Source organism: Lacerta agilis, chromosome 3 (assembly GCF_009819535.1).
Source record: "Lacerta agilis isolate rLacAgi1 chromosome 3, rLacAgi1.pri, whole genome shotgun sequence".
Lineage (NCBI taxonomy): Eukaryota > Metazoa > Chordata > Lepidosauria > Squamata > Lacertidae > Lacerta > Lacerta agilis.
Window position 1 is genome coordinate 94,003,462 of NC_046314.1, and position 103,237 is coordinate 94,106,698.

Genomic DNA, 103,237 nt, shown 5'->3' on the forward strand with positions numbered 1-103,237 from the left:
GGGAAACCTGCCATGACTGAGTCAAACAGCACTCTGCCCACCTGCAATTCCCCAGCAACTGAGTATTGCCTCTGGCAGTTGAGTTAAGAGCACAGCTATTGCGGCCAGTAGCCTTCCACTGCATGGATTTGTCTAATCCTGGGTAGTGATAAGAGTGAACAGAGCTTGCATCTCCCACAAGTCTTGTTAAACTTAGTTTTCCCTTGCAAAGCATGCTATTAAAAACGCCCCACAGAAATCCTTGCTGTGTTATTGTTCAGAGAAACTCTTTAGGCAGACAAGACTTGAACAAAACAGAACAGAACAGAATCACCCCCCACCAGCACCCAGTAAAAGCCCGGAAGGAATGGCATTTCTGGTTTGCACCATGAAAACAGGTGACATTTCTTTACCCTTCCCGTACGTACCTTGCTCGGATCCAGCTGGGTGGCAGAAATTTAAATGTCTGTCGTTCAAGGGAAGAGTTTATTTCATCCAACAAAGAGGTTGTCTCCATCAGAAAAGTCTCGTCCCTGTCTGAAGACACGGGCGAGCTGCATTTATAGCGGCATTCTTTTATTTTTATTTTTATTATTCAGCTTTTCCGTGGAAATGTCACCTTTTTCAAGCAAGCTGTTATTGTGTGTTTCCCAAGCCAAACACATGGCCTCTAAGGAGAGAGGGTTGGGGGGGGGATTTTTTTTATCTCTCTGTTTTGAGCTATTTGTGTTTCTCTTTCAAGGAGCTCCATGCCTTAAGGCACCTGCAAAAACAGTAACGTCGCAAGAAGGTGCAGATATTCGAGATGCATCGGGATGGGATGTTCAGTGGCGCGAGAACAGGGGAAGTATCCCACAACACCAGTCACCTTACCTTGTTAGCTGCATCTCTAATGCAGGCCATTCCCCTCCCCCACCCCAACGCCAGCGCCACTTTTCTTCCGTTCGCTCTTTGTTCGCACAGTTGGGACCACTTTCTCAAAGAGTCGGTGTGCCTGACAGCAAAATAAGCCACACGACAGGCTCAAGAGCAGCCAGCACAACTGTCTGCGATGCCTGCCAATGAGCCAGATGCTGCCACATATTGGCATCTGGGGTCTGGAACGGCTACCATGCTCTCTCCCGTTTGGCTGGGGATGCTGCTCCCGACTGAAGGAGACAAAAAGGAGAGGAGGCAGGGGGGGAATGGGGGGCCAGCGACATCTACAAAGGATCGTTTTGCTGGGGACCACTTTGAGTTCATAAGACCTGCCATTCGCCCCAAGTTCATCTATAAACGTGCGTGGGAAAGCCCCAGCGCAGAGTTCTGAGCAGGGTTTTTGTCAGAGATCAGAAGCGCTCATTCTCCGCATCAAAAGCTTCACGATCTTCATCTACCCTGAGACGAGGCCGCAATCATCTCCTGCTGGTCTCCACACGGCACACAGACAGGCGGAACTCCCGTCTAGTTTGTAGGGAACTCCCTTCCAGTTGAGGTCGGTCAAACATCACCCCCTCCCCATTGAACTTCTGGTGCTTACTGAAGACTTTGAAAATTCAGCAGGCATTCTAACTGAATTCTGGTTTTACAGCTTAACTGGTTCTTAGCATTGCTGTATTGTTACTTGCAGGACACATAGGGAGCGGCCTTATAGCGAGTTGGGTTGTTGGTCCATCTAGCTCAGTATTGTTGACACTGACTTTTCCAGCCTCATTCACTCATGGGGAACCTTCTGGAGCCAGTGGCTGGCCGAGCCAGAAGTGAAAGTGGGTGGGGCCAGCATCCAAAGTGGGTGGAGCAATGGATGTCACTCTTATTCTTGGTGACATTCCCAGCCACATAAAAGTTTGAGGTTACTATACTCACCACTCTCCAGGCAGGCAGGCAAGAGGCATTACAGTGGTACCTCGAGTTACAAACGCCTCAGGTTACAAACGCTTCAGGTTACAAACTCCACTAACCTGGAAGAGTTACCTCGAGTTGAGAACTTTGCCCCAGGATGAGAATGGAAATTGTGTGCTGGCGGCGCAGCAGCAGCAAGAAAGCATGCCTCTAGTTAAGAACAGTTTCAGGTTAAGAACGGACCTCCGGAATGAATTAAGTTCGTAATTACAGGTACGACTGTATTGCCATTCAAGAACGCATTCCAGCCAGGCAAAAGCACCTGAGGAGACAGGTGAGATGTGTGGCTTCCAGGGGTGTCGGTGAGATGTGTGGCTTCCAGGGGTGTGTGTGGCCGTGGCAGAGTCCCAAAGACTGGATTGAGAGATCTGGAGAACTGCATTTGGGTTCCCAGGTCTGAGGCCCTAACCTGACCATAGTCTCTTCTGCCTCTTGTTTTGCCAACTGAGGAGAATGTCTAACTCCATGCTTCCATGCCTCATCTCCTCTCTTGCACCGTAGTGTGATTTTGAGGGTCATCTGAGTAGCTTCTTTATCCAAATGGGCAGCACAGTACAAGGAAAGCATTAATACGGCTCACAGGGTTGCCCAGAGATCAAAGCCAGGACAGACTGAAAAGTTCTTTGCAAAATCACAATGACTCCAGAAGTGCTACAGAAATGATAAACAAAAGGGAGCAAAGGCGGCCACTCCCTGTCCTTGCCGTATGAAACCTTGCCGGACAAAATGATGAACTAAACAGTTTCCTGCATATTAGTGCCTATAATTCAATTAATTTGTCTTTCCATCATATTTGGGAAAGAGAATTGCTCAGAAGTTCACGCGGTGCCAAGGCAAGACTATCCAGAGATGCGCCGCTTATTAACCCCCAGTCAAATTAGAAAGAGGTTTTGCATTGCCGGTTTTTTGAAAGAGCCTCTGACCATCACGACATCTGTTGTTTTCTTGGCTGGTCCTCCCCTAATTCAGTTTTAGGCTTCCCTAGCCAGATCATTTGCCAGCTGGCCAGTGTGGTTTACTTCCCCCAGAAGGGCTTTTCCCAAACCAGCCAAACCTAGGATCTTGGGTTTACAGCTGCAGAAGAATTGGGGTGATTGCCCCTCCTTCCTGTGCCCAACACAAGGCCAGATCAACCCTCCAGCAGGAGAGTTTTAATCCTCATTGAGCACTCTGCTGGCCAAAAAGATGGAGGTAGAGCTGCCTTTGGTGAATCATTGCCTATGGTCCCCCAACAGCTGGACCACTGCCTTAAGCCGTCACCCATCCACAGAAGCATTATCTCTTTGATTCCCACTTTAGTCCTTGTTGGAACAACAGTAAGGACACAAGGAATGTAATTCATCCTGCACGGCAATGGACTCACGACTGCTGCTAACACCAACACCATCCTGGACCAGCTATGTGCTTCCTCCAGTGTCAGAGGGAGTGGGCCTCTGAATGCCAGTTACTGGGGAAGACAAGTGGGGAGAGTGTTGTTGCCCATGTGTCGTGCTTATAAGCTCCCCGTGGGCATCAGCTTGGTCACTGTGAGACCAGGATGCTAAACCCAATGGGCCTTTTGTCTGATGCAGCAGGACTATTGTTATATTATATTCTTATTCTCTTTTTGGGGGGTGTATGGGATGTTAGGTGAGGGGTAATGTTAGGAATAGGCCTCTGGTGGGGGACACACCATGCTCCTTCTGGAGTAGTTTGCCCACCTTTAGTCCCCACTCCCCACTCAAGTCTCACCTGTGGCTCCTAGAATCTGTCAGCATGCAACAGCAGCCACACACCAGGAATGGCTTTGGCTGGCCAGCTAAAGCAAGTGAGGGTAGCTGATGGGTCTCAAACCCTCAGCGAGTTATGGAATTCCCCTGTATGTGGATTCTGGTGGATTGAGCAGACAAGACCAACAGTGTGTCCAACGATCAAGATGACTTCTGTATGTTCTGTAGATGGAAGTGAGGGGCAGATGGGGCTTGTCAACCTGGGAAGATTGCCCACCTAAGAGAAGGAATACTCTGATCCTAAACCTCTGCTGCCTTGAGGGGTATCTTCAGGAGAAGAAAAGGCTAACTAGTAAACCTTCCACAAATCAGAATTCAGATAAGTAGAAATTTCAAAGGATGGCTATGTTTTTCTTATCATATTGTTTCAGTGTGGTGTAGTGGTTAAGAGCAGTAGACACGTTATTTGGGGAACCGGGTTCGCGTCTCCGCTCCTCCACATGCAGCTGCTGGGTGACCTTGGGCTAGTCATACTTCTCTGAAGTCTCTCAGCCCCACTCACCTCACAGAGTGTTTGGTGTGGGGGAGGAAGGGAAAGGAGAATGTTAGCCGCTTTGAGACTCCTTCGGGTAGTGAAAAGCGGGACATCAAATCCAAACTCTTCTTCTTCTTCTTCTTCTTCTTCTCAAAGCGCAACTTTGATAAGTTCAGCTTTCAATACATCAATCAACACCCCCCCATCCCTACTGCTAATCCAGAAGTTTTGGGTGCATCACTTTCTTTCAGTGTTGCTATAGAACAATGGTTTGGTGGGACTTTCCAGGGTAAATTTCCACAGGGCTCTTTTCACATATTGCTTACACATGTTTAACCAGACCTTCCAACATTCAGGTGATCCAAATCAGGACACTCGTTTTTTTCATTCCTGAACTCTCATGAGAGTCAACTGACTCATGCCAGAGCGCAAGACCAAAAAATGAGCCTCTTTTCGTCCAGTGCTCTGGTGCGAAAGAAACCAAAAAACAATGCCTTTTGGTCTGGAGTGGCCAGCTGACTTGCACCAGAACACCTGACCAAAATACAGGACATTCCAGGATCCAATCAGAAGCCGGAAGTGGCTTCTGTAATTCCAGGATGTTCCACTTGAGCAGCATGGTTTAACTATTTTTCTATGTGGCCTGAACAGAGGGTTGGCTGAGGCCTACCCCATCTCCATTGTAGATAGGAATAGCCATTGTTCCAGGGCATGCCCCACCATCCAAATGACTGCATCATATTGACGTGGGGTCTGGCCAAGTTCTTTTTAAAGAACTTCTTCCACCTTTTCTGTTTTGTGTCAAACACCAGGCAAGGAGAAGATCCTTCAAGGTGAGAGTGGGAAAAAGGTAGGCTGGGGTCTACATGTACAGTGCTAGATCATTTACAGTTGATCAGGAAGAGTTCCTGACAATTGTTTAGTAATAACAAAAAGGCAGTTTTATTTTCATACTTACGCACCCACCACCACCACCGAAGAAAACTAGTTCGTTAGATTCTTTGTTAGATTGTTGAATCTGTCTCCAGGGGATGCACCGTGATGTCCTGGATTAAAACAAAGTAGTTCCCACAAGCCTAAAGTCTGCCCACCCCACCTGAAGACATTTGAGATGGTTGGAGAAAAGAACAACTGTGGGGAGCAGAGGGCCCTTCCCCGTCTTTTCCGACGCAGTGCTTGTAAAACACTGCAATCTTAAGCCGTAAGGCAGATAAAACTGACAGAAGTGCATGATAAGTTCAATTTTACATTGCTGCTTGCCTGCTTCATTCATCGCATGTGCCTGGGAATTGTGAGAGAACGAGCATTCAGCGCTTCTCATTTAGATTACAGTCATCTCTTGATTAAATCTCCTTCTGAACAGCAGTATATTGTAACTTAAAAAAATAAAATAAAGTATTGATGGCTACGAAAGCAAATAAGCTCTCATTTTATTACTTAAATCACTCTCATAAATCTTGCCAAAGAGGAAGTTCCTGTTTCTTCAGCTTTCCATTTGGCGTCCTTGAGAAAACAATCGGAGCGACATTCACAAGAAATCTACAGTCACTTGAGTTCCTACTCCCTTGCATCTTGTTTAGTCTAAACATGTTAGTTGGTCTTTAAGGTGCTACTGGAAGGAATTTTTTAATTTTTTGTTTCATGTTATGGGAATAACCTGCAGGCCTCCCTTGATGCAAAATCTAACAACTGGAATCTCTTTGTAGGAACATTTTAAAGGACTTCATAATTTGCAAATCAACTGAAGAGTCATTTAAGGCTATGCAACGGAGGGACACCCCCCCCCTTCCAGACATCCTTTTTCTTGCACATTCATGATGATTGGGGCGCATGATGGCATCAGGACACTTATGCGCAATCCCACTCTTTGTTCCCAATGGGTGCATGCCCCATTGACGGCATAATCTGTGGCAGTGGGGGAAGTTTTCAATTAGCAATAATTGTGCCTTGGATTAACCTCGTGGTCTTGTTGAAATCCTGTAACTCTGCATACCACAAATATTCAGTCAGGTGCCTGTGGAATGATGTGTAAATGTGCCAGTATAAATCCAACATCACTGTTGTTCTGTTACTGACATGTGTATGTGTATACACCATACATTTAAAGCACCATGCTACCACTTTACACAGTCATGGCTTGCCCCAAATAATTCCGGGAGCTGTAGTTAAGGATGTTGAGAGGTCTTAGGAGAAATCTGTTCCCCTCACAAATCTATAATTTCCAGAATGGTTTAAGAAATCCCTCTTCACAGAAAATTCCAGGAATTGTAGTTTTGTGAGGGGGATAGAGGCCTCTTAACAACAACCACTGGATTTTCAATGGGTCTGCCCCAAGTACAGAAGGTCAGGTGGTACCCGGTGCGGAAAATTTCTTGTCCCCCCCCCATTGATCTCCCCCCCCCTTGCAAAAATGTTATTACTTTATTTCATATTTTCTTACAAAGGAATAATAACAAGTAATAATAATAATAATAAACTTTTATTTATATCCCGCCCTCCCCGGCCGAAGTCGGGCTCAGGGTGGCTAACATCAGATACATAACATTGGTATAAAATCAAACAATAATTAAATTACCTCCTAAAAACATCTCAAAATCAAATTAAAGTCTAATTAGATGACTTTCCACAGGGTTAGGGTTGGGAAGAGTAAGTGCTCCACTGAAATGAAATTTCAGCCTTCACAACATAGGAAAACAGCCAAGTAAACAGCTATTTTGGTAGAGGGTCAAGATATTAACCGATATGCATGAAATTTCATATATAGCTATATAATCCCTAGTAAGATAAGACCTTTGGAGCAGGCATTTTTTAAAAAAAGTTTTTTTTTATGAACCGCCCTAGTAGGGCAGTAATTGTTCCTTGATAATTTGTCATCCCCTCCATTATGGAACCTGGGGTGGACTGCCCCCTACTACCCCTTGCTACGCCCCTGCCAAACATCACCCTTTATATGTTATTATTGGATTGTGGTTTCATATTCTACACTACGATGGAAACTGATCTTGTAAGGCTGACATTAAAATCTCATACAGATTAAGAATTGCAAAATGAGAAGGATGCAAGTGCAGAACCATTTTGTTTTGATTTTTTGAAGCGAATACTTCTTGTACCACAACGCGGTAAAAGACCAACCATTCCAATCTGGTATCATTACTGGCCATCAAATGACTCAAGGGATCGTGGCCTTCAGAATGAGATCCTCTTCCAAACCAATGGGTGGGGGGGGGAACACACTGATGGAAGGAAACACTGTATTTCTCTCAACTTCAGAGATTTCCTCACCTCTCAGCACAGGAAGTTGTTGCTGCGGCTTACCTGAGAGACTTCCTGTTATGTAGCCATGGAATGGTTTTGCTCAAAGGAAGTTTTGGAGAATGATGTAATCTTGGAGAGCCCCCCATCGTAGTAATTCTACTGGTGACCTGGTTGCAGCCTACACTGTTATTACAGTCCTGTGGCTTGTGTTTATATCACAAGGGAGAGAAGGAGTGGGGAAGCAGGAGCAGAATAATTTCAAAAGAAAAGGAAAAAAAAGAGCTTCCAGATTTCCTTTGCTTAAATGAACTCTTTTCCTTTTCCATATTGTGACCACGCAGTCCTGGCGCCTAACAGATGCAGTCTGTTCAGATGAACTTGGGGGACAGCCCATAAAAATCTAAGGTTGACCCATGAACTAGGATGAGCAGCGAGAGTTGTTGAAAAGCCTGAAAACTCCTTTACCAAAAGGAATTTGCCCTTTGTTCTCCGGATAAAGCTGGGGGGAAAGAATGCACAGGCGAGAGATATTAACGCATCATGGTGTACAAGCGCCCCAGTGTACTCTACGAATGTTGGGAGGGGCTGGTGATGTTTTGCATTTACAAAATGAACATAGTGGGATGACCAACCTGCGTATCAGCTAATTATTTCTGTTCCAATTCTCACTTGCGAGTGAACTGACAACTTTGCCCATCTTGCTGGAGACATTTCCCTGGCAGAGAGAATTGAAAAGGAGGGATGGGGAGGAAACTGAATTGAGTTCACATTTAAAGGCGACTCGGTCAAATCCACGCTTCCCGAAACAATGTACAAACCAAAACATGGCCATCTTTAGACATCGGCACTTCGACTCTCAACTTTGCAGTACAGTTCTCCAGCCAAGTAACATGTACAAAAATGCTAGGGTGATGCGTGTACAAAACTGCATATTAACATGAAAAAATGTGTTATATATGGAGAAACTGCTTTGCAAAAATGTCTATGTCAGGCAAAATCGCATGCCAAATTGTGTATACTAGAAGGGGGAGGGGAAACCGCACTAAAAAGCTGCTATGTTTTCATGAGGACTTAAAAAAAAAATCAAGAGAGATTTGAAAATGTAGAGGACAGAATTTAAGACCGGTAAAATGAAAAACCGAGATTAATATTGATAGATCCGCCCATCCCTACTGAAAAATACTATTTTCTTTGCCGTGACCCTTCTCAAAGTTGTGGGCTTCATCTTTCACTTTGAAAAGTGGTTTTCTCTAACCCGTAACCAGTTGCTGGAGATAACTGCTTGAGGCTACGATGACAGCAAGTCTCACTTACACATGCAAATATATAGCAGGTGGTAATCCTAAGGCTTCAATCCTTGCCAAACGTCCTGGGGAGAAAGCAACACTGGGAATTACTTCAGAGAAAATGTACACAGGATCAGCTGATGTGCAGAGGCTGCGACAAAAATGGGAACTCCAAAAAGGAACAGGAAGCAAAAGCAAAAGAGGTAGCACTTCTGAATTCTGAACCACTGTTCTTTGAATTTCCCTGAAGAAGGACCAGTAGGGTATGAAGCACAGAACTTCATTTTTGTCTACCCCCACCCCCGATTGTGGGTTGTTATTTTTCTTGTTTGCTTCTACTTCCCATTTGGAAGCTGCAGCGAGCACCAAAGGTGCAGAAACAGTTTCTGTAGGTATGGTCAGGGATACATTTGACTCAGTTCACATTTTAAAGGCAAACTTACCTAACAAACACTTTCTGAGAGGCAAAGCGAAACACGGCCAGCCTTTGAAATCAGCCCTTTTGTAATGCAGTTTCTCCAGCCAAGTGACGGGCACTAGTGCAAAGTGTGTTTCTAAATTTGTGCAATGGTGAAAATAACACACGGGAGTGCATTATATAAGGAGAAACTGCTTTGCCAAAATGTGTCTGTTAGGCGAAAATTCACATTAACAACTAGTTCCCTTAAATAAATAAAAAAAGCAAACTGATGAAGAAAACGCAGAGAACTGAACTTGAAGAATGAGAAACTGAGAGATACTGAAATGGACATATTTGCCCATCCTTACCAAAAGAGAGCAAGACACCTGAAACTCACCATGCTAGTCTTTCCATGTGCTGCCCCCAAAGCTTTCAAAAGATTGGGCTTGCACAATAGAGAGCACTTCCCAGTTGCTTATAGTGAACTGATGGAAGGATGCCTGTACCAAATATCAACAGGGCACATGCCAACATGCGGGTGGTGACAGCTCCCAGCTCTGGAACGCCTTTCCTTCAAAGCCAAAGCAACTCTCAGAGGCAATGTTGAAAACCATCTTCTGCGGCACGCACTTAGCAATCTGGGAACACCGCAAGAATATCCTCATAGCAGTTTTTATCTCTGAAGACTTTGAAATGGTACCTTGAAAGTTTTGGGGGTTTTTTTGTTTTTTTTAAAACCTCTTTGTAGGTTATAAATTTAATAAAACAAAAGCACTTTTAAAAAGAAAATCTCTTTATTTAGATAGAAATATCAACTTTGAGTGCTTTATTTCCCCCACTCCCTTCCCCCAAAACATCTGCAGCCCACAGTATTGTCTCCTTTTTTTTTCTCCCTCCAGCAAAATTACCAACATGTTTTAAGTACCAATGGCAGAACTACCATGATTTTTAAGGACCAGGAGGAAAGCAGTTGGTGGGCATACAACCCACCTGAAATAGCTTCTTAGTGAATAATCTTCTTTTGGACAGCCCATACATGTAATTAGAAACCTGCCCACAGCAACTGCCATGGAATTCAAAATGGCAGAATGCTGTTGCATATGGAAGGCTTCCAATGTGCTTCTTGGTGAAGCAATTTAAGATGACCCCATTCCAAATCAAAGCACGCCAATTTGGAGGCTCTCTCCTCCTTACAAGGGGTGTACATAGGTAAGACACATACACACATTTATTGAGTGTTTCTGAATGAAGAAACAGGGCGGCAGTGGAATCTAGGAGGTGGCAAAACGACATTTTTCAGAATTAATATGCACATGCAAATAGATCATGTGGTATACGATTTCATTTTGCAGGTGGGATCCTGCATGGTTCAGCATTCCCACATGAAAAAAGAAGAAGCTAAAACAAAAGAATACAACTGTATTTTCCCATTTAAAAAAAGCCCTTCTTCTTTAGCTTGGCAGGGAGGGGAGGTGGGCCAGCACTAATACTTGATATGTTAGCTTTCCATGGTGATAGAATCATAGAACTGTAGAGTTGGAAGGGACCCCAAGGGTCATCGAATCCAACCGCCCCCACCCCGCAATGCAGGATTCTCAGCTAAAGCATCCATGATAGATAGTTGTCCAACCTCTGCTTAAAAACCTCCAAGGAAGGAGAGTCCAAGGAGGTTCTGAAATGGGAAAGCATCCCAAAGGTTCCCCACCTGCAATCTGAGATGAGACAGGTAATGAATTCCATAGCACTTGATTTTTACCAGCCTCTACAGATGAGACCTAAAATAGCCAAAACAGAAATGTGGCAGCTTTGTTAAAAAGGTGTGTGTGTGTGTGTGTGTGTGTGTGTGTGTGTGTGTGTGTGTCCAAACATTTATATCTGCACACTTAGTCAGCATCTTCTTGCATTGCTCCAAGTTCAACTACTAAAGCAATCATGATCGGGCTGAGAGATATCCTGTCTTGTAGTGACTTAAAACATATAATTCACTGGAGGTTAGAGTTAGTGCTTTAAAACAAGCATTGCCAACCAACGTGCACAAGATAAGAGTAGCTGGATAGCCCTCTTCCATCTTTTGACAGATGTTAGGCAATCATTCCGGAGCTACATTACATGATGCTATGAGACAGCTTCCGCCCCCCCCCCCAGCAAACATACAGAGATATACATGTTACATGTCAAGTTTTGCAGAAACACCATAGCATTTTATTTAGCATATGTTATTAATAAGTTATTCTTCTCCCCATTCCCCAACCTCAGCTGTGTCTAGCTTAGGGAAGGAGTACATTGACACTATAAAAAGAGGGGGAGGGGGGCTATTTCCAGCTGGCATATGCAAGAGGAGCTTGGCATGTGCAACAGGAGTGCCGCACTTCCGTCATGACTTACAAGAGAAACACAAAAAGTGCATTCCATTATACATAATTCCCAAGTGCCCAAACCAGATGGGATCACAAACACTGGTAGCCACCAAAAACTTCCAGTTCTGTGTTGAGCTCCCCGTTCCCATGCATTCTCCACCCCAATCCCAAACGGCTTCCAAAAACATGGAAAGTGGGGTGAGGAAATGTACAGCATTGTGTTTCCAAAACAGAACAAAGACAGAGAGTGGGGCGTGATCAGCATCACATCTCATCCTGGACAGAAAGGACTACTAAATACAGTGCCCATCAATGTACACCACACCTTAGTTTGGCCTAGCCCTCAATTCTGGCTGAAACTGTTCTCTCTTTGATGCCTTTCCAGTCTCCAACTTTATTCATCCTTGCCCAAGAGATCCGAGAACCTTTATGATGGCAGCCAGCCAAAAAAGGGTATCTGTAAACATGGGCAGTGGACTCGTCGCACCTTTTCACTTTGTTAATTCCGTCCAGTCGATGGGGGCAAAAAAGGGGTGGGATTTTATGTCTTCAACTCCGGCGATTCCAGCACCAAGACGCTCCACAGCATTGAACTGCAAAAGCTTACGCAAAATATACATAGTTAGTATGAACCATAGGAATAAAAGAACTCAGCAAGCATACCAGAACGGACTTCGTACAGTCCGTGAAATTGCGTTTATGATTGTATCATTCTTGTAAGCTTCCCAGAGAACTTAGCTATTGAGCAGCATACAAATGCATGCCTCACTAGGGAAGGCATTCAACAAATGGGGAACTAGCATTCAAAAGGTCCCATCAGGGATCACCTCCAACTGGGCAACACCAACAGGTCCTCTGCCCCTGCCCATCGTAGGGCCTGAGATGGTTGGTATTGGAGAAGATACTTTGGTCCCAAGCCATTCAGTGGCAACTTCTAATTCCTTCCCTGAATTGCTACTGTCTTTGTCCTAGCCAATTAGTTGTGCACTTCGTTCTTCCTTCCATTAAATCCGAGCCCTTCTTAAACTTCACTTTGTTGGTACCTGCCTGCCTCTCTGGTTCGTAGAGCAATTCCACACACTGTGTGCCAGCAGAACCAAGTGCAGGCTCAACAGGCAGCCACTGCCAGTCTTGGTCCCCCATCCTTGATTATGATGAACATACCAATTACGACCCCCATTTTAACGAACTTCATTCTTGTTGCAGCCACACTTTTAGGTGTATGTTTCAAAATGAGGGAGGGGGGAAAGTAATGTGCAAAACAAGTCTTGGTAATCTTTAGAAACTAGTGATGCTCTAAAACCAAGTCTAAAGAAAATGGAGCAGCTGATTGCCAGAATTATGAAAACTAAGCAGCTTGTTTATTTTGCATTGAAGAACTTACAATATATTCGGGGGGGGGGGAGGCTGAATATATGTAGAAAGTAAAGCCAGCTTTTCATATCTGCAAGTTCTGATGGAGAATGATTGCTTGAAAGGAAGTAACCAGCAAAGAGGCAGGAAAATATTTACCAAGGATAAAGGAGCTAAAGTTTACATTTTGCCATCTTATGAGACTGTCACATTCTAAATAAACAGTTCAAAAGAATAAATTCGTTTCTGGGTTTCCTCTAAAGGACTGACTCCTGTATAATGCAACTCCCTACATCCCATTGTCATTTAGTAGTGCTCTGTATTCTTCTGGGTGGTGCGTCTTCAAATGCATACAACCCCATAATCAAAGTGAGAAATTTTCCCATAAAATGTATTCATTTGCACATCTTAAGTTGGCTCTGCCACTTAAAATCTCTCAAACCTCTCACTTGGTAGAGATAACTCGGAGAGCAAAAACAAGCCTCTCCTTTGTGAATATACATGAGCCGACAGAAAAACAGTCGCAGGCATTGCCATTCTGCTGTCCTTCCTGGAAAACGGAACAAGTGACAGCAGGTGGGAAAGTTAAGTGCAAAGAAAATTATGCTCTGAAGCTTTCTCCCCTTTCTGCAAGGAGAGAACTATAATCTTGGAAAGCAAATGCAGAATAAATTGTGCTGGATCTACATGGCTGGAAAACACACAGGTTTATTATGCTTTGCCGAGACAACCTTTGTGAAAGATCTTGTAGACAAAATGCCAGTCAAGTCAGCCTTTCCAAACTTCATCTAAAAAGATTTAGACATCCAAATATAAATAATAACACCTCTGAATTACAGAAAACTTAGTTGGCTAAAGGGGGGGTTGATTATTTTTTTTAATGAGGTCACTGGTTTTGAAAGCTGTGTCATGAGACACATTTGGCATAGCATCTGCACACTGTTCCTCTCCTAGGCATTCTGTAACGGGCTGACCCAAGCAACCCTCCGAGGGGATGGAAGAGGAAAATTACAATGACAAATGACCAGCCATGCCAAGAGCCCCTTTTTCCTTTTCCTGACTAAGCTTCCTCAAATATGAATGGTAGTTTCCTTGGATAGACACACAACAGAAGGTTGATTTACTAGCCAATGGGGCATACCCTTCGACCCAAAAGTCAGCCACGTGCAGTCTAGGGCTGGAACGCTTCCTCTAGGACACGGGTGACTTTGAACTTGGAGAGGAGGGAAACAGCAAATGGCCTAGCTTAAGAGGTCCCACAGGAGCTGAGCGTTGCTATGTGTTGCTTTAATAAAGGTCTCCAAGATGCCAGTGGTAAAATTCCATTTATTTTCAATCTCTGTGTGTGCAGAGGGGAAGCACTCAGCCTTCTATGAGATTTTATGTACTGGATGAGCATAGTTATGAAGTATTACATTCACTCTGGTACAGTGGACAGGCTGCTATTGGTAGCAGCAGTAGTATTGTTACTTTACTACTGCTATTAATGTTATAATCATTATTTCAGTTTTTTATGCACCCTTCATCATAAGGTCTCAGGGAAGGCTACAAAAAATTCTTCTTCTTCTTCTTCTTCTTCTTCTTCTTCTTCTTCTTCTTCTTCTTCTTCTTCTTAGTATCCCGCCCATCTGACTGGGTGGCTCAGTCAATATTCAATATTAAATTCAATATTAAACAGTTCAGTTCAATATTAAAACAGTTTAACTCAAACTAAAGGTGCAGGACTAGGGAGAGTCCTGAAAATATATATGTCAGGTGTCAAAGGGATGAATCACCCACCTTGGAGCAACTATTAAAGACCTAATTTTTTTAAAAAAAATCACCTGATTTTCGCAGTAAATGCAGGCCACAGTTATACTTGCCATGACCATGGCTGTGAAGGTCCCTTATGCCAAACCCTCAACAACTCTTTAACCTCTTTCCAAGATGAACCGCCTTCACTTACAAAAATGTTCAGGAAATGCGTGTCCATTTGCAGCTCTACACATTTTTATGGCTATGTGACTTTTGCAGGCCATCCTTGTTAATCATTCATTTCTCCGCTTTTGGCTACGCTCCCCACCCCCCACTTTTAAAGGACAGGTGTAGTTCTAGTTGCTCCTGTCTGTTTGCTGGGATGCTCAAGAAAGAAAGAGTGTGTCTGTGGCGAAAAGATGCATTTCATTCCACCAGGACAGCCCACAGACCTCTGAGCACACTTCTCAGATTTTGAGTTCATGGGGGCTCCCAATTAGATGTTAAACACCCCTAAGGACTTTCCAGAGAAGATGGCACAAGCAGACATGATGCATTCACAACGTTAATAGCTGCATGTTTTCCTAAAAGTAAATGCCAGCAGCCAAAGGAGCAATCAATGATTATGACTGAAGCATAAGAGGAATGGAGCTTTAATTCTGGGGTGGGGAGCCTCAGGCCTAGAGGCCAAGTGGAGACTTCCAGGCCCCTCTGTTACTGCTATCTCGAGGCCGCACCCACTTCCCCCAGGCCACACCCCTTAGTGGCTCTGCTGTGCACCATCCTTGAGTGCATGCGCTAGGTAGATTATGTTCTTGAATCCTGACAGTTCCTTGTATTACCTAGATATTCTACACACAGTCCCCCACAGAGAGGTGTGGGGGACTGTGTGTAGAAACCAGCCTGCTGCACACAGGTGCAATTTTCATTTGTTCCTCCTCCCACTTTTACCTCTGCACCTCCTGCCATTGGTAGGTGGCCCCCTAAAGGCTGCCCAGAAGGGAGTGCGGCCCTCGGAATGTAAGAAGTTCCACACATCCTGCTTTAATGCCTTGCCTCTGCCGTGAGTCTGATCTGGATCAGGCTCTCCCATAGCTTACATTTGTAGCTTCTACTTGAGTGGGAACCTCCCACTGGTTGCAGTCCTGGCTCAGTTGAAAACATGGGTCGTGTGTGTGTGTGTGTGTGTGTGTGTGTGTGTCTGATCAAAGGTTTACACCAACCTGGGGCCCTTCAGATGTTTTGGACTACAATTTCCATCAGCCCTTGCCAGTACGGCTGTTATAAGCAAGGGGTTGTTGGGAGTTGTTATCCAAAACATCAGAAGGGAGAGCCAGGCCAGTGAAGGTTGATGCTGACCCTTTAACAAAGAATCACCAGTTGGCATGTATGTGTGTAGAAATGGCATATACAAATTCTCCAGGAATGTACCTGTTGAAGGAGTGATCTTGCCTCTTCTGAGATGTGATCTGGCACGTTCAGACAGGTGTGGGTATTTATTCCTGCTGGGTGGCACTCCAGCAGAGTCTATAGCAAACCAACAAGAAACAAGATAATATTGTTAATGTATATAGTGATATAATGATGTAAAAGAAGAGCAATGTGCACCATAGTGCTCTGCTACAAAACCTCTGCACATGTATCTCCCAAACAGTTGGCTTTGGGAGTTTGATCTGCTGAGAACTCAATGCACATGCTCAGAATCTCATTTTACATTCAGAGATGGAGATGGACATGGTTCAACTTAGGATGCCATTGTGAATCAGGCTCACGGTTTAGCTCTAACCAACAGAATGACTGAGGAGAAGCAGAACAGCCCTGATTTCCTCTTCTAGCACCTGCACATGTTAAACCATGGTTTGGCTTAGCGTGGTGTGCAAACCAAATTACTGTCTTGCCTTTATATGTCCTCTGCCTTATTGGACTTCTACGAAGTCCCCAAAATACAAGAGTCAACGTAAAAAATACATGAGTTAACATGATATATCAGCAGACTATGTACAATGGTCAGCCTAGAAGCCCACAAGCCAGTTAACCCCTAGTTTACATCCTGCAACAAACATTGATTGTAAATTTTGCTCCTGTATAATACCTTTTCAAGAAGAACGTAACTTTTTCATTGTCCCTGGAAAGACTTTTGGTGCCATGAATCTTACCAGCATGGTCAGTTGTGAATTTAATTAACAGCGTCTACATTAACACAAGCACTGCTTCATTCTGCCCCAAGAATAGAACATCCCTAGTGAGATGATCTAGCATCATCTGTATATCAGAATGCTTTTGGCTGTTGAAGAGTTCTGTGCAGTACAGAAGTATGCATCCTGCACTTCAGTTACTCTCAACAAAGAGATTGCTGATCTTCTCAAAGTTTCTGTTATTTGCTATGCCCCTTTTGCTAAATAATGGTCAGAAGGGCTCACCTTCCCCGTCAGAAGTTCAAAGAGCAAAGCACCCAGACTCCACCAATCGCAGGCCTCCGTTTCTTCAAAGACAACACCAACTTCTGAATAAAAGACATTTGCAATGAAAATCCAAGTGATGTGTGCACCTTGAAACTTGTATTTACAAGGAGACACAGGTGCTAGTGGGGCATATCTGAAGTTAAGCCCTTCAGACAACCTAGTGCATAGACACGCATCATTACAGACAAAACGATTTACTCTTCAGTTTGGAATGTCAACAGAGGCTGCTGCTCCCTCCTAAACACCCCCCACCCACCCACCCACCCACACACCTTTGAATGGCTTTAAAGGGGCATTAGACAAATTCACAGAGGATGAGGCTATCAATGGCACCTAGCCACAATGGCTATGTTCTCTCCTCACTGTCAGAGGCATTATGCTTCAGAATACCAGTTGCTGGGAATCACAGGTGGGCAGAGTGCTATTGAGCTCAGGTCCAGCTTGTAGGGCTTCCCCCAGGCATCTGGCTGGCCACTGTGAGAACAGGATCACTGGCCTGATCCAACAGACTCTTCTTATGGGTTTATGTCAGTTCTCCCCACCACAAATCTTTATGAAGAGGGATTAATTCCCCTGGCACATTGAAGGAAAGAACATGCCCACTATAGAATATTACAGTGTCTTGGGTGCATGAGTGTCTGTTTACATGAACGTGGAACTGGTAGTTTGTTGCCTTAATCTTGGTTAGCACTGCCCTCGCCCCACACAAAACACAGCAGAACCATGGTATATTATCAGTCTCTACACCAAGGGTGGGGAACCTATGGCCCTCCAGATGTTGCTGGAATCGAACTCCCAACAGCCTGGCCAATAGCCTGGGGTGATGTGAGTTGAAGTCCAACAACATCTGGAGGTGGTTAGCAACCCCCCCCCCCACTTTGCGAAGTTTAAGCTGTGCCCTCTGGATGTTGCTGGTTTCCCAACATCCCTGACCATTGACCATATTAGATGAGCCTGATTGGAGCTGTAGTCCAACAAGTTCTGGAGGGCCCACATTGGCTACCGCTGGTTTAGATGTTCTGGCGTACCGCCCAACCAGGTTTACATGATACAGTAGTTGCACAGGACCAATATGGGGACAACTCTTGAGAATACAGTGGGAATGTCTGCTAAAACGTGTTCCAACACTGAACCGAATGGGTTCAGTTCTTTCACACATGAGCAGGACTGGGACTAGTGTCTGTTGCAACTCTCTGCTGTTTTGTTCCAACAAACCATAGCTGCAGACCATAACTACATAAGCATTATCATTCAATCCTTTTAGAGTAGCTTCCTTCTACACATTTTTTTAAAAAACTTGATTGGTATTTTTAAAAAATGCATCTGTGCTGTGTGTATCTTTTGTAATTTACGAACAAGTAAAAGCTGTATTCAAACAACAATTTAATGCCCTTTCTAAAGAGCCAAGGCCAATGTTAGCCACCCACAAAGTAGTGAAATCAAAAAAGGCTGCAATCCTAAGCACAACTTTGTAGGAGTGAGTCCCATTAACCTCTGTGGTGCTGTCAGGACAGGAGCCCCAGGCCCAGGGCCCCACTTAGCAGAATAAGGCTGATTACCAGATTTTGTCAGTAAAGTAATACAGAATTCAATGTGCAGAGGGAGGTCTCCCATAAGACCTTATAATCCTGAGTCTTAACTACCACTACACACACAGTGAGGCTTCACCAGGCTGCAACATCAGAACACTGTGTGTGTTACTTCTGAGCAGATATGCATAAGATTGCACTGTAAGAATCCAAACCTTTGCATGTTTACTCAATGGAAAACCCTACTGAGTTCAGTTAACATTCAAGATAAGCATGCAAAGATTTGCATCCTTCAATATCTTCATTCTCCCTGCTTTTCCTCTCAGAGCTGGCTGTTTCCACATTCAGAATTAAAGTGAAATACTTTCCATAATCAAGGAGACAGAGGCAGATAAAAATTTGCATATTCTCTGCCTTCCTTTGAATGGGTCACGTAATTGCCACCACAACCTATTGATAGTAATAGGCTCAGTAAAGGTACAGGGTAAAGGGACCCCTGACTGTTAAGTCCAGTTGCGGACAACTCTGGGGTTGCGGTGCTCATCTCGGTTTACAGGCCAATGGAGCCAGTGTTTGTCCGCAGAAAGCTTCTGGGTCATGTGGCCAGCATGACTAAACCACTTCTGGCGAACCAGAGCAGCGCACAGAAATACCATTTACCTTCCCGCCGGAGCGGTACCTATTTATCTACTTGCACTTTGACATGCTTTTGAACTGCTAGGTTGGCAGGAGCAGGGACTGAGCAACAGAAGCTCACCCTGTCGTGGGGATTTGAACCGCTAACCTTCTGATCGGCAAGCCCTAGGCTCTGTGGTTTAGACCACAACGCCACCCGCATCCCTTACAGCGCCACCCACGCTCAGTATATCACATCAATAAGGTTACCTTTTCTCTCAGTAAGACATCCCAGGGGAGAATAAAAATCTAGAAACTATAGATTGTGGTGTGATTTCACGTGATACGTTGTCCAAGCTACATGACAAAAATGCTCTCCCCAGCTCCCCAAAAAAGCTTTAATGTTGTAGTAAATCTAAACCCAATACCCATTCTTAATAATGAAGCCATTTCGTTCACATCACCCAAGTCATGTACACAACAAATGGCAGTGACATACAAGCTTAAGTGAGCAGGTGTTTTGCTTTCCTATCACTGCTATTCGTTCCAACAGGTCTCTCCACTAAGTGGATGCAAGCCATTCAGGAGTCATTCAGAGAAAAATGTGGGGCTATCTGGATTGAGAAGCAGGGAAAGATGCCATACTCCAAATCAGGTCATTGCTCCTCCTACAGAACCCACACTGTCCTTGATCTTTGGACAGCCAACTTGGAGCTGTTCCTCAGCCTTGATTTTGATTTTCCCCATCCAGACGTCACAATATGCTGAATTTGTCCTCAGGTCATCATGCCAGGAATTCTCCTGACTGCAAGTCCACTTTGGACTTTGTCTCCAACTAGCTGTGCTTCTTCCAGCTTCTCCCTTAATTTTCATCAGACAAACACTTTTGCAACTTCTTTTTTAATCCACATTAACCATCAAATTGTTTCCTGCAAATTTTGTACTCAATTATCTTTCTCATATGCATGTGTGTCCAGGAACTTCTGACAACAAGGAAAGTCTGAAAAATATGAAGCATTTCATTTCAAAACGTACAAGTATCTACATTCTGCTTTGTGAAATAAAAATTAAAAATCCCTGTGTCCTTTAAGACAAAGACTAACGGCAATAGAAGGAATCCTTCTTTTTCTTCCTGTTAGCTGCCCTCAGGATGGATTTAAAACTTCCTCTAAAGCCATCTGGCAATATAAAAAGGACAAAGTTGTTTAGTGCCGTGTTATCAAAGATGATAAACACTCACTCCTAGCCTGCCCTTTAGCTCCTTTCAATTATACAGAAGAGCAACCACCCCACCCCAAACCATGGAACTACTACATTCAGGTCTTGTGACCTAGTAAGTGGCTCCCTTTGAGAACTACGGCTTCATTTTAAATGTGGATTGCACTTTGTTCCTGGTGCCTTGAGAAATACAAAACGAGTAATTTGCTGTATGCAATGTTTAAGAATACAGCACTTACAATCCATTTGCTCTTCTGACAATAACAGTGTGGAATTCGTAGATCGAAGATCAACCATGCCCAACCAATATTTGGACTCTCCAGTGCTCACACAAAGCCAATGGGCTCCCCCACTCATTTCAATGGAGGGTCAATTCTCTACACATAGAACTGGCTCTCTTTACTGATGCTCCATGTGTACCTAAGTCTCTGGATTATCCACCTCCCCTGTAAAAAATATTTCCATGCAAATAGAACTCAATTTTCCCGTACAACTCTTCTTTCTCTGAAATGCCGAAACGTGTGAGTCAATATGACTTAACTTAAGGGCACAAAGGTTTGTTGTTCAGCAGCAACAAGCCCTAAAATGTATCGCAACAGAGTTTTGAAAGGCATTACTTGGTAAGGGCCAAGGATATCTCACCTGACCTGATGTGTCAGTTTCTAAAGACGCGATGTGCCGATACTCAACCTTGCCCTGAAATACAAGCCCGCTGAACTGGAAGCCCTATTCCATAATCCTAGATGTATAGAGAATAGCTGAGGGTGTTCAGCAGGGAGGAGGGGGGTGATACATACATCCAGAGAGGAGCTTTTTCCCACCCAGCTGACAGGTGACAGAAAAAGGTCTCGGCTAAAACTGATGATGCTAATAATCTAGGAAACAAGGGGAAGAATCATAGCTGAATAGTACAGCACACATCACACATGCAGAAGGCCCTAGGTTCAACTCTTCTTCTCTTGAATTAGAGAAACAGGTGGAAACACTGGAAAAGGACTTTCCCAGGGATCTCAGATTATTCCATTCAGTACTATGGCAGATGGAGCACTGCTATGACTCCACATTGTATGTGGTACCCTGGCTTTTGACACCTGACAGGTATCTTTTTAGGACCTGCCTTGTTTTTGTTATTTTGTTCTAAACTGTTTTTAATATTTTGAAATATGGTGCTTTGATATTAATATTGTGGGGTTTTTTTGTTTCTTTTGTTTTTGCTTTTGCTTTTTTCCCTTTCTTTCTTTTTTAATAAATTTTATTCCATATTACATCACAATGCAAATACACCAAAGCCATTCCCACATCATCCCCATCCCCACATATATTTATCATTTAAGTCCTCAATCAAACATAATATTCTCTTGTCCCTCCCCCCGCTTCCCTCCGCCCCTACTCAATTTCCTCTACATTCTGAGATTACATTTATCCTTGCATTCTGCAGACTTCTCAATATTGTGTTTTAATTGTTGTAAGCCTCCCTGGGAACTTATGGTGAAAAGCCAGTAATAAATGATAATAAGAAGAATTTCTTTCACATGACAAGAGTCCCGATATTGACAGCAAGATCCTCTCTTGGAACAAATGAAGTGCTGATGTTCAGATTGAGGGTAGCCTTGGCCAGGCTGTAGCTCCTTGCAGATAAGAACAAAAGGATCAACTAGCCCCCCCCCCCCCAACCAAGTCCCCAAACTGCAGTTTTATAAACTTCGTATTGTTTGTGAGCTAGCAGCAGCTTATACCTTTTGCCTTATTTTGCTGCCAATGACTCAGCGTTCAAAACTCCCATTGTTCTAGGCGCGTTTTGCGACAGGGAATTTCATAAACGCGAGCAGTTTTATAGCTCTGGGTGCAGTACTGCGCCTAAGATTTCAGATTAAAGTTGCTGCTGTTACTTGGAAGTAATTCCCAGTCAAGTTCAATGGGGCTTCCTCCCAAGTAAAACAGGAATAGATTGGGGACCTGAAAACTTTCTTTTCTTTTAACCCCAACATGTTTTGTTTAGGTTTTGGTTGCCTTGTTCATTGTATATTTTAATGTATGATGTGCTTTTAACTTGAAATATACTAGCCAGTTAGTTATGATGGTTTAATTAGTGCATGTTAAAGCATTATCTACCTCAGACTCTCACAGTGATGCTTAAAATCCAAACAAATTTTGGAGTGGGATCATTGAAGGACCCTTAAGTCTTAGGTTTGCAAACTGGACACTCAAGGTGGGCGTCTCTGCCATCAGTTGTATAAGCCTTTAATATGTGTTAATTGTGGTGCAAAAAAGATATATTTCTATGATGGAAAGGGGGTATAGGGAGAATCCAGGGCTTGTCTGCAGAGTGAAAGGAAAGGAGGACTTGTTTCTGCCTCCCCATTTCCAGCCACTCTCTGATGACTGCAGAAGAGACCCTTTAAAGAATATTAGGGGGGCGGGCAGGGGAAGCATGTATTTGTTTTTTGAAGTCTTCAGATGAGGACTAGACCATGTGAAAAATGAACATAAGACTTTAGCTACAGTTCATTCATTTTCAGCTTTGTATTCTTGTTATAAAAAGTATGCCTAGACATTCCGTTGTTATGCCCATGACCTAGGTTTAAGGTGTCATTTAGCTCCTAGCTTCCATATCTCAGTTTCCAACACTGCAATGACTCTCTAAAATCCAAGATCATAATGTTGATGGGGGGGGAGGGGGAGCGGTTGCAGGAATATGTCAATAACAGAAGGCGATCATTTGCATTTCAAAATTTATCTTTCTTGCTCAATTAGACCAAAACATGTTGATTTAAAAGGTTTGTGTGTGAGAGTGTTTGTGTTTCTTTTTTCAAACTTATTTATAGAGCAGAATAATAGCCCCCCTGCTAGCTTGGCATTTGCTCAAAATTTTCGGTCCCTGCAAATCGAATGTTACTGGAATTTTTCCCTCAGCTCTCCTCCCCCTCCTCCTCCCCTCCCCACTCCACCCTCCTCCCCCTTTCAAAATACCAAGGCACATTAACCAAGAGATAAAAAGATCGGTTGCTGATATTACAAAGCACAGGGCAGGTGGTTAATGTTTTTTTAGCACAAATATGTGATAAGGATTCCCAGGGGACACTGGGAGCAAAGGGGTGTTTAAACAGAAGTGAAACATTTGCATCATGAGTTCAGGACAACTTTGCCCTTTTATCCAAACACCACCCACAAACATAGATATGCTTACATTATTTTCTTTTTTTAAAAAAAAAATTATATATAGTGGGTTTCTTTTTCTTTCTTTAAAAAAATGAATGAACATCAAGCATTTTGGGAGCTACCGATGTGCTGCAAACTCTCAAGCAATGGTTACTAACTTGCTACTAGGAAATTGGCTTAAACCTGCTCAGACTACAGGCCATCCACTCCGGTGTTGTCTTTCCTGATAAAACTCAAGACTGTTCGACCAGAACATGTGTGCTCTAAAATACTATGATATTATTTGTCAATAATATAGGGTTGTATTCAACCCAGTGCTAAGGAGAAAGTTCTGTCAGTGCAAGGATTTATTGGACAGTGGGAAATTATCCCCCTCCCCTTCTCCCAGGCACCCCTAAATCAGTTCTGGGGGTTCCCCCAACTCTCCAGAACAGATATGGGGATAGTGCTATGGGGGCAGGGGGAGGAAGGAGGGGGCTCCAGCGCTAATCCTTGCTCTACTGCAAATATTTTGTTGAATACCTCCCACAGCCCACAATAGCCTGCGCTTTGGCTAATCAGCAGAAGTAACTGAGGCTGCATTCACAAAGCAGTTTATTCTGTTTCCCTGACATTTGCCTAGCCGTTAATTTCCACTTTATATCTGAGCTTCCACACGACATAGAAGCCGCGTGTTATTTGCAAATGGAATTTTCCCTGGAAACGAACAAGAGGGAAATGAGCGCCAGACTTGTGCTATATTCTGCTGTATCTCTGGAGGTTGCTTTTACGTCTCGTGAAAGCTCAGATGCGATGTGGAAATTAACGGTAAAGAGAAATGTTAGGAAAAGATAATAAACGTAAATGCAGCCTGAGACTGCTGTTGCTTTCCCTTACCTCTTCCTTTCTCTCCCTCTCCGTTATGCTATTGATTGGTCACAACCGATCTGCATTTTAAGAAATATGGTGCTGTTTTTTTTTCTGTGCCTTCCACTCCGTATCGCTAGCTGATGGTGCAAAGGATGGGGAAACCCTCTAGATAATGTCATCAGGGCACTGAGTAAGTTGTGCTATACATTCTGCAGGCAAGGAGGACAACACATGAGTCCACGAGGCTGCATCCTGCGTCAATCATATGCTCAGCAGACTTGTGGGAATTATGGAATCATAAATTGAAAGATAGGACTAGCTTGCGTCTATCAATTTCAGTGGGTCTATTCTGAGCCGGATTAGCGGACTACAACCCTATTTTTGGCACCAGCATTTCTTACAATATATAGTTCTGCTCTTATGATTGTGAGCCTTTTGGTGCAGACGTGTGTTTTATAATTTTCATACTCATCCGCCTTGCTTTTTATGGAGATAAAACATATTATTAAGTGTTCTTCTTCTTTATTTTATTAATTACCGGGATGGATTTTGGAGTCAATCATTCCTATTATGCTACGGAATATAGTCAATTTTTTAAAAATCTGACTTTTGTTTGGGCAGCACGCCTTTTTCGCTTTGGCGAGTGCTTCACTTGGAGAGCTTCTGCAAATAGCATTATAGTTATTTATTTCAGCTTAAACTTCTTTACGTAACCTGTCCTTGGGACTCTGGGAACCAAAGGGATGGCCTGATATGTGATAGTACTAGAATACTCAGAAACTCGCACAGCCGACAGAGCAGATGAGCACAAGCAATTACAACAAAGCTCCTCTATATCTAGATCTGGAGCGCTGGGGGGAAATGCTAGCCCCCCCCCCAACCACAGAAATCAGTTAATGGTAGGTTGCCACCTACTGGCCAACTTCAAGAAAGAATTCCCCTGACAAAAGCTGTTTGAGGGCCAAAGCAGATGCTACCAGCAAATGAATATTCTGGGTTTGGTCGTGTATGTGCCCCCCCCCCCAAGCCAGAGGGCTGCTTTGTTTATGGAAAAGCAACCAGGGGAGGGGGGTTGACCCTTTCCCTGCCGACTGCTTTCCCACTCCCACTTGCTACCTTCTAAACACTCCTGTCTTGAAAAGCAGCTGGAAGCGGCACTTTTGGAGCACAGAAATGGCAGGCATGGAAAGGATTAAAATGGTGCACATTTGAAATTAAGTTCACCTCATTGTGATTTTGAGCTGCAGCCAGCTCAGGGTTTCGTTTGTTTGTTTGTTTGTTTGTTTGTTGGAATACTGTATTGGTCCTCTAAAAGTGGGGTTTTTTTAATGGGCATTTAAAAAGACAAGTTGGAGTAATAAATCACAGCCCGCTTCTCTCCACACTGTCTCTTTTCTGCAGGATCAGGAGACAAATTGTTTTTAAAAAGGCAAATGGAGCTGGGCTGAAACAGAAGTATCAACCCTGCAGTCCATGTGTGCTGGGGCTTTGCCCCCAAGTGGGTTGCAGCAAAACAACTGCAGAACCAGTGTGGCGTTGCACAGGGGTGGGTATGTTCTTGAAGGCCAAACAGGGGCCTTTTCCTCTGCCAGGGAACTGTTTTGCTGTATCAAACCAAAGCGCATCTCACCCAGCATACTGCTTCCAGTAGAGGTCAGCCAAACCTCAGCAGTGACTGCCTTTCCATTTGTTCCCAGAATCAGATGTTTGAGGGTATACTGCCTCTGGACATGGAGGTTCCATTTGTGCCACACAGCCATGAATGTCTGATCCTGTTTAAAGACACCAAAGCCAGTACAACGTCCCAGGACATGCTCTGGCATACATTGGTACCTTGGATTACAAACTTAATTTGTTCTGGAGGTCCGTTCTTAACCCGGAAACGTTCTTAACCTGAGGTGCGCTTTCGCTAACGGGGCCTCCCGCTGTGCACAATTTCCATTCCCATCATGGGGCAAAAGTTCTCAACCCGAGGTACTACTGTAACCTGAAGCGTTTGTAACCCGAGGTACCACTGTATAACCACAACATACATCAAATCAGACCATTGTTCCATGTAGTTCAGTATTGTCTACAACTGAGATGGCATTCTGTGCATCTGTGTTGCTATGGAACAAGGTCCTTCCTGGCAAGCCAACCACAGCCTTCAATCTCACATACTGTGCACATCCTTGATTGCAGCAACCCTGATTCCTGCATTGCAGGGGGTTGGACTAGATGGCCCTTGGGATCCCTTCCAACTCCACAATTCTATGTCTTGGAACATAACTGGGAATTTTTATTATTTGCATTGTTGCTAAGGTCTGAACTGCTTTGGTATTTCTTTTTTAGAAATCTATTTAACAAATTACATAAAGAGAAGAGGAAAGGACTGGCCCCTTCTCATGCCTCTGTAAAAAAACACATTGACTGGAAGTGCATTGGCTCCAATGGAGAAAATGCCTTACATCTGATAAAGGACATGGTCCAGTCCCTCAAATTAGGGAGGGGTGGGTGGGGTAGAAGAGTCAGGGAAAGCTTGACATGGGACCCCCAGCCTCACGCCTCTTCTGTTTTACCCCACACCAAGAGACATAAGAGGCAGCTCTTCTTGCTAATTCCACTGTCAGCTGGGGAGTCTCAAAGCATCTTTTCTCAACTTGGAAAGATGCCCTAGGATGAAACTAAAGAGCCCTTGGAGTAGCAGACAATCACTTCACTTTTTCCCCCTGTGTGACCATTCATGCTGTGTTGCCACCTGCATTCATCCCTTTCAACCATGGAGCCATCGTATATCCACACAGCATAAAGCCAGGTGGAAAATATGAGGGTAGTTTGAGGGCAGAAGTTAAGCATGGCAAAGAGCATGGGGACGCTCCTGGCAAAAATGGCAACCCAGCATTGACTCCTTCCTCTCCCCTGAAACGAGGAGTAAATGGTGCATCATCATCACTTCCCCCAGTCATTTCATTGGCTGTGGTTGGGAGGGGAGGAGAAAAATGTGAGGTGATGACCTTCATCTCACGCATTGTTATTACTTCACATTATATACCGAGAAGAGTGAACTTGGCATAGGACTGCCATTTTCAGTACCTGCCCCCTATTTTTTCCCCTCGTCTCATCAGGGCAGGCTCCAGATCCAGGACAGTGCTTAGCAAAGTGCACTCTGGTGGCCGTATTATGTGGGCAGATCTTGGCAGGTAGGAAGCAGTGCCAAGTGGCTCGGAGTCATAATTTCCCACAATGCCCCGAGAGCAATGCTTCATTTAAGATCGCTGTGAGAAATCAAAATGGCAGCTCCTAATTGCCCAGTGCTACTTAGACTGCTGTTCTTGTTGTTTTAAAGTGGAAGGTAGGGCAGGAATAAGTGGTGGACCCTGCTTAGGGCAGGGGTAGCCAAAGTGGTGCCCTCCAGCTGTTGTTGGGACTACAACTCCCATCAGTCCCAACCGGCATGACCAATGAGCAGGGACAGTGTAGTCCAATGTCTAGGGGGCATCACATTGGCTGCCCCTGCCTTACGTGATCAACGTCTTTTGTCTTGTTGCCTCAAAATCCACCAGATGTACAACTAAGGACAGCCAAAGCTGTGGCTGATGTAACCACCACCACAGAAGATCACGCTAAGTAAATCCTGATTCTAACATCATAGCTTACTTCCATCCATGAATGTGAGCTTTCTTGTATATCAGCTTTCTCCAACCTGGTGCACTTCAGGACTACAATTCCCATCATCCCTGACCTATGGTCATACCACCTGGGGATGATGGGAGTCCAAAATACCCAGAGGGCATCACCAAGTTGGGGAAGGCAGCTTCAGATTATCTCCTGCAGCATGAGATGAAGTGCTGCAAGATCCCAACTCTGAAAACAGAAATCAAGATTTAGAAATCCAGAAATACTTAAGCAGTTTCTTGCCTTACATCCCCTGCCTTGCTTTTCTTCACAGACCTGTTTATTTATATTGTAAGTCTGCAGATAGGGTTTTGTCACAGTTAATCTTATGTTAGTATATTGTACAGTGCCTTGCTTTAAAAAAATGCCTCAGAAATAATATTATTATAATATTGACTGTAGCGAGCTTTCTTGTTTTCTACTTTGCAACAAACAAATGCTCACAAAAGGTTAGCTCCATCTTTATGAAGCCAGTAACCATTGGAAAAAGCCAGCCAGTATTAAAATTCTAAATGATGCTGAAGTATTAGGAGCCAGCAGAAAATATGGACAGGGAAAACAGGATGTACGTGTGTGTCTTTGTGTGTGTGTGTGTGTGTGTGTGTACATGCCAGAGCAGGGCAGAGGTGAGAATTTAAGTCTAACGGCCAGAGATACATATTGGGAGTTTGGCACGTGCCACTCAAATTGATTCATTTATGTAAACATTACTCAAAGCAATGCTTCCATATATGACTTTAAGAATTGAAAGTTTGCAAACACAATCTGTGCTTTTAGAACTAAGATCAAAGTTCCAGAAAGAATGGATTCCTAACAGCAATGCCTCCTTAACTGCATTACATCTTGGTATGGGGAATTAAAAGTGAAGAATATGCAGTTCTGCCTATCAAGTTTGCAGAAGTCCCTGACAGGCACAGGCCAACCCTTTGCAATTTATCAAAAGAGATTATGAAGTTTAGTTCTAGTACCCCACTGACCTACCAAGGCAATAAGATCCCCACTGGCTTTTGCACCTGAGAGAGACCTATCTGATCTAATCTGTGTTAGATTAGCACAATGTGCTTTAAATGTGTTTTGGGAAAATATGACTAGTTCAGAATACAACAACTGGGATACTGAAAAATGTTCATCAGATAGACCATAATTCACTGGTGTTGAAACAAACTGCACTGGCCTCCAATTTATTTCTGGGCGAAAGTGCTGGTTGTGACCTAAGAGGCCCTTTGTCTATGTCAATCTGCCAGCCTGTTAAGGTTATCTTCTGAAGCTCTTCTCCGAGCATCTCCCTATTCAGTAGTTAGGTGGAGTCTTCTTCCACTGGGGAGCCCTGTTTACAGAAGAGCCTCCCCGTGGATGTTCCTGTTTACAGAAGAGCCTCCCCGTGGACACTTCCTTGATTAATGTCTCAGGCTGCCTTCATAAGAACAAAAGAAAAGGCCTGGTGGATCAGGCCAGAGGCCCATCTAGTCCAGCATCCTGTTCTCACAGTGGCCAACCAGATGCCTGTGGGAAGCCCACAAGCAGGACCTGAGCACAAGAGCATTCCCCACCCCCAACTGTTGTTTCCAGACACTGGTATTCAGAAGCATAGCCTTTACCATCATGAATTTTGTCTAATCCTCTTTTAAAGCCATCAAATTGGTCACCGCCACTGCTTCCTGTGGGAGCGATTTCCACAGTTTAAATACGTGCTGTGCAAAGAAGTACTTTCTTTTACAAACACAGGTAGGTAGCCATATCGGTCTGCCATAGTCAAAACAAAATTAAAAATTAAAAAATTCCTTCCAGTAGCACCTTAGAGACCAACTAAGTTTGTTCTTGGCATGAGCTCTCACTTCTTACAAAGAAGCACTTCCCAATCTGAAACGCCACAATTCTTTAAGCCTTCCTCCTCTGGAGTCCAGCTTACTTGACATGCAAATTTGTCTACACAAAGTATATTCTCGCTATATTATCCTTAGAACTTTTAAGGGTCACAAAGACATGTCACTGCCACTTCTTGTACACCCCTGGTTACTTGTGTTTGGATGTATGGGAATCCATGGCATATTCAGCACCACAGAGACACAGTCTACTGGGAACATCTGTTGTGCAAGATAGCACAAGAAGGCACATAATGCATTTTTGACATGTCCCCCAAAGCATGATATATTTTAACAACAACCCCCTCATTTCCACGAATGATGTCAGGGATGGGGAGCCTCAAGCCCTCTAGATGTTGCTAGACTACAATTCCCATCATGCCAAGCCACTGACCATGCTTACTGGGGCTGATGGGAATAGGAGTTCCAACACCACCGGAGGCACAGATTCCCCATTCCTGGAGTACAAATAGATGATGTTTGCACACTCTTAAAAGAACATGGCTTTTCAGAACCTTAATGCATATGTGTTAAATCTACAATTCTCAGTGACATTCTCCAGCTAAACAATGCTCAGTTATCAGCATTTCAGATTCCAAAATAACGTATTAAAAATAAAAATAAAAAGAGATAGAAGATGTTGAACAGCTTGTATTCCCAAGGAACAGAGGGTGGGATGGGATGAAAGCTCCATGAGAAAATGAAAGCTGCTAATCTGTTTTCCAAGTGAAACATTTGAGGTGATTGCTCTAACCTGGGGCACAGTACATTCTCTCTATGGCATCGTTGTCACAGGAATCTTCAACCTCACTCCACCTGCTAAAATACGTTAGCTGAATGTGTCCTAAAAACAAAACGACAGGAGAAATCAAAACATTTTTCCCTTCCATTTTCTGCAGAAGTGAACTGTAATTACTCCTTTTGTAGCTAAAAACAGTATCATTAAGAATAATGGCATCATTAAGTACTAGAAGCTATTACTGGGGGTGAATTTGCTGCATTGATAATGAAGCTCTAGACAGGAAATGAAGATACTAATTACAAGATAAAACGCCTACTCAGTTAATTGGAAGCAACAGCGAATAAAAAGAAATGCATTTGCAGAAGTTCCTGACCTCGATCATTCAATAAGATGTTGTTTGGGTTCAAATCACGGCACACAATTCCTTCTCGATGCAAGGCATCAAGGGCTACTACCATTTCAGCTGCCCATCTCTGAACGCAGCCCTCAGGGAGGTAAAATCTGGAGGTTAGCGCTAATCTCTCGTCGAGGTCCTGAAATATCTGGTGTATCTCATTCTCTCCTCTGCCCCTCGCACCTGACTCTTTGCATTCTGCTTTGTGCAACATAGCAGAGGCGGTTTCCTCTTTACTCAAGTCTTCCGCCTGATCAGAAAACAGCAGAACAGCTTCATTGTCCAAATCTAAGCTACGTTCTTCAGCATCTGCTTGTGCCTTAGAAGTCAGCAACCTTCCCTGCTCACTGAATGTGTCCAGTGATGATGCAGAGGCTGCTCCAAGCCCTCGAAAGAGAGTCCTATCCCCAGAGCCAACTGGGTCACTAGCAGCTCTGTGAAATGTCCTGATCGCTTCCTGAGTGTCTTCTCCCACCACCTGGTCCACCTTTGGCTCAAGGCCTCCTCTGCATTGCTCTGCGCTGTTATTCAATTGCAAGACGTCAGGGGTTTCCAAAAGTTTGCTTTCCAAATTGTCACCCTTCAGCTCCGCCAGCTTAGCCGGCCCGTCTGCCGTGGCCTCCTTCGTTTGCTCCATGAGGCCTGGCAGGTTGACCAGAAGGTCAGGTCTTCCTTCATCCATGCTACTCACATCGTCAAAGGCAACATCCTTGAAGGAGATCACTGGCACTGAGTCATTGGAGCCCCTGCTGATTGTGTCCTGGTAGGCAGGGCCCAGTTTTGTTTCTATGGCATTGAGGCTCTTATCCTGATCTGGCATGGACAAAAACTGTTTCAAAGACTCAGATTTTAAGCTGTAAAGTTTATCTCCAAAATCCAGCCCCAGGTGTTCACTGGCACTGTCTTTGCTGTCAATTCTGAAGAATTCCATGGGACTGTTCTTGGATTTACTTAATGATTCTGATATTCGGGTGGGACTAGCAATTTCTTCATCAACGTCGTCAGCAAAAAAGTTTACTTCCTGAGATGTGAATGGGGAAGCCAAATTCCCACTGGCAGGCTCATCACGTGCCTTGATGCCTCCCTGTTCTTTGGTAATGAGAACGCCATCGTCTGTTTTCAGAATAGGCTCCTCATTTAACGATCCTGGGTCGACCTTTTCTTGACCATATTCGTTGCATAAGGTTAGATAACTTGTAGTGCATTCTTCCTCTGAACTGGACCCCGAATCAATCCACTTGAGAGAACTTTCCTGGCCATCTTCCTGATTACTACTGCCATCTTGAGAACTTGGAGTGAGACTGGTCTTCAGCGGCAACACCTTCAGCATGTTACCACCATTGCTTCCTCTAGAGTCAATGCTACTGCCAATATCTTGAGGGCTAGGAGTTGCCTGGAGCAAATGTATTTTGGTAGAACTTGATCTTCTGGATTTGGGGTCTTCAAAGCTTTCTTCGGGGCTTCTGTTGAGGAACTTACTGATATAAGACCACAGCTTGCCTCCTACAACAAATAAAGTTATTGGGATTAATTGTGTTTCCTTTACAGACATGCATGTCAGGAAAACATCAAACTGCCCTTGGTTCTAAATGCTAGGTTAAGAAATAAACAACCCTAGGTTGTTGCACCCATGGTTAAGAATGGTTGAAAGCAAGAGGTTGAATGCCCATACGACAGATAGACCATACTACATTCCAGTCTGCCTCTAATTCTCTAACTCTGCTTAGACAAATTAGCAATATATCTGCACTGACCATCTCATCAAGCCCTTCCCATCTCCAAACTTGCAAACAAGCAACTGTCAATAGTTGCCTGCCTTACTACACCACACTGTTAACATTTACTTTTACAAACTCACCCACCTACCCATTATGTCCCTTCCTTTCCATGGTGGTTTTCCAGTTCTTAAATCCTTATGAACATATGATGCTACCTTATAACATCAGGCTTATAACATCAGAGCCAGTGTGGTGCAGTGGTTAAGAGCGGAAGACTCATAATCTGGGGAACCAGGTTCGCGTCTCCGCTCCTCCACATGCAGCTGCTGGGTGACCTTGAGCTAGTCACACTTCTTTGAAGTCTTCTCAGCCCCACTCGCCTCACAGAGTGTTTGTTGTGGGGGAGGAAGGGAAAGGAGAATGTTAGCCGCTTTGAGACTCCTTTGGGTAGCGATAAAGCGGGATATCAAATCCAAACTCCTCCTCTTCTTTTAATCCACCTAGCCCTGTATTGAGTATTCTGACTGGTGTCAGGCAGTAGCCATTCTTATCTCTTCCTACCTTATTCTTCTAAACAGAGTTGCTGGGACCTGAGACCTTCTGCATGTGCTCTATCCGCAAGAATTCTATCCCTTAAGAATTCATACCTAGTGGAAACAAAGCTTAAATACGTGTAACTGGATTTGCTTGCTTTCAGCTATTTACTCCCCACCCCCCTCATCTCCTTTCACTGTGTCCCGCCCATCTAAATTTAGATTTTAAACTCTTGGGGGAAAGGGACCTGCATTTTGCTCTACAAAGTGCCATGTTTACTGATGCCGCTTTATAAATAATTGGCATCATCATAAATACAATTCTAAGCTCTTAATTTCAGATGCTTTCTGAAACCTGTCATTACTCTGATCAATGCACTCCCAAAAGTTAGAAAAAAAACACACAGCAAAACTGTTTTTAGAAGCTGAGAGTGAAAATAAAGGAAACCCCCATTTTCGATGTTGATGCACACCTCAGTTCAACCAATGAAAATCATTTGAATATATCGTCATTTCCCAAATGAATGTTATGGGAAAGGCACCAAAGTAAAAATATGTAAACACTTTTTTTAAAAAAATAGTTGGGTTAGAGAGAAACAGAAACAATGATTTTATTTCATACAAAGACACCTCAAAATGCCCAATCTAGGTTACAGGGGGCAATATTTCCTTCTGGGTATGTAATTATGTCTTTATGAATGACACACTAATAATCTTTTCTACCTTGTACTGCGATGGATAAGATCAATTAAATGCATTAGGCAGAACTGGTGCACTACTGGCCATCTAATGCATGTAAAAATATCAGGGGGTTGGGGAAATCAATTGATGCAAAGGAGTTTCCTTCACTATTGCACCTTATTAGCAATTAGGAAAGGTACTGTAGGTAGAGGGCATGCATTGCATGCAAAAGGTCCCAGGTCCAGTCCCTTGCAACAGCTGTCTAATAGACACTTTCCATGTCAGCATCTAAATATCCATGTAGATTCCCTTCAGTCATTCAGACTTTTGGGCTGGGGGTTTGCTACCGGGGGGGGGGGGGACGCTGTTGCTACTACTGATATTCATTTTTGCATCTTTACTGTTAGATCTTATGATTTATATGGATATTGTTCGATTTGTTTGTGTACTTTTTGCTCTGTTTTCCTTTGGACCACAATTGGTGAGGCTAAGACTGGGGTCTTATCATCTGGGCAGCCCAGGATCTCCATACACACCACTCAGGTTTGCACCCTGGAAAGGTCACTCCAGTGCTGCTAACACAATGGTTTGACTTCACCCCTGAAGGGACACTCCATTGTCTCTTGAGGCAGATGGACACCAACATGCATCGACTTTTAGATTTGTTTTATTTATTATTCATGATTACTTTTGTTATGTTCGTAATTATGTAAATCTTCTCATGTTGTAAGCTGCCTTGAGACACACCACCAAGCTAGAGCCAGGTAAGGGCCATCCCTCAAAAGCGGTTTATATTGACTGAACAATTTTTGTGTCAAGCTAAAAAGAGTCTTCGGGGGGCGGGGACACGTGCTTTCTGCTTTCTGTCCATGGAACAAAATGTACGGTTGGCACTACTTCTGACTAGAGACGTCAGAGAAGTCTACTGAAAATGGGAAAGGGGGCAGAGATTGAGGGAGGTTCACTTATTTGTCCCCTGTCTGCAACAGAAATCAATCCAGTGAATATGACTGATATTCACTGTTGTTTCGCTCAGCGCACAAAATAATACACAATTGATTATCCCACCACCACTCAATTACAGTGTGCTTCCTTTGCACTAAAACGAACAGGTCAGAATAATTTAACGACAAGATAATGTGAAATGAATAATGTAGTTTGGGGCAGAAGATGAACTGCAGTGTTAAAGAAACAGTGCTGCACTGAGACGAAGACACGGCAGAATGGAAAACAGTGCCTTTCTACATCCACACACATGACCCTTAAGACTATAGACAGGAAAAATATAAGGCTACTATAGCACTGTCCTGCTACAATATTAGCGTCTGCTAACAGAAAACATCTTCATTTTGAAGTTTCTTGAGTGCTTTCCAGATGGATATGAACTCCAGCTTGTTTATGCTTAAAAAGAGTTGACACTTTCCAACAGCCACTTAAACTCCGATATCCGTCAAAGCCCTTCGCACCCCTTGCCCCCCAGACTGTTTTAAAAGAGTCTGGGGGGCCAGGGGTGGGGAGGGCTTTGACGGATATCAGCGTCTAAGTGGCTGTTGGGAAGTGTCAACTCTTTTTAAGCATAAACAAGCATCTGTTTCAACAATTTCTGGCACTGACACCGCTAAGTAGTAGTGAAGCCTCAGATTGGCTTTCCATCACATTACATCTAGCCAAGTGCTTTGTGACATAGCTAACAGACACTTTGTGGATGTCCTCGCCTTTAACAAGACATTTAATACAAGATGTTGCGGGAGAGACGGGGGGGGGGGGAGAGAAGAGATAAGGTTCTAGTAGATTGATCTATGATGTCTGGATACGACTATGAGAAAAACATTGTCACTGCTGCTTTCTGTTGCTTGGAGTCTGGTTTCCAGAATGCAGCTCAGGATTTCTAAAACATGACTAGATGGACATATTCCGGAATTAAGTAAAAGGGGAAAAAAGAGGTGGGGGAGGGGGCAAAAGGAAACAGACTTTGGCAATCCCACCCACCATTTCACCCAATGTGTTTTTACTACGCGAGATTTTGGCTTTAGGGGCAATCCCCGGAACGTAACCCCACGCAAACTGAGGGATTGCTGTATAGAGATATTAGCAGCAATGTAATTTTTTTAGGCTCCATTCCATTCTGAACAAAAGGGCTAATTAAATGTAAGAAATATTTAAATCCCTGTGTTATTCAGGTGGGTGGGGGGAGTTAATAAGTAATTATTCTTTGCCACCTGTTCCCTGAACATACCAGCAAATTTCCTAAAGACACGGAAGCCACCACTCTGCTGTGCTGCTTTCAACTCCTATGTGATGCCATTGGCTATTTTTCCTTTTAGAAAACCAGATCAGTTGCTGCGTTGACTGTGGAAACTCAACAAAAGCTTGCTTTAAAAAATAAAATAAAAATAAATAATAATTTAAAAGCAGCAGTGATTATTCTCGTATGGATGCTAGGTATATTAACCACACAACAGAAACCGGCTCATTTGCTGAAGATTGCAAGGGGTTTAACTTTTCCCATGTTAGGAACAGCCATGCATTTAAGCACTAGCCTGGTAGCCAAGGGCAATATGGACTTATATGCAGGCGAGTTCAGGGAACTGCATGCAAGACAAGTGCATGGGCTAGTGAAGGGAGGGCAGAGTGCTCTGTCTCTTGTCTGCATCTAGCAAGGAAACGAAGTGGGTTGCCCAAAGAAGGAAGCCCTCAACCCCAACAACCAGCACAGAAATGCAACAGGCTGCTGTAAGGCGAACAGAGTTCTTTGTCCTGCCTCTGCAAGCCTTCAACAGGTAAGCAGGGCTGTCCCTAGCCATTAGGCAGAGTGAGGCGACTGCCTCAAATGTCAGGTGCCGGCAGTGCGAGAGTGAGACAAGAGCTATGTGTGCCACACAGCCTGCCCTGTGCCCCCTGACCTAGACTGCTGCTCTCTGGTGAGGTGGACGCTGCCCCATTAGCATTGCTGAAGTAAGTTTCAACTCTGACTATGGTCAGTTTCTGTCCATGGAATGAGGGGGTTGGGGGGGGACCAGCTTGCCCTTCACTTCATCAGCAGCAACTGTGTACCAAGGAAGTTTGTTCTTTTTGCCAGCTGGGGAGTTTTGCGGGTTTATTTACCAGGCTGCTTTAAAACAGAGTTCAGGGGTTGCCTACCTGCTAAGAATCAGACATGGGGGGGAGAGGTCAGGTGTTGCCTTCAGAGCCTGCTTTTGGGATTTCTAGAGGTATTTGGATGGCTACAGTTGGAAATGGGGTGCTGGACCAGATGGAACTTTGGATGTGAGCCAGGAGTACTCTCCTTATAGTCTAATGGCAGGAGCAGGGAACATGTGGCTGCCCAGATGTAGCTGGGCTACAACCTATCTGAGAATATCATCACTGCTTTGCACAACACATTTCATTTTGAAGGCTGATTAAGCAGCCACCTTGCACACACCATCGCCTTGCACACTCACAGCTGGGCTGGGGGCTTTGAGCACTGCCACTTTTGAAATGCAGCAACAAGCAACATATTGGAAAGTCAAAAGGGTTCTGCTGTCATTAAGAAACTGTGTGTGTGTGTGTGTGTGTGTGTGTGTGTGTGTGTGTGTGTGTGTGTGTGTGTGTGTGTATGTATATATATATATATATATATATATATATATATATATATATATATATATATATATATCCCCTGGGTCAGGACAGGGACTTGCTGCCGCTCAAGATGGGTCGAAACATGGCAAGTGCACGACATTGCTCCAGAAACATTAAAAAAATACATTACAAATCCCAGGTGCATGACTTGCATAGGAGATTCATACGCACTAAAACAAGTCATGAGTTAGCATGGCAGTACAAATGCTTAAGTTGGCTGGGGTTCAGTGCCAGCAGTGGCGAAAAAGGCTTCCCCACATCCCTCCCCCAATTTTTTAACTGGTATTGGGGTCCTCATAAACTGAGAGCTGTTGCCTTCCTGTGTTTTGGTGCTTCATGAGGGTTGGGAAAAAAACTTCCAAGACAAGCGCAAAAATGCAAAAAGTGGGAACTGCACATAGCAAGCAATTCGGAAAGAGGCACGTGGCATTTATGTGCTTTGCAGCCGTGCCTCCAAAACCACTGGCTTGAAAGACAGCCCTCTAACTCCGGGATGCCGCTGACTGAAAAGCCAGCATCGTTCTCCTCCTCCTCCCCTTCCCGATCCCTCCTGCAAGAGATCTGAAGCGGCAGACCCACCTTCCGCATGGCGCAGAACAAGGAAGACCGACTCCTCCGAGATGATGTACTTGTGCAGGGCCACCATGTTGGGCACACAGCGGGGGATGATGGTCTTTCTCTTCCTGCTGTACTCGCTACTTTTCCTTAGACCCTGACAGAGAACAAAAAGGTCAGTTGTACCCTCAGTTGCCTTTGCAGCATGCTGTGCTCGGTGTTTATCAACCAAACTAATCTATCCGAGTTACTCCAGGCTTCAGAGAAGCCACTCATCTGCTGCTCTATGGCCCTCAGTCCCCCGAGGCCCTGCTGATGGCATCTGGCGCAGGTCCAGAGAACAGAAGATGGCACAAAGCTCCCATTAAAATCAATTACATGGGTCAATGTTTTCATTAGAATCTCTCACAAACCAAGTCATCAGGATGACACTCTGTTATTTCCCCGTGACCTTTTTTTAAAAATCTATTTTGGAGGGTGGGTGGGTGCCATGCTTTAAGTTGGAGAGTAAGGTGCAAATTTTTACATCCACCCATGTTTCATAGGCAAGCCTTCCCCCCTACACACACACTCCGACCCACTTTTAATGGGTTAGGAGCAAGCACACACTGCTCTGTCTTTCCCTCAGCTTGATGGCGTGACACGGTTTGTTTCCCAAAGAGGTTATTACTTCAAAAGGTGGCACGGGCAGAGGAAAGCATTATGAGGGGAGCTTTGCTGCTGGTAAACATACAGATAAAATGTGCTTCAGGTTTTGCCAGCCTGGTGCCCTCCAGATGTTTTGGAGTTGTGGTCCTAAAAATCTGGAGGGCACCAGATTGGCAAAGGCTACACAAAGGTCATAAGCATCCATTTGATGGCTTCACATTGCACATTTTGTTTTACAAACTTGCTAAGAGGAGACAGGAGGAGGAGATGTTGCATTGCCACCCTTATCTGACACAGACCTCACGGAACACCTTTTCCTATCATAATCTCGGGCACAACAATAAAAGGCATCACAGATGATTCAGGGGAGGCGGATATCCTGAAAGTGGAAAGTGGGGAACTTTTTTCAGCCTGACAGTGTCATGCAATTTCCCCTTGTGCGCTAAACTCCACAAACAGGATGGAAACCTGGAGGGTTCATATTCCCTTCTGGGGGCCACACACCAGTGGTTGGCAAGGCCAGAAGCAAAAGTTGTTTGAGGTAGGAATGTAACATTTGCCTTTGTTCCGTATTATTATTATTATTATTATTATTATTATTACTTATTAAACTTGTATACCGCCCTATACCCATACATCTCAGGGCAATTCACAACATAAAGCTACAATATAAAAAATACATAATAAAAATAAGAACAAAGACATTTTCCTCCCCTTCCACAACACATTTAAAGGGGTATTGGATCTTCAATCAGCCAAAGGCATGGTTGAAGAGGGACATTTTTGCCAGGCGCTTAGAGGAGTACAATGAAGGTGCCAGCCGAACCTCCCTGGAGAGAGCATTCCACAAACAGGGAGCCACTGCAGAAAAAGCCCTTTCTCGGGTTGCCACCTTCCAGAGCTCTCATGGAGGAAGCAGCCGAAGAAGGCCCTAAGAAGGTGATCTCAGGGTCTGGGCAGGTTCATATGGAGAGAGGTGGTCCTTAAGGCTTGTTTCTACACACATACCTCTCTATCCTCCATGCAGACAAACAAGAGGCTCTATTTTGTGTTGATGCCAACTGAGCCTCACCAACTCAGGGGACAACCAGCAATACTCTGACAGATGATCTCAGTGATCAAGCTGGGATATAAGGGTTCAGGTGGGCCCCTAAGGTACCCTGGACCTAAGTTGTTCAAGTATTTATCAATTAGTGCCTGTGGCACTTTGGGAACTTGATTTTGTTGACTGAATTTGTGGGCAGGCGAGGAGACAAACATCAGCGCACCAAGTGATGTAGGTAAAAATAATGACTTACCTTCAGTATAAATGTCTGCTGTGTCCTAGTATCCATTACCAGCAAAACCTAAATGAAACCAGCAATTACAAAAATGCAAGCAATTTGTATGAGCTTTCACGGAACAGCTCTTATGGCTTCCTCTCTGCATATCAGGGAGTACAAGACCCCCGCAAAGGAACTCTACAAAAACCCTCGAATATAGGCAACAACTCATTGCATTTTTAGAAAAACAGTAATGCTGCAATGGCTTAACAAGACAGTGGGTTATTCAAGAATGCAACGTGATAGTGGGGTGTATCAGCTTTTACACACCAGTACACAGCTCCCAAACTCCCACTTGATTTTAGAGTGTTTGCTATCTACTATTTTAATAATGTTTATGTTCCCACCTAGGGACCGCTGACTTTGCTGCTGTTGTTTTTAGAGGGGCATTACAGAGAACCAGTTCACCACAGCAGGAGAACAATATATGAGCTACAGAGGAAGAAGCAACTTTTAATAGGAGTCTTATCTGCTGTGCAAATCAAAACTTTGCAGAACATGATTGCATCAGCTTCAAGCCAAAATAGAGAGAAGTCCACTTTCTTCTCAAATATGATGAACACAACCACAGCTACACCACCCTCGCCCAATGTGTTAGCATTACCTTTGTCAATATTAATGTCCTGGTTTATTTCTAGCTTCATGGAGATCAGTAATAAAATGGTGTGGCATATTCATGTTCATGCCCAGCACTCTTCCACCCATTTTCCAGGGGCCCCGCCCCTGCCAACACAGTCATCACTCTTTGCCCAATGAACAGGCTCAGTCCTTGCCATGGTGTTTTTGAGGTGTCCTCCCTCCCCGCACTCTCCCCACTCCCTGGAAATATTATTTGTACTTTGAAAAACCCTAGGGTTCACTCCCAAGTGGGATGATACTTTCCCTTGCAGGCGCATAGTGCCATTTTGGCTACATGAGGAACAGCATCAGGCATATGAATTCACTTCTAGCATACACGTGCACACAAGTGCTGATTTTACGTCCCTAGGTTGGTGAGTTTCCCATCAAGATTTTATAAGATTGCAAATCAGGGCTATTTAAAAGCAGACTAGGAACTGATAGGATAAATCATAGCAGGAAAATTGAGCTGTGGTCTCAGTGTTTAGCTACAAGGCAAGGGTGGGAAAGACATGCCAAATTAAAACAGATAAAAATGCTTAGAAAGTGATACATCAATTTTCCCAGGGACTTTGTCTTTTCAACCAAGTTTGTTTTCAGCTAGCTAACATTCACATTGAGGCAGTAAATACAAGAACATATGTGATTTTTTTTTAAATGTGCCCTTTGACTGTCAATTTTTCCCAAACAGGTGTTGGTTAAATGATTATAAATTGGCCCCTGGATACACCTCTTCAACTGAGCCGTACAGGACTGGAGATAATATAATTAGAGTAAAAACATCAGGCTGGTGAATGCTTTCCATCTGCTTGGCAATAATGTTTAGTTAACAATAGTCTTTAAAAAGAAGCACCTTCAACTTCCCTTCTTAAAGTTATTTATAGGGCCATTCTTAACACCCCAGCACTCTTGCTAACAAGAGCTTTAGCCACTTGGAAATTATAAGCCATACGGCTAATTCCGAAAAAGAAACGTCTGCACACAACATCTGCAGCTCTCCAATTTTAAATGAAGCAACCTCATTTTAGAGTCATTTCTTAATGAATGGGCCTACGACTCTGTATTAATATTATCATTGCATACACAAAGATAATAAGGAGCCAAGCATTTTTTTGGGGGGGGGAATACCAACATGAGGCTAATCGGTAGTGAAGCCGTCAGCATAAAGGACAGAATAATAGCTTCTTTAACCCACAAGAGGGCTAGATCATTTGTAGGCTAGAACATACCAATTTAATAACACTGCTCATGGCTTTGCTCACCTTTATAAAGACAAAAATCTAATTTGGACTAATTTGATATGATCGTCTTCCCTATCAAAAGCGCCCAACACAGACTTTCATTTCAGGATAAAACAACTGCTGTAACCAAGCCGTCATGAAATAATTACCTTTGATAACATATCATTATTGGGACAAATACCATTAAAAGAATGCTCCTTTTAATTCCTCCTGTACCTCCCAACTAGTATGTGGGGTGGCTCTTAATTGTCTAAGCAGGAGTAGGTCACATGTTGACCACAAGCCACATGCAACCATCAGGTGCACAGTCCAACTCTTCCCCAGAAACTCCACAAATGACCTTGAGCACAGCTCACCCACATCCTATTCTTGTCAACTGCAGAAGCGCCATTTTTGCTGAGCTTTGCCAACTCAAAGCTGGAAACAATGCCCAACCACTTCGTCAAGCACTGCTCACCAATCTTCCATCTCCTCCTATTGTTCACGTCGGGCCTTGATGGAAGCAGGCACCAATTTACTTTCAACTGTGAAAATTCTATGCTCAAAATTTGCCAGTGATGCTAAAAAGAGGAAAGCCAACCCTAACAATAGAACTTCCATTTTGTTTTAACAGAGAACTGTTCCTTTTAGCAACCCTTTTTTTTAGTAAAGGTAAAAGTAAACAACCCTTGGATGGTTAAGTCCATTCAAAGGCGACTATGGGGTGCGGCGCTCATCTTGCTTCAGGCCGAGGGAGCCGGCGTTTGTCCACAGACAGCTTTCCGGGTCATGTGGCCAGCATGACTAAACCACTTCTGGCACATAAGAACATTGTGACGGAAGCCAGAGCGCACAGAAACACCATTTACTATCCTGCCGCAATGGTACCTATTTATCTACTTGCACTGATATGCTTTCAAACTGCTAGGTTGACAGGAGCTGGGACAGAGCAACGGGAGCTCACCCTGTCATGTGGATTCAAACTGCCAACCTTCTGATTGGCAAGCTCAAGAGGCTCAGTGGTTTAGACCACAGCACCACCTGCGTCCCTTTCCTTTTTTAATACATTGCGTTTAAACTGATGCTTCTTCTTCTTTGGTGATCACTCCTAGCCGAGTAAGATTGTCTTCCATAAACACGGTTTTAACAATGAGTCCGTAAGTGACTGTGGGGGCTAATTCTGGATCCATATGTCCTTTCACAGTGGGGACATTGGTTTCTGGGCAGGAGTTGATCATGGTTGAAGCATTGGTATAGCCACAGAACTCCTGACTATTTTTATGAAGGCTCTGATATATGTATCACTAATACATGTGGTAAGATCACAGCACACCACCTCCTGGCTCATGTCAGATTTCATAGGTTTCCATGGGTGGTGAACCACCATTTTGTCAGCATTCATGACTTGCCAAATGGCCACATGCCCAAGAAGCCACCATTATCTCAACTGTTTGCCCATCAGTGAAATTCTAGGCAGGTTTACCCAGAAGTCGGTCATTTGTGTTTAACAGGGCTTTCCCTTGTTTTTATTTCTTTAGGGTTGCCATCTAAATCTTCACCTGGCAAAATTAAGATGTTTTGACGAGGGAGGATTGAGGAATATGATTTCTGTGAATTCTGATGCGAACTGACATGCCCTGCTGGATGAACTGTGAAGATCAGAATATAATTAACCTTCTGATTTTTTTACTTCCCCAAATTTGGTGATATGGTTCTCAGCTAAAGAAGATTTTTTTAAAAATTAAATGCCCATGCAGTTTTTATTGAATTAAGAGACTCCATCAGTGTGATAAGTTGCCTGGCTGTACCTGTAAAGGTAAAGGAACCCTGGATGGTTAAGTCCAGTCAAACTTGACTGTGGAGTGCGGTGCTCATATTGCTTCAGTGAATGTGAATCTGAAAACAAACTCTGATTTTTTTTTTAAAAAAAAAAATAGCTTTAAACCAACACAATCACCTCATACTTTAAACCCCTGATTAGCTACTACTTGTCCTAAGACAGAGTGAAGGAGCATCTCAACCCCACTGTCAGCCCTCAAAGGAGTCTGCTAGCAAGTTCTGCCACCAAGGATGCCAGCTTAGTGGTAAAGAATCTGCTTTGCATAAAGAAGGTTCTAGGTTCAATCCCCAGCATCTCCAGGTAGGGCTTGGATAAACCCTTGCCTGAAACTCTGAAGAGGCTCTGCCAGTCAGTGTAGACAATACTGAGCTAGATGGACCCATGGTCTAACTCAGTACAGTCATACCTCGGAAGTCGAACGCCTTGAGAGTCAAATGTTTTGGCTCCCAAATGCTGCAAACCCAGAAGTGAGTGTTCCAGTTTGCAAACTTTCTTTGGAACCCGAATGTCCGATGTGGGTTCTGCAGCTTCCGATTGGCTGTAGGAGCTTCCTGCAGCCAATTGGAAGGCACACCTTGGTTTCGGAACGTTTTGGAAGTCGAACAGACTTCTGAAACGGATTCCATTCTGCTTCTGAGGTACAACTGTATAAGGCAGCTTCTTATAGTCCCTTTGCTCTAGTCTAGATGAGTGAAGCAGAAATAAAAGACTAAGCTATGATCCCCAAAGCAGCTGTATTTGGACAGGGGCCTCTGATTCTCTCTGGTTTGCTTTCAACTGCTCTGCAGCCAAAATGGCACCTCTCTATAATGGCACCCATCACAGTAGAACTTTGGGGCAGGACTCCAGGGTACTACACAGTTATGCGGGACAGAAGGGCCAGAAAACACAGCAGAACCAGCGTTCCGCATTTAGAAGCGAACAATTCGATCCACTTTACCATCTAAACAGGGTGTGTGGGTGTCCCCATTAAGACCATTAAGCACTGAGCCTAAAATGACCAAATTGCACAACTGCCTCTCCGACAACTTAGTGAGGTTTTTTTTATTAAAAAAAACCAGCTGACTACAAAACCTTTACTAAAGCTTTAAAGACAAATATGCAGATCACATTGAAACAGTAAGAGGAAAAACCAAGTCAATGCCTTCAAAGGCCTCTTTGTGCTTTGACAGTAGTTTCAGTCTCCAAGTCAGCAGTATAAAGCTCTAAAAATTGCATGTAAAATTAGGACAAATTATTGTAAGTGGAGCAGCAAGGGAACATTAACGATATCTAAGACAGTAACACGGTAATTTCGGAAGAGGGCAGGGCTGCAGAACAAGAAATAAAGAAATAATCCCATTTTATTTTTACATCCCCAAAGTTGAGGATTGACACAAATACTGCAATTGTAACTTTACTGTGCAAAGGTGTACCGTTTTTTTCTGTGTGTTAGATGAGGTTTTTTGACTAAAATTTTTGTCAAAAACTGGGGTCGCCCAATACATGGGCAGTGGCGTGGGGGAGGGGAGCTGCGTGCCGCCAGGAGCACAACTTCCCTCAATGCCACTGCACACGGGAAACACTCCCTAGATCGGGGGAGCGCAACTTCCCCCGATGCCGCTGCGCGTGGGAAACGATCTAGGGAGTGTTTCCTGCCCACAGCTGCATGGGGAGAGAAGCTCAACAGCTTTGGGCCATCTCCCCTCATTTTCTTAAAACTGAGTACCCCAAAATAGGGGGGGGGGGTCTTATACATGGGGCGTCTTATAGATGGAAAAGTACAGTACTTCACTGGAAATCAAGGAACCCGCAGCCCATATGGATGCTTTTACAAACATTTCCACTGAAATAAATGGGGTTCAGTCCCAGGATTGCACAACGTTGCAGCCTTGGCGCCACATGAAGACTTAGGCTGGCAAAGTCTAAATTACTCCCTGTCCCACCCCGTCACCATAAAATAAAATAATTGGGATCGAACTGTTTTGTTTACCAAAAAAAGGAGAAGGGAAGACAAGTTTTGTGAAAATAAATAAATGCATTTTAAAAAACAAGAACTGGAGGGTTGTTTGTTTGTTTTTAAACTGGAAAATAACCACTATTTAGCCTAAAGAAAAGAGTTGATTTTTTAAAAATAAAAAACCTTTAAACACACAGAAATTAGCAACTGTTTCGGTATGCTAATTTTTTTTAATTAAAAGATACTTCTGCAGCAAGAGCTCTTTCATATGCACTGCTGACTCTTCATCAAAAGCAAAGTTTCCAACTTAACACCAGCCTAGCTGGTGGCAGCCTGAAGGTTTACCATCTGCTGCCACCCCAAGTCACGGTGGCCACCTTCAGAACATATGCATCAAAGCGCCAAGATAAGAGACAGAAGGAATGCTGCAGAAGTCAGCAGAAAGGGAGGGGAGCCGAAAGCCCAGAGGCGGGCAACAGGCAAGCCACCAGAAAAAGGAAATCTGGTGAATCGCGAAGTCACCTTATTCAACTCCCAGCCAAGGTCACAAGGGACACAACTAGATGAACTACGAGCCAGGAATAAAATGCGCCTGTCTCCAGTCGGGTTTTCCTTCAACAGAAACTTGCATAGATGGATTTGGAGGGACAATTTGCGTATCTGGGGGTAGTAAAACACCCCACAGGGACTTAATTCTGCTTCCCTGGATCAGTTTTTGTTTGCAAAACTCCATAAGACATTCAGTGCTTTATGGGAAGAGCCGTAGCTCGGTGGCAGAGCATCTGCCTTGCATGCAGAAGGTCCCAGGTTCAATCCCTGGCATCTCCAGTAAGGGCTGAAAACCCAGAGAGCTGCTGTCAGTCAGTGTAGACCATACTGAGCTAGATGGACCAATGGTCTGACTTGGTGTAAGGCAACGTCCTATGTCTGCACCTCAATACTTTCCACTGGCTGGTGTAAAACAGAATCCCAAATGGGGACCCTGGGAGTATAAAAGAAAGAAATTTCACAAAGATATCTCCATCGGTAAAACATGAGACTCTTAAATCTCAGGCTCATGAGTTCAAGTCCAATGTTGGGCAAAAGATTCCTGCATTGCAGGGGGTTGGACTTAGATGACCCTTGTGGTCCCTTTCAACTCTACAGTTCTATGTTCTGTGAAACTGAGGGTCAGAGTACATGTTTTATGTGAGAAACCTGTGACTGGATTTCCCCTGCGTCGCCTTCTTTACTTCAAAGCAGATACATGAGCTACTAATTTGATCTTTCCAAGAACTCAGAGAATGATCAGCATCTTTGCCAAGTTATAATTCCCAGGATTTTGGGGGCAACACCATGAGACATGTAATGTTTGATACGTGGCCTCCACCCAAAGCAACCAACTTCTCTATCTCTGGAAACTTTTCCCCTGATGCAGGATGGAGAGAGGTGTATTTTCACCACACAAACTAGCCTCCTTGCAGACACGACTGCCAGTGTATTGAATTGCAAATCCAAAGAGAGATTTAATATTAAATGGGGATTGAAGCTCTTATCTTACAAATGTGGGAAACTCCCTTCCTTTCCTTGCAATTTGCTTTCGTATTCTCTTTTTTCCACCATGCATTGATTAAAGAAAAGTAAGACCACAAGGAGCTAAATAAAACTGGTTCAGTCTCTGGGCAGCCAGTTGGCTATTCCTGGCCCTAGACCACCTGCAAAAACCTCCTTCAGGCGGCAAAAAATCCTCATTTGCTGGCTGTCCTTTCTTCCTCTTGATTTCTGCTTGCCAGCAAGTGAAAGCAAAAGAGAGACTGAGCACATCTGGCAAGCTCTGTATTTGCTGATCTTGGGTTCTGTTTTTCCCGTATTTGCAAGGCTGGCCTAGAAGGCAGTGACTGTTGCCTTCCGCTAACAGACTGCCAGCTTCACATAGGTCTCTGCCGCTGAAGTGCTCAAGCTCCATCCTGCTCCTATGCAAACAGTTCTGGCTTATGCACCAGCAGTGGATGAATCCCACACATGGATACACCCCAAGACTTGCAGCTATCTGCTCCATCCCTCTTGGTGAAGGATTAGGAGGTTAAGTCGTTCCTGGACCATCCCACCGTCTTACAGATTTATACAGTATACACAGCTGAAAGCTATCATCGGCTTGGTCAAATTGCTCTTGCCGTCTAGGCTCTTTAATAAATACGCAAAGAAAGGAACACCAGACCAGATCAGACCCTTATAAGTAGATGTAAGCAGATGAGAATGAAAAAGACGTTGACTTACAAGCCTGACCTAGTGACACTGGAGGAAATGGAACTAAATTGACTCGAATCTAAGCACTCTGACCAAAGAGGTCTGCAATCCAGGCGGCAAGACATTACTGAGAGGTCTTCTAGCGTTGCAAGCTTAATGCATCATACATCGCAGCGGAAAGGGAGATGTTACTAGTTATTCCCAAGGCCACACGTTTTACCGCACTGACATCCATTAGGTATTTGTATTTATTTCTTGTGTCTTTATTTCTTGTATTTATTTCTGACCAACAAGCAGTGGGCTGCCCACTCCTTCCCAACAGTGATCATATTTCTGAACATGGACACAGTGCAATAAGAACATGATTATCAGTGCACAAGGTCCCTTACAGGGCAGCAAGAAGAAACATTGGTAGTCCCTGCCTGAATAGGCTAACAGCATGAAATATGACGCAGAGGAACACCAGAGGTAGGGGGGAATATGAGAGGCAACCATTATTGGAGAAGGATTCAGTACAATTTTGTGAAGAGTATTGTTTTTGCTTGTTACTGTGTTGTGTATTTTTGTGTTTTTATATTGCAAACCTCCCTGTCATCCTCAGATGAAGGGTGATATAGAAATTTAATTAATTAATACTACGAAGAAGAGGAGGAGGAGGAGAAGGAAGAAGAAGAAGAAGAAGAAGAAGAAGAAGAAGAAGAAATTTGAGCCACTTGCAAAGTTCTGATGGGCTGTACAGAAAGAAACCTGCTCCCTCCCTCCATCTCAGCTTAACATATCCAACTCCCTCCCCTCAACAGCCATCTCAATTTCTAGCAAACAGAGGACAGTCTCACCTGCCAGAAGAATTCTAGTGCATGAGCCTAGTTCAGGCATAGGCAAACTCGGCCCTCCAGATTTTTGGGACTACAATTCCCATCATCCCTGACCACTGGGTCCTGTTAGCTAGGGATGGTGGGAGTTGTAGTCCCAAAACATCTGGAGGGCCGAGTTTGCCTATGCCTAGCCTGGTTCATATGCTTTGGGAGTCTGGCATTTTCAATATTTTGGATATCGAAGGGTTGGGCATCTGTAACCGCCACTCAAAGTAAATTGTTATGCAAGTCAAGAGTCTTGACTTATATATAATATATGAAGACTCTTGTTTTGCAGTGAGAGAGTGTGTGTGTTATTTCTATAACAGGTCTCATGCTTCTTATTCGTTATCTCAATAATTCTTATAACCGCATAAGTCTGCTTATACTAAGAAAGAGATAGGATTGTTTACCTAAGTCAAAGATAGAGAACTTCCCCACTCACCATGAAGAGTCACATTCCCTTGGAAAATAGCTGCCAGCAACACAGCAAGAGTAGGAGGAGCCAATGCTTGCTGTGGGAAAGCAAACAGCCATACCCATTCCAATTCTCTCTCTCTCTGTCACACACACACACACACACACACACACACCCTGCAGGTCACACATTCTCTGTCCCTGGTAACACTATCCTGTGAGAGTATGTGACTGAACTGGCATATGAACCAAGCACTTCCACCTCGCAACTGAGGTGCTAAACTCAGAATTTAGAGTACAGATCAAATGCACACATTATGAAAGGGCAGATTTAAAATTTTCAAATAAATGAAAGAAATAAACCTCATCTGAGTGACTACATGGAACCATCAAAAGACTGGCAGATTAAATGCTGAATGAAGGAGTGCGCCTTTAAAAGTTAAACAGCCCATTTCATTAGTGTGTCACCCAAGTTTGACTTGGATCACTAATTGGCTATACTTAACCAGGGCAGTCACTTTAATCGCAGCATCTCTTTGGTCTCTCAATTAGGCTTACAAGAGCCACATCTTGTTCATAATTGTTTACTCAAGACGAAAGGAAATTACCCTGGATGGAATCTGGAGGAATTTTACCCCACATATACTAAAAATAAGGAGGCAGGGAACCATCATTTTCTTCCCCATAGTTTTTAACTTGGGGGGATTGAAAAGAATAAGAAGAAACATCTTTTTAAAATTCATTTTTATTCTCCTCTATTGCCCTGCTCCCACACAAACCTCCAACTAACACCCCAGACTCCCACACCAACTCCACTGAACGTATATATATTTCCCCATGTTTCCGTCTCACCTAATACCGAAAGACCAGAACTGCAGTCTTTCCTAGAACATAAGAAAAGCCGTGCCGGAGCAGGATATGTAGCTCATCTAGTCCAGCATCCCGTTCACACAGTGGCCTACCAGATGCTAACAGGAAGCCCACAAGAAGGAGCCAAGGGCTACAACACTCTCCCCCTCCTGCAGTTTTCAGCAACTGGTATGCAGAAGCATAAGGCAGGCATACGCAAACTCAGCCCTGCAGATGTTTTGGGACTACAACTCCCATCATTCCTGACCACTGGTCCAGTTAGCTAGGGATGATGGGAGTTGTAGTCCCAAAACATCTGGAGGGCCAAGTTTGCCTATGCCTGGCATAAGGCCTCTGACAGTGGAGGTAGAACATGGCCACTGTGGCTAGTAGCCACTGAGAGCCTTATCTTCCAGAAGCACTCATGAGGGATCATTTCCCCCCGCCCTTGTAAATTTGACAGCATTTCTATTCACTCCTTCACTAGGCAAACACAATACCCCACCTTTCTGCTCCTAGAGAAACACTCAAGGCATACCATTTGAAAGTAACATAAAATAATAAGAAGGAAAACAGCAAACAAACACAGCATACATTTAAAAACACAGTATTTCTCCACCACAGAATACTGGGAACTGTCATTTGTTAAAGGTGCTGGCAATTGTACCTCCGTGAAGGGTAAACTACAGCTCCCAGAATTCTTTGGGGGAAGTCATGTACTTTGTATGTATGCTGTGTACGCAGCCACAAAATGTTTGCCCAGCTCCTATTGTGGGGGGGGAGGCAAAACTGCAGCATAGCAAGTGGGGAGAGAGGACCCATCCTAAAGGAACTCCTGTTTTGAATTACAGGTAGGTAGCCGTGTTGGAGAAGGGGACGACAGAGGATGAGATGGTTGGACAGTGTTCTTGAAGCTACTAACATGAGTTTGGCCAAACTGCGAGAGGCAGTGAAGGATAGGCGTGCCTGGCGTACTCTGGTCCATGGGGTCACGAAGAGTCGGACACGACTGAACGACTGAACAACAACAACAACAAGCCGTGTTGGTCTGCCATAGTCAAAACAAAATAAAATAAAATATTCCTTCCAGTAGCACCTTAGAGACCAACTAAGTTTGTTCTTGGTATGAGCTTTCGTGTGCATGCACACTTCTTCTGATTCCTGTTTTGAAGTCAGTTCTGGGGCCTTCCTTCAAGTTGCACCCAAGGTTGAAAGAAAACGAAACATTCATGCCTTGAGAACCTGTTTGTCAGCATTTGCAGCATTTACACTTACCTTTCGAGTAAAATCGGGGATGTCGTCTTTTGGGGGGACAGGATGCACAATTTCCCATCTTACTTTCTTTCAAAGTGGCCATTCCTGGCAGCAACCTGGCACCTTATTTGGCATGTTTTTAGCTACAGCACAGTAGCCGGGGCATAGCATTTTTTTTTTAATATAAAAATTTCACTGGGCCCTTTTTGCAGACTGGCACCATATTCTTTAGCTCTAATATATTTTGCATGACCTTACATGAATTGCTTAGATAAAAGCCTTTCCCTCCCCCCTTCTACTTTTGTTATTTTAAAGTGCAGATGTATTTGAGTCATTTTCCCTCTTTGTTTCATATCCTTAAGATCCACGGCTTCAAAGACAGAATGTCAGCATGCAGTCGATTTATGACTGAACTCTTGAAGAGACACTGAAGAATTACCTTGTCAATCACCCCAAGGACTCTAAAGGCCTTCAGTTCCTCGGCAGGGCTCCTTAGGTTCCAAGAGGGCCTTGAACTTAGTGATCCTGGAGGCTAATGGAAGATATCAAAGATTACAACATCAATCAGGGTGGTACTTGAAGGAAGACTGCCTGCTGGAGCAAATGCCAGGCTGAAGGAAACTAAATTTATCATAAATCAGAGAGAGGGAAGATGAAAGAAGTTTGCTGTTTGTCCTTAATGCAAAAAAGGAAGCAGGGGGAGTTGATAGTAAATAAATCGCTGGGACACTGAAAATGGAAATGTGGCAAAAAGGAATATTAATATTTTAAGAAAAAAACTATTAAGAATTTAGACACTTCCCCAGTTCTTTGTGCATGCAAGGATTCTCGGGTACATTGCTAGAGAAACCCCATCCGTATCCATTACTCTGGGTTTGAAGGAAGAGGAACAAAAATAAGAGTGACAAAAGTATAGCAGGGAAACTACAGGCAATGTTTTATGCCATTATTCAGTCTCTACTTTCATCAGAAGGGGGGGGACACCCCCTAAAACCAGAAAAGTGATTTGCTAAATAGCCTGACTTTAAACTAACTATGGATTGTGAACCTAATTCTGGCTCCCCAACCATTAACATATAAGCAAGGGACATACTTTCCCTCCAAGGAGATGCACTTAGCGGTCACAGCTCCAAGTGGGGCAGAAGAGAGAGTTAATCTGCAACACCCCCAAATCAGTCACATTTTGACAGAAGGTAGAAATTCCCTAATTAGATCAGTTGTTCAAAAAAAGGGTAAAGGACCCCTGAAAGCTAAGTCCAGTCGCAGACGACTCTGGGGTTGCGGCGCTCAACTTGCTTTACAGGCCGAGCGAGCCGGTGTTTGTCTGCGGACAGTTTTTTCACGTCATGTGGCCAGTATGACTAAGCCGCTTCTGGCGCAATGGAACACCGAAACCAGAGCAGCGCAGGGAAACGCCGTTTACCTTCCCGCCAGAGCGGTACCTATTTATCTACTTGCACTTTTTTTTGGCGTGCTTTCAAACTGCTAGGCTGGCAGAAGCTGGGACCAAGCAACTGGAGCTCACCCCGCCGTGGGGATTCAAACTGCCAACTTCCTGATCGGCAAGCCCAAGAGGTTCAGTGGTTTAGACCACAGCACCACCCGCCATGTTAGGAAACACCAATTCCCCTCAAACAGCTGCAATTCCCAGTTATCCTTTGAGGAGGGATTGAGTGTTAAACCACTCTGAGAGCTACAGTGAGGGGAATGGGGGGGTCCTCCTAACAATTCTCAGCACCCTTAGAAACAACAGCTCCCAGAATTCTTTGGGGGAAGCCATGATTGTTGAAAGTGCTTTGAATGTGTGGTGTGAATGTGGCCTTAGTAAAAACCCACCCCAATACCTCTGTTCAGAACGTCTACTTCTGTGTCAATGCACAAGAGAGCACTGAGGTTAAACCAAACAGCCCTTCCCCCTATTTTATGCTCTGAGAAGTTGCTCCTCCTGGTGTCTGCATGAACAGCACAAATCTCTACAGGGAAGTGCAGCTGTACACCTGAAGGCTTCTATTTGCTCTGCTTAAAAGGGGGGAAATGGTTCTAGTTTGTGGGGAGATTTCAGGAGGCAAAAATAAACAAATGTCTTTTTCTTCTTTTCTCACCTCCATTCTCATAAGCCCTCAAAAACACTATGGGTGGGGTTCAATTAACGAATCCTGTCAGCAGAGGGCAGAGCAAGGACTTCCGCTGGCAAAATTGGCCTTCCCCACTCTACTCCCTCCATGCTCCACAAAATTGGGTTGGAGGGGGTTGGAAGAAGCCCCAGAACAGTGAGCAAAGGGAGGGGAGGGGGTCTCGTTCCAGCTTTCCAGCCAAAACGCCTGTCCTGACAGAATGGTTGACATAGTGTGACATGGAATTTTTCCCTACATGGGGACCATTCCAGGCTGACTGAAACCCCAAACAGGAGCATACCAGTTGGGGGCCAGAGATACAGTGTGACATTTTGTAAAATGTTAAACCTGCCTCCTCTCAGCCATGATCCTGGCTGCAATCCATTTAAGTTTGTCCCACATAATCTAGTGAAGTCAATAGTCCATAGGGTTTTATAAATAAGGTGTTGCCAGGCCCCTCCTATATAGGCCAGGCCGCAATGTTAGGCAACATGCTGATGCCTCTCTCAAACCACATCTACCTTTGACAAAATACTTGAAATACTGGTGATAATTATACAAATTTCCACACAGGAGTTCCTGCTATGCAATCAATTTAATCTTTGGTTAAGTGGGCCTACATTCTAAGCTTGGAAAGAACCTGAGGGGAATTTAAGGCCAACCCTGTACCATAACATCCCAATGCACAAACATACCACTAAAAATTAAGCAGCCCTCAGGTGTGTGTGTTGGGGGGGGGGGGTAACGTCTTCCAAAGATCATCTGGGGAGTTCTATTGGAGTAGAAGAGGCTTCTTTTCCCTGTTTTGTTTTTTCTCGCCCCCAAAACCCTCCCTCAAAAGAGAAAACAACAACAAAAGGCAATCACCATTCAGCGAGGCAGAGATTAATTTACCCCTTTGCCTATTCACAGCAACTAGCTGCCTTCAACTATTCTTAGGGTTGTTCAAAGTAAGATGAAAGACTCATTTGCCCTTTTTTGTCCTTCTGTGATACAAATGTAGACAGACAGGAAGTTTGGAACTTTTAACGTTTGCTACATGAGAGCAGTCATTGACAATCACACACAGTTTTGTGTGACTGCAGCAAAAGACATCTAAGCTAAGAACAGAAAGGTCCTCGGGGAATCTTTTATTTTATTTTTTGGCTGTTGCCGAAGAAGGGCAAAGTCAAGATTTGTTAAAGGATGTATCTCGTTCTCTCAGTTCCAAGTCCAAGAGCTACCACCCCAGTTCCTGCAAATGTTTTAACGATCACTCCTTGCTGGAAAAATCCCCATGTAAAGATCGCACTGAAGATGGCTTCAGAAGCACCTTAATGTTCAAAGACTATCATATCACCAAGGTGTCCCTTATCATTACTTTAAAAGAACATCTTCTCCTGTGCAATCCTGTCTGCTCGCCTCCCCTCCAAATCAGAAGGAGAGGCTCCTCCGTAACCTCCAACTTTAAAAAAAAAAAAAGCTGGGATGTGCTTTTTCTATTGTTGTATCTACAGATAACACCTGAAGAAATCCACCTACAAACTTCCTTGTTCTCACCCTGCCCAAACAAGACTTTAAAAAAACCCATTCCTCAGAAACTGGTGCTACTGCCGTTTTTGTGCCCCCGTTTCAGAATCATGCAGTCATAGAATTGTAAAGTTGGAAGGGACCCCAAAGGTCGTTTTGTCCAACCCCCTGCAATGCAGGAATCTCATCTAAAGCATCCATGGCATACAGCCGTCCAACCTCTGCTTTAAAACTTCCAAGGAAGGAGAGTCCACAACCTCCCAAGGGAGTCCGTTCCACTGTCAAACAGCTCTTACTGTAAGCAAGTTCTTCCTGATGTTTAGTCGAAATCTCCTTTCTTGAAACTTTAATCCTTTGGTATGGATCCTACCCTTCAGAGCAGGAAAAATAAGCTTGCTCAATCTTCCATGTGACCAGAGCCGTCTCATCCATAGAGGCCGGTGGCGCAGCGCGCCAGGGCGCCGGGCACCCCAGGGCCACCCCCGCGAGCCCGCCGGCATACCGGGTTCCCCCTCCCCAACCCGCCCCCGCCCCCACGGGCAGGCGGGCACTCGCGCGCCGGCGGGCGGGCTGTAAACCGCCCGCCCTCGCCTCCCGGAGCCCCAGCTGGAGCGCTGAAGCGGCGCAGGGCTTTGCGCGACCTTCCAGCACTCCAGCTGGGGCTCTGGGAGGCGAGGGCGGCCGGCTTGCAGCCCGCCCGCCCGCCAGTGCGCGAGCGCCCGTCCGCCCGCCCCTCATCCTCCGCCCGCCGGCGCGCAAGTGCCTGCTCCAACGCCACGCCCCTCATCCCCCGCTCGCCCACCCCCCCTCCCGAGGGGCGGCCAGCGCGGGAGGGAGGCGGGCGGAGAGGCGGCAGGCTGGGGGCGCTGAGGGATCGCTGCGCCAGGGCGGCCGATCCCTCTAAGACGGGCCTGCATGTGACAGCCATTTAGATATTTGAAGGTGGCGCTCAATACGTAGTACTGGCCTTAGCTTGGGTGGTTGGTTGGTTGGTTGTTTTTTAAAAAAATCTTTTTTATTTTTCATTTGTGAATTGTGATCTTTAATCCAGCATTCTTGTTTCTTAAACTGAAAATCCATGAATAAGCTAAATAATGAGCCAAACAGGACAGGGAAGCTATGGTCTGCCTGAAGCAAAAGTCAAGATGGTGCCCACCACCACCACCCCAAAATACCATGCACAAAAACTGGCAGTAGAATCTGACTCCAATGTTGATGGACAAACACCATCCTTCCCTGCACCTGAGGACGGCACGTAACACAGTGCAAGCCACATGGCAGATACAGCTATGTTTCCCTGGCATTCCCTGCCCCCAAATCTGCCACCTGAGATAGCTGCTTCCCTCTCTCTAATGGAAAGGATAGTGCCTTAATTATGGGCAGCCTTCCCTCTCCACTTCTGCAATGCTTTGGTCCAAAGATGTACATATTTGCTTATCTGGCAGAATCCTGTTTCTGTAATTCATAAGGAGAAGCAAACAACTATGCATGACACACAAACAAACACACCAAGAGAGATTACAGTCGTACCTTGGAAGCCAAACGCCTTTGCGAGTCAAACGTTTTGGCTCCCAAATGCTGCAAACCCAGAAGTGAATATTCCCGTTTGTGAACGTTCTTTGGAACCCGAACGTCCAACAGGGCTTCCGCGGCTTCCGATTGGCTGCAGGAGCTTCCTGCAACCAATCGGAAGCCACGCCTTGGTTTCCGAATGTTTTGGAAGTCGAACAGACTTCCGGAACAGATTCTGTTTGACTTCCAAGGTACAACTGTACATTATTTCGCATTTTGTAAAAAGAAGAGAACCTACTCCAGAAACCGAACCATCTTCTGAAGAGGGTTTACAATAGAGGCTTGAAATTTTTTCTGCTCTCATCAGATATTCCGAAGTCTTCCTCTTCACTGCTTCGCGGCGTGTTGGACTTGACTCCCCTGTGTGATATAAGACAAGAGTGTTAAAAATCTGCCTCCTCTGAGATTTTGTCTTCCTGTAGATTCAGCTCTAATCAGTGGGTTGCATCCAAGGCTGCTTTTCTGCTAGCGCAGTAGTAAACTTCCACACCGCCTCAAAATCTGCTTCAGAGGACTGGAGGACCTTCTGGAGAAGATTTTAAGGGTGCACAGGGAGAGAAGAGGAAGTCCAGTTGTGCGAGCGGAATACCACATGTTCAGCGCTGGAGACAACCCAGTGTTTTCCATTTGTGTTCCAAGTCATAGTTGTGAGTTGCTGGAAGCTTCCAACTACTAAGTAATTCTACCTATCATGTTTCTCCTAAAATAAGACACCGTTTTATATATATATATATATATATATATTCCCCCTCAACAAAACACAGTATGGCTTATTTTCAGGGGATGTCTTATTTTAACCGCGTCGCATCGGTACACTGCATAGCCACGCCTCTCCAGGCTGTTTTAATGGGAGGTGCCACATCACTATGGCTTATTTTCGGGGTATGGCTTATATTTCGCAAATGTATAGAAATCCTGCTATGGCTTATTTTATGGCTATGTCTTATTTTAGGAGAAACACGGTAGTAGTATTTACATAACCTCCAACTACTACTGCTCAATTTGGCTTCGGTATCAAAGATATTCATAAAATTCATCTAGGATTGTTTGCATTTGCATGATTCACCTCTATCATGAAGTTTTTTTAATGTTTGGTATTTTCCTATGTTTTTAGATGTGCTGTAAGCCACCCAGAGCGGCTGGGGCAACCCAGCCAGATGGGCGGTATAGAATTAATGAAATTGTTGTTGTCACCAAATTCTGGACATTAACATCTATTACATACACTCACATACACTCACACATATACAATTTAACATCTCATTCAATGCTAACATTTTCTGGCTTAGAATTTTTGAGATGTTAAGGATAAAGTTGAGGATTCTATTTTCCTTGTTCCTCTTTAAATGAAAGAGACTGCTGCTTACAAACAATATTATTTTGAGTTTGTAACAGCTAAAAATTAACATGCTGCACATGCCTCCGATTCTATTCACCGCATAAACAACAAACACAAGACAAAGAAATTGCTAATTATTATCAAATTGAAAAAAATCATATTTCTGGCACATATCTTGAGGTATTCAATAGGCATTTCTCCTAAGTTCACGTTAAGATGCTTTCTTTTTTTCAGTGCTTTGTGGGTTCATATGTATATAGGAATACAAGTGTTAACTGCGTTAAAGCTTTTAATTTTTCTTGATGGCAAGATCATGCAAGGTCACCCCACTTCAAACAAAGGATTCATTTTCTATTTAGTTGTTTTCCTAGATACCAGCAGATATTTGTGTTTCATTTGATAAAGATCAAAGCTTTTCACCTAAATCAGTCAGATTCGAAAAAAGAAAAGAAAATGAGCAATGTCATTTTAAATGTTTGAAAAAACTAGCCTCCTCTGAAGAAAGATGTAAAAAGTGTGTTAATGCTGATGACAGAGACCTTCAAATAAAAAAAAAACCCTTCGAGATTCCTCTTCTCTCTCTCTCTCTCTCTCCCTCCCTCCCTCCCCATTTGCTATACAGCAGCTGTGCCTCACGCAAATTCACATGAATGAAAATATTTGGGCGAGAAACCACCCCCTTAGCTTGTTTTCCATATGACTTTCCTGTAATTATTTTGTAAACTGTTCGCACAACAATATATAAAAACATCTGCAAAAACAGGTAATTAATGTGTCAAGCTAAACTAATGCATTTTTATGGTGGCCATGCTTCGTCAACTGTAATTATAACTCTTTTTAAGCAAATGATGATGTGTTTGTTGCAATGTGAAAGTGGTTATTTTAGATGCTCTGTTCACCGTTACTGCAAACAGAATATTAAAAAAAGGAGGGGGGCGACTCTACACAGCTTACTACGCAACATATACAGGCTTCTAGCCATTTGCTTCCCCTCGTCGCAAACCATCTTGTTACACTTAAAGGGTTGATCTTTCTTTTATTTGGATCGGCATCTGTGATGGTCAGGTCAAACTGAATTCTTCTTGGCCACAGAAGAGCATGCAGAAACAGAGGTCACTGCCTTGTATGGGCAGTCAGATACTTGGTCCATCAAGCTTAGTATTCTTGACAATGACTGGCAGCACCTCTCCAGGGTTTCAGTAAGGGGCAACCCAAAGACCTATCTACTTGGGGACCATTTTGTCTCCAAGGGCCAGATCTTTATCAGGATCTGCCTCAAGGGTTAAATCTGACAGGTGGGTGGGGTTTCAAAGCATGTTGGGACTTCAAAGCGCTTGGCAGGCAGCAAGGCGATGCTAAAAGGCTTTTTGCTATGTTTCAGCAGCTGTTTCAATGCCAGCCCCTGGTTGCCGCAACTGGTTGTCGGGCATCCTGGAAGCTGCGGAAGGGGGTTGGTCGACAGGGCCAAGGCTCACCCATGTATGAGTTCAGGTACAGGGTACATGGGTGTTGCTTGCCCAAACTAGCCTTGCAGGCCAAGTGGGGAAAGTTGAGTCTATGTGGTGCAGATACCCCAACCCTGCCCTACTTTGGAGATAGCGAGTATTGAACCTGGGAACCTCTGAGTGCAAAGGAGATGCTCTACCACCGAGCTACAGACCTCCTTCTCCAATCGAACCTGGGATCTTCTGTATGCAATGCAGATAAGCAGAAAAACCTGTCTCATTCTCCACCCCCTCCTTCTGCCCCAAATATCCAAGGGCTGCCTCACAACCTTATGCAGGAACAGTGTTTCCTGCAACGACACTAGTTTCAACAATGGTTTTTTGTATAGCCAATACCTCAAGTATGATGGGCAGAGTATTTAATCTGTCCAGTGTTCAAGCTTAATAATTCATTAAAACATTGGCTGTAACTGAATTACAGCATGACCTATGGTGGGTCAAAACTGCAGCACTAACCAACTATAGAAAGTTAATACTGCATCTCGAGCCTTACTTACAGAAATAAGATAATAATTAATCAAAACTACCCTATAAAAACACACTAACTGAAAACAAGATGAGAGTTGCATTCATTCATTCATTTATGGTACATGTCAACTACATTCCTTGGTAGGCTTCAAAAGCAAATGAGATAATCAATTTGTGTTGTTGTTTTTATCAATAAAGAACTCTGTTAATTTCACAGTAGAGGCTTCGGGGCTCGACAACTGCAAGCAGAGGGATGAGGCGCTCTCTGTGTGGAAGTCATTTGTTCAGGAGAGGCCATTTGAGGGAAGTAGCATTTGATCATCAATAAACGCCAGTCACATTAATAATAATAAAGATTAGAAGCCTCTAGAATTGCCTTCCCCCAACCTGATGTCCTCTAGATGTTGTTGGAGTAGAATTCCTATCACCCCTAACCCCTGGCAATGGCTGATGGGAACTGCAGTCCAAAACATCTTGAGGATTCCAGGATGAGGTCACCATCTTGAGGACTCCAGTGCCTGCAGGTTGCTAGACTAAAAGATTTACAGAAAAAGTTTTGGAGATGTGATATAAACTACAGCTCAGAGAAGTCTTCCCACTGGCGCCAGGCACCATTCTGCACGTTTCCTTGTTTCTCACAGAAAGAGTATTTCAACTGCAGCATAGTAAACACAACTGTAGTTTTACCATGGCAGGCACTCTCACAGAACACACAACCTCTCCTCACCTTAAAATGGCAGCAAGACAACGTGGTTGGATCCTATGAGGCAATGTCTAAGGTTGTGCAAGCAGGGTTCAGTTTGCCCAGTGCAGAGCCGTCTCATCCATAGAAGCCGGTGGCGCGGTGCGCCAGGGCGCTGGGCGCCCCAGGGGCGCCCCCGCGAGCCCGCCGGCATACCAGGCTCCTCCTCCCCAACCCGCCCCCACGGGCAGGCGGGCACTCGCGCGCCGGCAGGCGGGCTGTAAGCCGCCCGCCCTCGCCTCCCAGAGCCCCAGCTGGAGCGCTGGAGCGGCGCGGGGCTTTGCGCGACCTTCCAGCACTCCAGCTGGGGCTCTGGGAGGCGAGGGCGGCCGGCTCGCGCTCCCGCGCGCAGCCGCCCGCCCGCCCGATGCAGCGCGAGCTGCCCAGCAGCGCCGCGCCATCCAGCTGCGCGCGGAGCGCGAGCTGCGCGGGAGCGCGAGCCGGCCGCCCTCGCCTCCCATCCCGGAAGCGCTGGAAGGGCGCGCAGAGCCCCGCGCCGCTCCAGCGCCACGCCCCTCACCCCCCGCTCGCCCACCCCCCTCCCAAGGGGCGGCAAGCGCGGGAGGGAGGCGGCGGAGAGGCGGCATGGCGGGGGCGCCGGAGGGATAGCCGCGCCAGGGCGGCAGATCCCCTTAAGACGGCTCTGGCCCAGTGGCACTTCCCTTTCCTCTCCCTCCTCCACCACCCTGTACCACGTGTGCTCCCAAAACCTGCTTGGAAGGTGTCTGCAATTCCACCACCACCACCAAGCATTGCAGCAGAGCAGAACGCAGCTCCTTTTAGAAAACTAAGAAATGCTCCACTGTAATTTTGAAATCCCACTCCTAACGTTCATTTATATAGTTATTCAATTTATTTTACCCCACTCTTTAGTAGAGAGAGAGAGAGAGAGAGCTTCCTGAGCGATTTACATTAACAGCTGTAAGACAGTTCCTGCCCTCAGGTTTCCAATCTAAAAAGACACAAGGGAAAGGGGAGGGGTAGAGAAAGGGGGTAAGCAATCTGAGGCTGGGCATAGCCTCATCAGATGCTTCAAATGGCTCTGAACTACTGTCCAAAGACCCTTTAAGGAAGACCCATTGAGGTGGGTTTTCCCCCAATTAAACACCCACATAGCTACTGAATTCACACACCCACAAATCACAGCAGCATGAGAATCATGCCACAGGGTTCAGGATGTAAATAAGGTTTTGGCCTTCTATGGAGAAGGAAACTTTCCTTTGACTATCTCTCAAAATCAAAGATGGAGGAGCACTTCCCAGAATCACTACAGCCTCTTTCTTTAGGCTGGGTTTAAAGGATCCGGTTATAGGTGACGTAAGATCATTTTGTTTCCTCTTCTTAGCTGGTTCTGTGACAATGGGTGCTTTATTGTGCTGGTTGAAATTTCAAATCTGGGCTTTGGATCAAGACAAAACACGGAGGGAGAAACAACAGCTACTTACTGCCGACAAGAAAACAAAATGGTGCCAGAAGCGCTCCGTGTTCCAGCATAAAGACTACAGAAACAGGAGGAGGCTGTTTTCATAGCCACATTCTGAGGTTGTTCACACACAACCTCTGAACAGTGGGGAAGGAAGGCGCGATATTTTCCAGTTCCCTTTGCATTCTGTTCTGGAAGAGCTTTCAATCCAGCAAAGGCAGAGATGGCCAATAATCAGAGTAGCACAAAAGGAACTTGTTAGGCAACAAAGAGGAACCTAGCAGACGCCTGATCCTGGGGAACCAGCTACAGCAGCTTGAACAGCAAACGTAACTTTAGATACAGGGGCCGCAGGAAAAATATTTGTATTACACGCTTCCTGGAATAAACTGAAGTATCTTCTTTTTTTCATTTTTTGCAAATTGAATTGCAAAAAAGGGTAAAACAGGGAACCTGTGGCTCTCTAGACTTTTGGACTACAACTCCCATAATTCCTGGCCACTGACCATGCTGACTGGGGCTGATGGGCCTCAGATTAGCTACCCATAACACCGGGTGTACTTTGCTGCCTTTGTACTAGGACCTCTTCACACATTGCCAAGCTTCCATAGAAAAGTCTCTTCCATGTAGGAAATTGTGAGCCAGTGTGGTGTTTAGTGTCAGCCTAGGGACTGGGAGACCAGGGTTCAAATCCCCACTAAGTTATTAAGCTCAATGGGCGGCCTTGGACCAGACCACTGCCTCTCAGCCTAACCTACCTCAGACTGTTGTTGTGGGGATTAAATGAGGACTGGGGAATTATGTGTGCCACCTTCATCTCCTTGCAGGGAAAAGGCGGAAGATCAATGCAGTACATAAAGCAAAATAGGAATAAATAAAGAGCAACCTGGTGCAAGGAGAAGGGCAGTGGAGGTGCTACTAGGAAACACTACCCAATTAGGCCCATGTAGAGCTCTGTGAGAATTGGCAACAGGGGCCCAGAACATTCCCAGGATGCTCTGCGGCAAGCAGAGATTCCGCGGCCAATATTTATTTATTTAAAATAGTTTCCATTCCCTGCTTTCCTCTAAAATGGTCAAGGCACCTCACCAAATAATAAAACAGTACCGTGTCAACTTGGGAAGAATTCCCTGGAGGTAAAAAACAAATAGGAAAGCCACTGCTTTTGCTTATAAAGGAATCAGATTTCTCGCTTGTTGATTTTTAAATCAACATTGAAGACAGGGAGGGCAACGTAGTTATGTGGCACATGGGTCATTCGAGGACTACCGCAAAGGGTCAATTAAGAAGGAGGCTGCTCACTAAATCAGAGGGCAATCAATGGGCCTGGAGGGGTGTACCGACCTCAGACTGCTCTGCAAGCAGATCAAAGACAGGAGGGGCAGCATCAACTCTACAGGAGGCCCGATCGTGTCTTTCTCTACAACTGGAGCTGCAAAGTGCAAGCAGAGCCAGTGCAGTTCCACAGCCGGGATGGGGAACCTATGCCCCACCAGGTGTTGGTGGACTACAACTCCCACAATCCCTGCCCACTAGCCATGGTAGCTGTGGCTGATGGGTGTTGAGCCTGGCAACATCTGGAGGGCCACGGATTCCTTATCCCTGTTCTGGCTGTTGCAGTGTATGCCAGCGGTAGTCAAGAGGACGATGGTCTCCATCAGCCCCAGCCAGCCTGGTAAGTGGGGTCGTAGCAACATCTGGAGACAACCATGCTGGACATCCCTGAAGTAACCCATCTCGCAGGGTTGTGAACTCTGGGCCTCAGCCATGCAGTTACATTAGGGGTGAGGAGGCTTTGGCCCTCCAGATGTTGTTGGACTACAGCTCCCATCGGCCTTGACTATTGGCCATGCTAGCTAGGGGCGATAAGAGAAAGGGGCACATGAGTGGCAGCTTCACACACGAGGGTTCCTAATAGATACATGTGTGACAGATGTAGTTTAGCAACATCTGGGGGCCGTTACCCCTGCCAAGTATCTCCCTAGTCAAAACCTTAGGACCGCCACCATGACACAAAGAGGTTTCTTCTTATCAATCGTGCTTTTGTTTTGTCTTTGATTTGAAGGTCATTACCCAGCCTGTGCTTTAGGGTTAATTCGGATTTCAAATATATAAACACACAGCTGGATCATTTCCAAGCCAAAGCAAAAATAAAATCCTTTCGTCTGGTCCTGCTCTCTTGTTATTTCACCGGACACTGTTGTTGTTCTCTCTCTCTCTCTCTCACTCCTTGGACCATCCCCAAGGAACAGAATTTGGGCCAAGAGGTTTCACTCCTTGTACCTGAGCCTTGGGCAGCCATCAGGCGCTACTAGTTTTCCAGCTTCCAAACGGAGACTGGCAGGCGACCGCTTTTGCCCTGAAGCGACAGGCAGATCAGTTTTCTTGGAGAGACTTGTAAGTGGAAACCATGTGACAGAAGAGCAACGAAGGACGGCAAAAAACAACAGCAACAATGCCACACCACCAAAGGGTTCCAAATCCACTGATAAGCAAGGGTAATTTGCTTGACAGTTCTGTGCCTCAGAAGATCCAGCTCTCTTCAGCAACTTGGCACCATGGCCATAATTTATTGGTAGAACTAAGCCCAGGATGAAAGGGGGAAGCCACAGAGATATAGGCACATCTCCTTGAGTTTCTCTTGGTTGGAGAGCACATAAACGTTAACACCAATGGGAGGGTCGTAGCTAGGAGCATCTTTGTTGCACACAAAGGGGTCTCATGTTCAACCTGCTGCCAACTGATGTAGACATGGAGATGGACTGAAGCTTCGTATGTAACCAGAAAGGCCAATTCAGACGGTGGATCCAAGGAGAAAATAGCAACGCTTGCTTCCACTGTTGAGCGCTGAATGATGAAGAAGCTTTGCTCCGGTTATCAAGAAACGGGGAGGTTTACACTGATGGGTTTAAAGCAGTGTTTCCCGAAATGAGAGATGCCACCCTCTGTGGGGGGAGCTGGAATGTTCCGGTGGGGGGGGGGCGGTAGTAGCCTTGGGTGCAATTGCAGGGCATTGAATAAAAATAAGGGGGCAGCAGAAGCAAAAAGAAAGAAGGTTCGTCCTTCTCATTAGGATTATTTTCAATGCTATTCATAATTTTTATGGTAATATTATCCTTCATTTTCTGTGTGCAATGTGAATGTTACTATGGTTGAAGTGATAATTTTATCACTTCAAGGTGTCTTCTTTGCAACAACATCTTTCTTTATCATGTCGTAGGATGTAGGTAGAAATAGAGATACATAAAAGAACGCAAATTTGTCACTGCATCTTCCTGTTTGTTCGCTTAAAGAAGGTAGATTTCCAGGGGGAGTGCTGAGAATTTTCTTTTTTCTGAAAAGAGGGCAGTAGGCCAACTAAGTGAGAGCCTCTGGTTTAGAAAGACTCTTTTAAGAAGCCCCTCCTCTCCTAAGTGCATGGGGGCCTCTCTCCCACTGTCTGGCACTCTCCGTGAGCCACACTGTATGCTGAATTTCAGTCAGAATAAATGTTCTACCTGTGAGTGGCATTTGGCATAGGACTGGCCTGTATCAAGGCTGCAGGGCCTCACACCTGATGGTGTAATGCAGCCCTCCAGACCTCACTATCTGGTCCTCAGGACTCTCCCCAAGCCACACCTCCTTGGCCACACATTCCACTCTCCTTGAGCATTTTTGCCTTTCAGGAATGTGCCCTTGAATGCCCCTTGCTTGCCTGGATGGAGGGGTGTGTGATACTGTAGAAACTAGCCTGCCACTCACACAGAAGATTTATGGGTTTGCTGCTTTGCCTACCTTTTCCTCTGGCCCCGCCCAGGAGGTTACTCATAATGGAATGTGGCCCTCACTCTGAAAAAGGTCCTGTCCCCCATCCCCTTGACCATATATGGCCATTACCCATCCTTGACTACATAGCATTATGAATTCTATCATGCTTTGAATGCAAATGACCCCGGGTTCAAACCCGGTGAGCTCCAGTTAAAAGTATCAGGTAGCAGGCAATGAGAGAAACCTCTTTCCACAACCCTGGGAAGCTGCTTCCAGTCCAAGCAGACAATACAGTGGTACATCGGTTTTCGAACAGCTCAGTTCACGAACAACTTGGAACCCGAACGTTGCAAAATGGGAAGTAGGTGTTCCAGTTTTCGAACTTTTTTGGGAAGTCGAACGTACTCCATTTTGAGTCCCCCTGCGTTTCCTGTTGTGCTGCTAATTTGCATCGCCCCATTGTAATTCAAGCCTTCCGTTTCCAGTTGCAGTGTTCTGAAGTGATATTTGGAGCTTATATTTGGTGCTTTTGTTTTTGCTATTTATTTTGCATTTTTTGTTTTGAGGCTTTGTCAGTTAATTTTTGTGGCTGTGTGGGTCCCAGTTCAGCTACTGATTGATTGATTGATTGATTGATTTGATTGATTGACTGATTAATTGAGTGAGCTAGTGACTGCGGAAATGGATAAAAGCCCCCCATCCAAACAATGACTATCATCAGTGCAGGTAAGAAAAAATAATAATTTTAATTTTTATCATTTACAGTACTGTTTTATTTATTGTATAGTACAGTGCATTGATTATTGCTTTCATTTTATGGATCAATGGTCTCGTTAGATAGTAAAATTCATGTTAAATTGCTGTTTTAAGAGTTGTTTTTAAAAGTCTGAAACGGATTAATCCATTTTGCATTACTTTCTATGGGAAAGCGTGCCTTGGTTTTAGAACAGACTTCCGGAATGGATTAAGTTTGAGAACCAAGATACCACTGTACTGGCCAAGGCAGTCAAACAGATTTTATTTATTTATGTATTTAATTGAATTTGCAAAACTGCTTAATTGCAAATAAAACCTCTAAGCAGTTTTGAGGAGTTGGTATAAGGCAGCTTCCTATGTTTCCATACATCTGAATGCCTCTGAATGTCTTGGATGTTTTAGTTGAGATCCATGCGTAACAGGGGGTTGGACTAGATGACCCTAAGGGTCCCAGGATTCTATGATTCCAAATAGTTTTCAAATCCAGCAGCCAACGGAATCATCAGCACTAGCATAATTTTTTTTTTAAAAAAAAAGTCTAGAGCACTGAAAAGTCTGCTTCCCTTTTTCTTTTTGTATTCTATTCTATCATTTAGATAATAAACTAGGTGATTATATGTGCACATGTTAATTAATGGAAAGGAAGCAGATCCCCACTGCACTAAAGAAAGCAGGTGGGGAAGAGTCCTTTTAGCAACTTACAGATACAGTAAGAATAAATGCTGGTTGAGCTACTGAGAAAAGGCTGGGTTCATCTGATTTTCACACTAATGTTGCATGTTGGCAGGGTGGCAACAGTTCAGTACTACGAAACTACTAAGGCATCATATGCAAACCAATTTGAAGTTTTACTGCGGTCGTTTGGTATTTGATGCAAACTCCACTGAGGTAGAGAGAGGTCTTCTTAGGAGTTCCAAAAGGAAATGCTCATGAAAATATACCCCCTTCTAACGCACTGGCTGTGCTTAGGAGATCATACATCTCTATTATTATTATTATTATTATTATTATTATTATTATTATTATTATATTATGTTGTTGTTGTTGTTGTTGCTATAACAAGCTTTTTTGTCAGTTCATGCAGCCCCTTTGTGGCACAAACAAACAAACTAGGAAGTCTTCAACCAACCATAGTTTCCTGTTACATCCAAACTGGGGGAATACGGTTACCAGCTTCAGAGCAGTCAGGATATTAAACCAGGGTGTGAAGTTCATTATTTATAACTGCTTATTAATTTACATACTGCTTGCCTGCCCAAATGGTTTCCAAGTATAAAATCAATTATAAAGTCCATACGTAATCAAAAGCTGAAAATGATAAAGTTTCCCAGTTCGGGGGGGGGGGGGGGGCTGGAAGCTTGTGGCTAATTAGAGGCTTCCCAGTTTGGTAGTGGGTTGCCCAAATTCGCTCCCACACATACGGCAAAAGGCTTGTTCATATCTCAGTATATTACGTCAAGAAACGATCACCTGAACTGGCAATGCTGTACCCCTTAAACTCACTGCACGTACAGCATATGTAATGTCACTATGAGATTCTTGCAAGAGGACATGAGAAGTGGCCTTTTGGACTATATAAATTATACAACTTAATGCTGTGAACTAAACGAGACAGCAGTTAAGAGGCTATTGCACTATTACAGGGATATGGCACTGATAGGAGTCAATGGAAAGGAGAGATTTCTGCAAGGCACAGTGCTAAGTAAAGTGCTCTAGATGAACTGATAGATTCAACTGATAGCAGAAATCATTAAGAGCAAAGATAAAAATCAAGAAGTGGTGGTCTTGTTTTTTTGTTCTCTCTGCTGCAACTGAAGTTCGGAAGCTTCAAATCCCACTTACTTGGCTCCACCATGTGGCAATAATCTGTATTGCCACTTTTTCCATCAATGGAGAATGGAAACTCTTGTTCACAAGCAAAAACATATCAACACTTGTTTAAGTCCTTCTATTCCTGAGGTCCAAACAGTGAAGTAGCAGAATAGAGGCGGTGTGTGGGGAGTGGAGAAGCCTCTTATACATCTTTGAAGGGGGGGGGGGGAGAGGGAGAGAGACAGAGAGAAGGGAGCGAGCAAGAATACAGGGGTGCAGAAGATAAGTTTTCTCCTGACACAAGCCCACTAGGAAGGATAAACTCATATGATAAATCCATAGGTAGCTTCCTATTAATGCAGTTATGTAAATTCTGCAAGACTGCACTGTTTCTCATGCACCCATATTACATTCGACAGACATTAACACATAAGAAGAGCTCTGCCGGATCTGACCAACAGCCCCTCTAGTCCAACATCCTGTTCTTACAGTGGACAACCAGACGCCTGTGGAAAGTCCGCAAGCAGGACATGAGAACAGCAGCACTCTCCCTTCTCATGTTCTCCAGCAACTGGTGTTCGGCATAGAAGCAGAAAATAGTTATCACGGTTTGTAGCCGTTGATAGGACCAGACTAAGGAAAGGAGGAGAAGACTTTTTCAAAGCCATCCAAACTGCTGGCTCCATCACTACCTTTTGTACCTGGCTGTGCAGTTCTGGAATGCTTACACATAAAGGTTGAAAAGCCAGGGTGTGTAGTGCTGAAACCTCACCCATTCAATAATATAAGAAACCAAATGCGAGAGGGAAGCCCTGCTTGAGTGGAGCCTAGCCTGAGCTTACTGAGATCATTCGACCCTAGAAATATTTTGAAGAAAGGGAACAAATGAATGAGGTTGGGGAAGCCACAAATTGTAAAGTTTCCAGTTTCAGCTAATGTCCCAAGGGAAAGGATTCCTCTAACTCCAGAGAAAATCAGGAGCACTTGAGTTTTAAGTGGCCCCTGTGTGGACTTGACAGCATCAAGAAGGCCCTCTTCGCCGATAACCTGGGAAGGAAGTTCTCTTTTTGGAATATAGGCAAAAAGGATGCATATCCAACAGGGGCATAACTTTGGCCAGCTTGCCTACTGCAGAAGCACGTTCAGCTGAGCTGCACAGCCTTCTCCCCTAGATCAAGCTCGGAGGGAGCCCGCTCTGAAAATCAACGTGAGGCAGGATACAGATTCCTATGGGGCTGATTAACTGCCAGGAGCAGCTGTGATCTGTGGACAGCTGCCCCACGCTGAGCCTCTGAAATGCAGGTGACACTTTCTCAGTGAAATACCCTCAGGCCCTGGAGTGGCTCCACCCACCCAGGCTGGTCTCCGGATCCGCCTGGGCAGAAAGCTATGGAAGAAGCTTCTTGTTCCAGTTGAAAAACAAACACTTCCTGAGCTCTGGCGTATATCCCCATATCCTTTCATTGCCCTTCGGTCCTGATCCCTGGGTCCTACCTCCTGATTTGTCCTTTGGCCCCAAGGCTTCTCCATCCCACTGCTCCTGGCTCATTTCTGGCCATCATCGGGCATCCCAGCGCCAACAGTGACACAGTCCCTTTCCTCCTCCTACTCCTCCTACTCCTCCTCCTCTCCAAAGCAGTTAAAGCATATAATATGACTTTTTGCTTTAATCACAATGTTTAGCTTGCTTTTTTAGTTGTTGCTTTGTTATCAGTGTTTTATGAACTGTTACCAGTAATATTTTTTACACTGATGATTTGCTAATTATTCCATTTGATTTGTGATGTTCTGTTACGTTCCATCATATGCTCCCGCTCTTTATTGTTTGTAAGCCGCTTTTGGGATTCATTTGAAAGGAATGCAGCCTAGAAATACAATAAATCAAATCAAATTGATTTTGGAACAGCAGGAGTCTGAAGATGTTAAGGGCTACCGATGGACAGAAGAGGCAGGATTAGACGGTTTGATCTAGCAGGGCTACTCTGGTGTCCTCACAGGGTGGTTTTCAATTTACACCACAGATAATGAACCTGTAGTTCTCCAAACTTCCCAAATCCCACCAGCGCTAACCAGCATGGCCAGTGGTCAAGGATCATGGGAGTTAGAGCCTGGCAACATCTAGGAAGTTGCAAGTTCCCCCCCCCCATTCCTACCTTATGCCAAAGCTAGTTCAAGACAAACCTCAGGCTTAATAATTTAGGTGGACTCTTTAGAGCACTTAGCAAACTAGCTGTGCAGACACAATGCAGCTATTGACTGGGATGCTGAGTTTGCTCCCATTGGCAGGAGAATCCCCTGGACAGAGTTCCAACCGTTGGAAAGAAAGAGGCAACTCTCACCTGAGGTTGAGACATCTGGAGGGCAGCAGGCTGACGAAAGCTGAACCAAGTTGACAAGGAACGCAGGCAAAAAAAAAAACCACAATATGTAAAACCATACCTTGCACCCCTTCCAGGAGCAGATCCACTCCTTTCCTATAAAAGCCAAACGCAGCCTCATAGTCTTCCTCTTCCTCCTTCTTCAAGGCCAGCTTTATCAGCTCCCCTGCCTTGTCCAAGTAGTCTCGCCTGCCAAGCTTGGCCTTTAAGCTCCCAGTGAATAAGCCACGGCTCTCCCTCTCGCCATCGGGTTTGCTCCACTCGTGGTCCGAAACGGCAGAGGCCTGCGCCAGCGGTTCGGAGGGAAAGCTGAGGCTGAAGGATCTGCTGGGGGAATTCTGGTTAGATGCCATTCCATCATCTAACTCAGCAAGAGAGTCCACATCAACGGTCAAAGAGATCAGGTCGCTGTCGCTTGAGAAACCTGAAGGGCAGAAGGAGAATGGAGTTGGGAAAGAATCTGGTTGGGTCACCTAGTCCAGAGGTAGCCAACATGGCATCTTCCAGCCACGGGCAAATCTTGGCTGCCAGAGGGGTCCAATTTGGCCAGCAAGACCCATGTCCTAGTGTCAATCAGGTGATGTCACTGGGTGATGTCGGCTGATAGGCAAGGGGGCGGAATCTGATCCTGTTGGTGAAGCAGACCCCTGCATAGAGCAGGATTGAAGTCTCCACTCATCCGCCGGTGAGCAGAGAGTTCAGTCCTGCTGGGTGCTGCTTCACCAGCACATTCTCTGAGGGGAACGCACTGACAAAAAGACCATCCTCCTTCCCCACATGGCACTCGCAGAAGCAACATGTGGCACGACGCTGCTGCATTCGCAACTGAAACTCAAATCGACCACTCCTTACACACGCTTACCTCCATACTCTGACTGGCTGAGAGTCACGTCATCGAGGAGACCGGCATCCTTCCGAGCTTGAAACCAAAGGGAGGAAAGAGAGGGGAAATATATAGAAGGGAAAGTGGGTGAGTTTCTGTAGCCCGGGACAAGTCACAACTCTTGAGATGACGCCTGCATGTGTTATAATTGGGATACTGAACCCTTTTTCTCTAATCTGTGTAGAAATCAAATGACCTTGGCCACATTCATAGCTCAAAGCACAATAATACACCACTTTAAACAGTTGTGGGGGAAGCCATGAGTTTTTAAAGTTGTAGCACAGCACTTTAAATGGTGTGAGAAAAAAGGTCTGAGAAACCAACCCCTCACTAACTAAAACAATATAAATGAATCACACGCTCATTAAAGACGTTGCAGATATGCCGAACTACAGATTTACAGCATGGTCCTAAGCACTTTTGCTCAGAGTCCCCACAGTTTTTTAACAGGGCTTACACCCTAAACAAGCATGCTTAGGGTCGCAAAGAAGTGCCTTTTACAGAAAGACAGCTGCATTAAAGTATCTCAAGCTCAGGCATTAGCAGGTTTTATCCCATATCAGCGAAGAGTGGCAAGGTTTGGGACTCCGTGCATGCTAACACCAACTACGTTTACATGTTTGTGCGGACCGAAAAATTATAGCTGAAATGCTAATGCTGCCATCTAGAGGAGATGAGGAGGGGAAAGGTGCACTTTCGCATTCCTTGACTATGCTATAATAAATCATCCTACTTGGTAAACTTGGGCTGGAGACAAAATTACAAGAGGTAACACAGTGGGAGCCAACCTTCAGAACTGCAGACCGACAGGCTGTCTGTCAGGGAATCCGACAGAGGATCTGCAGGGCCAATCAATTCAGAACCAGCATGTACTTCTCCATCCTTGAAAGAGAAAGAGAAATTAGGACTTACCTAACTGTTACTTACTATGAATTAATGCAACTTCCACTTTCACCGAGAAAAAGACAAGAGCTATAGAAAAACGTGGCCAGGTCACTGAGGCTTCATACTCTCCCCATTCAAAACCTAATTTCTTAAATAAAAGGCTAACTGGTATTTTCACCCATCTGAAGAAAGGAAAAGTAAAACCTCCCCTCCTCACACTGGAAGCCCCCCCCCCACCTGAACGGTATTTTTTTAAGCTCATAGTTGCCAACTACATTATTTCATGAGTGTGCAGTTTAGCTCTATGTATCTAGCTACGCGGGTAGCGCTGTGGGTTAAACCACAGAGCCTAGGGCTTGCAGATCAGAAGGTGGGCGGTTCAAATCCCTGCGACGGGGTGATCTCCCATTGCTCGGTCCCTGCTCCTGCCAACCTAGCAGTCAAAGTGCAAGTAGATAAATAGGTACCGCTCAGTGAAGAAAAACATCATTTACTTTAAATCACCCTGGTTGCCTGCAGCCCTATTCCACAAAAGGGAGCAGTTCTGAAGCATGAGTGGCATTCTGGTTGCACACAAATGTCTCCTTTGTGGGCAAAGTTGGTATATTCCCATTTATTCATATACTGAGTGATATACAACACACCAGCACCTCTTGCAATTCATGGGGAAGACATAGGTAGCTACTTAAGACACGGTGGCTAGCTATGTATGACAACCTCCACTGTCAGAGGCAGTATGAGTCTGAACACCAGCTGCTAGGCATTGCAAGAGTGGAGAGTGCTGTTGGATGCAGACTTCCTCCTTGCAGGCTTCCCACGGGCATCTGGTCAGCCACTGTGAGAACAGGATGCTGGACTAGATGAGCCTTTTGGTCTGATCCAGGCAGAGCTCTTCTTAACATCCTACTGACCATGCTAACTGGGCAAGGGTTCCCAGAATCTGGTATATGGGTTTTTAAAGACAGGCACATGCCATTCATGCCTACGTGTATAGGAAATGAATGGCATCCCTAGCTAGCAAGACCAGTTGTCAGGGATGATGGGAATTGTAGTCCAGAAACAGCTGGAGACCCAGGTTTGGGAAACTCACGTTTGAGCTTTCACAAATGCAGGCAAACCAAGGTTCAGAGCTGTATTTCCTAATACCACTTTATTTATTTTTTTAAATATCTTTTTATTGATTTTCCAATACTGACCCAATATTACCACAGTTTTGCCAATTATACAGATTCCAATTAACGTCAAAATAATTCCAATCGATTCCAAATTTATACAATTTAATCAAAGTGGTTTCCCACGCTCCTTGATCAATTTTTTTAATGCAGTCTTTATATTGTTGGGGTTCATATTTTTTATTATCATCTAATTCCATTTCAGTTGGTATATTAATCATTATGATAACGGCTGCGTTTTTAACTATTAACTAATCGTGTTAACACCTTAACTAACTTTCCAAGGATTTCAAATGAGGTGCTCTAATTATTTTCCTCTTCTCTGCATGTGTCAGTCTGAATATGTTGAATTATAAAGCCCTTGGCCACTAACACCACTTTAAATAATCACGGTTTCCCCAAAATAATTATGGGAACTGCAGATTGTCTAGGATACCCCTGTTTGCCTCCCAGATTTATAATTCCCGGAGCTCTTGTGAAGAGCAATTGGCTGTTAAACAACTCTGAAAACTGAATCTCTGTGAGGGAAATAAGGGTCTCCTAAGAACTCTCAGAATCCCTGCGATGGGGTGAGCTCCCGTTGCTCAGCCCCAGATCCTGCCAACCTAGCAGTTGAAAAGCATGTCAAAGTGCAAGTAGATAAATAGGTGCCACTCCAGCGGGAAGGTAAACAGTGTTTTCATGCGCTCCTCTGGTTTCGCCAGAAGCGGCTTAGTCATGCTGGCCACATGACCCGGAACCTGTACACCGGCTCCCTCGGCCAACAAAGCGAGAAAGTAAGTCCCTCAAAGCTCAACAAAACTCTGTCCTTAGTTATCTGTGCATGGGATTGCAGTCTTAATTAGTGCACCTCTATATACTAAACTAGTAAAAGTATACAGCGTTTCCATGTGCTGCTCTGGTTCGCCAGAAGCGGTTTAGCCATGCTGGCCACATCACCCGGAAGCTGTCTGCGGACAAACGTCGGCTCCCTCGGCCTATAGAGCGAGATGAGCTGCCGGATGATAACTGCCAGGAGACCTTTACCTTTTTAAACAACTCTCAGAACCAGGGTTTTTTTTTCAGCCAGAACTCACCGGAACTCAGACCAGGCAGCTCTCAGGTGGGCACCACAGCCATAAGAGAACAAGTGAGGCATTTACCTCTTTTTCTAGAAAAAATAGCACTGCTCAGAACCCTTAACAAGCTAGAGTTCCCAGAATCCTTTGAAGGAAGCCGTGACTGCTTGAAGTGGTATGATACTGCTTTAAATGTATGGTGTGAATGTGGTATAAGTTCTACTCAAGAGTAGACCCACTGAAATTAATAGACCTAACTTACTAGGTTTCTTTCATTTCAATGGGTCTACCCTGAGCCCATCTTGGCCAAATGCCGCCCCACATATAAACCCGTTTAAAACGGGTTCCTCCTCCCTCCCTCCCTCCCTAGGGGAGACCCTGTTTACTTCGACTTGACGTGACTCTCAAAGAGTAGCTGCCTTAAAGAGCAAGGCTGTTGCTTATTCTGCCTAGTGGCATCACTGACGAGTCGTGGAGCGGCTCAGAAGTTATTTAACCTTAAAGAAATCTTCAAGCTGCTTGCTGTTAAAGAGCGCCGGGATGTTGGCAGAGAACTGAAGCAAGTCTTCTGCGCACTGTCTCCTCTCTTCAATCACGCTTTCTTCAAATCGCCCTGAAACATAAAAAGCATCAACATTCTGAGAAACAATTAAGCCTTTTCCTTGCTTTGTCAAAAAAAAAGCCCACCACCCTACGAGAAGAAAGCCCCGCATCTATGAAGACGCATGATTGCTTTGGGAGACAGCGACAAGCTTCACACTTCTCGAAATGCCCCCTACAATCCTGCCTTCTGCAATCAAATGATATAATCTGGCAGCGGCTCGCAGAACCCAAGATTCCACCCTCTTTAAAAGACGTGCGAAGCAACACTCCGGATTAGCCAAGAGACACAAGCATATGTCCATCAGTTTCCAGAAGCTAAATGTTCTAATCTTCCTTGTCACATTATGGATGGCCACGTTCTGCCTTAGCTACAGGCCTAACTCTGCGCACACTGGATCACCACCTAGCAAGGCTCTAACTGCACATGTAAGTCAACGGCACGATTGCTAAAATTAAATACCAGGCGCCAATGGGGTTCTTCTTCTTTTTTTAAATTTCCCTTCCCCTAATGGCAATTGCTGCACCAGGATTGGAGTGGAGTGGGGTGGGATTTTACAGAGCTTGCAGCTGGAGAGGGAAAGATTCTATTTCACCTTCCTGAACGCTGCAATCTTGGTACCAGGTGTGGGTCTCCCCCCAGACAGTTATTTAATTTTTAAAGACACACAGCACGATTACTAATCACATCATTAACATCACATGTAGTTGGGCCCTCAGCTAACATAAAGGCAGAGGCTTGGATGGATGTTGAGTGGAACTGTGCTCATGGGGTGCTCCCATCAGAAGGAAAGGCAATTTTCGCCCGTTTCCCTCTCCCACCTGCAGCCCCTGTGCATTCCACCCCCCCCCAACCTGGAAATCTGCTCCGGAGGGCTGGAGGACTGCCCAGAACAGTTGAAGGTGCAAGGGAAAATGGGAATACCGGTAGTCGAAAACTGGGACCTCCTCCTCCTCCCCCCATCAAAGAGAGCCCTCACTGGATTAAAAGTTCTTATGTGAATAGGAGTTCTCCACGGCAATGTTCTGGTCATCTTTTTGTTGTTGTTGTTCCCAAAAAATATGGTTCATTGCAATATATGTATTCCGTATCTGCTGACTGAATTTGACGATTTCGAGATAAGACAGAGTTATGAGATTTGCAGTGGCGGCCCAAAAGCGAAGGGAAAATGTAATGGAGGTTAATATGGCAAAGCACGATAATTTAATTGGATGATTTGATTTAAACATTTATCTGGATGCCTTTAAATGTATCGGCTCTCTTGACCATTTGTACTCTAATGCGTATTTTTGTTTTATTCTTTTGTCATCTTTTGTATGTTGAATATTTAGTAGTAGTATTTTGGTCTATTTTAATGTAAAGATAATATTAACAGTGCACATTTCATTTCATTTTTTTTCTGTGGTTAATATGACCATGATGGCCAAAACTACAACACAAAATGGTAGTAATATTTATATTTTGAAATGCTACATAAATACTTTATCTTTTGCATTGGGTGATGAATTCAGCTTTCTCAACCCCACCAGCCTTCATTGTGGAGGTGAGAGGGAAGCAAGCTTTTAGACCTTGGCTGGATCTACATAGATATAAAAAAAACACTATGGGGGGGAGCTAAAAAAAAAATACAGCTCCCAATTGAAATTTTCAGACTTTGGATTGCTGCTCTACACGTGTTTATGCACATTTTAATGATGCATTTATAACGTTATAAATTCACCTGTGTAGCTAAGATCATGATGATGATAGTAATAGTAATAATAATTTATTATTTATACCCCGCCCATCTGGCTGGTTTTCCCCAGCCACTCTGGGTGGCTTCCAACAAAATATTAAAAATACAATAAAACATCAGACATTAAAAACTTCCCTAAACAGGGCTGCCTTCAGATGTCTTCTAAAAGTCAGATAGTTGTTTACTTCCTTGACATCTGGTGGGAGGGCGTTCCACAGGGCAGGCGCCACTACTGAGAAGGCCCTCTGCCTGGTTCTCTTCTCACAGTGAGGGAACCGCCAAAAGGCCTTCAGAGCTGGACTTCAGTGTCCGGGCTGAACAATGGAGGTGGAAATGCTCCTTCAGGTATACAGTGGTACCTCAGGTTAAGAACTTAATTCGTTCCGGAGGTCCGTTCTTAACCTGAAACTGTTCTTAACCTGAGGTACCACTTTAGCTAATGGGGCCTCCCGTTGTTGCTGCCGCACCGCTGCCACGTAATTTCTGTTCTCATCCTGAAACAAAGTTCTTAACCTGAGGTACTATTTCTGGGTTAGCCGAGTCTGTAACCTGAAGCATCTGTAACCCGAAGTACCACTGTACTGGGACAAGGCTGTTTAGGGCTTTAAAGGTCAGCACCAACATTTTGAATTGTGCTCGGAAACGTACTGGGAGCCAATGCAGGTCTTCCAAGACCGGTGTTATGTCCCTTATATTTGCAGAAATAGGCTTGAAAGGCTCTGGGTAATGCCTGACAAAATCTTACAGGAGAGGCCGAGTTCCAGCCATCATGGAAGCAGTTTGAGGGCTTTGTATTGCTTCGCACACTTCCACATGACTAGCAGAAACAGACCTCCCAAACCCTGATGGAAAGACACTTTTATTTTGATTGTAGCTGTAATGTTCCTTGGTTATGCTATTTTCCGTGCAATGTATCTCTTTGGGGAAAACATATTAAAAATACAACCTTTAAAAAAAGAATGAGACATGTACATGGAAGGCAAGCCTGCTAACCACCATAGCTATGCTTTGCCTCCATAGCAGGAGACACTGTGCTTCTGAATACCAGTTGGTAGAACAGTGAGAGGGGAGGGTGCCAACACAATTGGAGTCCTGCTTGCAGGCTTCCCATTAGCATCTGACTGGCTGCTATGAGCAGAGGGTGTTGGATGAAACAGGCCACGGGCCTGATCTAGAAGCCAGCATCTTCTTGGATTCTTAACTTTATACACTGAAACAGCCCTTCAAGGACTTTTCACTGTAGCGTCATAATCAGTGTTCGAAATTGGCCAGGCATTGGCGCACTTTGCACCTGGTTATCAGCCACCTGCGGCCAAGTGAAGATGCCTGGGCGCCAGGATGGTGTCTGACATCTCCACCATCCGGAGGCGCCTACCTGGGGATCCTTGGATCTGGACTGTTTTCACACACTAATAACCGCACCCTGTAGAATTCTATCCGTTATATTTTATTGCAGGAACCAAAATACTTTTTCTGTGCAGCCTAAGCAGGAGCTCAGTGAAAGATGTTATAGTTAACTGTCGCCGTTTGTCTTCACTTGCTCACAGTTGTGAAGAATGTTCTTACGTTATGAATGGTCCATGCCGCCATTAAAAGAGATGGGTAGGAATAGGCCAAGATATTTGTGGATTGTCCCTGGGTCAAGTGGCTTTTCTTCTTCAAGTTCTCAAAGTTCTTAGCCTAGCTCAAGTTTGTCATCTAAATTAGCCAGATGTTTAACTGAGAATCAATCACAGTCAGTCCTTCATTTGAAAAGTAAGACTTTACAGCCAGCTCTTGCCCAAAAATGGCAACTAGCCATTCGGTTTTGGCGTATGAAACTTTGGTTTTAGGAGCCATTTGGCACCTGGTTTTTAATATCTGACTTTCTAACACGGGTCAATTATAAAAGACTACGCCAGTTACTATGGCCAATTCACTTCGGCCATTTAGAAAAGTTGCACAGCCTAGGGTTTTTAAGAGGACTTTTGCTTCTGAGTGAGAAAGATGCATTATTGCTCTGTGCCACGTTGACTAGGATCATTGCTTGTGTATTAGTTGTCTCTTCAATGAATGAATGAAGCAGGAGCTGACAATGTGGTATCCTGCAGATGTTGTGACACCACAACTCCCATTATCCCTCAGCAGTGGCCATACTGGCTGGGGCTGGTGTGAGCTGTAGAGACCAAGTTGTAGAGGGAAAGGATCTTTCGTGTAACATTTGTAATCATTCAAGAGCCACTTCGAGAGAGCCTCACAAGGAAGGGGAACAGGAATTTAAAATATTGATTAAGGCTACCCTCTGACATGCGCACTTACCTAAGAGTAACTGAGTGGCACTCACTTTTGAGTAGGTGCGTACAGGGTTGTTAAGTTAATTTTCTGGAGCTAGATCTGGGAGCAGGACCGAAGATCAAAGAAAGCTGAGCAGCTGGGTCTATTGTCATTAACTTTTGGTTTCCGTGCTCCGTGCCAGCATTGTCTATCCAGTGGAGAAGGTGGAAAAGTCCAAGCAAAATTCAGGAAATCAGCATGAACTCATTCCCCATCATCAAAGGGTTCTTATAACCCCGTGGTGCACAGGTCTCTATTGTAGCAGCACCATAAGAACAATACATCGGCTTTCCATCTTTGAAGCTTTGTGGGAACAGGGGAATTCTTAGCTCTCCACCCATTTTCCAAAGAGGGACAGGGTGTAGAGAGAAAGGAATGTAGCAGCTCTCCCAGACTACGGAAGTATTTAGAAAACATTTATTCAAGTTGCTGTGTGGCTACAGAGGTGAGAGGAGGAGAATGGGCACACTCTGGCTTCCCGCATCACCCAGAGAACTAAGCCTTGCTGGAAGTGGGCTGCCTTCCCCTCTTTTTGATATTATTTCCATAAAGGGAAGATCAGCTTGGCCCCTAGTAGTTTTTGAAGGCTTAACAACTTGCATTGCAACGTAAGGACTTGCACTCAGAGAATTCATTTCGGTTCATGAATGTGGCCTGCAGACATTTGGTGGGCTCTGGTCCAGTGGTAACTAGCACTGCCTTCCACGCTACATCCTTTTATTTCAACGCAGGGTACTTTGGTTAACTGTTCTGTGGATATTCTGTTCTGTATATACACCAAGACAGGGCTAGCCAACATGGTATCCTCCAAACGGATTCCAACCCCCCATCATCCTTGACTGGGAAGGTCTACAGAACAAAGGAGCATGTAACAATAGGTTTTCGTCCCTATTTTGTGTTACAAAATGTATTGAAGGCAGGGGAATTAGTTCTTGCTTTTTCAAAAAAAAAATGAGAGAAAACTAACGAGCAATAATTGTCAGGCGCATCGCCTTAATTTTACTATTCCAAATGCGCAAAACATTCCAGTCTTACTCTCCTCCTTCCAAATATTCGTCCGCCCTTCTATTGTGCTCTTGCTCTTGCCAACTCTTGTTCCCGGTGCAAGCAGTTGTTAAAAACACACACACACTCACATCCAAAACCCACAAAACCCAATCACGACGCTGAATATTTTACAACCTCTGCTTGAGCAGAGAAATTAAACAATGCCACTTTCAGAGCACATTTTACCCAGAATTCTAATCTTGCCCATGCAACTCACTAAAAGCATCCAGGGAGGTGAGGAGATGATGGTTTGAAAGTGGGGGGGGGGGGACTGTTCTATTCATCATTGTTTCCTTTAGGGAACTCCTCAGAATTGCTGCATTATTACAAGCATGCTGGAAATTACATTAGAGAAATGGGACCTGCAACAAAATGTTGCAGCATCAAGTGCTCCTGTTCAGAGCACCAGCCAACCAGCCATGACCTCATCCAAGACATCCCATACCACCCTCCCTGCTTCCTCCACCACCAACAGACATTCAACATCCCATGCTCCCGGAGCAGGATTAGTCCTCATTGAGCTGATCTGTGCTTCTGCCAACCTTGAAACTCCTCCAAGCCTGCCAGCATCTTCCTCTGGGGTACAGATGGTGCCATTTTGGCTATCTGAGGATCAGCAGTTGAAAAACAAGCTCACCTTTTTTTATTAAACAAAACAAGAGGACAGCCCTCACCCAATTCCCAAGTTTCTCTGGAGAGAGGGAGCCCTGACACTTCAGATTTGGAAGTCAAACGTAAAATTAACATGGGGGATAAATGAGGTACCTACAATGAGTTATTAGATTTTTCAGAAGGAGAAACAAAAATGAAAAAAAATTAGAAGAGATGAAAGAATATGTGCCAGACTGGCTAAATTATTACCCAATTAATTCAAAATTTAAGGCAAAAAAAACAACCTTGGGGTTTAGAGAACAACAGTCACTTTCAATGGCATCCCCATATCTTACTATTATTCTTTATTAAATTTGTTGGCTGCTTTGCCTTGCCCAAGGCAACCCAAAGCGACTTACAAACACCTTCTGCCCTTACCAGTCAACTGTACCCAGTAGGATGGAATAATACTTGCCAACTTAGATGTTTTAATACTGCTACCCTCCATGATCAGCACATGCCTCTCACAATGGCTGGCATAATCATATAAATGAATAAACAACAATAAAACAGTTTAACACAAAAAAATAGTTTATACAGTTTTCAAAAAGCAGTAAAAAATAAAATAAAAGTCACAATCTCACTAGCTAATGTGGCAATCAGAATGCTTTCTTAAGCAGGAAGATTTTGTCTACCGTCTGAAAGATCAATGATAAAAGGAAGCCAGCCAGATGTCCCTCTCTGGGGAGGGGATTCCCAACGGAGAGAGTCACTGGGGAGAAGGTTCAGGGTCTCCCATCCACACAACAATAAAGGGGGCACTGGTCAGGGAATCCTGGGCTGATCTTAATGAACTTTAGGTGAATAAAAGGCAGGAGATGCTCTGGAGTTTTTAGTGCGAAGTGTAGCTGGCCATCTGAAAATATCAGTATTTTCATAGAAAGCCAGGGCAAAAAGTATACAGGTGTATATATAATATCTGCACCATCTGAACTATGTGCTACATAACTTCCAACATGTGGCAGAGAACTTAGCCAAATACACTTGGGGAAGTACACACTCCAATATCATCAAACGTGTTTTTCTATACATATAATGAAAATCTACGAATGTTATCACACTGTCGTTCACTTGGCCACAGACAGGTGGGGCAGTGAACTGCATGAGGAATAACTGGGCTCTCAGTTATGTGGGGGGGGGGGAGCAAGAAGGGAGGGAACTGGAGATGGAGGCAGGCGGGCAGGCCAGTAGGCAGACTGGAAGCCCAGGCCTGTGGTCAGGCTTCTTTCTCACACTTCCCACAGCATTGGCAGGTGGAGAAATGAAGGGGAGAAAGAAGCTTTGTTCTCTCCTTCATCACCCACCCACCCACCCCACCTCCAGGCTAGCAGGCTTCTTTCTCAGGAACCCCTCAGAGATGGTGGGTGCTTAGGACAGGTGGGTTGGTGAGGCAAGCAAGTAAGCGGGTGGCCCAGGTAAACTGAGGAAATTTTGCGAGCTCTAGCAGGAGTGTGTGGCTTTGGCAAGAGGGGTTGGCAGGGGGCAGGTGGGGTTAGTGAGCAAAGAGAGCAAAAGCACAGTCCCTAATAATGAATATAGTTTGATGGGCGGCATCACTATTTGTACACATATGGCACATTTCTAAGTGGGTCCTGAACTTGCTACCTTTAAGCCTCCACTGAGTGTGGCACAGAGGTGATTCATATCACTGCTATCTGACATAAGAATGCAAAGATGGCACCAGGTTATCTTCTACTGAACTATAGTCCCCACCACGAACATGGTCCTTGCATTCAGCAGGAAGAGGTGCAATTGCAACAAGAAATCGGGGAAGCCCTGGTGCATGTATTTCAAACGTCACAGCTGCCTGCCACTTCAGTGACGCAATAATTTTGTCACTTGCTTTTGGACCACTTGCTCAGCAGCTCTGTATACTAACCAGGAAGACTTTTACATTATAGAAATAGGCTGCCTCCCCCCTCTCTCCTTGCCAAGTCTTTTGGGCACATCAGCATCATGTCCTTGAGCTCATTAAAAACTTAATGCTCTGTGGCAATGCGGTAGCCAAGTGTGGCCCAATCCTGCTCTAGCCACGGCACGAGCCTTGCAAAACAAAAAACAAAAAAACCATTCAGTCTGGGCCAATATGTTATTCTGCAATGGAGAAACCCAGAGAAACTGCAAAGCTCAAAGGAAAGAAAGCCTTTCTGCAGCCTAATACAAGGCTCATTCTTGGTGCTAGCAGAAGTTGTGAGACCAAGCTAGCTCTCTCTCTTATCATGGTTGTTTTGTCATAGCAATTCCTCTCTTGTTTAATTTAGTACAAGGGTAGCCAACAAAGTGGCCTTCAGATTATGTTGGGCTCCAACTCCCATCAGTCCCAGCCAGGGTGGCCAATAGGCAGGGAAGATATGTGTGTTGCAGTCCAACAACATTTGAAAAACACCATGTTTGCCACCTCGAATTCAACAGCAGCTCACCCAGTAGGGCAGAGCCATAATGATAGCTTTCTTCCCACTTACTGGGAGGAGGAGGTAGCAGAGAGGTCAGTGCAGTGTGTGAGGGCAGTGGTGAAGTCAATCCGGCACTCCACAAGTGCATTTGCACCGTGCCACCCTCCCAATCTTCTCCGCCTCCCTGGTAAGCAGCAGCAACCCTGCCGCCAGGAAACTAACACTGCGGCTCTGACCCGCCAGGCGAGCCCCCTCTGCCCTAACTTGGAAGAAATACTAAACTTCCTTGTTTTTAAGAAGATAATCACACTTGGAAGTATAGAAACCCTTTCCGTGCAATTGGGGTTATAATACCAGGAATGCCTTGCAGCCTCAAGCGCATGAGATTTCCCTTTCCTAATCATTTTTCAGAGCTAACACATGACTAACCACAGTTATCTCAACTCACAGATCAGCACAACAGCCAACTGTGGTTTGGAGCTAACCACATGGTTATTAAAAAAAAGAAAAGAAAAAAAGACCATGCAGAAATTGTGGTTAACAGCTTGGTGCATTTAAAAAATAAAAGGAAGGGGGAATCTCCACAAATGAAGGAAGTAACAAGAAAAGCTTAAGGAGCTCTTGGATATGAAAATATGAAAGAAAAGAAAAGAAAATATTCAGTAGCGTTGGGTCTACACTGAATCCACAGAAGTGTTTCCCTGCAAAGTTTGCAGATCTGCACTATCATTTATGTCTAAGTTTCTACAGTCACTACTAAAACTTAGCACATGTTATAGACCCATCCTAGTGGGTGAAGAGAGGTTTGTGGGTTTTTGTTTCTTTATGCAATACCAGTTACTAGTATTTAAAAGAGTGGCTGGGGAAACCCAGCCAGATGTGTGGGGTATTATTATTATTATTAAACTGATCACACACAATATACTTCAGTTACTATGTTGCTTTTGGCAGAATCAAAACAATGCTAGCACAATACAGAACTCTGAAAATCCACAGATTTATTCACCAATCATTCCCAAATGATTTTAGCAAATTTAAAAAAAAGTATATATGCTTACCAAATACTATTGCTTTAGCAAAAGGAGGAAACAATTCTGTATGCCTGAATAAGTGTTTATGAATCTGCCAGAGTTCTTTGTGCAATTTCTTAAAGTCACTGTATCTCTTCCAAACGACTATCTGAAGTGAAAACAGAAAACAAACACCCATGAGGCAATTTATTCCTGCTAATTGAGCATTTACCAAGAATGGCAGAAACCAACACAGTAGCGTATTATACGTTCCCTATGAGATGTTTTTAAAAGTCACTAAACTCTTTAACTGCAGCTATTAATCAAATCTTGCCCTTGCTGTACGCCCACCCGCATCCCTGCGAAGTATCGTTCAGCCAATATGTTAAGCAACAGTTAATCTCCAAGGCAGTCCATAAACTACTTAACTACGCAAGCTGCTGCTGTGCTTGAACTTAAGCAATTTCCACCCCCATCAACCGAAAGGGCATTTGTGGATTTTGGTTAATAGAAGAAAGCTACTTTATGCTGAGTTAGACCACTGGTCCATCTACCTTAGTATTGTCGACTACACTGAATAGCAGCAGCTCTGCAGGGTTTCAGGACAGTCCCCCAACCCCACCCCAAATTCAATTTGCTTTGTATTGTGCATTCATGATTATAGCACAGTCAGCAGAGCATGAAATTTTTAATCTCAGGGTCTTGGGTTCGAGCACCACGTTGGGTGAAAGATTCCTGCATTGCAGGGGGTTGGACTAGATGATCCTAAATGGTCCCTTCCAACTCTTCGATTCTATGATTCTGTGATTTGTGTTATCAGGGCAGTTATACACGACCTTACTTTCAATACTATTTGCACCTGCAAAGGTTTCAAGGAAGACATATTGCCTCATTCCCAGTACGTGCATATCCTGCAGCTTCCTGCTAAAATCCTGTGACTTTTTATATCATGAACATCCCCACGGGTGTGTCTCGCTTTTGTTGTGGGAACATTGCAAAGCAACTAATAAAGCAGAATGATGCATAGACTATGCAGTACAAATCCACCCCAACACTCTATTATTAAATCAATGACATGCTGCAGAATAAACCCGCAAAACAAAGACACACAACAACCAGCAATCTGGAGGGGCCCAGCATTTCTTTCCCTGTCCTACATGAAAATGTCAGGGATTTGAACGTGGGACATTTAGCATGCAAAGAAGGCTCTACCACTGAACTACAGCCCTTCTCTCAATTCCTCCTCTGCACCTCAAACATTATGCAATATGTATAAACATGGGTTGTAGAACACCAGGAAAAGACACCCCCAGGACACATAAAATCATTTCAGGTTGCCTAGTCTCTGCTATATAAATTTTACTTTGTACTATCACATGCTCCTCGCTTGCTCCTCACTTTGCTGGGCAGGAAGAAGTTCCAGGCATAGCGCTAACCTGGGGGTGTGACTTCCTTTCGAAGGAAATATCAATGGGGACTTGCAGCATTCTGTAATATCTGTTTTATTTACAAATATAAAGGCAGAACAAAGACTGGAGGCCTGGGCATCTGCAGGGTGTTTTTCCAGGCCAGGACAAAGTAAAACACTAAAAGGCAGGTGGGGCGCGCACTCATTTCTCACACACAAAAGTGGGAAGAACATTTGCCTTTTATCTCGACAAATGCTAGAAAACACTGTTTTTGAAAAACAAAATAAAACCGATAGCTTGGAATCTGGAGGTTACAGTTAACTGCTGAAGGGACAACAGCCCGCATTGCCAACCCCTACCCCTGCAGTCACCCATAGTTGGAGGCAAACAGTTTGGCACTCTTGGCAGCATAGCCAGCGCCAGCCCTTCCGTTAGACAGAGTGAGGCAGCTGCTTTAGGCACCAGGTGGTTGGGCAGTGGTGGCAAGGTACCAAGGGACAGAGATATGCCTTTGCCCCCTGAAATAGCCTGCCACACTCACATGTGGTGGAGGCCGCTGTCCTCCACTACTGCTGAAGTATTTGGTTCTCTGATATTATCTTTAAACTTAGGCAACTAGGCTTTTCAGTGGATTGCCTCTTGTCATTTGAGGAATCACATATTTCTGCACTTATTAAGCAGAGGTTGCTGGATAATGAACTCCAAAAACTCCACCCTTCTCAGCCCTCAGTATGCTCTCCTGCCTTTCTGGGGCTGCCGCCACATCATGGACTGATGCCTAACTACTTCTATGATTTGGTTACACCATTATATCATAGAGTATTTATGCTGACCCGTTTAAATGCCTTTCCGTCTTCCGTGCTATTCGGAAGGCTCAAAGGCATCCCCTACCAGAACAGACTCTGCCCTTGTGGTCAGAAAGTGTCGGACTCTATGGACCACATGATACTGGATTGCCCTCTCTCTGACATTTTTTTTTATTTTGGCCCATCAATATCCTTTATGTGGCTCAGGGCCCTCCCCAACAAACAACTCGCGGTCCAGCTTCTGCTGAGGGATGACTCCCCTGAACTCACTAGAATTATGGCTCATTATTTGAATAGGATCTATGGAATTAAAGCCAGTACTTCTGGCCTATCTAACAATGACTGCTGAGGATTCCTTATTGTCTTCTCCCCTCCTTTTTGTCTTGTATGTTGTACAGTTATTATATTTACAGGTGGTTTGTATGTTTTTGTTTTTGTTTTATATATGCCAATAAAGGTGTTGATTGAATGAAGTAAGATTCGGCTGCCAGTCCATCCAGCTGGATTCTGCGCACAGAATTTTGTTTGGAGGGGTGCATCTTGTCCTTTGCCTCAGGTTGGGCTGGCCCTGAGGACAGTGAAGTCACTACATCTAAATTAGAATCTCAGAGAGGGGCGAGCAGCACCCCAAAATGCTTCAGCTGCCAGCCAACTTTGTTTCAAAATCCATGTGTGTGTACATGCGTGTGCCTATATCTGCACACCTGTATGACTTGGTCTCATCCACTTTGGGTTTGGGCCCTGTCCATAGGCTACTGCAGGCCATTAACCCCTAACAAAAATGGTGGCTGCTACAGCTTGACTACTGAAGCATTAAGGAACAACAACGAGCTACTATATGGCCCTTTGCTACCCCTTGGTTCAAAACCTCAGCCTCATTTGCAGCAGTTACGTAGCAAACTAACAGAATCCCACCGTGTCTGCAGCACCTTCGAGCGGATGATCCAGCAGAAGAGGAGGGTGCTACAAGGAATGCTAAGCACGGCAAAAGGGTTCTGTCTTATTATAGTTCTTTAACAACAACCAAAAGGAAAGGGAAAGGGAGAAGAATAATGTCCACCCACAAGAACAGAAACAGAAAATCCACCACTAAAAATAATGATACGCTAAGAATAAGTGGTCTGTGCCTATTCCACCTAGTTATAACATTTTTGCTGGAATGAAAAAATTAAGAAACCGGAGCAGCTCTTTGGTTAAGATGAAAACAAGAAACACCTGCCAATTCTTATGGTAAAGGGGGGGGGGGAGTAGATAAAATTGATAAGGTGTTGAAGTAAGCAAATACAACTACCCAAATTCACTGCAAAGTGAATCGTGGAAGGTTCTTACTCTGAGGGAGGCCGATCACCTCAAAGATTTACATCTAGACTCATCCCTTTAAAGCTCCTGCCACTTTACCAGAGAGGGCCAGCCCTACTATAATGCAGAGTGAGGAAGCTCCCTCAGGTAGCAGGTAGGCCTACTGAAGTGTATGAGGAGCATCAGAAGAAGCCCCCTTCTGTTTGGGGCAGAGGTATGTGTGCCACGCGGCCAGCCCTGCCTTAAGCTAACTTGCCACCCTTAGGTGTGGTGGAAGTGTTAGTGTTGAAGTAACAGTAAACTTCCGGTCCAGTCAGTTTCTGTTGGTGAAGTGGAGATGGCTGCCATCTTGACCTTCCCCTCAAGACGGCCCTGCCACAAAGTTCTAAACAGCCACCCACTTAAATTGCCCGTGGTAACAATTTTCTGAAAGCAACTAGACATAGAAGCTGCTGGACTACTCAAATTGCAATACTATTCGAATTAAGAATAGGCTTTCTGGGGAGAAAACACAGTACTAATTCAGAAGATCTGATGTGGACTGTTCCTTTTTCTAAAGCAATAATCAGGAGCAGACTGAGCAGGACCCAGCAAGCACCAGGACACACCAAAAGTTAGGACTAAGCATAGCTGAGGGCCTCAATGCCTTGCACATTGTGTTGCCTCTTTCCAGTGGCAATTGGCAATGTGGGGGTTTTTTCTCTCCAAAGAATTGGAAGAACAGAAAGGGAGATAGGCCCTACTGTTCTTTCCAGGTCTTGATACTTCTAACCCTAAGAGTAAAATCTAGATGATCTTGGTTCATTTATTATTAATGTTATTGTTATTTATTATGTTATATATATTTTAAAATATACTGCATATAATACTAGCTTTAAGCAAAGCCAACTGGCAATCAAACAAAACAATTTAAACACAATTGCACTATCTATTTGCCAGAAAATTTCCCTCATCTCCAAGTCTGGAAGTCAGACATTCCATATGGACAAATGGCAGAATCTTTTCTGACAACGAAGAGCGCATTTCACCCTGTACTTGGGCCAAAGTTTACACGTGAACAACTGTTTGGAAGCAAAAGACACTAATAGCTCCAAAATTATAAATTATGTGTGCTGTTGTTGCTGCTTTAAGAACATAGAAGAGGCCCTTAGCCAAATGAAGGCCTCTAGGCTTCTCTATCTAGCCCTCAGGACTCTCCCAAGGCCACATCCCTCCCTTGTCATACTTTGCGTCCTCCTTGAGTGCTTTTGCCAGGCTACAAGGTGTATTTGAACTCTGATAAGTGCTTCCTCCTTCCCTACATGGGGGGTTAGAGGGGCATTTGTGAGTAAATTAGCTTTTGTTCCTGGCCCCACTTAGCACAGACCCGTGGCCCTCAGAGTGTTACCTAGAAGGGAATGCGGCCCTTGAGCTGAAAAAGGTTCACCACCCATGGAACAGAAGGTCTTGTTTCCATTTCCAACAGATTAATGGGGAGGGGGAAATACCGGAATCACATCTCTGTTTAAAACAGAGCCTGTGCAATGAACAGGTTCACACGAGACATTAAGCCAAACCCGTTTGAAAAGTAATTTTATTTCATGCAGAGAAAGGTTTAGGCATCAGTCTGAAATAGTGAATGCCTTACAGTCAACTGCTGCAAACAAATGCTTTTTGTATACCAGCATTATTATCTGCCTTCCGCATCTATAAAAATTAAAACTCCCTGGTGATTTACCATGTATGGCATCTTAGTGTTTGCACTTTCAGAAACCATTAAGGCCCAGAAAGGAAATGCAGTACTGTGCTTTGTTAACAAAGCCCTAGAGGAATGTCAAGATTTGGGGGTGGTAGCACAGCAACAGAATGACATGGTTCACACGTCACATTAAACCATAGCTAAAATAAACTATGGTTTAATACAAACAAGCATTGAACCATATCATAAGAACATAAGAAATGCCCTGGTACATCAGGCCAAAGCCCTGTATTATGCAACATCCTGCACTCATCGTGGCCAACCAGATGCCTATGGGAAGCCCACAAGCAGGACCTGACCTGCTTTTGGAAAGCAACCCAAAGGCAGACTAGTTGTGTCATCCAGACCCAAGCTTGTGGTTTCTTTCCTCCAAATAAACCACAAGTGGCAAGCCAAAAACAAACTTTGTCTTCCGCTTATGGTTTGTCTAGAGAGAAACAAACCAAGAGCCCAGGTTCAGATGATGTGACAAGCCAGACCATGGCTTGTGTATTTTAACTATGGTTTAAAGGGATGTGCGAACCAGGCCACGGTCTGCCTCATGAATGTAACACTTATGGCTAGTCTGACAAAACGATGGCCATGCTCTGCCTCCATGGTCAGAGGCAGTAACGCATCTGAAACCAGCTGCTGGAAAACTCAGGAGGCAGAGAATGCTCTTGTGCTCAGGTCCTGCTCCTGGGTTTTTCACAGGCATCTGGTTGGTCACTGTGAGAACAGGATGCTGGACTAGATGGGCCATTGGCTTGATCCAGCAGGCTCTTATTCTTAGGAAGATGATAATGGCAACCAGTTTTCACAGGTTATGTCCAGTTCAGGATCCTCCTTGGAAAAGGTGAACAACAAATTACAAACTAGAAGAAGACAAATCTGGAAGAGAGTCCCAAGTTCATTTGCTGGTCTACCTTTGTCACGGACGTAAAGGTGAAATAGAAAAGGTCTGAGAAAGATTGTGATGGGGAACTTGTGGCCCTTCAGATTTTGTTGGGCTCCAACTCCCATCAGGTCAAGCCAGCATGACCACTGGGTCAGGGGTTATAGAATTTGGAGTCCAGCAACATTTGTGAAGGCTGCAGGTTGTCCACCCCACCCACACCCCCGCCACTATACTGGGCAAACAAGGAAAAGATTTGGCAACTTGTTTTTACCCTTGCACGCAGAAAGTAGGAAGCAAACAATCTGACAGTATTGGAATAATGTTTATGTAATTAATCCATTTTTATATTTGTTCTTACTCAATGATCCATATCCAAGGACTGTCAAAATCGATCAGGTTGCTTCAAGTTCAAATTTCCCTCGAAGATGACAGATAGACAAACAGACAGACAGATAGATTGACAGATAGATAGCTTACTAAATTTGCTATAAATAGGTGAACCAAATTTCCCTTGAAGAGGATAGATGATAGATAGATAGATAGATAGATAGATAGCTTACTAAATTTGCTATAAATAGGTGAACCAACTGAGTCTATGAAAAAATGTTTTATTTCTAGATTGTGGGTGAAGTGGGAGTGCATAATGCATCTTTCATTATAGCAAAGATCTTATTTTTAAATATTAAATATACTGTAGAAGCCACAAGGGAGAAGGCTTTGTGATATACCTACCCTGACTATCTTCCCACACCACTGATGCAGCTTTCCCTTCCACCCTCTTCCGTCATTTCAAAATGCCTCTGCTAGAATCCCATCTCATTGAAATCATACCCACTAAGCCTCTACTGCCAGCATACTGCCAGAACCATGTGTTAAGGACTCCCAACTCTCCTTGACCTTATTCACCCTTTCTCACTCATCCCTCGTCTACAGACCCATCTGCCCTTTTCAGTCCCTCTTGTCTGATTCTGCCTGCACCTTCCTACATGCTGATTTTTTGCATCATGCCCAGAAGTCTACTTCGTGTGCACAAACAGTTTTCGATCTAAAGAGAACGTGTCTCTCGGGCAGAAGCCTTGCGTGAGGAATGTGGCAAGAAAGTTTGAGAAACATTGGTTCTTCTGCTTCATGCAGCCAGGTGAACTCTTCAGCAGTACGGGGGCTGAGCATCTCCCATCCCAAAACTGCACAAGCGGAATTATTTTGCTCTGTTCACAGCCTCAGGCCTCCTGGCCTATGCCTGGAGGATAAAGCTATCAGTGGCTACTAGCCATGATTGCTATGTTCTGCCTTCACTGTCAAAGGTAGTATGCTTCTGTACGCCAGTTGCTGCAAGCAGGACTGAGGTCCTGTTGCAGGCTTCACATGTGCAAATGCACATGTGGTCACCATGACAAGACGACGCTGAACTGCTTTCACATCCACACCATACATGGTTTATCCCAAAGAATCCTGGGAACTGTAGTTTATCCCTCACAGAGGGACAAATCCCAGCACCCTTAAGAAAATACAGTGCCCAGGATTCTTTTTGGGAAAGCCATGTGCCCTAACTGTATGGCACGGATGTGACCTGAATGAGCCTTTGGCCTGCTTGTGTTCTCATAAACAGCCCTCCTCCACTAGTACCTCATCAAAGCTTTTGCCTGAAGGTTTATGTGAAGCCTTTCTCAGCTGCGAGTATTTTAGATTGTTCCACTCCCCTTGGGAAAGAAGCCACAGCTCAGTGGTAGAGCACATGATGTGAATGAATAAAGTCCCAGATTTAATCCCGGAAATGTTCAGTCAAAAAGTAGGAAATGATATGACAGACATCTCTACCTGAGGCCCTAGAGAGCTACTGCCTGTCAGAGAAGACAGTTTCCTACCTTCCTATCCTTGTTTCTCCTTTTGTCAACTCTTATTTTGCATCCTGTTAATCTTACATAATCACTTTCACCGTCTAGTGTCCAGATGGTTATGGATCACATCTCTCTCCAATTCTCCATCCATCATTCTGGTATTTGTTGTAGATAGGCTATTGAGTAGTTTCCCTGGCTCTTAAGATGTTTTCAGAAAGTGGTGCTGTGCTTATGCTTTGGGGGTTTTGCATTGTTTTATCTCTCTCTCTCTCTCTCTCTCTCTCTCTCTCTCTGTGTGTGTGTGTGTGTGTGTACTGTATTTGTAATTTTGGGCAAAAATTCATGTCCACCAGGTGTTAAGTTATGTTGGGTAGGTAACACCCCCAAGGTAGAACTGAGGAACTCACTAATTTAATTAGAATTGTGCTAAGCAGTTATTGCACAATGGTAACTTGGAAGAGAAAAGTGCATTGCAACCCATTTCCTTAACAATCCATTAGGACTCTCTTTCAAATATCAGATAGAAGATGAGGAACGTATGTTTTTTTTTTGTGTGTGTGTGTGTGTGTGTGTGTGTACGTGTGCAGGTGTGTGCACACCTGCACAGGAGGGTCCCTAGACTTAGCCTGCGAGCAAATGACCAACTGAGGCAGCAGAAACAAGATTAACCATCAATTGCCAATCTAGTCACTAAAACAGGAACAGAACTTACTTATTCTAATTTGCAATATATAAAGAGAAAACAGTTTGTGCCATACCGATGCTAGAACCAAAGATGCTTTAAAAGAAAAAAGTTACCTCTTGGACATCTTCTGGATTTTTTCGAGAAACAATCTGAAAAACAAAAGCAAAGGCCCTGTCAGTGCTTGAATTTGTTAATGAGAGACACAGAGAGAGCATGCAAAAGCGCCCAATGATCTAATATTGATTTTTTAAAAACTTTCTTTATTTGGGGCTATGCTTCATTAGGTTTACACTCATCCATCCCAGTCTTGATATGCACACATTCCAGCATCGTATCTGCAGAGGGGTTTATACATGTAGAAACCAATTCATGTGAGTCCGATAGAGAGTGCAGCTGACGCCTAAGCAGATTGAATTCAATGCACTTCAGACCGTATGAGAACATCATGATCCAATGCAAGGCAGAGCAAGAGCACCCAATCCTATTACTCTCAGTGTGTGCTGTCTTTGCAAACTGTCTTCAAAACAACATGTCATTTACAACTCCACATTCAGCATATTTTTGTACTGTAGGCAAAAATGCAGAAGTGCAAGGGAACAGAAAGGCAAGTTCAACCGCACAATAAGAAGAAAAAAACCCTCTTTTTCCTCCTTTCCCTCTTCATTAGTAATTTTCAACTTTCCCCCACACCAATCTACCAATAAGCCCCTGTGTGTCCAGCACAGAAGCTCCCTGTACTGTACCATATTCTAGGGAATGTTCTAAGGTGCATTGCCAGTTCACAAGACAAGCAGGCCAAGACCTCAGCATTGCCTAGTATGAACTGAAAGTACACCCTAGAAAGCATCCAAAAGTTTCCTGCTGGTCTTTCCCGCTTGATGGGAGAACAATCACAATAAAGCTTGCAGGTAAAAGGAGGGGTGAACTATAGGTGAAACAAACCAACAAGTCTGAATGCAAACACTGGAATCTACTTATGTTTTTCTTTTCTTTTCTTTTTAAAAAATTTATTTATATTTTTCAGTGTTACAATTTTTTTTCAAAACCACATTCACATTAAAAGAAACATTTCCCCATTCATATCTTTCTTTAAAATAAACCGATCATTTACAAATTCCCTTCTTCCCCTTCCCTGGTTCCTTTAATTCCCCCACATATTCTTGCATAGCCATTTAACTCCCTTATTCCTTTATTATTCCTTTGTTATGTGTCATACTGTTGAATTTACCTTAATCCTACTAACGTTTTCAAATGTTTACAGTTGTTTTCCAGATACTACACAAAAATTTTCCATTCCTCTTTACATACTTGATCTTCTTGTTCTCTTATTTTACTTGTTAGACCTGCCAGCTCTGCATATTCTGTCATTTTTAATTGCCAGTCCTTACAGTCGTACCTTGGAAGTCAAACAGAAACCGTTCCGGAAGTCTGTTCAACTTCCAAAATGTTCAGAAACCAGTAGTCTTAAGAGCCCATTTAAAAGCAGGCACACAAAAAAAGAACCACATCTAAACCCTCAGTATGCTCAGTATGAATCTATACAAATCCTCTTCAGGTTTTACTAAAGAGAGTTAACACAAGTGAGGGGTATTTCCACCCCAATTCTCACCTCCCTCCAATTGTGGAGGTTATCCATATGAAATGGGGAGGCTGATTTTCCAGCATTTTAAAACAAACAAACCTCCACAAGCACAGTAAGATCCAGGATTCAGAACGTCAGCATCCACAAGTTAGGAGGGCAAGAAAGGTGCTGAGCAATATTGATTCCTGTGCTGTCAGTGGGCTCCTGTTGTTGTCTTGTTGGGCTGTGTATGTAACAAAGGGGAGCCACACTGGGGTGAAGGTGCCATATTTTGTTTGTCCCCTACTGTTTCCCATATAGTTTGGTACCAGTGGTCCATGTTTACTTCTGACAGGTCCCTCCAGTGTCTAGCTATGATGCTACCTCTGGGATAGCTCAGTGAGTAAAGCATGAGACTCTTAAACTCAGGATCATGGGTTCAAAATATTTCTGCACTGCAGGATGATCACTTCCAACTCTACAATTCTCTGATTCCTGGCTGCTGAGAGTAGGTGGCTTATGAGTTCTTTATAGTGTGTGTTATTGTCTTGGAAAATATTCAGAAGGCCAGTCCTGGAGTGTCTTCTAGTACCTTTTTTGTTATTTTGCATATTTCTTGGAGGACTGAATGACCTGTTAGAAAGAACTCTATGAACTGATAGCAGTGATGCTGTATGTACTTTTGAAACCCAATAAAATATTTAATAGAAACAATTTAAAAGAAAAGAAAGGTGCAGAGCTAGTACTGTACATTCATCAACCCCACTGCCCCACACTCCCGGCTGATAACTTTTGCCACTTTAGCAACAATTGAAAGGGGCTATAGACAAACCCAATTCTGCAGGCAGCTTGTATGTGATGGATTGGGGCAATAACCTTTGTACCCTTAAGGCAGCTCCAATCAACTCTTAAAGAAAGCGTTTGGTGGTACCTGCAGCGAGTGGTCAGCAGTCATTAAAATGTTCCAATACCACTTATAGGAACATATAAAGTTGCCTTATAGTCAAACCATCTATCCATCTGGATCAGTAATGTCTACACTGATTGGTAGCACCTCTTCAAGGCTTCAGACAGTGATCTTTCCAAGCCAAACCTGGAGATTGCACCGGGGATGTTTTTTGCATGCAAAGTATATAGCACTGAACCACAACCCTTCTCTGCATCCACTCAACCAACCGAGTACCCCCACTGCATGAAGGCTACACACTTAAAAAGTTTAATTCAACAAGGGCTCTGATCGACTTTAGAACTCAAACTGCTAAAGGTCTCCCAATCTGCTTTCATGCTGGACTACCTGTCGTATGGCTGCACAGCCCTTCGGTGACTTCACAGCAACTCAACCAATGGCAGTCCACAATTCCCAAGACTAAGCAATCCTACCATCACAGGAAGGCTGATTCAGATTATCACTCATTTCACAATACAACCTGAGAAGACTGTGAACATTCTAAGGAAGCTTACCGTCAAAGTTTTAACTCCAATTCCAGCATGTTGGACATGTAAGCTCAGTTCATGCCAGCAGCTTCAAGCGCAACCACCGGCAGCGCTAAACTCTGTACTGCTGGCTGGCTCTATTCTGTGACAAAAACGAGGAGACCTTACATAGATGCTTGTTGTTAACATTACTTTAACAAGCACTATTCCCCTGGTATTTGAAGCTTCGGATGCATTTGCTTTGGTTACTCAGGAACCAAATAAAACCAAGGGAGCATGATGCAATGAGCAGGTGGAGGAAAGGAATCCCAGCCTCTTTTGGAAACTGTTATCGTGGGCGTGAGCAGGTGCGTTGGGTCTTTTCTTTAACCTTGCTTGGGCGATTGCATTTAAAATCCAATTCTCATAAAGAGCAAGGGCCTGCAGGTTTTAATATATTGATTTAAGAGCATTTATCTATAACTGTGGAACAGTTCTGGCTTTTGCTGTTTACAGTTCACATGCCTTGCACAATCTTTACGCCCCTCTTCCTCTTTTTCTCTCTCACACACATATACCCCACTTCACCTCAGGCTTACAATGAAGTAACTGAATTGTCTTGGAAATTTAACAACCGGGTTTTCTTATCTACCATCCTCCTGGACAATCCTGCTTTCTTATCTCTTGAGAGAAAGGCACTGTGGAATTTACCACCAGGAATGGACAACAAAGGGCCCATCATCTGCACTCTACATTTAAAGTATTACCATACCACTTTAAACAGTCATGGCTTTTCCCCAAGGGATCCTGGGAACTGTATTATTATTATTACTATTACTATTTACATGTGTTGCATCAGGAAGAGTTTGGGTATCACATGGCAGGACAGAGTTTCAAGCAAATACGTGCTCTCCCAGGCCCACATTCCCAGCACGTTTCCACTCCTATCTCAGCAACGTCAATGCTGGCTTGGTCACGTCCACAGAATGGAAGACAACAGGTCCCCCAAAGGTGTGCTCTATGGGGAGCTGGCTTCTGGCACCAGGCCCATTGGCAGGCCAACTCTGTGTTACAAAGATGTTTGCAAACATGACAGGAAAGCAACATCACCCCTGCCAGGTCCCAGGACAGGTTCCAACAATGAAAACACTGTAGTTGGTTAAGAGTGATGAAGAAAAAGAAGAAGAGTTTGGATTTGATATCCCGCCTTATCACTACCCGAAGGAGTCTCAAAGCGGCTAACATTCTCCTTTCCCTTCCTCCCCCACAACAAACACTCTGTGAGGTGAGTGGGGCTGAGAGACTTCAAAGAAGTGTGACTAGCCCAAGGTCACCCAGCAGCTGCATGTGGAGGAGCGGAGATGCGAACCCGGTTCACCAGATTACAAGTCCACTGCTCTTAACCACTACACCACACTGGCTCTCTGATGGGAATTGTTAGAAGACCAATTCCCCTCACAGAGCTACAGTTTCCTGAGTTTTGTGAGGGGAATAAGCAGTGCTATTTTTCTAGAAAAAGGTGTCAGAACTCACTATGAATGCCTCCCTTGTTCTCTTATAATGGCAAAGGCAGCCACCTGAGAGGTGCCGGAACCGAGTTCCGGAAAGTTCCAGCTGAAAATAAAATCCCAGGGAATAAAGGTTTCCTAACAACTCAGCACCCTTAACTAACTACAGTTCCTAGGACTGGGATGGAGGGGAGTCACGACTGTTTAAATGTAGGGTTTGGGTGTGACCCAAGAGACTTGTGGTACATTAAAGACTAACAAACTTCTTGAAACAAACACAATCATGGGCTGAAGCCCACATCCTCAGGTGCACAAAGCGAAATCTTAGTTGGCAAGTATACAAAGGAGAAAAATTATAAGGTAAGAGTCGAATGGGCACCAATATGCAAAAGGTAGAAGCAGTTATAACTAGAGTTTAAATGTTTGTTAAACTGGTGCAGCAGTGCACCTTTGATAGTAGCAGGTTGGTGAATGTTAGGAAGGAGCAGAACAGATAAAAGAAAGTACCGGTACTTCTTCATGCAGCACAGAGTTAAACTATGGCACTTGTTCCTACAGAAGGCAGTGATGGCTACCAACTTGGATGGCTTTAAAAGAAGAGTAGAGAAAGTCAATGGAGGACAAGGCTATCAAGGAATATCCATTCACTGTCAATACCAATTGCTGGGAGCTGCAAGTAGGCAGACTGCTGTTGCCCTCATGTCCTGCTTGCAGGCTTCCCATGAGCATTTGGCTGGTCTCTGTGAGAACAGGATGCTGAACTAGATGAACCATTGGCCTGATTCAACAGGCTCTTCTTATGTTAATAAAATACCAAAAAAATTAAAATATATAACAAATAAAAGCAGCAATAGTAATGCAACGTTATGAATACTTAATGCAGGCATGCCATGGAAGCTTGCGGATCACAGGTTGTCCACAGACAAACAATTTGGGACACACACACACAACTGCTGTAATAGCTACTGAAAGGAAAAGAAAGCAACATCTAATCCAGGCTGTACCAGGTTTATTTGACTGTAGTATCTCCATCACCATGATTGAAAACTCACATTTTTTCCAATGACAGATAGGGAATCAGGTGGATACCAATTTTTAAAAATTTTAAGGAAACCATTTGGAGGTTTTCTTTTGTAAAAAGATATATATAAACTTTGCAAAATAAATATATTAAATTAACACCAGTAGAGCCTGCATAAAATGTTACTTTCTCCCAGCAGTGAGAATGTGGGCTGGATTGCAGGAGAGAGATGAGAGTCCGAGACTCTTAGCAGATGAAGGTCTCTCCCAAGTAATGTCTGAATGAGCCCTTGTCTCTTACCGGAGACATAACGGAGCATGGAAATTCAAAAGAGGCTATTCTCTTATAGGTGCCAATCTTTTATTTATTGATTACTTATTTGTTGCTTTTATATCCCATTTTTTTTTCTCCAAGGAGCTCCAGTTCCTGACATAGTTCTCCCCCTTGTCATTTAATCCCCACAACCCTGTGAGGGAGGTGTGGCAGAGAGCCAGAGACTGGCTCAAGGTTACCCACTGAACTTCATAGCCAAGTAAGGATTTGTAACCTCATCTTCCAGGTACTAGTCGGACATTTTATGCCACACTGGGTCTCAAATAGATGTTTTTAGGGCAATGTTAAAATATGGGTGGGGAGATCAAGACATAGGAAATATGACTATTTTTTTGGCTTTCATTTGAGTTAGGCTGTCACTTGTGCAAAAACACAAAAAACCAAAAAAAACTAGCTCTTCCTTCATTTTCAATAGCACAGATGAGAGGACATGGTCTCTTTGCATTGTACTCAAGGACCAGGTCTAGGAAACAAATGGGTGCTACTACACCATCAAAACCTGCCTCTGCCCTTTAAGCTGGAAGCCCAGATCAAACCATAACCTCCTGTTGCCCTTTGGACAACCAGGCCCATCCATAAATCAGGCACAACTATAAACTGCTTCCCATCTCTACACCTATAGTGATGGCTGTCCCTTCTGACCTAGTCTTATATAATGCAGATTTTGGCTCTCTCCCCAAAAACATCTCTGCTGGGGGAAGCTCACATCCCTGACCCAATGTGCAAGAAGCCAGTCCCTCCGAGTTCAGTGGTGTTTATCTCGGGTTAAGCATGCAGAGGATTGCAGTGTTATTCCTACATCCCATCCATTCCTTTGAAGGATGCTGACCCTCCCCTCCAGATAAAACCCACATACATGGAAACAAGGGAGGAGGAGGATTTGAGATGGAAGGGAGATGCCATGATCCCTCCTACCCCGCAATTGGGTACTTCTGGAGTGGGGTGCAAGTGGAAATGCGCCTCTCTCCATCCTATAGAGCGAGGAAAAATGGATAGAGATGTTCGGGAAGGAAGAGAATCGGTGCTCTCTCTGCCGCCCACTCACTCCTCTCAGCAGATGGGGGGCGGGGGGACAGAGATCTGGACATCTGCTTGGATTGAGGACGAGCAAAGCCATCCCTGTAGGAGGCCACGGCGCTGTGGCAAAAGCACATGCTCGCCGGGCGTTGCCAAAAGAGGCCCTGGGTTCCAATCCTGCCTTCTCCCGTTTCGGAAGATGCCGGAAAGCCGCTGCCCGCGAGCCGCACCGACGATCTGCCTACTTGCAGGCAGGCAGGTTCCCAGGATCTCCCTGCCCGGGCCGTGGCGGAGATCCGAAGGGGAAGGAACCCGTTCGTCACCACCGACACCCCCGACCCTAATCGAAGATTGCACGGAAGACGGCCTTCCCATTTCTCTTTCTCTTTCCCCTTTCTTCCCAAGGCTCACTCACCCGCGCGGTGACCTTATACAGGGTGTATCCCCGAGGATGGCGCTTGGGCTCGGTGACCGTGTAGAACCGGGCCACGTCCCCGCCTCGTCCCTGCGGGGAGATCATCCTTGCTTGCAGCGGGCCGGCAGGAGGTGCGGAGGCCGTGGCTTCCTTGGCGTGGGCCCAGCGCCGCCAGGCTGCTGCAAAGATCCACTCCCGGGTCAGCCCGAGCCGGCGGCGGAAGCGATGGGAGAGAGGGAGCGGCGGCGGCGGCAGCCGCTAAAGCAGCACCCTCTCCTCTCCTCCGCGTGGATCCGGCGCGCGATGCAGGCGAGGGCGGCCCCCGCGACGCAGCTCGCTGGCCTGTCTCTCTTTCCTCCCCGACCCGCCCTGCCCGATCCTTCCCGCGGGGATCGGGATGGAGCCTCCCCCCCCCCCGCGCGCCTTTGAAGAAGAAGCGCCGGCAGAGTCAGGCCGGCTGGGTTGTCCTGCGAAGTGTCATGGGGCGCATGAAATGACTGTGCGCGCGCGACACTTTTCAGGATCGAAAGAAAAAAAGGTTCCTCTGCCCAGAATTTAATTTGAGAGAAAGTAGCACGAAGACTCGGGGTTGTTGGCCTTTCCCACCACCTCTTTTGATTCTGGGGGCGCTCTTTCCGCAAGCGTAAGCATGTTTATTCGGAAGTAAGTCCCGCAGAATTCCGTGCTTCTTGCTTCCAAATAAAAGGGTGCGTAAAAACGCATTCTTAATCCTGACTCATTATTTCTAATAATAATGCGTTTTATGCAGCATTTTCTCATGTTCCTGGCATGTCGCATATACACTGTCTTGATGTAGGCCTATGCACAACAACCCTGCAAGGAAGATCTGTATTATTATTGGGGTGGGGGGGTAAGAGAGAGACTAAAGCCACCCAGTAAATCCAGGACAGATATCTAGACAGTAGGCCACATCAGTTCTCTGTATTTATTCAGTGGTGGTGAGTGAAATAGACTCTGCACCTGGTCTGGCAATTTAAATCTCTTTTTATTTCCTACGTGCCAGGGTTTAATTTTGCAATTGAAAAAACGATGCCAAGACTGAATTGAGCCCTGTATTTATGCATGGGTGTGGGGGGGAGGGCAGGGATAGGCAGCTTCCCCCATCAATAAAATTCAATAAAAATACATAGCGAACAGGTTCTGCACCCCCTAACAAAAGGTCTGGGGCCCCCAGCAAAAATCCTGGCTATGTCCATGCATTTATGACTTCTTACATCTAGGCATAGCTACCAAGGTTATAGAATGTTTAGTATTTATGAGGTTGGATGGCCATCTGTCATGGATGCTTTATGCCCCTGAATAACCAGTTGCTGGGAAAGCACTGTCGGGGTGGAGCACTGTTCAACTCAGTTCATGCTTGCAGGCATCTCATGGGCTTGTGGTCGGCCACTGTGGTCAACCACAGGATGTTGGACTAGGTTGGCCCTTGGCCTGATCTAGCAGAGCTCTTCTGACATTCTTAGGAAGTGCATATCCTTTCCAAAGGACCCCTAAAAGCTACATACTACAATTTGTCCTCTGGAAGAAAGGCTATGTGGTCTCAGATGTGCTATTTTCTATGCACCTATTATTAATCCTCTTTTCGCATCTCGGTATGAGCACTGTGAGCAGTCTGTTGAGTTTTAAAGGTGGGGAACGGCTGGAGCATAACTCTGCTTGGAGGTCACACTCTCAGCACTGGAATCCCTGGCTACATGTAGAACTTGACATCTGTCCCTGTTGAAATTCATTTTATTAGTTTGGGCCCAGTTCTTCAATCATGATTTAGGGTGGAAAGAGAAGTCTGTATTCAAGAACCGATTAACAAACAATATTTGTACTGATGCTTGATCACTACATGTCAGGTGTGAAGCCCTCAGCCATACAGACAGGTCCAGTTTAGGACTTATGTGTCTTTTTAAATATGCATTGCACTTATACTTACCTTTTGTCCAGTGATTGCAATATACTGTACACTCTCTGTTTCTCTCCCTCCTATCCTCACAACTTTATGGTAGGTTGGACTGAGATAGTTACTGACCCAAGGTCACCCACTGAGTGAGAATTTGAACCTTGGACTCCTCAGTCCGAGGCCCACATTTTAGCCAGTATGCTATACATAGCACTATGCTGCAAATTCAGTTAGTTGTTGTAACTAGGTGTGTGTTTTTAGATTACTAGGTCACTGTTTATCCACATCCATAGCTTGCCACGTGATTTATTTGCCATTCAGCTAGGTACTCCCTTTTTAAAGCAACAGACTTATTTCACTTTAACTCCTTTTCAGCTCAATTTTGTTGTTGTTGTTGTTGTTGTTGTTGTTGTTAAAATTGTTTCAATACTGTTTTGATACTTGATTTTATTGTACACCATCCAGAAATCCATGTTTTGTATAAAGGCACTGATTAGAAATTTTCAAAAGAAATAAAAATAAGCAATTATTGATTTCGCTATATTACCCTCCCTTCATCAGGAGGTCCCAGAGGCAGTTACAGCTATTTAAAGTTCAGTATTAAAAACAGATCAATTTAGTCATGGGAATAGGGTGGGCCCTGAAACACAAACACACACACACATCAGGTAGCAAACATCAGGGTAAAAAGATGTATCTTCAGCAGTCATTGAGAACTGTACTGTGACGATGCCAGACACACCTCTGTGGGGAGGGAATTCCACAATTTAGGAGCTGTCACAGAAAATGCTCTCTCCTGGGCTATCACCCCCCTCAAACTTCTGGGAAGTGGAGCTACAAAGACACCGCTCCCTCTAATCTTAAAGGGGGCAGTCTCACCCAAAAAAAATTTGGGGCCTAAGCCTTTTAAGGATTTAAACATTAGTGTGAGCACATTAAATTACGCCCAGAAACAACCTGGAAACTAATGCAGCTGTTTTAGGACAGGGGCTTTGTAAGTTCTAAAGGCAACCCCAGACAC

General features: G+C 44.5%; 1 protein-coding gene across 2 annotated transcripts; it reads right to left on the reverse strand.

The window, feature by feature from the left end:
- Nucleotides 1-11,224: 11,224 nt before the first annotated feature.
- RPS6KC1 (ribosomal protein S6 kinase C1) lies at nucleotides 11,225-100,550 on the reverse strand. Of its 2 annotated transcripts, XM_033144787.1 has the most exons (16): nucleotides 100,305-100,550; nucleotides 93,150-93,185; nucleotides 84,433-84,553; nucleotides 75,132-75,247; nucleotides 72,308-72,401; nucleotides 71,499-71,555; nucleotides 70,698-71,060; nucleotides 56,705-56,826; nucleotides 51,711-51,803; nucleotides 40,031-40,078; nucleotides 38,109-38,241; nucleotides 30,953-32,476; nucleotides 30,592-30,681; nucleotides 16,910-16,992; nucleotides 15,921-16,016; nucleotides 11,225-12,004 (listed from the first exon to the last, which is right to left on the reverse strand). In XM_033144787.1, exons 1-16 carry the CDS (start codon nucleotides 100,407-100,409, stop codon nucleotides 11,894-11,896), a joined length of 3,192 nt encoding a protein of 1,063 aa, XP_033000678.1. In that variant the 5' UTR covers nucleotides 100,410-100,550; the 3' UTR covers nucleotides 11,225-11,893. The 2 variants fall into 2 exon arrangements, with proteins under 2 accessions (XP_033000678.1, XP_033000679.1); XM_033144788.1 differs by lacking the exons at nucleotides 84,433-84,553; nucleotides 100,305-100,550 and having other exon boundaries at nucleotides 93,150-93,180.
- Nucleotides 100,551-103,237: the final 2,687 nt, after the last annotated feature.

Coding starts and splice junctions, on each gene's coding strand:
- RPS6KC1 (XM_033144787.1), bottom strand. CDS start 100,409: ATGATCTCCCCGCAGGGACGAGGCGGGGACGTGGCCCGGTTCTACACG. Junction 93,186..100,304: donor TGTATAAGGTCACCGCGCGG/GTGAGTGAGCCT, acceptor TTTGTTTTTCAG/ATTGTTTCTCGAAAAAATCC. Junction 72,402..75,131: donor AGCTTGAAGATTTCTTTAAG/GTTAAATAACTT, acceptor TTCTCTTTCAAG/GATGGAGAAGTACATGCTGG.